Source organism: Dryobates pubescens, chromosome 2 (genome assembly GCF_014839835.1).
Source record: "Dryobates pubescens isolate bDryPub1 chromosome 2, bDryPub1.pri, whole genome shotgun sequence".
Taxonomy (NCBI): domain Eukaryota; kingdom Metazoa; phylum Chordata; class Aves; order Piciformes; family Picidae; genus Dryobates; species Dryobates pubescens.
Window position 1 is genome coordinate 35,646,868 of NC_071613.1, and position 108,572 is coordinate 35,755,439.

The 108,572-nt window shown below is 38.7% G+C and overlaps 1 protein-coding gene across 5 annotated transcripts; it reads right to left on the minus strand.

Annotated features, from left to right (window-relative positions):
• Nucleotides 1-696: 696 nt before the first annotated feature.
• Nucleotides 697-87,866, minus strand: CSRNP3 (cysteine and serine rich nuclear protein 3). Of its 5 annotated transcripts, XR_008462963.1 has the most exons (7): nt 79,803-79,864; nt 75,651-75,821; nt 33,857-34,027; nt 17,742-18,001; nt 12,104-12,400; nt 9,240-10,684; nt 697-1,835 (listed from the first exon to the last, which is right to left on the minus strand). XR_008462963.1 is itself a non-coding variant. In XM_054174980.1 (6 exons), exons 2-6 carry the CDS (start codon nt 75,796-75,798, stop codon nt 9,641-9,643), a joined length of 1,920 nt encoding a protein of 639 aa, XP_054030955.1. In that variant the 5' UTR covers nt 75,799-75,821; nt 87,749-87,866; the 3' UTR covers nt 9,054-9,640. The 5 variants fall into 5 exon arrangements, 4 of the variants coding, with proteins under 4 accessions (XP_054030955.1, XP_054030941.1, XP_054030968.1 ...); XM_054174980.1 differs by lacking the exons at nt 697-1,835; nt 79,803-79,864 and adding an exon at nt 87,749-87,866 and having other exon boundaries at nt 9,054-10,684; XM_054174966.1 differs by lacking the exon at nt 697-1,835 and having other exon boundaries at nt 9,054-10,684.
• Nucleotides 87,867-108,572: the final 20,706 nt, after the last annotated feature.

Sequence of the window (108,572 nt, forward strand, 5' to 3'; positions counted from 1 at the left end):
AGATGGCCATGTAATCTACTGAAGGTTGCCAGTAAAGGTAGCATCACTATTAACCTCCATCTCACTGTGCTCCCTTGTACATCCAAGAAAATAATTGCAAGTGCAGAGGAAGCCTTGATTTCAGGTAAGGACAGCTCAGCCTTGCTCCCACCAGGGCAAAGCAGGTCCCAAACATTCCAGGACACTGGGGCCTGCAGCTCTCAGCCAGGAACAGAGGCCCCCCAGTTGCTCATGTTTATGACACCATTAACTGTTGTGGAACTTTGCCAGCTCACCATAGCTGAGGATTTTGTTTCATCACCCTCAGGAGTAATTGCCGATTTTACAGTATAGAATTACCCAAGTGCTATTAATAGATCAACTTACAACTGAACCTTAGTGTTAAGTCTTACTTCTGTCCTGGCATCCTGAAGTCCTGAGTTAGAGCACTGGTGTTGACAGCTGTTTTACGGAAATTTTTTTGTACCACTATGGCTTAGAACGTGCTGGAGCAGCACTGTTCACCATAGCTCATGGCAATGCAAAAAGCACTCTCACAGATGTTAATCTACTCCATGCCATGTAACGCCTGACAAACTAAAATGCTACCTTAATCTTGTGACACCTTCCCCCACCCCCCCCCCCGCACTAGCCCCCCCCCACCAGAAACCATCTCTATTGTTTTTGTAAATGGAAATAATTTAGTTGAATGTAATTTGTCTTTAATACACACTTAAGTCTTTTACAAATGTACAGCTCAATAAATGTGAGAATAAAAAGATAGCAGAGACCTGTGGTTGATAATTACTTTCATAATGAAGCCATGTCGATCAGCAATTTCCCAAACAATGAAGCTGTTCTCCTGAAACGTTACAGTACGCTTTATGTTGTAGCCGTTGAAATTTGGTGTGTAACAGCACTGCAGATTGTCCACCAGAGAGAGCTGTTGCGAAATTTTTTCCAGTTGCTTTTGAAAATGATTCTCTCATTGGTTTATAACCAAAATTACTAAATTCACAGTAGGTGCAAATGAATCATGTAGTTTATTCCACTGGCCAAAGAGAAGTGTAGACAGCAGTATCCTTAATGGGCAAACAGTTACACCTCACGTGGCACTTCTGTTAATTTCTTAATATTTATATACTGATTAAATAAAAAAACCCAGTAAGAAACAAAAGCCCAAACCTGTTTCTCCTTATACCATCAGACTATGAGGAACAGGAGAAATGCTTGAAATTTCACAGAGGTCTGGGGGAGGAGGTGCAGTACTAATTCTGGCTCTGGCTGGCTACCGCCTGCACAGTAGAAATAAGATGCACAATGCACTGGCAGCCGCGATGGAACGTAGAAACCTGTTTTACTTCATTGCAAACAAATGGACAATATATACTGTACAATATATAATAAAAATACAGCCGATACGAGTGCCACTAATTAACAAAAAACCTAATGTTAAGACGTAAAAACGCTCATCTTTTAATATATACACTGCAGTAATAAGCCACAATAAATACATCAAATTCCATATAATAATAAATACCAAAAATATAAATACAGAAGAATACAGTTAATTTGAATAAATTATTACAACATAAGGTTTAGGTTAGGTTCTGCTGAATATTATTGTAGCTTATATTACCCTTTGGCATCTTTGATGTTACAACTTGTTTGGACAAAAAAGGGGGTGGGGCAGAAATTAAGAATATGTGTAGTTCATGAAGCTTAGAATTACTTCCATGTACAGGTTTTTAAGATGAATGATCTTTCCTTTTGCTTCTTCAAACAGTTTAAAAGCAGCAGTCCAATTAAATATGTTGCTGTACTGTTGAGATCTCCACTTTAGAATGCAAGATCATCTGCAACGGAAAATGTTAAGTACTTAATTATCTTTCTCAAAAATTATTAGTTAGAAGTAATATACAGATTTTAAACAAATGGCTTCAATGACATCACAATTTTACTAGTTCCATTTGAACAGATTATGTGTGAAAGACCATGTAAGAAAGACACGAGTGCTCTTGAATCCATGCTGTGCCAACAAAAATGTCAAAAGCAATTTCATATTCTTATGGGGAAAAATATATATCTATATATATATACAGAGAGACAGGAACCTCCTAAAAGATATGGCTGGACTGGACAGTATAAATGTTATGTAGTTTGTATTTGTTAAAGCTATGGAAACAAAAAATGTAGTAGGTGTTGGTTTTGTGTTTTTAACAAACTTGCTACCTGTGAGCTGTAATGGAAATGAATCAAAATAACCGATTGCCATGTTTTGTGTTAACAGGTAGTAACCAGTACACTTGTATTAATATTTTTGTTTGTGAAAGATGATTACAGCAGGATGTAATTTAACTTAAAAGACTGACTTTACTAAGACAATATTACGGGCTGAAGCTCTTAGGAATGGATTTGTAATCTACAGGCTTTGACTATTTTTGCACTGTTAAATGTCTAGCACTTAATTTTACATCAAACACTTTTTAAACATTTCACAAACTACACTGCAGGTATATTTCCACAGAAGTGCCTACAATCAGTCAATTAAAAGTAGGGCCCAGTTGTTAAGCACTGTTATGCGAGAATGGAAGTGGTGGTATTTGTGTGACATGGTTTGAACAAACACCAAGCATACCTGCTTCTGGTTTTGTTTCAGAACTGGCTGCCAGTGCACACAATGATGCCATCTCTTCAAGAAGCTGGAAATGCTCAATCTATGTATTAGAGATTCAAAAGCAGGTAGCTTGCTCATTACAGTGATCTGCCAGTACCCCAGCAAGGCTAACCTTCACCCATAATCCAACTCAAAAGTTTCATTCATAAAGAACATAATTAAAAAGTTCAAGATGGTAAAATCTAAAATAATTATGTGCCAGAAAAGCCTAGGCTAAAATGCTAATAAAAGGACAACTATTTCTTTTTTCCTGTTAGCATCTCTTGTTATCTGAGGAAGAGGTTTCATTAGAACAGGTGCCTGGGAACAGAGTCAACTAAAAGGATGTTGAACATGACTTTGCAGTCAACAGGCAAAGACAAGACGTGGCAGTGACGCTTCTAAAGTGGTTTACTTCGCACCTTTTTAACCCGTGCTTTTGGTAAGTCTTTTATTTAATGTCCACCTGGATACAACTGGTGTGGAAAAGCGGTATTTCCTGTTTGCACTGAGCTTGGGTCAGTTTTACAATGTATCAAATAACTAAAACCAAAACCCAAACCCCAAACAGTATCTAGGAAGGTCAAGCTTACTGTGAACATGCATGTACTTTTCCATCCTTGCTCTGGGGATATCTTAATTTCCTTTTTTCCTCCCTGTTTGGGGTTGAGGAATTATTTTTTTTTTGGAGGGGGGGGTGTGTGTTTGTTTTCATACAGTGTTTTCTTTTGTCCTTTAGAAGAAAAAAAATAGTCCTTATCAATCTACCTCTTGTCTTCCTCTTTTTCTCTAAATTGCTTTCTCTATCCTCCCTTCACTCACTACAAAGAATATGCACCACCTGTGCCACAAGATAAAGGATTATCTTGATCCTTGTGTTAGAATAGTGGTGTTCATTTGATTCTTCTATCTGCCACCATTTTTCCTGTCTGCTGAGAAAAGCTAATCCAGTCTTTATAGCTTGCTGAAAAAGCAAGTCACCTCCTAACCATAAAGACTATACAGCAGTAGAGCAATACGCATTTTTAAGACCTAATTCACTTCTCTTTTATATAAGGGTGTTTTTATTATTTCTCATATTAGGAAAAAAAGAAACTAAAATCCTAACAGTAGTTAGAAGGAAATTTTTTGTTTCCCTAAGGCAATGGTTTTCTGCTTTCCCTAATCTTGGGTTTCATGCTGTACTGGGCTGTGCACTGAATCTACGTGCCTCAGGAGCCAACAAGGATCCCCTACCATATCTCTGCAGCCTGTGGGGTAAGTTTTATTCCTGTTTGTTTGTGTGTATGGAAAGGGACGGTCTACAGATCCCCCTGCCCAGGACTGCTCCCTCATGACTCATTTTTAGAGGCGGGGGGTGGATTTTCCATCACAGTTCCAATCTGTCTACATGCTCATGTTAAGCAAGTGAAAAATAAAAACAACTCCTTTAGCAAAATAAGGGACAGACAGTACAGAGCACACTGGAGCTGCCCTCATGCTCAATTTTAGTGAAAAGCCTTACTGCATAAAAGACCTTTCCCAGACACTAAAATGAAGAGAGGAAGGAACTAAAGATTATGGCTGCAAAACATGTTTCATGAATTGGATGTTCTTATCAAATGTCAGATTCTTGGTATCAGCCATTAGGGTAGCAGAAAGTTCTTAAAGATGTTACAACTTTCCCCCTTAAGTTAAAACAGTATTCTGGCACGTTGATTAGCAACAAAAAAAGCTGCCTCTGATTTAGGAAACACAGGAAGCACAAAGAACCCAAGCTTGTGTTCACTCTGACATCTTTACAACTAAATCACAACTGTTCATCACTTCACAATGTTCATGCTTTGGATTTCACACTTGGACAAAACAGACAATTCATATAGTAGTTTGCACATGGACAGCAATTATAGAGAGAGAAAACTTAAGGAAATTTTTTTTCCTAAATTTGGAAACACTGAAAAGGCAAATGTTGAAATCTCTCATACCAAAGAACACGTTAATGAACTAGACTCTGTTTGGAAAATAACAGGAGCTTTCTACCATTTTAAAAAAATAGCAATCAGATTTAATATTTTAGAAATAAATTCTATAGAATATAATCTCTGAGTCAGTTTTACTTTTTCTAAGTATTTTACATCAAATGTTCTGCAACTATAATAAAGGAGATGACAGAATTAATCTTTAGCCTCAGTTGGAAAGCGTAACGCCATGTAACACTGAAGAACTTCCCATAATGTTCCTGACCCTAACCCTGTTCCTGACAGCTTCAGGAAAAGGACTGGCACAATGGACGTGAATTTATACACTCCAGAGCCATGACACATGACCTTCTTACTTAGCAAATGCCTTCTAAAGGCAGGCCATGGGTCTGAGTTGCTTTAGCTCTGAGTAGGGGCACCTGCTTCACTCAGGCACAGCCTGGACAAGGAGTTTAAACTGAAAGAATCCAGATGGCTAAAGATGACAAGAAGCAGGGAACAGGACTGCGTGTTGCTGCCACGTATGGTGTTGCAGGCAAACCACAATCTTTGCTGCTCTAATTAAAGAACTTGACAGGTAAATGTTGTGTATTCAACACAGCCTTTATTCTAATTTTCACTGTGAAATTTACTGTTGGAAATTTACCATGGAAAGGAGAGCTTCCTTTTGCTGTGTTTCACATTAGTGATCAAACACAGCCCCTGAGCTGCATTGGGCTTTACTGGGAAAGTGACTTAGTCTACAGTACAAAAATGCTGTTATGATAAAAAACAAAAAAACCCCAAACACCAAAAAACCCCACACCACCCAAACCAAACACCTCTATTTCGCCTGTTCTATAGAACTATTTTTAATCAAAGTACCTCCAGGTATCTTACAAACTGGAGCTTCCAAAGAATGAAAGAAGTGACACAACAGGACAAAGGCAAAGCCACCAGAACCCAGGTCTCCAGTACATACACTCCAGCAGATCCAGTTTGGCCAGATATACTCTCCAGTATATCACACAGCTATCAGAGAGTCAGGAATATCTGAAATATCAATACATGTGCTGTTCTGCAAACAAGTGTATGTACACAACCTTTAACAAGCTAGCTAGGCTTCTGAGACGATATCCTCTCGATTGTGAGGCAGGGAATGCTACTTGATCAGGCTGTTAGCACGTCCACTGAAATACAACACCCAGATAAGATTAGAAACTGGATCTGGATTAGTTAGCAATCCAGTGAGTAATAACAATACCAAGAATACTACATGGAGGTTCTGCAGAATTTAGACAAAAGGAGGGATCATACTGTTAACTGACTCAGTTAACAGAGCAGTGTTAACCAAATGATAACAGCCTAATCAATGGCTTTAAATAAATAAATGTTAGGTTATGATTCACCGGCAGGCACTTATGTAAATGAAAAATAACAAAATGTCACAAATATAGAACTTTCTGATCTAGATCTCATATAGCTCATCAAAGAATTGGTAAAAGTTTGGTTTGGTTTGTTTAAAAAAAAGGGAACTATTATATATTTTTACTGACCAGCTTTTAGTTTTTTAAAGGATGCTCCAGTGCAACAATTGAAGTTGCTGCAATTTTGCCAGGAAAGTTCTAATTTTATGTCTGTCATCAATAAATGCTTTACATACAAACTTTAACACTGTGTTGTTCATCAAGAGAGGCAAGGTTCACACGACAGGTAAAAAAGCATCCAGTTTTAGGTGCTGTTCCAGTGCTCTCATGTGTGAAAATTGTTTTAACAGAGGAAAAAGTTATGACTGATTTTTCTGAACTTCATATTGCAAGTCTAAACTGCCTACCAATTTATTACCTGGTTTCTGAGGTGTGGTTTAGCAGTAGCCAGGTATCTTGGGAAATGAAGCTGATACAACTAGCAGCCCAGTGAACATTTCCACAAATGATACAGTGTCCATACAGAAGCAATACTGCTGCTTGCCACTTGGGACTGTAATACTTTTATCATGCAGAAGTAAGCCTACCCAGAATGAGAGGTCTGTGTAACTCTCTTATATGAAGAGCACCTTTTTTTTCTGCTAAACAAAACATTGAAGTCTAATCAAGGGATGGAAATCTTGAATCTCACCTTATTTCTACAGCCTTCACTAGATTTCACAGTTAAATTAGGCTATATATCTGTTTTGGTCAGGGCTGCATCTACTTTTTTCTTTACACCCCCCCAACCCCCATCAACTTACAGATGCTAAAAAAAGTCTCAGCTTTACAGCTGCTACAGAATTGTTTGAGGAAGAGGCTTAACCTGTATCCGAACAAGAGGTTTCTTTCTTTTTCTTATTTTCTTTTTTTTCCCCCCTCAGTATGAGTCTGTTAGAAGGTTTGTTACATTATTAGCACAGCTCCCAGGAAATCTCCACGAATTACAAACAGATTTGACTTTGTAACTTGTTGCAAAATCTAACCAAGATCTGTTTACTCTGTATCCTGAGATCAAATCTTGATCAGAAAACATCAGATCAGATCTAAAGAAAAGTATTACTATCTGTATTATCACCAGGTAATTAAGAATAATTTTCCCAACCATAAATCCTTATTCTGCACATTTCACTTTGTGACTCCCCAAATCAGCTACTTTAAACAAGTGAAAATAGCATAGCCCAAGGACTTTCTACAGTCCCTGCCGTCTCCACTTTATCCGTTGCAAGCTACTGCTTTTTATCCTATGCTGCAAGCCATGGAGAATGTAGCTCTGCTCAACCCTGACACGCCTGTGGCACAGAACACATACACCTAAGTACTCAGAAATTTATACAGCTGCTAAAGCTATGGAGGCCTGAGGTCTGAAGCCTGTGCCAATGGAAATATGAAAGAGCCATCATCTTGGTGTTCTAAAACTAAGTGAACTATATTTTATAATCAATTGCTGTGCCTGCTAATATTGTTAAAGGTATTTTTCATATGAAAGCACCGCGGCCAAGAAATTTCTTATTGCTCAGTAAGGGGGTGAATAATGAAACAAAATATTTCATTTAACTTTCCCCTGAGAGAAATACCCTGGTAAAGTGTGCACAATCCTCCAACACACTCTGAGGTTAAAAAACTTTTACTGATTCATAGCTACTGTCCCAGGTCAAGTAGAAGGGATTTGTGCTTTTGGTGCTGGTGTCAAGTGAGAGTACCGGATTTAAGCCTGCTGTTAATGAAGATGCCTGTATTTAATAGAGACCTGTCAGATTTGCCCATAGAATACCTTGAACAGTATTATTGTTATTCTCAGATGCAGTACTTTGTGAACTAACATGCTTCTCTTTTGAAAATAAAGATGGGTATTTGCTGTATGGAATTGGAGAATACACGTGGTTATCTGGCTACTCAGCCTTTGTGTCCCATGACTAAGGAAGAGAGGCTAAGGAGCTGCGGAGCCAGATAACCACCATGACTTTCCCAGGAGACTGAATACATTGCAAATGGGGAATCCAGTCCAGACAACTAAGACTTTTCAGTGCAGTTCATGTAAAACATGTAGGGCTTTTGGTGAAGAAAACTAAATAGAAAACCTTTCCAGCTACTACATGAATTTAAAATATTTTGCTAATTGAACATAGAAACGAGGAGCCACTTTGCCCAGATTTCATATCAAAACAATTAAGTCAACTTAGGTGTTTTTTGTTTTTAAAGCTCATTTTAAATTTGGCAGCAAGGCTGGTTAATAAATTAAGGGTTGAGATAAAGCAGACGTTTTAATTCCCATCTCATTTAAACACAAATGGAATGATAAGGTAATGGATATCCGTATGATGCAGTGCTATTTTGCTTGCAAACTTTAGCAGATATAAAATGTCTCAAGGTGTGTTTCCTCACCGAATCTACTGGTTTCTGATTAAACCAAAGGACACTGTAAATTTAAGATATGATCAGAAGTCCTCAAAAGCCAGTCTTGTATTTCATAAAAACTGCAAAATATTTGGGAAATGTAGACACTTTCTTGTTGGATTTTTCCATGCTTCTTTTAAACTTTGATTAGTAAGACTCTGCTTTTATAAATGATGCACAGACATACTCACAAACTGGCTTGGGACAAACATACAGGTTTTGTTACAGTGAATTTTAAGATCTTACATTCACCTCAGAGTCTGGAGCTATGGCATTTCTCCAAAATAGTTCTCAATTCCTGCAGTTAATACAGTGCTGCAAAATGGCACTAAAGTGCATTAAGTATCCGAATGTTTGTTGGGCTAAAAGGTGCTGTGCAAGCTTAAGCTGCTGCTTTGCCATTATATACAAGATCATTTTTCTTTGGGAAGGGGGTACTGGTTCTGGAATGCTACTGGTTTTAATGGAGGATTGTCTACCTTTCACCTGTCTAGAAAATGCAGATGCCCCCTTTCTGATGCTTCTGTTTGTCAAGAACAGTAAAAGAGAACATAGAGTACTCTAAAAATGTGTTTCAAGATAGTTTAAGAGAAATTATAGTTAAAAAAAAAAAAGAAAGCAAGCAAGAATACAAGGTACTCCAGATGAAGAGTGGACATGCTCTTTGTACCCAGCTATGGATCTTCTGTGCGAATGAACATGCTGTTAATTTTTATCAAAACATGAGTACTAAACTACCATAAATAAAATACACACAGTACAGAACTTTTTTTTGTACAGTAGTTACTTTTACATTAAACTTACCCTCTTTTCAGATATGTTGAAAATTAGGACTCTAAACATGATTATTTCAAAGTATCATTATTAACAATCTTGCACAGGCCCGACAATCAAAAACACGAAGCTTTGATTCAGATAGCTTGGCAGGTTCCACATACTTTGATAGGTAGGCTACTTTGAAATATGTTGGATGTATTTTTTACTTACATTGTTTATTTTTATCAAAAGACAGTTTGATTATTTTTATTTAAATCTTTACATGAACTGTTTTTGTGCAATACCACTGCCACTGTAGCTTAAGAAAACAAAATGTGTCTGGAACATTGACTATAGACCAAGTGTTGTCTACCTCTTAAAAAAGTGTCTAGGAAATCCAATGTGAGTTCATTTTAATACAGGAAGTCAGTCCTAGAATAACTTTAATATTAAACAGGTACTGTTTCTACCACTGGTGATTTGATGCACTCTTCATGCAGTCTGCTCTTTTCTGGGAGGCTCAGTGAATTCTCAGCAGGATGCTCTTGTATAAGACTGTCACCATTCAAAGCTGAAACAAAGCCATCTGGAGAAGGACCTTTCAAGTATGAGTGAAATTCCACTTGAGGATGACTGGGCCTGTGCTCTGTGTATAAACTGTTACATGGAACACTGCTATCTCCTTCAGAAGATGAGCAGCAAACAATCACTGAGGGGTTTGCAGAAGGGTAATGAGGGCTGCTAAAAGTTTCCTCTGATTGCCGTGTGTATTCAACAAACTGTTCTGAAGTCATGTTGTAAGGCACCAGAGAAAGACCACTGTTCTTGACAGCATCCCTTTCTGAGTAAGTCTCGCCAATCTGGTTAGCAGTGCCAGCTACTTGGTTCTCTATTTGGTAATACAGATTTGAAGAGTTAGTATAGTACGAGGCATTTTTAGAGTGGTTTTCATGCACAGCAGTTCCATCAGAGTAGCAAAGGACAGAAGGAAGAGGCACCATGTCAGCATGAGAGCCCATGCTTTCTACAAAGTCATCTGCTTTCTCTTCTTCATCATCTTCCTCTTCATCTTCCTCTTCTTCTTCATCGTCATCTGATTCACTAGGGGCTAAACTCTGTGTGCTAGAATCTGTAACTCCACTACAAAAGCTACTCCCATCTTCCTCTTCTTCCTCTTCCCCTGGGCAGTCCAAGTCCTCAGCTGACTGAGAATGCAGAACTGCAGCCGGGGGTTCTGTTTCAATCTCAAAATTCTCCGCAATTGAATATTCAACTGGATGGGGTCCTGGACTCATTGAACTAGTGTGTGCACTTATCTCGTTGTGGCAGCCATTTAGTGCTGGAACTTGCTGCTCCCTGTTCTTCTCCAATTCAAGTTTCATTATTGTGTGCAGAAAGTGAGTTCGTACACGGATAGGGTTAAATTCAATTCTACCTGCTGTATTGCTACACCCTTCTTTAGTGCAACCGCATGGAAAAGACATACGATCCACCTTTTAAAAGAGAAGAATACAGATTAGCAAGAAACAGCATAAGCCTGTTGATATGACAGAATTCTGACAGCCCAGAGCAGTAGATGAGTGAAGTTGGGGGATTCACCTTGAGAAGCAGTTGTAAGAGTAGTGGAAGCTAACAATAATTCAGCCTAGGAATTTAGCACTACTGACAGGAACTGGGAGAGACACATACGTGCAACACTTTGCAGAGTAGGAGAAATATGTTTCTGTTGCACAGGTGACAGCATTACACAGTAGAACACTAAGTAGTTTTTCTGTTTATGGTTCTGCTACAGTTTTGCTGTTGTGTTGTGCTCAAATCTAGACAAAGGCATTACCAAAGTGAGTCTTAAAACTTGGTAAAAATCAGAGAAACTAGAAACTTACTGAAACCAAATCAGTCATATGTAAAAACCTTTAAAAAGAAGTTGCCAATGGAGACACCTGACCACGGAGAGTATAAATAAAAACTCAAGTACATTTTAAAAGATGCTCGAGCCAGTTGTAGATGCAATATTGTAAGCTCAGCAGGCTGTGGACAGAAGTTATATATCTAATAATAGCCATCTTAAATTTCTGAAAATGTGACCAAACCCACATGTTGGATAGTCAGATCAGATAGCTTAAAGTGAATGACTTTCACCTACACTGTAATACTTGCAAATACGATGCAGAGGAGAGCCATTTAACACAATCTAGTGCATCTTCCCCACATGTGAAGATGAAAACAGGAATTGGAAAGAGAATATATTACTTAGAGTAGCAGAGACAGTTTAGATTGGATTTAAGATATGATGAAAAATGCATTAAGAAATCAACTCAACCACAAAATGACGACTCCAGAGAATTAGCGGAAGCAGGGTTTGGGGAACGTTTGGGACACTGACAGCTGTACAGATGACACTGTGTAAATGCACAACACTAAAGGTAAAGCTACCTGCTAGATTAGCAAAAGTTTTTAATTGCCTACACACGAATTTATCACAGTTATTTTAATATCATGCTTGTTAAATACAGGATGTTTATCACACAGTTTCTTTTATCATTTGTCATTGCATTGGGATTATAATTCACATTTGGACAGTATCTGAATTTGCTCTAAAATAAAAAGTAATATTCCTTCTGAAATCTGCAGCCTACTGATTCTTCTGTTATTTGCATAAGAACAAAGAAAAACCCTAAACAACAAATATGTCCAATCATAAAGATGTTTAAGAAGACTACTTGTATTGTACACTATTATATAGTCTTAAATCTGAGCCTTGAAAAACTAGTTTCAGATCCACAATTGTTCTCATCTAATAATTAATTTTCAGTAGTTCTAACTTCAACAACAAAAAGTAGATGCATGTGCATGCACACACCCCTCTCCTCTCCTCTTGATAGTTAAATAACAACAAGAATATAGATATTTACCTGACATTTTATGCCTGCAAGGCTGCAAGTGCATGTCTCTGGATCACAGAACACACGGCAGTCACAGCCACAATCCTCCCTGGACAGGCGGATGGCCCGCAGCTCGTGTTTTTCTTCCACATCAATCTTCTTCACCCCAGAAGCTCGCAGCAATGCCCTTCGCTTTTTTGTTGGCAGAGGTTGTAGAAAGAAGTATTCATCTACTTCTGTGTTGTCCAGATCAATGTCATCATCAGAAATGTCATCCAGTGTCAGCGTATTAGCTTCTTCAGATTCCACTGTACCATTCTTTGTCATCTGTTGCATAGAACAATTAACAAAGTCCTTAAATGACACTCTCACACACACATATACACATATGTGTGCCAGAGGTGTAAACATGGGGAACACATCACGAATGCCAGCTGCGTGACTCCCAGCAAGTTTCAGAGTATGATTACAGATGGGGTGAAAAGCCAGTTCTTTTCCATGTAACATGTGAATTAACCACACATTTTTAGTTTCATGTTTATCATAGAGTTTGGGTTTGTTTTTCTAAGTTTCCAATTCTTACCTGTTCTTTATGACCTTTATCATTTGTCACTGTTTGCCAGATCTCATGCCTTTCTAAAATTTCAGTCTTTTCTGTATTGTTTCACTGCTTTCTGAGCCCTTCATTGATTTTAGTTCCTGTTTCTAGGCTGTCCAAAATTCTCCAATATCGCTTTTGAGACAGTAAAACTACCAACACGGGTTCAGATTAGAATGCAGTATGCACTACCTTATTCCTCTTTAGCCTGACAAGTTGTTTGAAGTTTATACAGCTGAGGTCACAAAGTAGCGTTTCCACTTAATCATTTGCTTCTTGAGTTGAGAATTTTAAGCTTGGAAGTCACTTAATTTTGTGCCTTTGTACCTAGATTACTTCATAGCACTAATGGGTACAGCTCCTCTGAAGTTCTTTCTGCTGCTCTATGGTCCTGAAAATAACCCATCTAGCTTTGTGTCATCACAGATTTCAGTACTTCACTAACCAGTCCAGATTATTCTTAGGTAGTTAATAAATTAATGAACCTAGAATAAAGAAAATAAGTTGTGAATCTCTTGTAGAAAACCATTTTAGAGGATTTGTGCTCCTTTCCTAGTGAGGTGAATTTCTGAGCTTCTGCAGATACAATATCCTGCCACTGAGTATATTCTAGCTCTCAAAACTTTCAAAGATAGTTTCAAAATTAAATAGAATAAAATAAACCAGGTTGGAAGAGACCTTCAAGATCATCACGTCCAACCTATCAAACAATCCAATCCACCTAAACAACTAAACCATGACACCAAGCATCCCGTCAAGTCTCCGCCTGAACACCTCCAATGATGGTGACTCCACCACCTCTCTGGGCAGCCCATTCCAATGGGCAATCACTCTCTCTGTGTAGAACTTCTTCCTAACATCCAGTCTAAACCTCCCCGGGCACAGCCTGAGACTGTGTCCTCTTGTTCTGGTGCTGGCTGCCTGGGAGAAGAGACCAACCTCTGCCTGTCTACAACCTCCCTTCAGGTAGTTGTAGAGAGTAATAAGGTCACCCCTGAGTCTCCTCTTCTCCAGGCTAAGAAACCCCAGCTCCCTCAGCCTCTCCTCATAGGGCTTGTGTTCCAAACCCCTCACCAACTTTGTTGCCCTTCTCTGGACACGATCCAGCAAGTCAACATCCTTCCTAAACTGAGGGGCCCAGAACTGGACACAGTACTCAAGGTGAGGCCTAACCAGTGCAGTGTACAGGAGCAGAATGACCTCCCTGCTCCTGCTGGCCACACTGTTCTTGATGCAGGGAGGATGCCATTGGCCCTCTTGGCTGCCTGGGCACACTGCAGGCTCATGTTCATAAGCATCAAGCACAAACATTAATTGTAAGATTGGTACCATACTCCTGTAACTCATCTCATACAGAAAGGGCCATATGTACTCAAGGAGGAAGAAAGAAAGAAAAAAAATTACTGCACTGAAGAAAGGTTAACTTTCCCATCCACAGTAGAATTCACTGGTTCTATCTGGCAGACAACACAGCTACAGGGTTTATAAATTTTCTTCGACAGATAAAATTGGATTCTACAGAGAATCAAAAGAGTATCAAATGTTAAAGCTCAGAAAGATGATGACATTCATTAGAAAAAAATACATTTTCTCAATCTCAAGTTACTTAGATTGAGCATTGTACTATATAGCAGATGTGAAATGTGCAGTTACATGATTTTTATTTAGAATTCCTTTTTATTTTATTATTGTTCTACAAAATAACTTTGCTTAAAATGCAAACACAAGCAAACAAAAAACCGGATCCCAAATGTTCATGTCTCGAGACTCATTTTCATTAACAGTTTCATCATGGGCATCACCATGGCCTCAGAAAAACGGCTCCAGTGAATGTAATTTGAATGTCTCTATCAAATACATCTTCCAATACAGAACTTCAGGGGAACAGTAAATTTTCTCAGTTGTCATAACATTGCATATCTGAATTAAACTTGCTATATAGATGGGTAAAATGTCTCTCATAAAGTTAAAGGTTAATGTGATAGCAAGAGAACAAGGCAAAGACCAATGAATATGGGAAGCCTTTGAAATTCACTTTAACTCTGTAAAACATGGAAAATTTAGGTTATACAACTTTGCCTGCCCTAGCTAGAAATTATTCCTTACAACTTCCCATAATGGAAATCAGCTATGCCCACAGACCCAGGAACTTTAACATCACTAGGGTCAGGCTAAGCATTTTAATGCATTAAGAATAAGCAACGATGACTATTCCAGCTAAATTATTGTGCTTACTCATATGTTTTCTCAAATGACAACTTTGCACCTTTCATCTTGACGAGATGGCTTTTATGTCCAGAATTCCATTAGAATTTTCACACTGCTTGCTAACAAGTGTTTATGTCACTCTCAGCAGTGTTTACATCAAAGGCTGGTGCTAAATAGCTAAACTGACTTGAGGATTATTTTAAAGTCATTACCTGTTTTTAATTAAAAGAAGCTGCTTATTTGCCTCTTCACTTTTAGCAAGTAAAATAATAAACAGTGCCTGTATTATGGATACTCAATTTTGACATATTCCTCTATTTAGGTTTGAAACAAAATCTGTAAGAGAATGTTTTCTGCCTACAGACTTATGCATTTTAATCAAATGCAACAAATTTTAAAACCTAGGGAAGCTGAAATTAATACCCACACTGAATATGCCACTTCCTTTTAGCGTAACAATCTTCAAACAGGAAAACCTTTTTGAGCAAACTTTGCCCTACTTCATTTTCTCATTTTCTTCATTTCTCTCTGAGACGTACAGTATTTTGATGCAAATTCTGATTAGTACCTTTTCATTAAAGGTAACTGCTGACAGTGTCACCTTAGAATGATAGTGTCTCCCGTTTGTGTTCATTTAGGAAACATGTGAATGGCCAAGCAGTTCTTCCATCTCTGTAAGGTGAAATCAGCAAGGCCCAGCTGTCATAGAATTGTGGATTCATTTAGGCTGCAGAAGACCTGCTCAGTCCTCTGCAGCGACTCTTTACTTTTGAGAGGGAAAGTGGGGTTTGGTTTATGTTTTTCCTGTAAGTGAATAATCAGGGATGTAACTAAGCTGAGTTCAAAAAGGAAGTTTTCAGTTCCTTATGTTTTTATACATGTTCTACAGTGAAGAGTAATATTTTATTGTAGTAGAGATTTAACACAAATTACCATTTTTAACCCACTTTCAGGATTCTGAAGGCATAACCACAACTTCTTAACAGTGTCAGAACATGCTAATAAACTATTCCCACATCAACTGCTGAGGACCAGTGAAGAAATAATCCCACCGCTGCTGGATGAAGGGGAATGGACTTTTCTATTTGGTACAAGTGAACAAGTAAATTTAGGTTGCAAATCATGTTTCTTTCCCTATTCTGTCAATACTTATAAAATCATAGTAAAGTGTATCATCCACTCAAATAAATGACTGGAGATGGAAGCACATGTTGCATTTGGAAGAGGACCAAAAAGTAGAGTCTATGACTCAAAAAAGAATGGGCTGGAATTAAGGAATTAAGTTAATGAAGAAAGACTTCCCAGCCAAGAGGAAAATTGCGAAAGCACAAAAAGCCAAGGTCTGCTCCATACAGATGAAGGCCTCATCCAATCATTTGAGGTAAATAGGTTCTGTGACTTCGCTCTATTTACTTTCTAGCCATAAAAAGAAAAGGAGGTTAAATATTTGCATGCCTTACTATCCTTTACTCACTCCACTGGGGATTTCTCTCTCTCTGAGCTGATTTCTGGAAACCAGCCAAGGGATATATACAGTATCACTGCTTACACTGACACAGCTCAATTCACACCTGATGCTCTGATGATCCAATGATGTGAGATGTTTAGGACTATAATGTCTATCTAGAGGTAAGTCACTGGTCTTCTACTTCCAACCTGTCCAAATATCTATCCTTAGTTTGCCTTTGTCCTGAGTGGTTTTATGTTTGTTTTCATAATGACAGTTCAAATTTTATGACTACTTAAGAATCTATTTAGTTATTCAAATCAAAAACAATTAGGAGACTGGAAAAGAAAGTAATGACAATAGTAAGATTCATACACACTTCTTCAGGAGTTCAGACACAGAACTCGGGAACGCAGACCATTCTATGGGAAAAATGCTAAAAGGCATTTCTCAAACTTGGCGGGGGCCAGTTTGCTCTGGACAACTGTAGTAGTGTCTGAAATAGAGATACATCACAGAAGAAGGGGCTGTAGAGGACAGCAGTTCCATTAGAATTCTAAATATTGTTCACTTTTAATTACAAGAAATTTAATTGCATCTGAAAAAAAAAAAGCCCCAAATACACCTAACACGAGCCATTATACAGGAATTATTTAATCCACTACAAAAACCATAACAAAACCAGTTGTTTTGCCACCAGTTTCAAAGAGGCAGAAGGGACACTTCCAAGAACACAATCCCACTCTCTGTTCAACTCTACTCAAATACAGTTTCTTTCCTCTCCTGTACTCTGTTAAAATAGACAGCTTCAACACTGTAGCCAAGATTTGTTCTGACTAGCTAAACTAGTTTAGCCTTCCAATTTGTCTGACATCTTTCTTCTTAAGCACAGACATCCTTTGGTGAAGAATCAAAGATGCATGATCATAAATACTGGTAAAAAAAGAAAACATTACCGTTTCTTATATTTTGGCCACATTTGCTCAAATTGTCCAAAAAAATAATCTGGTTCACTTTCTGTACTTAGGATGCTACCATTCCCCTGTCTAACAAGGCACCGTGCAATGGCTCAGAAGACTCATTCTTTTCCTGGAATTTCCAGACTCTTGCTGAACACTTTATTCGAGACTAATTTCCACTACTCCTTACCTTTGTTCTCCTCTCTGTAGAAAGCAGAGGGTAAACAACCTCCTTATAAACCACTTTAAGGTACACATCTGTAAGATCTACAACACCACTTGGTAAGAGTGAACAAAAATACATCTCCAGTAAAAGAATAAAAATAATAGCACCATTGTTTTGACTGAAAATGGAATTCATAGAAAGGAAAAACTTTTGTTTAACACATATATTGGGCTCTGATGCTGCTCATTCCAACAAATAAGGCAGGGATCACAGTCCTGAACGATTTTTACCTTTAGTTTTAGAGAATTTAGTTTTTCCTCCCTCAGATGCTCTCTCAACATTTCTCGGTGCAGCCTCTCCTGTTCCATCGCAAACTCTCCAAGCGTGTACTGGCGCACACTGTTGTGGCGAGTAGACATTCCCAGTGTGCTTCCCCCTTGGCTGGGAACACTGGTGAAGCCTTGTCTTCTCGTGAAGTAATACACAGTAACACAGTTAAAATGGACATTTTTTGTTCTCTTCCGCTTCTCTCTCTTCAGGATTGAAGAAGCTACAACAGATGCAATGACAGTAGGAATAATAACTTCAGATAGCAAACTCATTTGTGTAACCCGAACAATCCCTGACTGTGCGCACACTAAAGTTACAAGGTGTGCAGTACAAACAAGGAAGTAACAGAAACATCGACTGTACACACAAATCTCCAGGCCATTACAAAGCGCTACAGTCATGAGCACTATTGTCTACTTTAGAACAGAAATTTTAGGTCAAGACAGTTGTGTTTTCCCACAGCATTATGAAAACATTTTATCCGTTTACTGAGGAAACAAATAAATCCCAGCAAAAGGAACTTCTTTTACAGTGTCACTTCAATTACATTGATCCACTGACTTGCTCTTCTTCAAACCCCTGCAAACAAAACAATGTTGCAGACGGCAGCAGTGAGGAGAGCAGCAGACCTCGCCTCTCACAGGTCTATATGCTCTGTCACCGTTCTGTCAGGAAGGCTTAACTGTACGTCCTGTAGCTACATCCTTTAAAGTGCTGGATCACATTGGCAGGAAGGATTCCTACCTCTTATAATCTAAAATGTGAGAAATCTGTGGGAAGAGGTTGTTTTAGGATAGCTTTGAAAGGCTATAGGGAAGATTTGCCTTTGCTCAAATTAGAGAAAGCTACGTTTTGTCTTTGACTCTGAGGATAATGTAAACACCTTGTAACCAAAGGAGAGAAACCAGGCAGAATTTGGTTGGATGTGTTAAAATATTGTCATTTTGACCTATTGTATGCCTTAATTACACATATGCCAGTAGAAAATGACCAATTGAGATGTGACACATGTGCCTTCTGATAGACTGTATAACTTTGCCATATAAAGTAATAAACATCTTCGCCTGCTTACATCTTGTCCTGGAAGCATTGCACGAGGCAAATACACCGTCTCTATAAAATCTGTATTATAACAAAATCGGTGTTAGAAACACTATAAAGGTAATACATGTAGTGTTTAATGTTGTCCCAGAAATTCATACCATCATTATCACTGAATAATATAGAAATAATGCTGAGAAGCAATCAAATCCCCTTCCTTTTACTTGACCTCTGTCCTGTTTTCATCCACTGAACCCACGGGTAGGTGTGTACATATTTTCTAATGTACAGAATTTTGACAAAAAGCGATATATGATCTAATCTTTTCCGATCCCCCATAAAACTCATGCTCATTTTCTCGTACACATATGCATTATCTCACAAGATGGGCTTGTTCAAAAATAAATGCCAAATTTTAACTGTTGTTAATGATACTGATCTACTGTTTCTCGCCACTAACAGTGGTGAGCCTTTAGAGAAAGAAAAAAGACACAAATGTTAGAGAAAGATGAGAGACACTCCTTGATTTTTAAGATAAGCAGCCTGATTGATTAATTGCAAAATGGCAATAGGATGTTAGAATACATAGAATAAACCAGGTTGGAAGAGACCTTCAAGATCATCGCGTCCAACCCATCAACCAATCCAACACCACCCAAGCAACTAACCCATGGCACCAAGCACCCCATCAAGCCTTCTCCTGAAAACCTCCAATGATGGCGATTCCACCACCTCCCCAGGCAGCCCATTCCAATGGGCAATCACTCTCTCTGTATAGAACTTTTTCCTAACATCCAACCTGAACCTCCCCTGGCGCAGCCTGAGACTGTGTCCTCTTGTTCTGGTACTGGCTGCCTGGGAGAAGAGACCAACATCCGTCTGTCTACAACCTCCCTTCAGGTAGTTGTAGAGAGTAATAAGGTCACTGCTGAGTCTCCTCTTCTCCAGGCTAAGCAACCCCAGCTCCCTCAGCCTCTCCTCGTAGGGCTTGTGTTCCAAACCCCTCACCAACTTTGTTGCTCTTCTCTGGACTCATTCCAGCAAGTCAACATCCTTCCTAAACTGAGGGGCCCAGAACTGGACACAGTACTCGAGGTGCGGCCTAACCAGTGCAGTGTTGAGACTGTAGATAGTAAGTCATTGCTCCGCAGTTGCTCAGCAATTTGGCAGGCATGAATCCAAGATCTAACCGCCAGAATTCAGGCAGTATAATGATTTAAAAGGTGCCTGACCACTCTTGAAAGACTCAGGACCATTCTATAAAAGCAGAAAGAGCAATGTAATGTACACTGCCAGTCTAAAATTGCACTGTCTCTAAAGGCTGGAAGCACTTGGCCTTCTGCCTTGGTTTCACAACAGTTCCAGTTTATTGTCACAGTTAAAACATAGCTCATTCTATAATATTATTATGTAGTGAAATGTTAATAATCACAAATATAAAAACCTCAACCTTTTACATGATGTAATTTAGTCCTAAAAAAGCAGCATAATCTGCCTAGCTATGTGAAAAACAAGTATATTAGAAGATACAGACCTGTAAGTAAATTATAGACGGCATGCTCTACTGACATAATCAATCATTAACCTAGTTCGGGCTCAGTAAAGCATTGACATAGTATTTTTTTTCCTAAACACTGCTAAAAACCTAAAAGCATGGTTTATTATCTAAATAACATGCACTTCCTCAGATACACTGCAGGTATGTTAGATCATAAAACAGATAAATAAGCTCCCACATTCGGTTAAATGCTCTCAAGGAGGGGAGTTCCAAAAAACGTGTAGGATGTACACAGAGGAATCAAACCCAAATTCTGTTACATTAGACATTATTTAAACTTACATCCAAGTTTAAACAAATCTCTTACCAACAGAGCCTGTCCAACACATTTACAGGAAGCTTTCAGTGGGGCGAGAGGGCTGTTTCATTAAAAGAGACTAGTTGATACTGGTGTGGCAACTTTGCATCATATTAAGTAGTTTTTAATGAACTGTCCTTTTTCATACATGCCATGTTTTGAAACCAAAACTATCTTTGATAAAACCTGATTTCCAGAATGTGGAAGATGGGGTATTTTTGATATTGTGATATTTTCTTTCAATTTTAGCATGAAAGCAAATACTCAGTCAGAACTTTCACTGCCTGTATATGCTTTTACCCACAGGAAAGTGCATATTAAGAACTCCTGATTCTGCTGAAGGAGGAACTGACACCATTCTGGGATGTATCCAGTTTCTGATACAACAGTATTGGTGTTATTTGGATATCAACTGGATCTTGCCTCTATTGTAGAAGAAATATTGATAGGTAACGAAGGGCAAGTAAAATAACTACCCTCAAAGGGAGTGAGAGAGGAAACTATAGCAATATATTAAAGGAAACAAAGATAGAAGGCTAATCTTAAATATATATGCTTCATGAGAAAATAGAAGGTAATTGTGCTTACCAGCAGGAATACTAAAATCCTGCAATGAAAGTGCTTTCATTTTTTTAATGTATCAATTCCTATGGAGATGCTACTTTCATACTACTTTCTATGCATTAAAAATCATAGTACTTATTATACATAAAGAAACTAACCTCAAATTTTATTCATATACTACACACTACTAGTTAAATGAAGCTAGGCAGAAGACTGGGATTTTATTCCAGATGAAAAAAAAGAGAGAATGTAATCTATGATAAAATCTAGATTAGGTGAACAAACTTCTTCATGATGTGGATGTTTGGGGAAGGATGGGAGTGCTCATGAGTGTGCTGTCAAAATTTAGAATGTGAATTTCATAGACTGATGCACATTTATGCTTTTTTTGGTCAGCAGTGTCTCTCAGTAAGACTGTAGTTTTCATGAACTATCTTAAAGAACCATTAAAAATGCTTTTCTTCAGGGTTTTTGGTAGTTTTTATGCCACAGCATGAAAGTTTTTTGCTTGGTGTTTTTCAATATGTCATGGACAAAAACTGTGTAAAACCAAAACTAAGCTGAACTTCAAGAAAATGCTGGGCATACTGCAACTGCAACACCACCAACACTATAAATCCAGCACTATTCAACTGTACTGAAGACAGTGTGAGAGCAGACACTGTAAATGCCATTAAAATTCATGGGTTTATTTATTAACACTGTAGTTCACAGTCATATTATAATCTGTATAGGTAAACAAGCATGTAAACATTCAGAGCTCTCATATTACATGTGATTACTTTCTTTTCTGAAACTGTTACGGGTTTGCTTCTGTCTCACCCAAGAGTTCATTAAAGTGAGGAACTGCAGCTCTGTAGTCATCTCTTCTACATTGCTGCTAGGGCATAGTCAGAATATATTCGTATTTATGAGAGTGCTGTTTGAAAGAGCTGATCAGCAAGAACTGCACAAGATTACAAGACTATTTGACTACTCAAAAGCATAGAACTGAGATGTCAATGAGAGGAGAACAGAATTGGGACCATTTCAGTAACCAAGGACATAAAAGGAAGCACAGTCAACGCTACTACAAAGGCACTATGTTCTTACTCTACTATACTTCCTCAAAATCTCTTAGCAGAGGGCTGCCTTGGAGTGACCTCAAAATAAAGTATTATTAGATGTTGAATGGAGATGTTGAACACTTTCCAACATCAGGGACAAAGTCTATGGGATAACCATCTAACTGGCTCTGGGACAGGAATGCAGATTAATTTAGTGCATGTTGGAAGAAAGGTTGTGAAGCTTACACCCAAGAGATGCTTTTGTTGTCTCTGGGAATGGAGATCCATGAAGCTGCCTGCTGAATGGCTGAAGGATGGAGTCTTGTGAAGGTGAACCTGTTTTGGCTAAAACTAATGAGGCAAGGCTAAAACAACAAAACATGCATCTTCAGAAATTATTCTAAAGGCTGTAGTGCCCCAAGCAAAGATCTTTGCCTAATGAACTGCAATTTTAATATTAAAGTTTACACCCCTCAGTATGATAATGAGCCTAATGGAGTACATGCTAAACACATGTGACTCTGTTACTCAACTCTCCACCCAAATCATGCTTAAGCATCACCTAGAAGGCAGAGACTGACAGTTTTAGGGGACACAAAACAGCAAGGTGAACACCTTTCCTCCACGAGGGAAAGACTGGATTTAGCAGAGAAGCTCAATGGGCTGTGCTCTTTTTTTCTCCCAAGGCAGGGACACCTTCCTGCTAAGAACTATGCATTCAATATACAGAATCACAGAATCACCAAGGTTGGAAGAGACCTCAATGATCATCAAGTCCAACCTGTCACCACAGACCTCATGACTAAACCACGGCACCAAGTGCCATGTCCAATCCCCTCTTAACAACTCCAGGGACAGTGACTCTACCACCTCCCTGGGCAGCTCAACTTTTGCCAGAATTACCATTTCTACTGTACTAGCACTACTCCACAGATTGGTATCTGACTTTGTCAGATGTTACTTGGGATTTATTAACTCAAGTAATTAGAACATTCATCACTAGCAATGCCAAATCTGTTGTATTGGTTGCTTTAATAAATTAAGACTATCGAGTATTTTAACTTTCTGAACCTGTGTCAGTGCAAGTCCTTATTGGGCCACTGGAAAAGAGACAAAATGTTAAATAGTTTCAGTAAGAGGGCAGACAGAAAGACAACAGTACTCTAGAATGTAATGTAACAAAGTGCTTTAGAACTCATTCATCTCTTTCGCCTTAAGCCAACCAGAACTCAGAATATCAGATCATCTTATTGAGAATCAGGGGCATATGTTATTTTGCATGCACTGTACCTTAAATAGGACTTTCAAATAAGTTGTAATTACTGCTAAGGACACTACTTAACTCAAGACAGAGCAGAAGGACAAACAAAATACCTATTTTCTGATTTATCAGAAAACGGGAACATATGCCCAGACAGAATTTTCTGACATTAATCAATTAGTAAGCTCCTTTCAGAATGAGGGTCACAGATTGCACAAGGCTTGCATACATCTTTGGAGTCAAAGGTTTTGCAGGGAAGCAAATGCTGGTAATCTACAAATTTATCCACAGAGTGTAAGCATCACACTTTTCCAGAAGAGACTGAGTAATGGCTTCCTTTCTTGGCCAGTTCTAAAAAGTATGCACATGCCATCTGCTTGTGTAACAAGTGATATCAGTAGATGCCACTATCATCTGTTCTGTGCAAAAAGGGTGATATTTACTGCAGACAGAGTCTGCTAGGCAGAGATGCAGGTTTTTAGCAGCTGCTGGACATACACTGTCAACAAGAACTATAAGGTTGGGTTTTGAAAATTAGTGTCACTATCATGGGTCTAACAGTTCATGGTGACTGAAGATGCCACAGGGAATAGGAATATTCATCATCACCCAGAACTGTCCTATGGATCACACATGAACTTTACCACATTTATATACTACAAGTCTGATATATTCCATGGAAGTAAAAAATTACTCCATTCTAATGTATTTAAAGAATATAATTTTTAGTTCCTTGTTCCATCTATGGGACTAAGTTTTTTTGACAGATATGTAAGTACTGTAATGCATAAAATATATCAATCATCAGAGGGAAGGATACTGCTAAGAACATAATTACTGCTACAGAACTATCTCTTAGAAAAGGTCATTGTATCTGAACAAGGTTTTCAGACAAGGATATCTTCAAACAGGACTGCTGCTACCAGCTGCTGAAATTTTGATTTGTGGCATCTGACATTTGAGTGGCTCTGCTTCTGGGTTTAGCAGAGTAGAACACAAGTTAGTAACCTGCTTGTGACTGCCCTGCCTCCTCATGGAGTCAAGTCAGGTCCTGTAGGCTTATCAGCTCCTGGCCATGTAAAAGCAGCTGCTGGAGATCAGGGCTGTATCTGGACACGGTACAGCCACATCCATGCAGCTCTTGACCCAAGGTAACAGCACAAATCATCTGTACCACAGACCATTTATGGCAAAGCTGGCCATTATCTGTAAACAAAATTCCTAAGATGAGGCCAAACAACTTAAAAGAAAACTTTAAAGAGCAATCAATTGTTTAACCCAAGCATGATCAGCCTGCCGTGGAAACATGACCTGCTATCTGTGCATCCTCTTTTGCTGTCTTTGCTCATGATCTGCCTACACACACATACACAGAGGGTGCATTTACTGTCTTTTTCTCAGTCACTAGCCTCTCTCTCTCTCATAGCAATTCACTTTGCTCACAGCAGTTGTAATTTATTTAATTTCTGCCATTTCTCTTTATGCAGAATTCCTGGCTTCTGTACTTTGGCTACTGAACATACAAGGAATTGTTCAGGTTTCCAAAATTTAAGAACATTTGTACAGGAAGCCAGAGACCTGCAGAAAGGTGCCATGCCTAAATCCTCCACATAATCTTTTCAAAACTTCTGCTCCTTTAGTTTTCAATATTTCAGTAAGGTCCCTTTCCAGTCATTGACTGTAGTACAGAAGAGAGATAACTGTTCAGCAGGCCTCCAAGAAGCTGAGATTGCAGTGGTTCATTCATGAGACTGCACACTGAAAGGAAATAAGCTTTGTCTAATTCAAGACAACCTTTTTCTACATATTACTACCTCCCCATACTGCTACCACCCCTCCAGATTACACAGATTGACTTGTGATTTACTAGACACAGGAAGACCAACTGCCAAAAGATAGAACATTATTATGGTTGTTCCTATAGGTGGTAAATTATACACATAGCTGAGGATCATCTGCATTGTGACACTAAGTTGTAGCTCCTATTACCACTGTTTTTATTCCAGTGCTTGCAATTTTAAATGGTAACATTTTATCTATCAACAGAAAAAGGACAACTTTTATCACCCAGTGGCTAATAGCAATGGCACACAATATAGTTTGCCAGGGAGGACTGTGTGTTCCTCAGTTGTTGGTTTTTTTAAAGCTTCTAGGTACTTGATCAAATGCTTTAAATGGATTTTTCCAGACACAGTGTGTTCCATATGTTTGTGGGAAACATGAAGACACACCAATTCATTTCTCAAAGATACCCTAAAAATAAAATTCAATTTAAAGTCAAAACTGAAGAAAGTATCAATGTAAAAAAATAAAATACAATGAAAATAACAATAGCCTTAAAAAATAAAAATGTTCTGTAAGCTAGCTTCCATGGCTGCTGTTCTCTCTTGCTTAGGCTGCTGTGTTACACGAACCTTCGTTACACCGATGATTAATGGGAGAAAGGCAATCAAGATGAATAAAGGTCTGACAATAAAACTTCCTTGTCAGATTCATCCTTACTAAAGTATGTTGCACAATGCATTGATCTGTGCTGGAATTCTGTCACCAAACAAACATAGCAAATGTGGAGATAATTTCTGGGTTTGGAGAAAGGCTTCCCACACAAGGTTAAAGAATAGAGAACAGCCTCTGTTCATCAACAACTGAGAATAAAGTAATTTCCATGGCACAAAAAGCTTACACATATGCCTAGAGAAATGTGTGAACAGAATCACAGAATGCTTTGGGTTGGAAGGGATCTTCAAAGGTCATCTAGTCCAACCCCCTTGCAGTAAGCAGGGACATCCCCCACTAGATCAGGTTGCTCAGAGCCTTGTTGAGTGTGACCTTGAATATCTCCAGGGATGGGTCCTCAACTACCTCCCTGGGCAACCTGTTCCAGTGTTCCACCACCCTCACGGTAAAGAATTTGTTCCTAACATCCAATCTAAATCCACTCTTCTCAAATTTCAAACCATTATCCCTTGTCTGCTCACTGCAGGCCTTTGTAAACAGTCCCTTTCCAGTCCAGTCTAGCCTTGTGAGAATCATCCAAGTTTCATTTGTAAGTGAATAAATTATAACAGAGGAAATAGGTGAGCACCAGTATTAATGACCTGGCAGACTGAAACCACGTTTTCCTAAATTGCTCTCACATACACACAATGCACCATACAGCACCACGTTCTCTTGAACATCCTTATTTTGATCTCTAGGCAGTGGAGCTACAGCAGTGTGAAACTCACGCAAGACAAGGAATTTCCCTCCTCATGCTTAACGGCCAAAAGAGGACCCAACTTCCCCCCCCAACCTGGGAATAGATTCCACTGTGGTTGTATTAATCTATGAAACATAAAGTCTGCTTCCTGATTTTACAAAACCCTGATAAGAATGGTATTTTAAGCCCATCATGTATTTCAAACATTTTTTACTAAGGAAACTGGTAGTTCTTTGATTACAAAACATCAATGCTCTCAGTTCTGGCTGAACTCCAACACATAAGCACTTTCTTCTGCTGTCTCAGCTATTCTCCTGATGTCAAAGACACATTAAAATAAATGTGAACCATATGGCAACCCAGCAGATTACTAGCACTCTTGCATCAATAAGGGCAAAGCAATTCATTGTCACCAGCACAGAAATATCTTAGGCACATGAAAATTTCACAAGGCTGGAATAAAAGTGTGTGAAGCAGCCTTTTGAATTAAATCTCTATCTGAGACCAGAGGAAATGCTGATTTTCTTCCCCTCTACTACCCATTTGCCTGATTTTTACATAGTCTTACTGCCATATAAACTACAATGGCAAGAAAGATTAACACCACTCTCCAACTGCTCTATGACTTTCCCACGCAGTGTTTCAAGTCTGCCACAGAACAGCAAAGCAAATCCATCATGGTAATCCAGGTCAGAGCACCACTTACAAAAAAACAGATCACTTTACAATCTTCATAGAAAACAAAAACTTGGTAAAAGGTCATATTCCATAAATTGCTTCTAACTCTACCTCCTGCCTCTCCTTTTACCCCACTGCCTGCCCCAAAGGAGTTTTTCTAGGAATCTCCACACACTAAACTTACACATTTTAAACCCTTAGTGGTGAAACACATTTCCTACATGCTGGAAAACCACAGTAGAAGGAACTGCTGTGACATACTATATCTTCCTAAAGAAACGTGTGGGCTTGAGGGCAGGAGGGTATTTTCTGGAACAAATTTGAACCTGGAAGTACTGAAGGGAACTGCATATTCAAAAAGGCATAGATTGAGTAGCAGAAATTGGAGAGGACAGGAACAATGATGTAGAAAAGCAACATCTACCCTAATAGCACCTCACTGCTCCATCCTTCTAGCACCTTCTTTTTGGGTAAAGCCAAAGCTAAATTCACCTTCACCTCACAGGAGGGGCTCAGTGAGAACACTTGCTTAATGCTAGATTTATTTATGTCACATTTGAAAAGGTGTTTGAAAAATATGAGCTCACAGACAAGTTTGACATGAATAGGAGAGGTTTTTAATTTGTACTTTAACATTTTACCTCACTGTCACAATTTTGTCTAAAATATCACAGAAATGTTAAATTCTTGGGATGCATGCTAAAAGCTGGAATTCTGCTAAAATCTCAGTGAAAGCTTTAAGCTTACTTCCTCAGCACCTTCTATATCCAAAATGCTTTGACATTCGTGACACTAGTTCAGCTTCTCCACTCTGCAAATACAATCAGTCTATGGCAAGCAGGGGAGACAGCTAGCTGCTCTGCCCTCACCATTTACTCCAAATGCCAGCTGCTGTTTCCTGAATGATTAGTTCTGACCCTGGCCCCAGCTTTGAACAGTGGGAGAAGGAACGCTCCTACCACAGACCCTTGCAGGAATACCTACGCATAACAATTTTATCTGCTGAACTCTCCTGAGACAGTACCAGCAATCCTTTGTCCCATCTAAGGGGGGACTTCTGTGAACAGCCCTTTGCTACAAATACAGCTACCCATTCAGCTGTTCATGACTTTGCATTTGTAAACGTATTTTTACATATCTGTCACGAACATCTTCAACAAAAAGTATTTAACGTGTTATCTAAGCCAAAAAAAAAGGTCCATCACGTAAGGCAAAAACTGCCCCTCTGTGTGACATAGGAAATCTGATCATTTATAGGAGAACATTTTCCAAAAATATAGGAATGGAATTAGTTGCACAAATCTGCCTAAAAATCAGTGGGTGTCTGCCTCATAACACCTCTTTACATTTTTTTACAACTCCCTCTACAATAGTTGCTATTCCAGAGGAAAGACAGCAAGCAAGACCCTGTCATGGCATACACTGCCCTGTATTTGAGCAAAGCCTTTGCACCACATTTCATGGAATGCCTTTGCATTCTTGGTTTTCACTGCCCAGATGAGCTGACTTATTTTAAAATCAAAACCTAGAATCTCTCAACCTGTTTCCAGTTCATAACATGAGCCAACAAATAATGCTAAGCATGTATTCCTCATTAGAAAAAAAATTCCAAGCCTGGTTGCAGGCAACATAAATAACTGCAAGATGTCACAAACAAAATAATGTCTGCATTTAGCTACACCTTCCAAGTGTTTTCCCATAAAAAGCCAGCATCACCACTTCTAGCTCATTTAGATGTCCATCATGAACCAGCAATGAAACAGTACTTTTAAGGGCACACTGAAAGAAGCGCAATGGGGATGTATTTGTATCTTCAAATTCCTTTTTATCCTCCTTGGTAAAGTCAAAAGATGTTGAGAGCCAAAGGGTTTTCTCAGAACACTTACCGACCAGCCACATTCATAATCAACCTAAGGCATCCAATACTTTTGCAGACAGTACTCTAACTAGCAGAATGACAAGACCTAAGATTACGGCTGGCTACAGGATAACCTTGCTAGTGACAGCCATAATATGAATAGCAAGATATAGACAATTGATGGAGGATATCAACTAGAATGTACAATGGTTCTACGTCCTGTGGGTGAAGATCACCTTATCAGATCAGCTGGTGCTAGAGATTTTGCCTGTCGCAGCAGATGTAGAAGCCTCTGAATAAAGGTTTTAGTCTAAAAGTTTCAGCTACACTACACTGAAGCAGAAGTGGCAGAGGAAAGCAGCAGCTCCTCGAAGTATGTTTCTTAAGAGACAGATCTGTGATAAAAGGAGTTTTTACCAGCACCACAGTGTAAAAGACAGGACTTTAAGAAGTTTTCCCAAGTCTTTCAATGGCATGCAATTCTAACTTAAATTTGGATAATTTTTCTTTATCAGAAAAATACATACATCATTTAGGGGCAGGTACCTCCACAAGGCAGTAAGAATCTCCAGCATCTGAGCTGGAGCACAGAACTCAGCATCCCTCAGCAGACATAATCACAGGAACTGTCACGGACAACTTGCTGTGGAGCTGCTGAAACACAGCAATTGCCCTAGCTCACCAGGGCAATTTAGGGGAGCTGAAATGACATTGGGTGTGCTCCCGCCCTGTATTCCATGTACCTATAAGTTAAAAGGGAACAAATGGATGTCCTAATAATGTGTTTGCATGCTTGGACTGCTACTCAAAGATGAACATCCCTCTTTCTGTTATGGAGGGGCCCCTGCCCAAGGCAGCGGGGTTGGAACTAGATGATCCTTGAGGTCCCTTCCAACCCTAACAATTCTATGATTCTATGAAATGTGACAAGTGCATGGACTAGTTACAAATGTTTTGGCATCCATTAAGGTAAATATGTGGTGTGACTAATGGCTTGCTGAATCAAATAGAAATTACCTCAACAGACTAAGAAAAGTAAGTACAAAAGATGTGAGGGATTTTTCTTCATCATGAAGGCACTCCATCACCACTTAAGAGACTTTACAAGGTGCAGATGTATACATACACATAGCTGACCAAGAAAATCCTGCATTTATTCAGTTTTTTTGTTATAAACCTGGCAAAAGTTGTCTGTGCTTTACAGACTGTAGCTTCATCTCCTCACTCAGAAAAAGATGCCTGCAACTTAGCCTGGGGATTTGTTTATTTATTTGGTTGCTGTCTGATTTGTTTAAATGACTCTGTTGTTAAAGAAACTGTACTTATCTCTGTGCAGTAGTCACAATGGATAGCACTTAGAGACAGCTTAGTCATCTATTTTCTGCGATAGGGTTAATTGCTGAGATCAAAGCTATCTTCTGGCATTTCTGCCCCACCTGAATGATCCACAGCAGCTGTGCACCTCATTTAGCTGGCAAGTTAAACTGACCTTAAGGATAAGGGAACAGAATAGCTGAAAGTTACTTGTTTACCTGACCCACTACTGAACTTCAGATTTACTTAGATGAAAACAGCCTGGAAGGAAGATGGTACATAGGACCTGACAGTTGTCTCACAAAAGAGAAAGGAAAATGGTACAAAGTGTCAGGAAATTACTTAGAAAGATAACCTCCACCAAGGAGATACTCAGGCATGTATCACAGGCAAGGAATCCAGTCAGTCTTTCTTCTGCATTGGCTCTTTTTAATCTGTTTACTGAAAAAGTCTCACAGAACTCTTCCATGTGCTTTTAAAAGTACAGATGCAAATATTCAACACAAGAAAGCTCTTACATTTTGGGGCATGAATGTGTTTACAGAATGAACACACCACCCTTCAACGTACCCTGTTAACAGTTTCATTACTGTACAACACATCTGCAGGTAGTTTTCAAGTGAGCCTCAGTTAGTAGCTCTGTAAGACACCTTTATTCATGAGATAAGAACATCTACAATTTCCACATACCCTGTTTTGACATGATGGCCAAATAGGATCACTTCAATGTTTTATTACTTCCTAGAACTCAAAATATGCTTTTTCAAATAATACTTTTAGAAAACCCAGAAGTTTAAAACCCCCACAACTCTAAGTACATACAAAGAAAAGCACTCATGCCATGAACAGCATCCAATAACACACACACAACTGATACAGGAAAAAAATCCTGTGTGTAGAAAAACTTCACTGATTTTACAACTAAAGCATTCTTTCCAGAAACAAAGCACATAAAGACCCAGGAAAACATGAGAAGAATACAACAAACAAAATAAAAATCCAATCTCCACAAAACCCCCTGTTTTTTTTTCTAAAGGTAGTCAGCTACTAAGTTTCAAACACATCAGCATTCATCAAGCATCTTACTTATTTTAAACATAACCACGACTAATTTTTATTGCAAACACACATTAACTTTACTATCACACATCATAACTAAGAGTCATCTTTTAAGTGCAGAGTTGCTCCTGTATATAGCAGATGTGCCTAAGGCTAGCTAAGTGGGTTTTTTTGACACTGCTCAGTTGGTTTATGTTGATTGTGCAAACGTGTAACCGGTGAGTTTCAATACTAAGAAATAAGGAGGTGCAAAATCTCACAGAATTTTAACAATAAATTGACAAAATCTGACTTGCTTATCAGGAGCAGCATACAGCGTCCTCCTTACAGGTACAAAATAAGAGAGTCCGGATGCAGACAGGGATAACACCACTTTTCTACTCTGCACTCTTCTGAGCATCAATATCCTCTATTTTCTTACCAATAAATTATCACCTTTATCAAGCCCCTGGAAGAACTCTGTATTACAGTCAGAGCAAAGCAGAAAGTTAAGACACTGAAAGATGCCATGTTCCAGTGACACAGAAAATAGTCTCCAGAAGTCTTTTCATTCAGGACCTTGAGATTTGCCAATTCAAATACTGAACCAAGGCCCCTTGCTCAAATGCCCACTTCCCAAACAAGCTTTACATAATACTGAGATTATTCTGTACTGGTATCTTGGAATTTAGGCTACTGCATCTATTAACAAGGACAAAAATACCTTAAAAAAATCACTATCAATACACATGCATACAGTTTATTTCTGTATCACCAACTCATCTATGTAAAATGCATTTTTAAAAATGTAGTATGCACAATTTCTACATATGTGTGTGTGAGTGCATGCACAGATGAACATTTATCACTTTGGCCACAATTATCTCAGCTACACAGATCATTAATCTCAACACTGAAATGCCATAGTTCCCCTTGCAGATTTTATTCAAAACCTAATTATATTTATTTTGTCAATTGCAATCAAAGCCTATTGTTACACCCATGTATTGCAACTTCCAAGTTTCTACCCTGAATTACAAGCTTTCTGTGTATTATCTGTGCACCACAATAAAGTTGTTGTCTTCTATGAGGATGGCAATCACTGTTGTAAAACTGGTCTGCTTTCAGTCTATGATGAATCTAAGTCCTTAAAGTTAAAAAAATCAGTGTACAGATAATTTTACCACCAACATATTTAACACTACCTAAAAGCTCTACTGGCATTTCAATAAAATAGGTCCCCTACTAGTACTGCATCTCAAATATACTGCATCTAGAGTGTCACATTTAAACACATTTGAGGAGTTGTGCCTGTGCAATCCTTTTCACAGGAGTGCTACATGCTAGAGCAAAGAGGACTGGGACCCCCATACCTAAACCCTAGTTCATACTGCACAGCAGTATTAGGTAGACAAGTAAGTTAAAACAATATTCATGTTGTCACATGTTATAGACATGATTTCTAGATGCAATCTAACCCACACAGTTGTAAGGATGACACTGTGATGAGGAGTGATGAGGAGCCTCATCTATTCCTTGGCCCACAGTCTTAGTATCTTTACAAGCACTAACTCCAGTGGGCGAGATCAATGTGAGACAGAGGCAAACCCATGCTTCTTGAAACATGCAGTTCACTATTAAAACAGTAAAACCACCTAAACCAAATATCATAAATTACAAATGTAAACTGTAAATTCATTCTCCCAGATATGTATGTTGCACACAAAACCATTGCCTAGTCCAGAGATACCCTCCCCTACAGAAAGAATGGAAACTATTGCAATAGTCTCATACACAATGTTCCTCAGTTCCAAATAAAAGAAACCTTATTATTTTCTTTGGAAAACTCTCACCTATACAATACTGCAGGTAGCTAACAGCTGCACAACACTTAGATAAAGAAAAGAAAAGCTTAGCTAAAGCACCTGTCTGAAATACCTTGCACACAACTCCCAACATTAACTACGAACACAATTCAAACAGCAAATGGGTAGGGGCTTCCAAGTGACTTCCAGTTTTTACAATGACAAATAGTTCTATGTAGTTAACAAGAAGGCCAAAGGATTCTAGTTTGTTAAGTGATTTTGAGCAAGTCACAAACTGAACACCACAGTCTATTTTACCATCCGTTCAATTTCAAATCACTGTGTTTATCTAACCATAACATTAATTTTATTTGAGGAACTGGAAGAACTGTAGATACACAACTTTAGTACTTACGGGTAAAATGATTAGAAGTGGATGGATTGACACTATCACCACTGTCAGCACTTTCACTGCTAGAAATGTCATCATCTGATTCCCGCACAGAGGAACATGGTGAGGAGCCATCAACTTCTTCAAATTTCCTCTTTAAAATTCCACTCATTGCTGCGATGCTGTCACATGCACCTGTAACAGGAACAGAGGCAATGAGGCATTGAAACGCCCAACTGTAGAATATGCAAGATACTTAGAAGCACCAGTAAGCTGCCACTTCCAAGTCCTGAATAATAATTTAGTATGAAATTAGATGTAATTAATTAGAAGATAGTGAAGTCACACGAAAGAAAAGCCATAGGGAAGAAAAAAACCATTGTAAGTCATACTCTAACTTGACATGTATGGAGATGGTTATTTTGCTAGAATACTATGAAACAGATTGCTTTCAGGGAGTATTTTGCCCATTTTGATGTCAATAGCGTATCTGATTTCTACATTATGTTGTGAAATATCAAACAAGGTAAAAAAAATGAGAGTTTCTCTTCAAACACCGTCATTTGGTCCCTCCCTTGGCTGCCACAGGGAGAAGTAATGTTCACAATCAGGGATTAAATAAAATAAGAAGAAATTATCCTGAACACTACAGTTCCCATATGTGATCTAATCATTGGTCACATCACTCCTATGAGAAATCCATCTGATAATTCCAATACTATGGACAGATAAAAGACAACAAAGTCACAAAGACCATATGCTAATTTAGTGCTCAATAAATGACTGGCATTCAGAAATTCCCCACTCTACTCCGAGACACCAATCGCCTCCCAAACTCTCTCCTTCCCACATTAAGAAATGAGATGCCTAATATATTCCTGAGGTTGAGTAGACTATAAAGAAAGGTATTCAAGCAGAAATTTAGCAGCAGCAGTAGAAATATCACACAAATTACATGTGATTAAGGAGAAAGTGTACCTTTAACTAACTGAGCAGAGGTCAAGGACAGCTGGAGCTTGCTTAGAGGACACACAGCTGCCACCATGCTGCCCACAGCACTGCAGAGGCAAGCAAGCAAAAAGTTTGTCTAGGACTGATGACATGTTAGACTTTCCAAGAAAGGCATACAACCTAGCACTATGGATTAATCACAGGGTTCTGCCAAATCACACTCAAAGCAAGAAAAAAAATTACATTTCTCACCGAAACAGGACTTTTTTTATCCCTGCAATTACCTTTAGGCCTCATTAATTTTGAGCCATCTGCATTCTGCTCCATCTAGAAGTTGGACTAGATAACCTCCAGAGTCCCCTTCCAACAGTATTTCTGTGGCTGTGTGTTTAAAAACCAAAAAAATCTGTCAGGAAGTTAACATATGTTGGGCTAAATGACTACTAGTAAAGAAGACACTGTTATGGCAGAGACTCCAGTACTGACCATACTGCTTAACAATTAGCACATTTCAGAGTTTTGGCCCAGGCACCCTCACACTCTCCTGGATAACACAGGATGAAGCACGAGCCAGGTCCATTCGCAGCAGGTAGGCTGGATGAGGGCACACGGGTTTTGGCAGAGGGCTGACAGCTTAGCCACTGCAGACTGTACCCTGTCACTTGGCAGCAGAAGCCAAAGAACACTGACCTTAGCTTGCATATTTTTTGTAATTTTTAATAATACAGAGGTAGTCTCAGTGACGTAGCTGCTATGTTCTGAACCTGCAAGCACAGCACTTCAGCAGATCCTCTGGTATCTTTGCTCACCCTTAGTCTAGTAGCAAGTAGTTCCAAAGTTTCCTATGCAAGCCTGAATACCAGCTTCCTTCCTGGGAAAAACAAATCAACCATTATGTAGATACAGTGCTAAGGGACACGGTTTAGCAGTGGACTTGGTAGTGTTAGGTTAGTGGTTGGACTCAATGATCTTGAAGGACTTTTCCATCCTAAATAATTCTATGATTCTATGAGACAGCATGAAGAGGCTTGCAACCTGATACAAAGCTAGAACAGGTATTTGAGAGCTACCAAAGATAAAGTAAATTGAAAAGTTCATGGGTTCACCTGGTTAGAAAGTCTATAGGACTAATTTGAAGAACTAATTTGAACACTGAAGGAAATTTTGGGATTGCAGTGGCAAGAATATAATGGTTTCATCCCAATGCAACAGAAAGTGAATTCTAATTACTTGTTTTGTTCTGCTGACAAAGCATTTTGCATTGTTTGCCATCCCCTAAGCATAGCAGGAGAGAGTTATAGACAGGTTTAAACTTGCCTTTGTAAGTCAAACCCAGAAATTATGGATACATTATACAATATTTTTATGATATTAGTTTATTGCAATGACTAGAACAGAAGTTTTATAATAAGAGGGCTCATTCTCTTCTTAAGAAGTAAAAGCTCTGAAAAGCACATACATGATTGCACCAAGTTTAATATCCTGTCTCCAGCAGTAGTATTTAATGCTTCAGTGGAAAGCAATGGGATAAGAAATCTAGCCACAACCACTGCAGATACATGGATCTGCTTCCTCATCCTTGCAGTCAATTTCCCCTAAGCATACAACTGAATGTTGCTATACAACAGTGCATAGGCTCTTATAAATTCATCTGACTTGCTCTACTGAAGAACAAGTTTCATATTAGTTTATTGGCTAAAAAAACCCACAACAAAACAAGCCTTCCAAAACTACAGCCAGAGACCCTTCAAAATCACAGCAGCAGCAGAAATGCACCACTGTACAGCAGCATGCTGTGTTAGAATTCCATGCACAGAGGTACCCTTCACAAAGTGGAAATAGCTGAAGAGAAGTCCCTGAGGTCTCCTTGATGCTCTACAGTGAGATTTCCATTCCAATCACCAATAGGGATTATATTACAAGGGAGGTGCAGTGCATCTGCTGATCCTGGACAGAATTAGGAAATACCTTTATACTTGGTGGGGTGTTCAGAGAGGGAATGACAATGGAGATGCAACTGGAACTGCAGCATTAAATTACCCATCTCAAAGCTGAGTCCTCTGAGCAGCAGTTGCTGGAAATCACCTGATGCTTATCATCTTGATCTCACAACTGTGCAACCCTGACCAGCCTACCTCTGGGGAACAACCCAAAGCAGCAGAGCCCCTTGCTGACACTATCTGTCTTTTAATATGTCAGCTAAAGTGCTCATCAGCCAGAAGGAAGAGAAAGTGATCAAAAACCTGTGCAGGTCTGAAAATACATACTCAGTTACTATCCAAACAGATTCTTCCCAATTCTGAGTTAATGATTTCCATGAAAAGACATGCATTCCCATCAGAAGTTATTCAATTCTTGACAGTAACATAGAGGGAGTATTGGTCCCTGATACAATCATCTTGCATTTGCTCTGGGAACCAGTGTCAGATTCCCTAGGACCAGGAGAAAAAAAGCAAGAGGAGTGATGTGCAGTCTCAACAGGTACACAATGCCACATCACAGCTGTAACTGCTCAACCTACTTCTGTGAAGTCACAGTGGCATACAAATGGCTTACTACCACCTGTTGACTGAGGAACAACTATTTTCATCTGAGAAACCAGTAACATTTTAAATGCCCATGTCTTTAATCAGTCCTCATATCAAAACCTCTTTCCTAGAAGGTTCTGCCCATCTGTCACCAATCTGTCTTCTTCAACAGCATGGGAGATTTTTCAGAGTCTCAATTCCTCACTTTGAAGCTCTCCTAGCACCAGGGCCACTTCTGGACATACCCAGAATTTAGAGATTTGAGTTGCCTGAAAAACTTCGCATCCAGGTCACCTTCAAGCAAGGTGTCTAAGAACAAACAGAAACCAAAAGGAGTATGAGTGAAGAGCTTGTTGAGAAGGAAAAGGGGTGGAAAGGTTAGGCCAGGCTGTGTGTGCACCTGAAGGCTGGTAAATACAGTACAGCACTTGGCATGCTACATGTGCACACTCTCTGGACTTTGAATCTTGGAATCCTGGCATTCTTTTCTATAGAGTGAAATGGTGTCCCCCTAAGCAAAGGACTAGGGTGCTCTTTGCTAAACTGCAGCTTAGAGGCAGCAATTACTGAACAACTGATTCAGCTCACCAGCATCCTAGTGAGTTCCTTAGCTGTTAAACTACTGAGTAAATCACAGGAAACCCATTCAGCAGCAGATCTTTACAAAAAAAGAGATGTTTTAGGAGAAAGAGTGATCTATGCTCTGTTCTTGAAAGGGAAGGGTTATGCATTTGCCTTCAGGAGTGAACACTGTGTAGCACAGGGAGCTTCAACAGAAAACAGTTGAGCTGAGGTTCTGTGCTGGAGGGTAACCACCCAGAGGCTGGGGATCAAAGCATTTAACTCTCAAGTATCTAACCTCTAATTGCCTTGTTTCTTATTTCATTAAGCAGATATGACTTAGGAACTAATCCTGAAACCTTAACTCAGAAGCAAAAGACCTGTGGTTCTCAATGACTACAGCCTATCCTTACTACAAGAAAAGAAGTATTTCTGCTCATCGAGTGGTTGGGAGGACAGGGTACTTACAGCCACCCTGACACTTCTAGGAAACATGCTCCTCCCTACAGTATGTTACTGGGCTTCTGCATAAGTAAACAAGCTCTGCTGGCACTGTAATTTTGCCTCGCCATCAAACACAATGGGATTCTGATAAATTCTAGAACACTATAAATGGAAATGTTTGAAAAACAAAGTAGATGTATTAAATAATAGGGTACCTGAGGGAATGATAGCCTGGCCTGTTCATTTTCAAAATTCTTTTTCTGAACATTAATCCTTTTCCCCTTCAATAAAAAGCAACTGGATTCCTTTAATTTATCTTCTGGACACTTTAAAATCAACTTAGCTCTCTTGACACCTGTAATTACATCTTTAAAACATGAAGTTTATATATCACAGCTAAAGTTAACATCAAGATAACAATTTAAATATTTAGTCACAATGTCTCTATGAGGAAATATACCTTACACTACACAATGCTTACTTTAACTGAGAAAGCATTAACACTTGGAATTAGAGTGATACAGTATTTAGTTGTAGCCCACACACTTTCTTTCAAAAATATTTCCAACCATTGTGACTTCAAATGTGGAGGAAGTGAAGTGAAAGTGTCAACAATAAGACTGCCAAGGGGATGGTCAAAAGAAATAGCTACAACAATTTAAATGGCTAAATAAATAGAGGCTAAAAGTCAAGTCAAGGGTAAAGATATAAAGTCATACTGCCTCTGGCAGGAATCAATTAGGCTGGCTATTCTGACCTCTAAATATGTTCTTCTGGAAAAGCTTGCTCTTACTCTCTCTCTGTTTTGTTCCCCCCCCCATTTTGTGTTATTTCCTTTGCAACTTGCACATGTACCTGCACCTATGTTTAAACATGGCAAAAGTGAAAAGAGGGAAACTGTTTTATCTGTGTTTAAAAATGATAATTAAAAATAATCTTGCAGCTACAGTGGTTGGAAAGCACTTTCACTCCCAAGAACTTTAAGGAAAAGTCTTGAAATTTTTAGTGGAGACTTATCTCAAATGTCAAAGACGTACGCAAATACATGAAAACCTGCCTGAATTAGTCACACAGACAAATAAATATGGACTGAGTAGCAGCAAAATAGAGGAGGTAAAACTGGAGGGGAAAAAAAAAAGCAAAAGGATTGAAGTTAAAGGTTATTAAAAATTCATTTTCTACAGAAGTTGGCCCTTGAGCCAAAAATACTGAGTTTAAAGTTTCCTTCCCTGTTTAAGAGAAATAAAAATGAAATAGCAAAGCCATGCACTGTCATGATCACTGGAGGCCAATTATAAAGAAGGTAAACAAAGGAGATAAAATATATGAGTGTCCTCAAAGCTGAGTGCTACTATTCAGCAGGTATTCATCTGTGCTATGTATCTGACTGAACACATAGCTAAGGATTTACATTAACTCAGCTCACTTTTAACAAGCCAGCACAATCAGCAGATCAGTTCTGATATATTCAGCTTCTCAGTAGAACGAATTTGTGAAGCAGATGCAGCCCTAACACAGACCATTTGCAGTTCCCTTGTGGAATACATTCTTAGCTTCAACAGGCATTTGTAAAGTGTAAATATACATTGATTTGGATACCAAAATAAATACACAGTTAGGGTCATAGGGTGGCAAAAGTTATGCTATTTGCCAATTATTCATGGCTTAGCTCTGCAAATTTTGTTGCTCTTCTAACATAGGTTTTCTTTTGTCATACGCTGGTAAAATTAAATTATGTATGTATGTTTAATGTAGAGGTTTCATACATCCTAATTATTATTAAGAAGAAGTCATCAGATAGGTAGAATGAAAAATGGTCTAAGCTTATTATGCACCAAATCCTGAGATATTAAAGAACTGCCTGCGCACAGCCAGCAGCCATTTGCGTTTTAGTACTGCTGCAGCGTTATACAATAGGCTTGCTCAGCACGTTCCCTAATGGAGACTGCTTCAACTTTCCTCTCCTTAATTCAGCATTCAAATTCCAGCTTGGCAGATTTTGTCAAACCTGGTGCCTTTGTCTTGTCACATTCACCCAAGAAAATGCACAGCTGCAGCAATACCTTCTTTTATGCCTTAAGCTGGGAGCTCCAGGGGCCTCCAGGTTTTCAGTGAAGGAGAACACTAAAACTGATGTGGTGCCCCTGATACTACAACAGTCAGATTACGTTGTTCTGACTTCAGGAGCAAGTCATTTAAAACTTATGGTATAAGCTTACAGGTAACACATAAAAATATTTTGGTTTGATGGCTTTTTATTTTTCCCGTTTCATTTCTCTTTATTTGAACACAAAAACATAGAAGTCTCTCACATCTTCTTTTTTATCTTTGCAATAAACGTTAAAATTGGAACATACATCATTAACCCCATTTTTCTATACCCTCACATGCTGTGCACACTTTTAAGACACCAAATAAATATTTGTCCCAGCTATTAGGAGCAAGAAACTAAACTGCATCTCAAAAACCCCCAGAAAATCTACTGTTTTGTTCCGCAGAAATATTTGAGGAAGTATGTATGAAACAGGCTCCTATAAACAAAACCAATTTTGGTCAGTAGGGACCGACATTCAATTGCCACCAATAACATGAATATAGCTCCACAGTATGAGGGTAAAATCATGACTTCATTCAAGGGTTGGCCTCAAGTGAAGTCAAAATTAGTAAAAAAATATTTAAGTGCCTCTTTCTCCCTGGAGAAAAGAGTCAATAAAACTGTTCGTACTGGAAAATATAAAATATTAATATCTACTGGAAGGCTGTGATGTCTTGAAATTACTGACTTCAAAAATAGCTTTACGGCTATAATAATTCACGTTTTCTATCTGAATCAAGGACAATGCACAACCAAAATATAATGTTGCACTCTGCAAGTTTAATACACATCCAAGACAGCCCTAAGTAGGCATTCAGGCCCACAAAGAATGCCATTCAAAAATAAAAGCGGTAAAAATAATCCTCTTAACTTACTTTTTTGACTTTTCACCATACACAGTATATCTATTGAGCCTGGAAAACCAGTATGTTTTGTTAAAGTTCCTGGAGATTTTTAGCAATAATAGTTTTTCAATAATAAACACTAATGAAGGAAGTTCACCAAAACCCCATGCATAACATGCACAACAAATTACTGAGTGCAGGAAATGGTGCAACTACACAACACAACAACTGGTAACATTCCTCCTGCTGCTGACACATATGTAGAGTTTTGACAATTCACTTCTAAAAACAGCAAAACATAAAAATAAGCCATTCAGTTAACAGATAGAAAGCTGAAGCTGAATTTAATTTCAAGTTTACAAAAAAAAAAAAATTAGAAAGAAATGGGACTTGATTCTTTATAGATTTGCCTCTTCTGGATGGATTACCTAAGGAGCAGCAGGGGGGTTTGTTCATTACTCTTCCCTAGGGTCATGGTTAAGCATTCTTCTATGTGGTTACCTCAATAATCAAGCACTTAGAGTGCAACTTTTTTTCACTAGTGCAAACTACAAGGCTCCCTCTTTTCCATCTTGGCACCCATTTGCACAATACTTGAAGAAGATCTACTAGTTCTCCTTCAAATTCATCTGAAATGAGGTAATGATTTAAACCAACCCAAAACACTAAGGAAAACATGACAGATCTATCAAATATGTGATAGGCATAGAGAAAGCGTAACAGCCTAAGTCCAATTTCTTTAATGTAACAGTCAAAATTATCAACTACACTAAGATTTCAAATCCCCAAACTCAGTGACCACAGCATCACAGTATGAGATTGTTTACTTTCATGAAGAGAGACGAAGCAAGCGTAATCAATGAACTAAAACATTTCTCTGTAAGCCAGTAGTCTTCTCAGCAATTTCAATAGCTGACAAACCCAAACTGATAAACCCAAAGAGGGATTTTTAAGGTGCATATTCAGTTACAGCCAGTCTTTACAATAGTATCTTCATACTTTTGGCCATCAAAAATTACGCATAGGTTCTTACTCACCTGTGCTTGTGAACCTTTGTATACTTGACACAGATGAAGGCAGACAAAGGGTGCATCATGTTATTACAACATGAATGTAAAAAGCTACAGACTACAGCAAGGCTGACCTAAAATTAAATCCCAATTGTGTTAAAATTGAATGCTGACTCTCTTCACTTTTTAGCCATACTAAAGAAAATCTGGACTTTGTGGCTGTGGTGATTTGGCATCATAATAAATGTGTTCCAAAATCCTTTTCAGTTCAGCTGAAAACTTTTCCAGAAGACTGACAGAAGAGCTGCAGGTCTAATATTAAGTATGTTTCCATCCAATTCCCAAGGCACTCTTGTCACTGAAACAGCAATGAATAGACACTAAGTAGCTAGCTCATTCCCACAGCATTGCCTGATTTGTAAGCACCTTACAACCATTCAACCGTATCTCAGCCAGAGGACTCTGCTAGGACAAAATTAACTATCTGCCCTACACTGTCCTGAAAAATACTGCTGTGAAGGAATGTGGCTTACACTTTCAGCCCGAGGTAGTTTTGGGTTTTTTTGGGGGATTGTTTTTTTCTTGGTTTTTTTGTGAGGGTTTTTTGTTTGATTGGTTGGTTTGGGGGTTTTTTTGGGGGTTTTTGCTTTTATTTTCTGTATTTTATGATATATTGCTTTATCAACTCTGGCTTTTCTAGAAGAGCTCAGAAGGTTAACAGTCTACAATTTTTACTTCTCCATTTTACTGTTGGAAGATGTCTGCTTAGCAATAAGAGCGAGTGAAGAGGGCAAAATGGTAAACACCTGAGTTAATTGTAATCTGCACAGTTAAACCTTGTGCTACTCTAGTAGTGAGTGGTTCAACAAACCCTCTGGTACTACAAAAGAGCTAAACAATGGCAGCTCTGCAAGCACTTCAAGTCCCCACAGTCCTCCCTCCCCCAATAAAATTCTTGATGACAAAAATGTTTGCTTGAGAATAGCTTGCTCAGCTGTCACAGTTCATGCTGGAAGTAGGCAGTACTATCATTTGCTGTCCACACTAAGAGCTATAAATAAATACATTTTGTGGCTTTCAACATATATTTTTTTTGCTTACCCTTTCACCCACACACAAATGGCATTTACTAAAGATTGCTGTTGCTTAGGAAGTACAACTGAAAACATCTGCAATCCAGCTTACTTTTTAAACACATTCAAGGAGACTCAGTTCAGTTGTAACAAAGAATATAATTAAATCACTGAGAAGTTCATTATCAAATTCAGATCTCTATTCAAAAAACCCAACCTCCTCCTAAATCTACGGCAGGAGCTTTCTCTCAGAAGCCCCAGCCAGCTGCTCCTCAGGTGAGAAATGCCCACGAGGCATCAATGGGGAGCCCTGGCCCCACCCCCAGGGAGCACGGGGAGATGAGTTTGGAAAAGAATCCCTCTTGCCCCAGATGCGAACCCCAGCAGGGACACACAAGCTCTGGTGCTGGCCTGTCTTCCTTTCCTTCCACAGCTCATGTGGTCCGGCAGGCGACAGCAGCTGCAGAGACACCACAGAAGTTCCTGCTGCTTTAGGCAGACTTCTATTGCAGGGTGCTACAGATTCCTCCGGCCAACTCTGGACCTGCTAGCTGAGGCACTGACAGCAGAATAGCTGCAGCAGCACAGAACTCAACACAAATCAATTTATCCTGATTTTCAGCCCAGATAAAAAACATGACTTATTTATAGCCATGCACAGAAGTGATTTACCACTATGAAATAAATAAATGTAACACAACCCCAAACTCCTCTCTACCCTCAAAGGGGAAGCATGCTAATGAAAGGTACAATTACCATCAATTTACTTTGCAGCCTTACCCTACATAGCAGTATCACTTGATTGCATTTTCTCATCAAATTCCGAGGACTACACAGGATGGTATAGTTACAATCGGTAAATGACACTGCTCTAGCTCCTGCCCACATTCCTCAGAAAGACTGATGAGGGTCAGGCTCCATACTATGATGCCTATATTTCCTATTTCACATTAGACAAATATGCAAATCCATATTGATTATTGAAGAGCAGAATACTAACTAGTTCCAAACTGATTTGGGACATCAAATTACCTATTTCACAAAATGCTTTATGAAACAGTAACCAAACAGCATCAATGTTTTCATCACAAAGCCTAAATGCAAGCGGTCCAATATATTCTGATGATAGTTTTAATAAGTATCCTTGCTTGTATTTTTGCATTTAAACATACAAAAACCTGAAAAAAACCCAAGCATCTCATCTCTTTGTTTCCCCCCTAAATTTACTTTCATACAACTTACATATTAAGCATATTTTCCAACAAATGTTCATGGTCGTACATATTTATGCTACTTTTCCCATTTTCCCTATATCATTGTGGAAAAAAGATATGAAGTAATGGAGAACTGAAACTGGTGTCCTAAAAATGCAAACTTTTTTGGAGGGTGGAGGTTAAGACTAGAGGAAAGGGTGTTGTTGGAGAGAATTATGTACAAATCTGAAAGACAAAAAAGCCTTATGATGTCCCTTTTGGTTTTTGTTGTTTTGTCTTTGTTTTGTTAGCAATTACTCACAACTCCCATTTATCGCAGATTTCATTAGAATACAGTATTCATATTTGTGGAAAGATGGAGCAGCTAGAGACATGATACTTATGTCAAAGCTGTTTTAACCTAGTCAATGTTTTTGGCTTGTGTGCATTTGGAGATGATTCATATCTTTTCCCTACACTCAATCCCTTTTTTCAGGGTCAAAAAAACCTACAAAAGAGCAATGAAGCAACAATGAGCAAAATTCACCGACAGGACTTCAAATTGCATCAGCATTTTAAAGACGTGATGGTGTCTGGTGGTTTTTTATTGAATGAACAGCATGTGCATAATCCAGTTTTTCTCAGAATCGTAACTGGTTGAGAGCAAGGACAAAGACAGATACTGACATGTTACATGTAAATTTATCTTTCAGGCAGTTTTACTGATCTTGCAATAGATTACACCTGCCTCACTTCATCTTAACCTTCCACCTACTTGTTCATGGGAAAAAAAGCCCTAAACATCAAGGTTAGTAGAAATAACTTTTCAGGACCAAGTAAGAGGTTCAGATGGCAGAATCATCTGCTGTTATTTCAGAGAAAACAAGGAAGCTTTGGAATGAATTTCCAAAAATTTACCATTACAGACCCTAAACCATGACCTGTATGTCTTCAATTAATATGAAATGTAAATGTTCATTATTGAACCACTGCATCTGTCAAAATAAATGTATTTTTCAACAAAAGCAAATTTGTTTTTACAATAAACCAATGAGACAAAAACTCTAACATACACAATAAAACATTGTATATGCTCAAACTAAAAACATCACACACTGGACTTCAGCTCTTCAGCTCTAGAAACTAAGACTACTAGAATAAACACTAAACTTCAGTAATACAAGAGATCAGAATCACGTCTCTGTCCCCAAAATGTCTGATGCATGCAGAAAGATTTGGTTCTATTTATATTGCTTGAAGAAGCTTGTCATCCAAAATTCAAAGCACAGCACAAAACATGTACATAAACCATAGTTTCCATAGAGTTTAGATGCGCAGGGGGTAGTGTATTACAGAGTTACTATAATTTGGCAGCAGCACAGAACACCTGTTTGCTTTGGGAATTCTTTGCATCTTTTTCTTTGAAGTTCTTTAAATAGTGCTAGGAATGTTTTAGAATGTGAAGTGCCAGATCCACAGGAAAACCATTTGTTTTTTATTTCCTGTGTGCATGGATGGAAAAGGTAGGTGTACTTCAGAGCTGCGATTCCCATGTAACAGTGGGACTGCTGTTCTGTAAGGATGTTCCTCGTTATTTTAGTGCACACTGTTAATTTTATCTATGTACTTACTGTACTGTACCAAACTGCCTCATAAATCTAAACTTAAAATCCACTGCACTCATTTTAGACAAACACGGTAATTATGCTATAACTGAAGGACTATATGCTTTATTTTCTCCATGTGTGTTAGTGTACTGTGTCATATTCAGTCTGAGTATCAGGGCTGCAGGTGTTACTACAGGTTTACCAGGGCTTTCCATTACATAAACTGCTAGAACTATGACAAAATAACCACTGAAATACATCTTTTCAGCTCTATTGTCTAAAGCTGGAACACGGCTGTTTTCAGAGATGCCAAGCTGTTAAATACATTGTCTGTGAAGCACCTGCACCTACGTTTAGTAATATTTATTACAAGAAAACTGAGCACTTAAAGACACACCAGATTCCAGACCCTAAGAGCACGGGCCAAGCAGGAGCCACACACAAGCATTCGCAAGGGCACTTCTTGTTCGCCGCAGCATCCTGCGGGGCGCGGGCCCGCACCGCATTCCCGGCGAACCCGAGAAGAGCGAGCAGGGTCCGCCGCCAGGCAGCCGCACAGTCCTGCAGCCGGGAAACCGCCGCACAGGCGCATTTCCGCCGGGCGCTGCAGAAAGGCCGCACGCCCCGGTCCCCGCCGCCGCCTCGCCACCCTACCTGCAGGCAACGCCGCTGGCGGGCCGGGCCCCACCGCGCCGCTATTGTGCCCGCCCCCGTTCCCTCATCTACATGGGCCCGCCCCGCCGCAGGGCACGCCGGGCTAAGCCCGGAGGGCGGCCGTTTTCCCCACCTCACCTCCCAGACCCGCACTACCACCGGGGTCGTGGGCCACCACCGGGGCCAGGCAGTAGCGCCCGCTTTAGCCGGCGCCCCCCGCCCCAAGACGAGCGAGAGCCAACCCGCCCACCGCAGCCGTTTCCAAGGAGACCCACATTGCCCCCCGGCCCTGTGGCCACAGCCCGGCCTTCCTCTCCCTTCTTTCCGTAATCACAGAGGGTAGGGAGCACGGGGGGAAGGCGAGGAGCCCGATTTCCGCGCACCCTGTCTCAGCTCTCCCACGTGAATGGGCACCACGCAAAGTCGCCACGGCAGCGCCGCACGGACACAAAGCCACCGGCAGCCAGCCCAGTGTGGCGTTCGGCCTGCAGCCAGCATCCCCGCGCTGCGGACGGCTCGCCCCCACGTTCGCCCGGTGCCTCTGGCTGTGCTGAGCTGTATTACCCATATTGACACAGGAATAAAGTAGATATTCTTAAACTGTTCAAATTGGAATTTATAAAGAACATTTCTCAGTTGAAATCTTAAGCTCACAGGAAAATTACACCATGTTCTCTACATTTTTGGTTTATTTCCCTCATCTCTCCTTTTCAAAAAAATCAACAGATCTTATTTCTCTCAGGCAGTGCCAGAGTATTGAGTTTGTGATTTGAGTGCTGGAGTAGAGATAAAAACACTGAAGAGATTTATGGATAAAAACTTCCACACAGGTAATTTCTATGGGATGTGGTATGATAGAAAAATTAAATGTCTAAGAAAACACAGGCCACTAAATTTTTTGGGAGCAGTTTTCAAATACAATGTTATGCATAATTAACTAGGAACTACTATCAGAAGTAATTACTTGATTGAAAAAAGCTAAATAACGTATTTGGCATTAATATTAGAGTGAAATAAATGCAGAGGGTTATAATGTATCATTCCTGTGTGTATACAATTGCTTTAAAAATAACACAAAACACCACTTGCAAAATCATTCAAGGACAAAAAAAAAAATATAAGTGCACTGTTAGACATGCTTCAATGTTATTATTTTTAACCTAACACAGACATTACAAATTTCCTCCTGAGAAAGAATTAGGTCTCAAATTCATAGCAGAATAATAGATTGTTGTTACTAAATATTTTATGATATTGGCAAATGATCCATCTAGCATAAATTTATTTTTACTTGCTATCCAGTTTTTCATGCACAATTGAAGTTTGAATTGCATAAGAATAACAGTAGAAACATTTTTACAATGAATCTGATGACAGAGCTGACACAATTTATTTAGCTTGATATCACATTGATGTACATCTTTCTAATCCCACTTTACAAAATGCAGAACCCCCTGGCTTTACCAATAAAAAGGAAATAGCAAGCCCCCCGCTTACAGTTAAAATACTGAAGTGCGTCAAGAATCTATAAAACAACTGACCTGTTCAAATTGTTGTTTTTCCAGTCCATGCACTGTTTTTACTAATTAGGAACCAAACCAGATTGATCATCATTTTATAACGTTTGACATATTCACTGTCTTCCTAGTTCCAGCAGAATCTTCTTAAATTTCCCAGCACTGTGTTTTATTGCTGGTACCATATGCTTTATTGTTCAGCCACAAGAGCTTCGCTCTGCACAAAGACTCATTACCTACTGCTTGCTGAGCAGCTTCGGGCTCACTGAGGCTGCCTGTGTGATCACATGGGAGTTTTGTCTGAGAAAGCCAGGCATGTCACTGATTTCACCCGCTACACATATTTTTATCAGCTGAGGTCTACTATGAGGAAGGAATAACAGACTCTTAAGGATTTCTTTAGCTCATTAAGAGTGCAGTCATTATGGAAATTCCCTCACCATTTTTTTTGGTTGTTGTTTGTTTGTTTTAAATAATTATTAATACTATTATTGCCACTACAACACAGGTTCAAGTAGAAATTAAAGACAGTTGTTAAAGTAATTTTTCCTTCCGGGGAGTGGCAAAACCTGTGCATTGTCTGCATCGCTCCACGCACAGTGCATACTGAAATTAATATTCTGAAGAGGTAATATTTTGCCAACACTTAATCTGACAGTGTTTATCCTTTACATAGAGGATGAGCTTCTGAATGAAAAATTGCTCCAAAAAAGCAACCCCTTGATTTAAATTTGTCTCATCAGTCAAGGGCATTATCCCGTAATCTTTGGTCATAAAATTAGTTTTGCTGGTTTCAGTGAGACTACTCAGATGAATAAGAATCGGCCAGTTGAGCAAGGATTAGTCTCAAATCCAAATGACAAATTATGTAGTACAATGAAGTCTAATCTCTTCTTCATAATAGTTGGTGATACTTGGGGAAGGTGGGGGTGTTATTTGTTTGAGTTTTTGTTTGTGGTTTGTTGTTTTTTTTTTAAACACAAAATTATAAATTTAACAGTTTATATTGGTTAGAAAATATTTACCTAAGCATTTTACACCACAGTAAGTGATTACATTCAAAATTACAAAAGCACTTATAAAAAAAGATAAATATTTAATGACTTCTTTCACTGATCTATTATTAGTATCAGAGATACATTTTTGAATATTTGGAGATATCTTAACTCCTACTGCAGACTGAATTCCCAGAATATTCTCATTTAAAACTCTTAACGTACAGCTAGTGATGATAAATTAACATCTCTTCTCCACCCTGAAAACTGGTACTGAACATGTAATTAACCATAATATTAACATTGCAAAGATGCAGCTATTCTGTGAAATAGTCAATTAGCTCTGGAATTATTCATATCATTTTGAAAAATATAAGATCGCAAAAAGGAACTGTTTTCTCATTAACATTCCACAAATGAAATACCTAGTTGTTCTATTTAAAATCTTCCTCTTTAGAATAAATGACAGCTTGTTGCTCTTTGTTGGCATTATTCTGCTCCTATGGAAGTCAGTGTAAGTTCTGCCACCGATTTTCATGGCAGAAGAGACAAGCATGACGAACACAGATGCGTGCACTTTACTGTGTCATCATGCAAATCAATGACTAAACTCCCTGTTTCTTTATTGTTCTCAGCATCTTGCTTCTGGTGTATTATTAAGGTTTTCCAACAGTTGATATGCAGTCTCTGTGATTATACTGAATTATAGAAGATGGGTCATAAAGGATTCAGAATTCCCCACAACTAAATTCAGTGACGAATATCTTCTAGACTCATAGCCATTTTGTTTAATAAAAAATTCCATTATCAAGAATGAGTATATTTTAAAGTGACACCATTTTTACCTACTTAAAGGCACACACCAAGCAGATGGTTTGTGGCTGAGAACCTTCTACGTCTCTTAAGCAGGAAGCACTACCGTGTATGCATTAATGAGAAGAAACTAAAGCAGACTAGATGGGTTGCTAACGAACAGCTGGTTTAGCTACGGCTATGCATATTTTTTTCCCCTGGCGATTTCACTGATGATGTCACAATGCTAGTGTAGGAAGACATAAACAGAAGGCAGGCACTTTTGCTGCAGTAGCACTAGTGGGGAAAAAAGAAATATCAAATGTTTGACAGATGGAAAGCACAAAATCTGACTGGAACACAAATACTATTGTCACATTTCTGGGTGTCATTCTTATATACCCTCTGGAGTACTTCTCAAACCCTGAAAGGAGGTTAAAGGAAAATATGATCAAGGACACGATACAGTTAAACCAGTTAGCAGGAAAGTGTTGTTTCTGCAGGAGACAATAGCAGCAAGCAGTCTTCATGCTGTAGGAAAGGCAGTCTCAGTTAATCAGTTCTTCAGCAGAGGGTGGGGGAAGGGAGAGAAGCTTCAATCCTCCATAGTACATTTTGAAATTTTCTAATTCTAACTTAACATTTTTAGGTAGGTAAATTATATTCCAACTCATACTCTCTTCTTACAGATTTACTAAATAGACGGAAGTCTTTATCAGGGCCATTTTGTTGACTTTCTGCCCAAACTATTAAGGAAGTGTATTTTTGCAATCATGAGTTAAAGATCACCCATGTTTCACAGTAGCTAGAACCCAGACCTCCTTTGTCAGTCCATAGTAGGAATAGCCACAAAATGAGACAGGACTTCTTCAGGAGAATCCAAATTCATGCCTCTTTGAAACAATAGTAGGAGAATGGCATTGATATGCTTAGCAGTCTTTTCCACTCAAGGCCTCCCATGGGAGCTGATGTAAGCAAGAGCTCTCTTTCCTCTAATAAAAGGTTCCTTGTGAATCAAAATTAAAAAATAATCAAGAACCTGCTGACGAATTGTAAATAATGGTAAACTGCCAGATCCCACATCTGCTTTGTAGGGAAATGTCACTCACAGGAACATTGCTATGCTTTCCCATTCCACAGAACCTACAGAAATAGGGAAGTGCTAAGGAAATACAGACATTGAATCACCTCCATCATTAGTAAGGAATAATTATGTAAATCCTGATTTATTCTACCTATATGCATTTGAACTTGAGTACTTATATACAAGTTATATGCACTGAAATATGTATCTTGCACATAATTTAGTAAATAAATAAAAAATTAGAAAGCTCAGAACAATCCAAAACCAGCCTATGATATGAACTTCAAATCATTCTCACCTTATACAGCTAAATTATTTTGTTAGGTATTGAGCTCAGCACCCTGTGTCAGAGTTGGGTGAAGCAGATATGAATCAAAACAGTTACTGGGACAGCGCAGTTCAATTCCATGAAACATAAAGGGCAACTTGCACTCGATGCTTTATTATACTATAGGGCTGAATCCTGTACCTTGCAATAAAATGCAAGAGCTCTTGTTCCTCCATGCACACCAGAAATGCAACCACTTACACACCAGCTAGGAAGAAGAGGGTTCTGCTGAAACTCTCTTTTTCAGCCTAGTGCCAAAAAATGTCAGAAGTCCAGAATTTATGAAACCTGTTCGGTGAACCACACATCCTCTACTCCAACTCTTAAAAACAGCACAGTTCACATGCCATGGTTGGTATTTTATGAGCAGCAACTCCAAATGCCTCAGCACTGGCTTTCAGGTTTGTAAGTAGATGGTTTGTGGTCACTCTTTTGGTAAGATCTATGAGCTGTGCCCATGCAAAGTCTTCTAATTTGAGCTCAGGATGAGGCAGAGCTGCTAACTTTCCATGGAACTCTGCCACTGCAGTGCAAGTTCTACATCATGAAAAATGAACATCTATGAGAGAAATTGGTGTAAGATTAATTAAAGCTCTCCATCTGAAGTTACTGTCAGTAACACTGGGGTAGGATAATCTTAAGTATAAATTCTATATATTTCTTACCAGACCAAATATAATTCAATCAAATAAATTTCCTCACTCTGTCCCCAAATATATTCCTTTCTCTGGCTACATCATCACAGCTAAACTACCTTCAAGTACCGCCACCGTAACTACTCCATTCCAAATAGTGGGGCTTGCTAAATTTCAGTAGCCCACCAGAAAGAGTAGCATACTTTTGGTTCCTGAATTACATAAATATTGAAAACTTACTGATTACTAAATGGCATTTTCAACAAAGAAATACAACTGTGTTTTGAAATAAGAGTCTACCATGTGAAATGCAAGAAAACAGACAAAATATATTTGAAAGGTAAGAAGACATGCTCAGCTTAACAGATGGACAGAGAAAGCAGCTTATCACTGAGGGACAGGCCTGTAAGAGGCTGTTCTGATGCCTGGCACCTTAGCAATCTCATCTCCAAACTACATATAGTGACCTCTAGCATGTCAGTGTAAGGGTGCCAGTGCTACCCTTCACTCCTATTTCTGGCACATTTGCCTTGTCATGTTAATTTGAAGGACACTATGTATAGTTTCCTTTCTTTCTGACTTAAAAAATAAATCTCTGTGAACAGAAGCAAAGCAGGCACAACAGTGGATTCTCTTTAAATATATTAAAAGGCATGTAACAGTATACCCTTTCCTAATGATTTTTAGCACAACAGCTCTTGAAAACAACCTCATTTTTAATCATACAGTCTTGATATATCTTACAATACTGGCACTTTTCAACAGTAAAACAAATCATCTTATCAGGGTGGTATCTTGGAAAGTGCACTTCCTGTCAGAAAGTACCACTTGAATAGCGCTATGTATTAGAAGAGCTACTGCCCACAAACGTAAGTAATCTGTAGTAAACATACAGGATTTCTTTCTCCTTTCACAACCTTTTTCAAAACTACCAGTGAACTATCAGTCAAAGAACATATTAACATTTTAACTTTGGCAGGCAAATTAATGGAGTGAACGATGTACAGCCAAGCAGCGAAAGAATCTCAGTTGCATTACATGATGTGAATAATCAAAACAATTAATTTTGTGTTGCTATAATGCCTGATATAGCCACCATCCAAAACACCAGCACAGCATGGAGTTTTTCAAATAAAAGAGATTCTATTTTAAAGAACAAACTCCTTGTTATTTTGTTTAGTAAGAAAGAAAAAACAAGATTTAGAAGGCAGCAGATACTTTAAGAGAGATTGCCTATGCTGTCTTGTATGTGCTTCATAAACCAGCTTTGCTGTAGCCTGTTTCCATGACAGCTCAGACATAGAAACGTGATCTATGCCAAGGAGTAATGCAGAGCTACACAGAGTTATGCTTGGTACAGTTAGAAATTGCAAGACAAAACCAGATGAAACAGTTTGCATTTTCATTTTTAATTAACTGACATACTCCCTACTCCATCCTTCTTCTCTTGCTTTCCAACTTACAAATTTCACTTCACTATTGACCAGCAAGAAGTTTTAAATTAATTAAAATTAAGAGATTTTTTTAAGCAAGCATGGTAGTTAGTATTTTCTCTTTTTCTTTTTCTCACAACTATTTGGTTCTTCTTGTCCCCCTGATACCACAGTAAACCAAAAGAAGTTTACTGAGTCAGCACAGTTGTAAGAGGAATAAAATCCAATCAAGAAAAAGCAGATCATCCTTCCTTACTGGACTTGTCATCAACAGAACTTTCTAAAGCACTACTGTTGCTAAACCATCAACATTGCTTTTTCCTCACTCTCACAATTCTCATAGCAGAGCAGACAAGTTCTTTAGTTTTCATTGTTACAATATTTGAATTTGTTTCTGTCTACCATAAATAGAAGTATTTTGAGCAGTGACAGAAATAAAAATGTAACAGACACAGACAGATCTAAGCAGCAATGTGAGTTTTTAAAGCAGCTAGTTTACAAAACATCCCAACTCACAACACAAGGTATTTTCAATGCCCTACTTACAACAAAACAAAAAAAAAAGTGAACTTTTAATCTTATATATAACAAGATACCTGCACTCTAAAATAAGGTGTCTGCATTGGATTGCTAAACATCAGTTTAGGATTTCATTGCACTGGAAGTAAATCCACTGCAGCTCTTCTTCCTACCTTTGTACATCTTAGATCTGTCATTTAAAGCTTAAAAGGACTAAATTCTAGGTTGTATGATAACTTTTCCCAATTTTAAATAACCTTTAAAGCCTAGAAACTGATTCTCCTTTAATAATTCTGTCCATTTCCATTTGGCCAGCATTAACTTCTTTTCCTTATGTGTATCCAGCGGAACTTGAAAATAATTTTTATTTATTTATTTGCTTGTGTACCAGCATCATTTATAACACCACCACAGCACTGGGAATTTTGCTGGTTTTGAGTCTTCTCTACCAGCAGCACACACCACCTTCTTCCCGCTATATGTTCCATGACAGCAGACTACATTAACCAAGTAAAAGTGTTTTGCTGGAGATTCCCTTCTTCATACTCTAACAACATGGTAATGATTTCACTTCCCCTGAAATCAGTAAAAAATTGATTCTATTGTAGCATCCAAAACAAATTTCAGAGCATATATAAAAGATTTTCATCAAGTTAAAATCTGAACCACTATACTCCTAGAGTAAACTTTTTACTACGTCATTCTAATGTTCTAAATCTTGAGAATGTAAGCCCGTCCAGTTCAGACATTAATTTCTAAAAGGTATCAGGACTAAATGAAGGCTTTTATTAGAACATTTCTTATGGGCCAAATGTCTTCCAAGATTTCAACATTTCAGAAAGCTTCCTGAAGTTTGTGGTGGGTTTTTTTGGTGGTGGCTTTTTTTTTTTTTTTAATTAAGCAGCTTGACATCTAACAGCTGTAAGACTCAATATTCCAGTCAGATTGTTGTTCACGGTATTATGTAGATAGTCTTACCGCACCCACAGTAGCCATGGGTTGAGTATGTCAGGCTACAGACCCTAACAACTGCAGTTTTCTCAGCCTCTTGTGTTGGTACGCTTTCTGTGGAGGAAACTGGGACCTTTTCCAGGTGATAGATTAAAAATAAATGAATAAGTCTCCCAACCAGGATTATATTCAAATACTTTGAATAAGGCTCATGAATATGTGGTACAGACAAAACTTGGACTGTAGTGACCACTGGTTCACCCGATAGAATATTTTGCCATCTGACCATTCCTTATGTGGTAGAAAAGAAGTGATTACTATCTCAATGTGATTTTTGGCATCCCTGAAATGAATGTGGTTTCTCAGCCAGATGTATCCCTTTGGCCTATCATCTTTAAGCACTGAGGATAACATTGACTCTGTTGTAATATTTTTTCCTTTTAAGAACACAAGGACTCTGTTTATTTCTGCTACAGCAAATGGAGATAATACTAATCTTGTCAGATATTTAGGAAGAGTGTAGTCCATGTGTCTCTTTTGACCTTCCAGGCTACAACAAAGGTGCAGGCTGACAGCAACTGTCATTTGCTGTTAACAGATTTCTACCAGATCAATGGCTCCAAGCTCACAAAGGAACTCACCAGTTTTGTGACTGAAAAGCAGGTAATCAAGGATCCTTGCCTGTCTCGTTCCATCTCCTGGGGTAGGTGGATTTCAGTGACCCTACCACTGCTCTAGCTTCCTGCCTGGAACTGTTTTGCCCTAAGTCTGCTGTCAGTAGCTGTTATGTAAGTCTCCAGGATACAGGCTCACACATGCAGACTTCAGCCATTTAAGATTTAAAGAATTATAAAGATTTGCCAGCGCCAGCTGTTCTACTTTTGCAGACCAAAAACATTCTCACTGCCCTGGATGTGTTAGACTAAGAGACAGGAGTGGCCCTATTTACATGCAGAAAACATTTTGTGTTATTTAAAATGGGCATTTTGTATCCTGCAGTTTCCTTATTACCTGCAATAGTGTAAGAATTCCTGAAAAGTTGTCATATTTAGCTTTCAACATCCTTTAAACAGCCAATTGGTACATACTTTGTGCTGATATTCATATTCTTTTGCTGTAGTGGTAAAAAAAATAAATTACATTTGTAATCATCTGGGAACAGACCCAGATCAACACTTCCTAGTCTTGTCATGACATTCAGTGTGTCAAGCAATGACATAGGCAGAGTTTGCAGAGAAAAGCAGTATCTTTAAGTAGACAAGCTGAGATGACTAAGAAAACGGAACCCTTTGAGGACATGAGAAAGGGGTCATACACACAAAAGCCTGCCTATTTTTCTGACTGCAGAAGTTAATCTAATTAAAAAATGCTAATTTCCCCACAAACCTTGCCTAGTGGTTATCTTTAGATTATGATGCCACAATAATGACAGTATTAACAACCTTAAAAGCTATATATAACCTGATAAATAGCTTTAAAAGGCTCTCTGATGTATAGCCTTTAGAAGCTAAATATCTTAGATATCAAGCAGGAAACAAAGGTGGATTCAAAGCCCTAGGATTGCAGAGAAAACAAAGAGGTATCACTTGTCACCTCACAACAGTTCTTTTTACACCTCAGCTGAAGACTTTATACAGAAAATGACAAAGATGAGTTGTACAAAATAATTGAAAAGAACAATGGAATACATTTGCAGGAACTTTCCCAAAACATCATAAACAGCACAGGAGTTGAAAATTTGAAAAATTACCAGTATTAATGAGCCCTGACAGTTAAGTGGAGAGCAAAAGGCAAGAAGAAATTGTCTCTATTTCTAGAGGTAGAGGCAAAGAATATACATTTATGACAGTACAAAAAGAGTGATGCTAAAGGAGACACAAATAAATGCATCAGCAGGTCAAAGTAAGATCACTTTTGAAGCAGCATTATATATACATGAGAACACAGTAAGAATGCATTTTTAAGACCAGGATTTTGCAATATTTGAGATGGAAAATACTACAATGCCTGTGTAATAGTTTTTTGCTTTAGCTGAATTCAGTTAACTATCTTTGGAGGAAAGACATACAGCTTACTGAAAAAATATCTTACAGTTTAAGTCTGACAGGGATGCATCTATTGTTAGCCTAGACATCATAAATGAACTTTTTATTATTTTTTTTTAGATTGTCAGAAAAGTACAGATAGAAATGAATAGGCCACTACAAATATAACTTGATTAGAAAGCTGAAGGATAGGAAAAAAAATAAGTGCCTTTTCAAAATTAAACTGAGAAACAGAAGAATGAAGAGTGGAAAAAAGCACAGGCATTTCAGAAGATTTATAAGGTGAACTCTTGAAGATGGGCTGTAGAAGATGAGACTGAAATGTTTATTCTGAGATCTAAGAAATATATCTGTATCTAATGTATATACACAGAAAATCCTAAAGTAACTGAATGACAAAGTAAAGTAAATGAATGAGAATACCAGAATTACCATACTGTGATGCTGCCTGTCACCTGCTACTAGGAATGTAATTCTATCCACTGAAAGAGAAAAAGCAATAAAAAGCAACTCCCTGTTGACATCAGACTACTATGGATGGGGATGACGAAAGCCAGCCCCCAAAATACTAGACAGACTAATAGCTGAGTCAAATCTAGCTTGAACCAGAACTGGAGTGTGAATTCCTACCTATCCACACATCCAGTGTTTTTTTCAACCTTAGCATATAAACAAAGTGACTTTGCAGGCGGTAGGAGCACTGGAACTCTCTATCCAACACCAGTAATCAGCCCAAGTGAAATCTTCAGAAAACTAATAAAAAAATCCAGAGGCCTATGTATACATTAAATGCCAAATACAATGTAGGGGAATTTTCACAAGACTGTGGGTAACCAATTAAGAGTCTCAAGCCATAGTCTGAGAGTGCACAATTCCACAGCAGGAATAAAAGCTAGCAACAAATAGCATGTCATGCTAAGCACTTATTAATTGCTACACAACTGTTATTTTCGCTATACAAATGTTATTAATACTTTAACTAATGACTGTATTTCAAAACTTTTCTCTACATTATAAAGTAGCAAGCCTATCTAGCTGCTAGCATTGAACTGGAAGCAGAGACCTGAAATCACATAGAATCCCAGAATGTTAGGGGTTGGCAACGCCCCTGCCAGAGCAGGATCACCTAGAGCTGATCACGTAGGAATGCATCCAAGTGGGTTTCAGTATCCATAACCAGTTAAAAACCTTGAAAGCCATTTTTTATGAGTAATTTTGTGACATTTCAAGCAGTTTAACTATTCTATGCCTAGCTTCTCCATCTGAATTAAAAAAACAAATGAAAAAAATCAAAAACATTTTACTGTGACTTAGCCCACAATCGTGCTCTTAGTGATTAGAAGTAGCAGGTATGCTTCAAGACCATCGGCGAGATAGAATCTGTTGCACTGAATAAGTCAAAATAATTAGAGGAAGGAAATCAATCAGAAGTCATTTTGCACTTTTGTCAATAACTAAGTAAAAAAACAGAAGGGGAAACCAAAACCAAACACACTCAAACCCAGAAAATTAGTGGCAAGTCTGAAAATTTAAGCAACCTGTCATGAACCTTACAATTCTATTTCTGAGTAATATCAGTATGTGGATGAGAAGGTACTGTTTCTTCTGATACAGGGGTATATCCTGTCACTTGAATGTATGAAAAAACATTTGAAAATCTTTAGATACTAAACATTTAAATCACCTAGTGTTATTTTTGTACACAAAAAGGAATTAATTTATTTCTCTTCTCAAAGATAATCCCTACTAATTGCTCTAGTTCCACAAATACATTTTGTGGGAAAGAATAATGAAGACTCCTTGTCAAATTAGTCATGTCATTATTTCACTGCACAATCCAAACAGTATAGCCTAACCCATTCTCAGCATGTTGAATATCAGCCTACAGAAAAGGATCCATGTATAAGCCATTCTGACCTTTCCTGCTAGTTTCTTCTGACCTTTCTAACCTTATTAGACTGCTGTGAAGAAAATAAAGGAGCTGTTGGGTACTCTTGATGGATTAGAAACAACAAGAATGTGTCTAGGAGTTACTTAAGTACTAAACTGGACTACTGAATTATAAATGCTTTTCAAATAGTCAGAATGATAATAGGGATGATGATGAAGAAGCAGAGGTAGAAAGCAACTACTAAAATATTTAAGTGTGAATAATACACTTTTTAGAAATTTTTCATCAGCATCCTTAACCATTTATTCTGCTGTAGTTTCAGATAGTTGGATTTTTAAGGCCCCATTTGAGTGAGAACAGAAATTAATAAAAATAAACAAATAAATAATCCCAGCACAGTTATTTTCATTAAGCATGAATATAGCTTGAGCATCTTGCAGAAATCTTGCAGATTTAATCACTTCTGGACAAATTTAATGAATTCTTCAGATTCACAAAGGAAGGAAACTCTAGAGCCTAGAACACACGTCTCTGAAATCCCTGTGTTACAGCTCAAACGCTACATTATATCATCAACAAAAATCTGTATTGTCACAGAAAAGGGATAGAAACACCATTGAAGTACTTATTCTTTGCATAATGCACACCTTCTCCAGTAGAGTTACTGAGGATTTTTAAACTGCCTCACAGTTCTGAAGTGGACAACTCATACATTTTTATAGCTTACACAATAAGAAGTACAAAATGTATACATTAATTTTGCACTCTCTAAATACTGAGGATTGCCATTCCCAGTAAATAAAACTTTTTTTATCTAGTACTGGTATCTGAGCCAAACTCTCAAAGAGGAAACCACAGCCCCAAAACTTACAATATAAGCCCCTAGTACTACAAGAGAAATTTTGCAGCAGCTGCAAGTTGGAACACGGGACACACACCTTTTTATCTTTTTATTCTGCATTTCTAACTTCTGGGGAGAAAAGTCCTATGAGAGAATTTATAGTCACATAAATCTTCCAAGTTTCCATATATTGTGATTTTTGATTGAAAACTCTTGCACTGAATCACTGGAAAATGATTAAGAGAAGAATTTTTCTTTACATGATTTACTTCTCTAAGAAGACACTATTAGATAGGCTGACCTCAGCCAAAGTGTTCAGGCTTTATTATGCTATGCATTTGAAAGCAGGCACCCGTCACATGAAATTAAATTATGTCCTTTTTAGAAATAAGACTATGCCATCTGTCCCTGAAATATCCTTTGCTCAGTTGTCCTGCAGTTTTGTAGATTCTGGCACAGGAAAACTTGCATTTGTGATAGAAGGGATCATTCTCTTCAGGAATGTTTAGCCTTCGGTATATCTCTTCATGTCATACATCTCCTTGTGTCATGTGAATACACATGCTAGCACTTGGCCAGCACCACTGCAGGGAATGCAGATACTGCATTGGTGCAGTAACTCTCATGAGGGTTTATCCCCACCAGCCAAAACATCTTAAAGCAGGCACTAGATCCAGATACTGTGACACAGCACATAGGGATGACATGCTGGTTAAAAAACAACTACAGATTTCACAGTTGCTATATCTGGGCAGCTGTTCCAGTACAATTAGATTAGTGATTTATGCTATCTGCTTTGTCCCATTTTGGGTAAGTGGATTGAGATGTACATTTTTCATCCTCATCGCCATTCAGATCTTGCAAATGCAGTCATTTCAAGAGTTGTGGATGGATTTTGGTTTAGGTTTTGTTTTGAGGTGTGTTTGAGTATTATTGGTGGTTGTTATTGTTTTTTTTCCCCTTTTAGCCAGAGATTGGGGTGTTGAGATAAATGGTAGATGGGAGTCTTGTGTTTGGACATGAAAAAAATAAAATAAAATAAAAAGCAGAATTGACATCTGCTAGCAATTCCTCCCTCTACCATACAAAAGAGACAAAACCTATTTCATCAAAATTGTATTTGTCATTTTGCAGGTATGCAGAATTTTCTGTCATTTGTCTGACCTGTAATTGAAAGAGAAATTCAAACTCAGTAAGACACAGAAAGAAGAAACCAGTCCAAAAATGGAAAAATAGCTTTGCTTGGTGCATCAAAGCACATACCTTAATACACTTGCTCTTTTGAGGCTGTGATGACTGTTGACAATTCTGAGGAAGGGCTGATCCATAGGGAGAAATTAAGTGAAGGCTGTTGTGACATTGTATGGGAAGGGAGGTATAGAGGGGGTGTTCACAAAGTATGGAAAGGCAGGTTACTGCCTGAGGAGGAAGGCACAGAAGTGACGAGATGCTTGAACTGGCAGACTGTCACAAACCAACCGCAGAATAAGCACTTCTGAAGCTGCTTTATCCTTAACTGGTTAAAACAAAAACCTTTGCATAACTTTTCGTCATAATTCTGTGCAGATCTTGCCTATCTAAGCTTAAATTACTGATTTTCCCAGCTTGTTCTTGTTTTGGAATTTGCTTACTCCTGTAAACTAACTACAGCAGTTAACTTGTCATTTAAAAACAAATAGAACAACATTCCCCTTTACAAGAGGAAGGACAGGGAAATAAAAATTTAAAAAATAGGTACCTGTTCTGTTGTCACATTATTTATTTATGCTATTATATCACATATTAGATAGGTTATGTTATTTAGTAAACTAAGCCTTGAAATCCCTTTGAACTGAACTCTTACATACTCCAGAATCCTAAATCCAACTGCCAGAGAGAGAAACAGGGAAGGGGTGGGAACTCTTACCCTTCCTCTATGTCTCAGATCAGAATATGATAAAATCTTGGCTTCACACTTCAGGATAACAATAGCAGATGCAACCAGGAATTACTAGTAAGCACTAAACATCTTCCAGTGTCTGATCATGACCCAGAATTTTAGATACAATTGTTTCAATGCATTTTTACATTTAGGCACCCAAGAAGTTCCAGAAATCTGATGCATATTTTGATGCTTAGTGAAATAAATGGAGCATTTTATTTATTAAAAAAGGCAATTTAAAATAACTCTAAAATTCTTATCAAATCACACCATAAGTCAAGAATCACATGCTCTCCTCTTAAATGTGCTATTGTGAGAAGCAGATAAAAAGGAGGGTGAAAGCTGTCTTCTTATTTCAATATTGATTTGTGGTAATGAAGGAGAGCATAAAACTCCTATACCCAGTGGCTGTGCATTACCAGCAGGCAGGAGGACTAGGATTCCAGACCACTACAGTAACTGGGGGGCTCCTCATGGGGGCTGCTTAAGGTCTTTTTCTTTATTCACAGATTTGGCAGTGAGTGAAAGGCTCTCCCGGGTATTACCTGTAGAAATGCAGTTAACAATATTGTGATGAAGCAGTGTAACAGGTTGCCTGGAGAGCTTGTGGAGTCTCCAAACCTGGAAGTGTTCAAAGCGAGGTTGGAAAGGGTGTTCAGCAACCTAGTCTAGTATGAGGTGTCTCTTGCCCATGGCAGAGGAGTTAGAACTAGATGATGTCTAAAGTCCCTTCCAACCCAAACCATTATATGATTCTATGACAGAGCAGAACTTAAGCATGTTTGTTTTGGTGACTGCCAGTAGTATGCTCTGGAGGTATGATGCGAAGGATTCTATGTTTGCACATCTATTAGTTGCCAAGCCTCTTTATAGATTGGCTACTGCTAGTGACTCCAAACCCAGCCTCCTCAAATTGCTAAAACCCATTAAGAGTTAATGAAGTCAAAGGGGGAGAGGAAACCACTATAACCCTGAAAAGAAAGTTACCCACATAGCATTATCACCTAGATACTAAGCCTTATTTTCCAAAGTTTTTCTTCAGTAATGACTGTATTAAGACTTGTATTGCAAAATTTATTTATATGCCATAATTCAGGAACAGTTGATGTTACTATTCTATCACAACACAAACATAACATGCTTCTATAATATGATTCTGAAGATTTTCCCATAATTTCACATGTATGTCCTGTCTCTCTGGAGAAGGGCACAAATGAACAGTAAGCTGTTCAGCTTGCCTAATGTAAATTACTTCATACTGGGAAATTCCCCCACAAGCACCCTCTTTGATGCAGCCACTAAAAGAATATTGCTCTATTATCTTCCTAAATCATATTTTTAATTGTGTCCAGCTGTGGAACAACGCCAATAATCTGGAAAGTTTTCCTGCAGCATTTACCAATCTAACTTAATGGAGCACTTAAGTCAACCATACTGTTTTCTGGGGTTTGTTTTGTTATTTTGTTTTTCATTACAGTTCCATCTTACTGCATCATAAGAACACAAATAAAAGGAACACACTGCATCTCACTTGAGTATAGCAAAAGAAAAAATATTTCAGTATCAAAGTGTTATTCTTCAATTGATATTATATGAATTTTCTAATGAATTAAACTACACTTATGCGCTAAAGAAGAGGAAGATTGAGCCAAGTGAGCCTTCATTAAATGGCATGTATCCTCCTCCTCACTGTCAAAATTCATCAGATTATCAAAATCAGGAACAACACAGTATGTGTCTCAAGATACTGAAAAAGAATCAACTGCCAACTGCCTTCAGTAATGTGTGATAAGGATAATCCTGACAATGTGAAAAATCATACAGAAAGTTAATTTGCGTCAGGCTATAAAAACATTCAACAAGGTAAACAGGAAAAGGAGATCAGTAACTCTATCATCATGAACTACCCAGAGGACGATAAAGCTGGTGAAGGGTCTGGGGAATAGGGCGTACGAGAAGCGACTGAGAGAACTGGGGTTGTTGAATCCAGGGAAAAGGAGGCTACCTGAAAGGAGGTTGTAGCAGGGTGGTTGTTGGTCTCTTCTCCTTACTAATTAAGTGATAGGACTAGAGGAAATGGCAGTTAGGTGGCAGGAACCTATAAACAATTACCCTTCAGGATAAAAGTTAATTACACTCACATTTTCTGACTTTTCCTTCATCCTTGCAGCAAACACCTAAAAGGTAACAATTAGACAAACTTCCCAGTATCTGAGCAAAGCTTACAGCAAATTATGAACATTATCCAAGAGAAGATGCTATCATAATTTCCTTGATAAATAGCAAGTATTTTAAATTACTTTTTGATGTTTTTAAAATGTTACATTGATTCAACATAGTTCTCTGAACGCATTTACTACTTGAGATATGTTTGCCATCTCTTTGTGGCTGAATAAATCATATCCATTGCTTTGGAAAAAATAAATCATATCATGATGTGACAGACTGAAGTACAGGTTTGAAGGTACCTCTTCAGGTAACTTTCTGTTTCCTTTTCCAAAGTATTAAATAGCTTATAGTTTGCAAGCTCGTGACAAAAGATGCAAATACACAATAATTAATCCATTGACAAACACAGGCTACAAGTTTGAATACTTTTCCTGTATAAATCTAATTACATTGGAAGCTGCTGATGCACACTAATCCAATAGCTTTTAGTGTGACTTTTAAGCATTTTTAAGTATTAAGTTGCATCCAGAAACTGGAATTTTTTACCAACATTGTTCAAAAATCGCTAATAATATCTCTGCAGAGATGTAAAATACAACATCATGGTTTGTACCACAAAATGGTACAAAAGTGAAATTGGGCCTGCATAATTGTATGGATATACACATGTGAATAGCTGCTACTGTACTAGTGACCTTGTGATCTGAAAGAACACCAGCTTCTAAAGAGAGATTTTTAGACCTCTGAAATCATGTTTTCAGTTTGTAGCTATTTCCTTAATCTGTCCTCAAAGTAATGAAATTCATGTCTCATTACTGTTAAAATGGTATCAACAAACATTTAGAAGTTCTATCAAAGTATTAGCAATGCCTTATGTGCACTCACAGAATAACAGAAAATTCAGTTTGTCTGCAGTGAAACCAATTACCATATTAGGGGGGAAGAAAAAAATCAGAACAATATGTGAATCACACGTATCAGTAAGCCACAAAAGTTGTTTTACCAAAATGTTTGATTATGGCAAACAATTATTTACTAACTTATAAAATATTTTGTATTTCAGAAGAGCAGAGCTGACTTTTAGTGTAAATGATATTACAACCTTTGAGCACACAGCCAGTATGCACATTTGGTTTCTGGTACACATGAGCTACTTCTGCTTTGACACAATAGGGTGTCTGAAAACTCCCTGTATTTCACTGAACGGAACAAAATTCAGAACTGCAAGGACAATTAAACATTAATCCTGCTTACCAAGACAGGTGGCAGACTTGCCATCTGTTGAAGTCCTTAAAGCAGGGTTTGATATTGTTTTAAAGATTTTTTTTTTTAATATAGTTTTTTGGAGAGGGAAAAAAAGAAAAGAACAAATGAAAACCCCACACCTTTGATCCATAGTGTGCACTTGTGGACATGGCTGTGATAAAGGGAGAAGAGACTGGTGGCAACAGTTCTGTCTTTGCCGTTACATTACAGATGCCTGGTTATGTGTCACTTTCCATTCTGGTCCTTAATGTTTGTGTTCCTGCTTTAAAATAATGTTGCAATCTTATCTTGGTTCAGTATTTCAGCTCAACTTGCAGAGGATTAGAAAGGAATATTCCTTTCAACATTTCTGAATGTAGAATCTTAGTTTCTACAGTGTGATCGTTTTTTCCCATCCTCAGTGGCACTGATAATTGAGCACAGCTGGAGACAGGCTTATGGCCAGAAGCAGCAGAGAGACACTTCAAATGCGCCTGGAAGGTATTTTGTGCTCACAGTGAGTCCATAATGACATGATTATGAAGTAGCTTTTGGTACAAACTCCAGCAGACCTCTGGTGACTTTCATATCCTCCTTCAGCACTGGCCATGACTCTGGATATACAACTCTCTGCTATGATCTTGAGCATCAGGGGTGCAACACTTGCCGTTGCACCAATGCTCAATATTTGTTAGGATCAAATTAATTTGAGAAAGCAAAGGTTTTGGTCATAATACAGGAAATTTAAGTGATAATTGCAGTCTGCATCAAAAAGGCAAAGTAGATAAACTCCCTGAAACAGTCAGTACTGGTTGCAGTATACAAGTAATACTTGTTGCCAATACTACTGCCACTGTTTGCACGTATCACAGTGTAGGCAGATGGACACCATGCACGCAACCTGAGCTACCTGGAGCAAGAAAGAAGGTAGCAAACAATGTTTTATTTTTTTGAGGTACGCAAGTGAATCAGTTGGTAACTAACCTTGTTAACACATGACTGCAGTGACAGAATGCAGTGTGCCACACAGTGTAGATCAAACTGAACAGGCTGTATAAATTTCAGAGATATAAACAAGGCTACAAATGATGCATGGGCAGAAAAGAGGAAGTGGGAAATATAGCAGAAATCAAGAGGCAGTTCATTAGCAGCTGCAAGCATGCAAATGGTCTTGTATATGGCAATGGTGAAGAAGGACTGCAAAATATGGGCAGTTACGGATCTGTGTAGTCCCATCTCAGCCTCTGGCGTTCCCACCAAATGTCACAATTGACTCTGATGACGATGAGATAAGTTTTCAGTAATCAGCAAGTGGTCCATAAAGTTATATGGGATAATATATTTCGTTCTTAACAAGTCTATGTTTTAGCTTTTCTCTGTTTTAAATTTTTGGTGAAACTAAAGGTTCCTTCACACTACAAAGTACAATAAACAACTCAAAGTAGAAGAGGGTTTGGTGTGGTTTTTTTTTTCATAAATACTAGCAAAGCCACCCAAATAATAAATGTACATCCTTTCTCTGATAATTTAACAGATTTTTTTAATGAGAAAATTCTCACTTCCTTAATGGCAACAACAAGCTAAATTCACTAAAGCCAAAATGCATTTCTTGATGCTTACTCAAAGTCCAACAGTTTGAGTAACTTTATTCACACAGTAGCCTATTGACTTGTACTACTAGACAAATGGATAGATGCCCAAGAGTAAGCCTTTCCACTGCATGCCATTATAGACCATATTCTGGGAGCTATATAAATAATAATTATAATGTACATTGTAATTAATTAGTGTGATCTTCTTCTTAACAACACACAATTAAATATGACAGCAAAGGCAACAATTTCTAATAATTTTACCCAGTAGTGTAACAATGAAATGGTATCTCTGCTCTAAGCCTTTTGTATCCATTCCACACTAACCATTCAAAACTAAGAGTGCTCGTTGAATAAACAATGTGTAAAAGATGAAAAACAGTAGTAGAAATGAATAGGTGTGCTTCCTTTAAGAAAAAATATAATTAACAATCACACAAACTTTATCACTTTTTGGTAAAATGTAGGTCACCTACAGTTTCCATAGTAACCGCTGCTGAACTATAGCTCTACAGATGACCACTGCTATGTCTGCTTTCTTTGCTAGCAGGTGTACAAATACAGTCATTTCTCAGTTAAAATAAGAGCTAAGGGAGTGCTTAAAATCACCATTAGTTTACTTCTAAACATAACTTCTGCTTTAACATATTCAAAAGTATTCCCTAATATCCTTGTGTATATAAATTACTCTGCTAACCAACTGGAAACATGTAAAAACAAATTTTCAATATTAAAAATCTACTCTGTCTGCATCTCAAGCCTGGTGTCTCTAAAACAGAGACAATCAACTTTATAAATTTTATTTGCAACTTCTTATACAAAGCCACCTACTAAACATCAAGCAATACAGAAGTACAGGAAGCAATGTCATTAGGTTAAGCTGTCTTTAATAAGCACGCAGCAAGTTCAGAGATGGTATAGTCAGTACATTCACTGCAAGTCAGAGTTAACAGGCTGGTTTATTATTATTTTGCACACAAGCACACGGTGGAACCCAGTCATGTATAACAAGGCTGGAGCCATGGATAATAACAGTTAAAGCCTCACTTGGGAGGAAGTGGTATAGTCTTCAGTCAGTCTGATGGTGAAAATCCCTTTCTCACCACTATTACTCTGGGGCATACATAGCTGGCGATGAATTCATTAAAACACAAAAGACTCCATGGTACAGAAAAGCTCTAATTGGCTTTAATAGTGAACTGGGAAATAACAGAACAAGTCAATGTCCTTGACAAATGCTGTTTTCTCCTTTAGAACTATGTCATTTAACTACGATTTTAGTTCAAATTAAATCAGCTACTTACATATTTTTTACAAGTATTATAAAACCTCTGAAATATAAGCTTTGAGGTATGGATGCTAACTCATATATCTTACTGCTAGTAGTACCACAAATACATTGCACAAGTAGGATAGCATTAGAATTCACATGAACAATCAAAACACCAAAAATGCTACATATTTAGTGAACAGAAGAATGATAATCAATAGTGTTGAGCAGTATCAATGAAGAGTCATGTCCCCTCACTTGCTTTAAATGCTTGCAAGCTCAAAATCACTGGTAGATGAGCACAAAATACCACTGCAAGATTGCTGGGAGCCAAAAAGACAAGATGTCGTGGAATGGAAAAAGTTTGAGAAAGCTGTCTCATTTCCATCAGAACTTTAGCAAAAAAACCCCCAAATCCTCAAACAATCCATGTAACCAGTTTTACTCCACTGAATTGGCAAATTCCAACAAAATAATAATTTGTATACATTCCCATAACTGGAACTTCTGAATATGTCACTATGGTATTTTAGGGGGGGAGTGATATAAACCTTGAAGGATCAGAATCCTTGATGTAATTTGCACTTGGTGCATACCAGCGGACTGTCATGAGCTGCACAACATTACAGCAAACAGCAAGAGTGTAATACATGTGGGAGATGAGACTGGTCTGCACAGAAAGAAGAAAGCAGGAAGCCAACACACCCTCCAGCAGACTTAATAATGCTTTCGTTTTTCTAGAATGCTTCAATCAAAGCTCTTCAATTTTTTTCCACAGGCCAGTAATTTCCACGGATCCATTCCTCCCCGCAGTTCTACATTTAATCTAAATGCTTTCTGTCTTTTAAGACTGTAAATTATCCAAGGAAGCCTGTCTGTATTTTATGTATGCAGACATAGGCCTTGATCTTAAGCAGGTCCAAGTCTAAACCAAATAGGGTCAAAAAGCCCTACCACAACGCAAGTGATGTAAAAAAAATCAGAATATAAAAACCATGATTACTGAAGTCAGATAACACTGAGTAAGATAAGAGGGTACAGTTGTATCTTTCTTGTAAGCATTAGAACAGTTCCATCATGAAGTACCAAGAAAAACCTAAGTTCATTTGCTTGTTAACTGCTTTACAAGCACAACTGCTTAAAAAACTCAAACAAGCAGACACACAAAACCAAACCAAAAGAAACTGAAGCCACACAGAAAGCTGTTCCCAGCTCACTGCTAGAGACTTTTACATTGTGGTCACACAAACACAGATTTGGAAGCTGTATCAATTGACAGAGAAAACAGCAATAAGCCACTGTATGGAAGGAACCTCTAAACCAAGATCCCCTCACTACAAAAAGAAATTGCATCTTGTTTTTGTCCTTCTGATGTTAACCACCTTTACTCACACCTACTGGTAAATCAATTGCTTGTGAGAGTGAAGAATAGCAGAACATTCAGCAAGAGAAAAACCCCACTACCAAATGGCTCATGGCGAGGGTGATACACATTGAAATTAGTTATAATGTTTACAGTAATGGACAATAAGACTAATTTGCTAAAAGCACTCATTGTAACTTGGCTTTAAATTTCAAAATGTGTTTAAAGTCATCTTTAGAGACTAGCAGTAAGAACTGTAAACCAGTATAAAATGAAGAATATGTACGAAACACATGAAACAACACAGCACTAGGTAAGAAGAAAGGACATTGTAATAGTCTTCCTGAAGATTCCTTTGCTTTGTAAGAGCGCATAAAGCAAATTCAAAGAAAGCTGCTGAAGGGCCATTGGGACTCTCAGTAGGAATAAAAGCTAGTGTTGGGATACAGCTGTCTTGCGAATGCAAGCATAAAAGAATTTTTTTTCAGAAAAAAATGAAGCTATTGTAAGTTATAAACTGGTAACAGAAAAAATAATTTTTCTCTTCTCTGTCATTTTGTTCATCAGTGATTTCCTTACAGAAGTTAATGTAATGGTATCAGGCTGCCCACACCTTTCAGTGGTATCCAGCTGTTGTCATAATGCTTCTTCATGTCTGAAGAGCAGGATGGCTATTTTTAGTGCCCAAGACATCTTAAGGTTTTAACCCTTAGAAACACATTTTAAAATTCTTATATTGTTTGCCAAAGACCATTGAACAAGTCTTCACTAAAATAAAGCCCATCTATATCCCAACCTTGTGGTTTCTTCAGAAAAGAATGTTGAGTAAGACTAGTTTACACTAGTTAGCTGAAAAGGAACTTTTGGAAGGATGGTGGGCTTAGGAACATTCATGTTTGTCAGCAAAGGCATGGCTGACATGATTGTGTGTTTCTAAAATTACATGCACATATCATAGATGAAAGATGTCTACGTCTATAAATTAGACTTTAGAATTACCAAAATTATTTTGCACACTGTAATAGCATCTAGAGGCGTCAACTGTTACAGAAGTCTAAAACTAGTGACTAAGATTCAATCTCATATACTACTTCAATTGCAAATCTAGTTTTTATTCTGCATCACAGATCAAGGACAAAATTTAGCCATGATGTTTCATTCTTAGCAAATCTCACAGACAAGAGCAAATCAGAAAGTATCATTCCATACATCATGTTAACGTCATTCTGCACTAGGGATCCCCGACTTGGCTGCAAGAGATGGTTCCAGACCCACAGACAGTACACACTCAAGAATGTGGACCAGGATTTACACCAGTTGTTGCTGCAAGGTTCTTGTCTATTGACTAATAAGCACAGAAAGGTCCAGAAGTGCTGCACTTCCCAGTAATTTTCTAATGTGTTTTTGAAATATGTTCCACATCAATGTAGTGAAAGAGGATGAGTCACTTTGACTAAGAATTTGCAAACTGCTGGAGCATTAAATTCCTTTGATCTTGATAAACTGGCTCATTCTTATTCTGTTCATTAGCCCTCCCTCTTTTCCCAGTTATGAGCCAGCCAATCTGTAGCCTTTTCTGCAAAGTGACATATTTACCAAGTAAAATCTGTTACCACCACTTTCCTGCTCTAACTGAAAAAACACCCTGTTGCTTGTCAAGCTCCTTGTCTCAGAGAACCTCCTCTCTACATGGCATAGCTGTTTTTCCCATCCTGATCAGCTCTTTATTAGCTCCTCTATTTCCCCAGTAACCACTAGTTGCTCACCTATGCACTCAATGCTTTTATAATCCAGCAAGTCATGTTCTTGCTCCTCTCTTTGTATTTTATCCTTCCACCTACTGAAACTCCACCATTAGTTCTCAAGTACCATTTTGCTGATGACATGCAAAAACTGCCCAAGAATCTCAGAAAAAACACAGCGTGTCTTTGAGCCATGCCTTGATTAGTACATTTCTTTAAGGGTTAACTTTGGAATGTAAATATCTACATGATCTGAAAAGTAGGAATGTCTTAAATTGTAAGTAGAAATTATCATTAATTTTCCAGAGTTATCTCGCAACTGTAATAGAGCTATTTTCTCATCTGTTATATCTGAAAAATTAGTGTATGCAGAGTCTGCCACACACAGGTATCCACATTTAGGCAGCAATTCAATTACAGTACTGATTAGCAAAAAGCATATTGATGTTTTCACTCTAGTCCTTTGATGGAAAAATATTTTACAGCCCCAAAAAATCTTTTAGCACTTTATTCTTTCCCCATTAAAAATCACGGTTGTCATAGAAACTGCAAAAACTGAAGTCAGTCATGACATAACAAGATAATGGAAAATGTCTGCTGGCTCAGGTCTTCATGCTGGAAATGCTTCAGTGAATTTAACCAGGGAGTCAAGAAATTCTCCAAATCTAACGAAGAATCTTGTAAGAACAGGTATGATTATTGTTTTCAACAATCCTGTCACTGTCTGGGAAGTAACAGTATCTATTACTCCTGCTCTATATGCTGGGTACATTAACAGCAGACAGGCTCTTCCCAGAACATTCAGTACAAGCCTCCACTTAAGGGTACTGAATTTCTTTGATCACAAGTTTGAGATACCCTGGAGGGACTTTTGGTCAGCATTCCTGAGGTCTCACATTTGGCATTTTAAACTAGGACAAATCACTTTGAAAAATATATTGCCACTAGTTTCTGTCTCTTACATATGTTGTTCAGAAAAAGACTTCCAACGTGCAGACCTGGGCCCCAACCCAAGGTGGTCCAGCTCCATGGATATTATTTCAGGTTATTTTCATAAGACATGAAACTCACTAAAATAAAATTCCACTCTTGACTAACTAAGGCCACAAGAGCCTTCCACTCTCCATCTCCCAGAACCAAATCACCGACCAACTCCACATACCAGAGTTCTTCCTGCCTCTTACAGGAACCACTTGACACTTCATAATCACTAACTTGACAGGACTGACACACTGCAACCATTTGCCCTTTAAAAAGAAACCATCCCGCTGAAAAGAAAATAATCACAATACACAGGAATATTGTAGGGCTGGCTTCACTGCAGGTGAATAAGCAAGTAGCTTAACCATGAATAACACAAACAGCAGTAATGTGAAGGTGGGAATACATCTTTGAAAAAAGTAAAAATTAAAACATCTCAGAAGCTTTGAATGGGGTTTTATGGAGAAATGTAAGGGACTTTTTTCTTTTTCAGTTTCCTTAAGATGTATTTTCACTGTAGCTTTTATTTGTTCTTTCAAGTAACTAGGTACATGCATTATGAATAGCGAGCAAACAGGTCCTGGTGTTCCCGTGCTTTCCTGAGATTATCTTAAATATAAAAAACTGTTTTATCATGATTGCATCTAGAAGTTTCCAGACCTGTTAAACAATTTCACTGTCCTTCCACCCTACTTAAGAATTATATTTAATGGCAGGGGTGAGCAGAAATGAGATAAACTTTCAATTTGCACCCAAGATGAAGTTTGAGCCAGCACAAACTCACCTGCCAAATTCCCTAACCAGGAGTTTAGAAAAAGGGTCTGATTTAAAGCAAAGGGAAATCCTGATTCCAATAAAACAACTAGCTAACAATCCACCAGAGAAACAGTAAACTTTCTTCAAGGAAAAAAGAAACAACCACAAATCATGGCTCAGTAACAAAAATGGCATTAATTAATTTGTTTCCTACATAGATCATGTTTCTTAAATATATCTTCCTAGAAAACAAGTGCCTGATTCACACAAATCCCTAAACCTCAGGAGAAGGGAGACAGATACACTTCTTCAGTAGACTGGGGCCCTAGTCAACAATGTGTATAAAACCCTGGGGCTTCTCACTCTTCAGTTCTGTGGCATTGTCAGACACTTTACACTTAAAACATCACTCAGCATTTCTGTATGCCATTACCACAGTTACTCTTCTTGTTCGTATATATGTACACAAACACACAGAAATGCTTTTTCACACTGGATATACATACTCACACTAGATATACATACACACTCATATACAGTTATGCTTTTGTCAAGCTATAAATATATGCACATGTGTAAACACGCACATTCGTTTCCATTGAAGCAACTGAGGAAATGAAAAGCATATAATGCTACTTGAATCATTTAACTGATTTGGATATGCCTAACAGTTATTTTTTAATAAAACATGCTACCACAGGAAAAGAAATATGAAGATTAATGCCAATGTTGAGTATTAATTACTACCAACAGTCTTAATCTACATGCAGATTATAAAATACTGTTATAATATTACTTTCCACTATCTACTATGTGCTAAGAGGGATTACTGGAGCTCATGGCATAATAGAGGATTTTTTAGATCACTGTTGTGCGTCTCAGCAGTTCCTTGGAGAAGCAATGAATCTGCACATGTATTGATAAAAGAAGTGCAGAGTGGCTTTGGGCACACAGTATGAGCCCAGAGTTCAGGGAACGTGTACAGAATAAATACTTCACTGCATAAAGTGGGCTGAGGAGGAAAGAATTTCACACCAGTCACAGACGAGGCTAGAGCAAACACCTCTTACATATTCTAAAAGCTTGCTGTTATGCATATAACATATGCTAGTGAGGACAGGGCTGTCTGCAGCAGCAAGGCATGCTCTGTTGTTTTGCCCTGCATTAAAACTTTATGCAACCCAATTCTGCAACTTGCTCAAATAACCTTTATCTGAAAAAATTCTTACTGATTATCATTTTATACACACAGAGATTTTAGACTGCCAATAAATTTATCATTTGGCTTTTAAAGAAGCTAATGACTAATAGAAATTATCAACAACAGACAACAATAATCTGAAAACTACTACCAGAATCTGACTGAGAAGAAATGAGTTCTGATACAAAATACATAACTCCAGATCCTCTGAAAAACCTTTAGTAAGTAATAGCCTGCTGCAGTAATCGCTCCAATAAGATCCTTTTTCCCAGAAACATATGAAAGAACATTTCCAGAAAAAACAACATATGCTAGTGAAATTGAGAAAATAAACTTGTTACATAGGAATTGATGGATTTTGAGTTAAAAAGCAGGAAAATACTCACAAGTTCTTCAGCTAATTTGTATGAAATACTACATTTTCTTGGGCTATAGGTCTGATTCTTCACTACCATGCATAAACACTACTGTAAAAAACAGTGTAGATATTGCTTGTTTTGATACTGCTAAATTGTGCAAGATTCAACTATGGAGAGCCAAGCTCCGTAAAGTCAGTCTTTCTTGTTTATTTACGCCTTACAAAAACACTTGAACTAGTTTATTTAATGATTGGAATGTTTTGAGGTGTTGGGATTTTTTTCCTCAAAAACCTTACAAAATACTTACCTAGAAAGCTGCATTAGAAAAGTGCTGCCATTTCCTCCAGAAACATGAGCAAACTGGTTTGGGCTTTGTCAAGAATGAAACAATGAAAAAATAAAATAAAATAAAATAATTAAAACCCACAAGAAGCAAACAAAACAAACAAAAAAACCCAACCAAACAAAACCACACCAACCAAAAAACAACGACATCATAATGGAAAACAAACGAAAGCTAAGCAAAATAAATGTATCTGCATCATGCAGTAAAGAGCAGACAAAAGCACTAGCAGACTGCCAAGTGGAAAAAATTCCAGCCTGAAAATCCCATTGCTAAATTTGGAGACTTCCAAGTTCCAACAGCCAACAGTGAGAGCCTCAAACACAATCATGATGGGTAATAATGAGCTGGGGAGAGGGAGGCATTTGAACATTTAACCTGTGCCTCAAATCACCCCAATCTTTGTTTTTTCCATTAGCACTCTAAATTGAGCTTCTTGCCTACAGAAAACCTGATGTTTTCAAAACCACTCAGTACTGGCTGCCATCTGCACTCACCAGAGGTGAGGCAGCAAAACTGAAAGTATCAAATCAGAACACAGGATGCACACACACATTTGGCAGCAGAAAGCAGCAGAGAGATCCCAAAGCTAGCAGAGACATGAGCCAGTACATTGATAAAGTGAAACACAGTTCCCTGCAGGCTTAACAGAAAAGGCAAGGTCAGCTAAGATATCAGACCAGGCTTGCATAAATGACTACCATCAGAGTCCCTTTTCAAAAAACTAAGTCTTCACATTGTCAACATTTTAATACAATAAAAAGAGAAAAATGCTTCAAAATTAAATTAGATAGCCTACGCTGTATTTCTTCCAAGTATGGTGAACCATTCTTAGCTTGTCTGAAAAATTAGTACGATGCCTTACACACCACTTTAGTACTTACGAGTGAAATGATTAGACGTGGATGGATGGACATTACTTCCACTGTCAGCACTTTCACTGCTAGAAATGTCATCATCTGATTCCCACACACAGGAACAAGGTGAACTGCCATCAACTTCTTCAAACTTCCTCTTTAAAATTCCACTCATTGCTGCAATGCCGTCACATGCACCTGTAACAGGAACAGAGGCAATGAAGCATTGAAACACCTGAAAACCCTCAGACAGATACTACTACCTGTAGCTAAATGGCTCCTTACCAAGAGCTTGAAACAACTTTTCCATGAAGGAGACAAAAATCTTTACCATCAGTACACTCATTATCTCACTGGCTTTCTTCCAGGCAGACTTTTTTCTTAAGATGGAAGGCAAATGGTACCTGAATTCCACCAGCACAGACTGTTCCATAACCAGTCTCATCATTAAAAAATACTTCAGTTATGCTGCAAATTTGGGGCAAGCATGAAGTACATATAATTCATATATTTCAGCAGAAATGCACCTTTATACAATAGTTAAAAATGTACTTGGTACCAAGAAACATGACAAAAATCAGTGTTTACTAATACATATGGTTCAGAAAGAAAAAGTTCTCTCTTTTGATTCAAAGGTCTCATTTAGGTAATACTCAGTACTATCAAATGCCCTCATTCTCAATTAGATTTGAGAGCATGAAATACTAAGCATGTTTTCAGGCCAGGCCCTGCACACAGTTCTGGCTCATTCTGTCATTTTAATTTATGCAGAAGTTTCTTGCAGAGCTTTTGTGAAATTCAGATATGAGTACTGGCACACATGTAGACTATTTATATTCACACAAGTATAGTATCAAGGAACTGAATCTATCCTTAGGAACTTGGCTTCCTAATCACACTGCTCAACAAAGCCAGAGTCATGTTGAACATTCCTTACTGTTTCCACTTCATATGTAACAGCTGATCTTCTTATTCCACTTATGAAATACCAAACAGAAGATCCAAATATTTTTAAAGCAATTCCTAGGTCATTTTAATGCATCTGACAGCCCAAAACATTTTTTCCTCTATCTTTAATTAAAAAAAGATCTTAAAATTTAGTGTCATCACCATTACTGATTACATCCTACTGAAGACTGGAAATTAATTCTAAGATCTTAATTTAAAAGTTACAGATAATATCTACTCTCTGACTACACTAATCAGTGGAACACTGCTGTAAATAGCTGGGGGCAAAAGGCTGCTGTTTGATGCTTTCAAGCATATAGTATCAAAAATCCTCATTCTTTCCAATGCCAGTTGCCTTGAACCCGTTAAGCTGCCAATACAATTAATTTTGTAACAAAGCTGAATTCCTCCAGTAAGTTTCATTCTACCTTTATAGATGTATCTAATTTCAGCATAGGTGTGGAATCACAACACTAAGCACAGATGCTGCATAAAATGATCTTCAGCGCCAAACTTGTTTGTATGCAGAGCACTCTAAAAATTAAATAACGAATACATTAGGTTTAAATACTGTCGGTCACACAGACAGTTTTAAATGCATACGCCTGTCATGATGTTCGCACATTATTTTACTATATATGAAACAAATGTTTTCCTGAAAGGGATTTTTTCCAGCTTAAGACATGACTTAAAGCTTATATCTCAACCTTTGCCCTTTTCTCCAAAAATTAATTACTACAAAGAAAGTATTGTGTTTTTATTCTGAGGGCAAAGAAGGAACATTTAACATCACTTTGCAATAATCTTTCCAAAAAAATGTAATAATATCTGAAATTGTTAAGTATCAAACTTTAATAAAATTGGGGGAGGGGGGGGAAGTGAGAAAAAAAACAAACAACAAAGCTCGCACACTGAAAACTAACAATAATAGAGAGGGGGCAGAACCCCTCCCAAAAAAACAGGTTCAGCAACAACTCCTCTGAACTGTAGCCCACATCCTCACTGTATCTATCTCTTGCCAACCACCTTTCTCATTGCTTCCTGCAGTGCTTACAGCACTGAAATTGTGAAATCACCATTATTTCCATGGCAACAGCCTGCAATATCAAAACCACAGGATTATACCCTGACTGCAGAAGAGGGTAAAGAAGCAGCTGGAGTGTGAGAAAGAAAATGCTTACACTCAAAACCTCTCAGTCATAGAGAGTGATAAATGGGATGACAAAGAGTTTATCATACAAGTGAGACAGGTCAAATCTGCATTAAAGCCCATTGAAATTGTGGCTACAGGAATCATGAATTTCCAGGTCCAAAAAACCTAAGTCATAACTGCATTGTAAGGCAAACCTAATAGCTGCAATCATCACCACTGTGCAGATCGTCAGAGAGCAGGAACTAATTTCATAGACTGAGATGATTGCCAGGCAAAAGCCCTTTTGGCAGACATTGTCCTCTCCAAGTATACTGCACAGCTACTGAATGACTAACATTCATTTTGTACATGAGTTCTTGTGGATAGTGAGAGACTCAATAGCCAGAACTGTTTTCATCTTGCGGCAGAAACAAATGTTTTTCTACATCAGGGGTTTAAATTTGCTTGCATTTAGTGTAGCCTACATTTGCACCTGGTGTCACAACCTCGTAGCAGCAAAGCTGTAATGAACCATAACAAACAATTCCCAGGATTCCTGGAAGTGGCATACAGGTTAGTTCTACCACCAGCTAGCCAAATGAGATAACCCAGGATGTTTGGGAACACTGCAGAACCTGAGTATCACCACATCACATAAAGAAGGCATAGCTATTCATTGTATATATTCAGTATCACTGTTGTCCAATTTTTGTTCTGAATCTCTTCCAGGAAGATTATCAAGATGGTTGTTTCACAAAATATCATGATAAAATTTAGGCATCCCAGTCTCTCTGCTATCAAGTCTCCACTGGAAAATGCTACGCATGGTAAAGGAGGAAATACCATTATTCAAGAGCTTCACTATCACAGAGATAGATTAAAGACTATCTAAAACTGTACACACTATGTACCAACAGATTTCTTTAGAATAACATCTGTAGGAACAGCTGCTGCTCCATAAGCCAATATTCTTCAGAAAGAGGCACATCTGTACAGTAGCATGAGGCATGTACTGATACTTAACCCACGCCTTGTTTACACAGGCCTCCTGCAGTACCTAAACAAGATCCATATTTCTAGAAGCTATAAGCATGGTGACACACAAGCCAGGGCTATTTATGAAAGAATTATTTTGCACTCCCTGTTGATGATGTGATATATCCCAGTGGAAGACAGAGACCAACAGGAACAAGCAACAGCCAAACTCCTAACAGCAATGAGGCGATGAAGTGCGTGGTACCTCTAAAGGTTCTCTAAGTCCAGAATCAGAGAGCCAGGCCAGGGAACTCAAAATACTGCTCTTTTTCCTGCACCATAGCTATGACTGAATTAATAATTTCAAATTCTGTGGAATCAAATTTAAGCAACTATAGTCACAAAGAAATCTAAATCCAACCTCATCTCAAGTGTCAACTCTCTGAGTTCAGGGGACAAGGGACCAAAGCCATAGGCCAGTCCTATTTTCAATACATGAATGCAAGGCAGAACTGTAAATAAACCCTATAACTGGTAACAGCAATCATAAGGGTAATACAAGTACACAGTGGTATTATTTTGCTAAGACAGAAGTCACTTATGGCATACAAAACAGTATATCATACAGGATGGGAATAATCTCAAACACACAGAAGTACTAAAGCAATATGTATATTCTGAAGAAAAATGAGCAAATGTGCAGATCTCTGCATCGAATCCAGTGCACAAAAGCCCACAACTGATTACAGCAAACAAGCAACATCACATGACTAAGAAAAACAAATGCACAGAGTGGTAAGTCAATATTCTTAGCCTTTCAGCAAGACACCAACCTTCAGAGGCAAACACTGAAAAACAACCACCAGCTAAGGCTGTAGACCTGCTACATCAGAGTTGTCAGCTATATGAAAAAGGGAGAAAAGCTGGCTTGAAAAGTTCAATTAGAAACAGATCTTTCTGGATAATTATTAAAAAGCTGTCTAGTAGCTCAGCTTTATTCAGAGTAGCATCCTGCTGATTCACACATCTGAGTAACAAACCAGGCACTGGAAGCTTTCCTGTATGTTGATGTATCCTTTACAACAAAAAGTCCTCACACAGTGATCCACTGCCGTGCTACTCACCGTGATAACCTGGCATTAATCCACAGCAAAGCAAAACAAAGTTGAAACAGAAGGAACAGTATTAAAGCAATGAAAATCAGCTACACACATTGTTGTGAGCTCTATGTCAAACACCAATTGCCTGCCCAGTTAAGGATTCTTCAAAGAAATGGCAACTTGACACAGCAGAGGCATATATGATGGGTGAGGGCTGTGAGATCTCTTTCTTAAACGGCATCCCCTCCATTTTTTCCTCCTTTCTAGCCTAGTTTTTCTCCACCCTGAAGGAACTACTCCTACAAAGATATTATTTAAGCAGTCCTCTAGCTGCAGGTACTCTGACTGATGAAGCAAGTCCTCAAAACTCCATGGCAACAGGCTTTGCCTTCCTATGATGCCAGATAATTGGCAGGCAAGATACATTTAAAAAGTTCAGAGGCAACATGCTATTACTAGAAGAAAAAAATCCCATATAAGTGTGTGGGATATATTTAAAACAGCCACATTACTACCTGGAACCTGCAAAGTAAAATAATGTAAAAGCCTGGCTGGATTGATTTTCTTGTGTACCTGAAAAGGTTGGGAATTTTAGAAAACCATAGTAACAATCTCATTGCAGCAGTCCTTTAGAAACCAGGTATCTCCAAATCCCAGTGAAAAGCCCAAAAGGAGCAGAGTTAGAACTATTGAGTGAATAGAGGGAGGGGTGACAGTGCATTCATTACTTGTGCTCCCAAAAGAATATTCTTCTTAGGATGTTACCACCATAACATACACTGCCAAATTTGCTCTACGAAACCCAGTTTTAAATTGCCATATCCTCAGTGTTTTACTGATACCCATGGATAGCAAAAAGCCAAACAAAACAATTAATCTGCAATAGGCACGATGGGGAGAGAGATAAAAGAATTTCTCTAAACTTGCACTTCAGCTATTGCTTTGAAATGTGCTACAAGATACTAATAAAACAGATGACAAGCTGCAATATGGAAATAGAAAATTGACAAAAATCTTTGTGCAGTGATGAAGACGAATCCAAAGACATTTTCATTCTAGCCAAAGTCTTCAAATAAATGCCTGTTTTGCAAAATTCAGCAGTACAGTATACAGCTCATACAACACCACATGAGAAATTGAACAAGTATGGAACATACCTGTTAAGACATAAACATCATGTAGGTACCATATGCAGTAAGCATAACAAACCATATATGAAATAATAAAATAGGACCCTGCCTTAAATTATATATCCTAGTGATTTTGAGAAAAACTTTACTATATAAGTCAGTTACTGACTAAAGCTCAGTGGAAAAAAAAAAAGTCCAAGAACACACTGGCATATAGGGGAGCAAAAATTCAATTAATTGCTTTTTTGCATTCATTTATGAAACCTCACTTTGTACTAATTCCTTCTTGAGACCCACATAACATGAAAAAAATCCACTCAGATAAAACTTCTGATCTGAAAACAAAGATGACAACAACAAACAAACAAACACAAAAAAAGCAGGCATCAGACAAAGACTTGACCTATGAGTCACACTGCATTTTGCCTTGTTGCAAGTGTATCAACTGAAAGTACAGAAAAAGTAGACAAATCTGTAGTAACAGTGCAGATTTGCTTCCAAACAAAACACGATTCTATGCAAATGACTGCAAACTGAGCAGGAGGATGCAGAAAACAGATGTTACACATAAAACATTACTGCAGAGTACTCATCACAAACAACTTCCACCCACTGGCCAGTCAGCATGTACTATAACATGCTAGGGAAACTTGGCAAATAATTTCACAGTTAAATTGTGAATATTGATGCTCACAAGCAGAGATGTTTGGGTTATTTGTTGTGATTGATATTCTTTTTGGATTTAGGTCTTTTTCTTACCCTGCAAACACAGCTTTATTTTTTAAAAATCATTTTTCTTACCTGCTGAACAAACATCAGCAGCAGAGATGGTCATGAGCTAATCAAATGATGTTTGCTTGGTTCCACATATTGCACTCAATTATTTTGCTCTTTGTGTAACTGGCAGTTTTAAATGGGGGGGGAAGAGTCAAAACTAGCACTGTCTACAGTGACAACATCACTCACACAAAATATTATTTGCTTGTGAAAATGACTATTCATGTAAAGGACTGCATTAATGCAGACAAAAATCCATTTGCATGAATGCTTGCAAACAGTGAACAACAGAGGTACATGAACATGAATCAAACAGCTGTTCAGAATTCAAATTAATGTTTGCAATACATGTTTTGCTGTATTTGGCAGCTCTAATCACAAGCACCAGTTGCCAGAGGTAAGCTCCAATAGCTTCACTGCTACAATCTGTAAAAATTAGAAACACATAGCATGCTAATTCAACCTATGGGACTGGTCTGTAAAGGCACAGGAAATACCACTAGTATAACCTTACTGAAAAAATTTGTGCTTACAGCAGCACTCTAGCTACACAGACATAAACTAGAAAAAGTCTTTCTCTGCTTGTTTGCCTCAGTCTAGCTAAATCCATAGTACTAAGTAAATCCTGCAGCATAAGGCTGTACAATTCAACCTGGGGAATCTGTTCTGGCATTGCAAGCCCAATCCTGCCAAGTCAGCTCTTTGCAGGGTTTCTATGCTATCACTTTGCAGCACTCCTGATTCCACACTTGAGTACTAATCCATGAATCTTCTAGACTGCCTACAGATTGTTGCACACTCTAACACACACCAACTAGTTCTGCTGGTACTGAATTTAGAGTGCAGAAAGGATCTTTGCATATGCTCACCTCCTGTCTCTAAACACAGTATAGATGCAATGGTGGTAGATCTATTTTCCTTAGTCCTCCAGAAGCACCTCAGAAGGTCCTATGTGCATCAAGCATGTAAATATCCACCTCTCCGTCATCAAAATAATAAACTCTCACACACAGCAGCAGTGAAATGGCCTTCAGATACCTCAGTTTAATTCTTAGCTACATCAAGTGATGTTAAATGAAACATTTGTTTAATTTGGCCAAGAGAAGGAAATTCTAGGCTAATTCTCCTAAGGCTCTCTTAGCATGCTCCCCATGGAGCAAAATGAGCTGAATAAGAAGCAGTAATAATTCAAGCGAGCACCCAGGATCCATTCCTCCAATGATGAAGGTGCAATCTGGTAGGAGTGGATTAAGAGGCAGTCAGAGAGAGGGCTTTCCTGTTGAGATTTGCCCACACAAGCTCTTCAGTTTGAGTTTGTGTTTCATTTATAACAATTTTCTAAGCTTGCTGTAGCAAGAACTGCTTCTACAAGACTGAAAGATACTTAAATGACACTGAGTCCTGGAGGCAAACAGGAGATTCAGAGTGAAGTCCTGCTGAAGCTCAGTCACAAACTCAGACTTATAATATCTAATTTCTATCTAAGTCATCTAGGATGCTTTTAACTGTTTTTAAGTCCTTTCCAAAGGCGCTTCAGGAAGCCCTGATGAAGAGCTGGTCTTGGTCACTCCCCTTCTAGTAGGCTTTAAACTTTGATGATGACATTTCATCAGCTAAAATCTCTTCACCCAAAATCTCTGTGGAAGACTTTCTCTTGTTTCTGTTTGAATTAGAAAGCAAACAACCCAACAAAACCACCCACACCAAAAAACCCAAACAAAACCAATGCATTCGAGCTCCACTGCAGAATACTTTGTATCCCAAAAGAAAATTTTAAGTTTGTACTTAGGATTCCAGAAAAAAAATATTAAAACTTACTGTACTGCAGAACTACTTGCAGCAGAGCTCTGGCCAGGAGATGTCACAACTCTTCATAAAATTGGAATGAGAAAACAGAAAAACACTGTCACCCATCCTACTGACTTCTACAGACACACAGCCTGTTAGAGAGGAGTGAGCATGCAGATGATGGGAAGAACTGGACTACCTGTGCTACAGGAGACAACACTATTAAGACATCTGTATTGCACCTCTGTGCAAAAGGACAGACAACTGGCTTCCACAGCCCTTCTCCAGCAACTGGAGTGATGTTCCAAAACTGGCAGTAGTATTTCAGAATACGTTGGCAAAGCAACTTTGCATTACGCTGCTTTCAGCTACAAGAATGGCAGTAGAGTTCAGCTCTGCAGTAGGTATTGGAAATGCCATCGACTTACAGAGTACTGGAAATAAGTGGTCTTTAATATAAATTTTGCCCAGATTAGCCCAGGTAAGAATACTAACTGATGCACTGAGACATACTGTGTCAGTACTGATCTTGCACACTGTTCTTTCATGAACATCAATCTTGTGCACTGCCTGCAGAGGAACTGCACAACATGGTAGGTTATCTTGTATATCTCAGTATGCTTCTGTCAGAATACAGATTGGTCAGGACTGATATATGTCAAAAGGACCTTCACACCTCTACAATCCTGATACATGCCACTTAGCTCCTAATTTAACACACAGGCTGACTGTTCATTCACCATTGCTATAAAAGCCATCAGAGAGAGTATGAACTCAAGAGCACTCCCTTTCTGCCCCATGATCTCTGCATCTTGACACAGGGTTAACCATTCTCCCGTTCTTCATGCATGAATAAATAATGCTGAAAATTGCTGGCTAAACCTATCCTGGCAGAAACCTCAGCTCGCCTGCCTGCAACTTATTTAAAAAAACAAAACAAACTCAAACAAATAAACAAGAAACCACAAAATTCCCCACAAACAACACACACAAAACAACCCCCCCAAACTCCTAAAAAGCAGTACTTAAATCTGTATTATCATCACTATCAACAACCTAAAAATAACAACATGCAATGTCCAATAAACTTTCTCATTACTGTTTTCAGCAAATAATCCAGATCCAGAAATCAAAGGATTCCTGTCAAATTGGTACAACTTGGCTGCTGCTGTAAAACACACAAATGTTACTTCTAGCAACCTATTTCCTCATCTTTACTTCCTCAAATGATGTTTAGATTTACTTGATATCTCCACAGAATCTTAAAATGACTATAGAAAAGGTTTTAAAATTACACCAACATGAGTTTCCTTATCTTAATACAAAACAATCTTCTCAATAAGAAGGCCTGCTATGATTATGGTTTATTATCCTCATAGAAAAGTTTATATAATCCATTTAATAATTTGCCTTATTAATATGTTAATAGTCTCTTAAAGAATGAGAGATACAAGCTCCTTTCCTCTAAATCATTTTAATTAATCAGAACAAAGTATTCAACTTTTTTTTTAATGACCTTTGCTACTTGTGTTGTCAGTCAAAAATGGATTTTAGTATTACTTCACAGGATTAATTATTTATATGTGTAACAACACCATGTAATCTTTTAATGTTGCCTTTAAGACACTGCAGAACAGGAAAAATGCCTCATTCACTAATGGAAAACTAATCAGAAATTTTTAACTATGCTGTAACAAATCACATACATACTAACTAAAGAGGTATATTTAGCCTGCTATGCAGCACTGAGGAATTGCTTGTCATTTGTTCTGGTTTCCAGATATAAGCAGGAAGTCATCCACTGGAAATTAAACAAAGATCAAAAAAGCAGTAGTGGAAGTGCTATATTTCATATATACTGCATACCTGCTAGCAACAAAAGAAACTGCAGTATTTGGAGAAGATAAATGATAAAAAAAAGGCTTTTTAAAAAAGTACTGGATACGCTTTCTAAATTAATAAGAATTAAAGGATGACATTTCTTAGTAATGCTAAGTAGAGTAATGCTATTTCTTACTTATAACAAGTTACACGAAGTAATTTAGGGTTTGGCTTTCTACAGTAATTTAATACTTGACTTAAAATCATTTGTGTGATATTTCAATCACCTACACATACAACCAACAAGGAAGCATTCACTGAAGATTTTCCAATAAATAAAAGAAAAATAAATTCTTTTTATTTTGGATTTGTTAACTTAGTGATGCTTAATGTAGCGTCTAAGCATGCTCTTCCTACCATAGACTTCCCTGGGAATAAGCCTGTAACCTCAAATACTACACAATGCATACCCATACCACCACCATCAACTTCTAACTTTTTTCCTCCAACTTTCTACCTGCTTCCAAACTCTTTGTCTAGCCTACATCCCACTCACATGCTCCCTTTTCAGTAAAGTCTCCCGCCAAGGCTAATAATTGTCTCTCATTTACACCAAGCTAGAGAGTGCTGGCAGCAGCTGATAGGGAACACTGGACACAAAATGAAGATCTGTAGGTCATGCAGAATACCTGAATCATTAGGGAACTTTAAAACTAGTAACAACACGGTAGTTTTATTCAGCATCTTTCATGCTGTCATTATTAAGCAGCAGATATTTTTAGCCACCAAAAGCCAAATCCATCTGCAGTAGCAGTGTTTCCAAGGAGACAGAATAATTTAAATACATGTGGAACTAGATCTCTGTTTTCATCAACTCCTCTGTGTTACTGGAGCTGCTTTGAGTCAGATTTCTCATTTGAAGGGGGAAAAGTGTTTGGAATACATAGATTTGAGACTGTAATTTAACAGTAGTTGCTTATGCTTTCAGACAGGTATCCATTCTCTGCAAATAACAAATGTCAGGATACAACACATTTATTTTTCTTATTTACCAGTGCTCACATTCCAGTTAAAAAAAAAATAAAATACTCATATAGTTCATCAGTCTTTTAGAATAATTTTGTGAATTGCTGACATTTGATATAAGGTAATTTCTTTGATTGTTTAGCAAACATATCAGGCTCCATTCACTGAAGAAACTGCTAGGAGAATAGGACACGACTCAAGATGCTTGCAGCTGGTAAGGGATACAAACAAGTGGACAGAGGAAGAACCTTCTTCCAGCCCACTTCGGCAGTAAGAGGTTTCTTTTTTTATCATTTTGTTGAATTTTGCAGTAATTTTGAGTCTGCTTTAAGGGAATTCACTCAGTGAATACTACAAAAATGAGATGCATGCACTCATTTTTATATTGGAAATCTATTAAAACTAAATTCCAGCATTTTCATTTTATAAATATATTTTATCACTGAAGCCAATAATCATAATTTATTTATTTCAATAATGATTTCTGCTTCAAATCAGCTAAACAGGGTCCTGTAGTACAATTATTTTCTACATGTAGAGGCAGAAATAAGACAATAGAGAGCTGACATGCTGAAGTCTTTGCCCCAGTGAGGCCAATATCAAAAACTCCATTTTTTTTTCAGTGGGGCCAGGACTCCTGCCTATAGTGCTGCATCCTCAAATAATGTGGCTTGATAAACAAATCTATTTTCTGTACAAAGTAAGTTATTTTCTACTTGTGATCTCCAGTGACTGAACTAACAGCTGCTGCTAACATGTAAACTCAGCAGAAGAGATTTCATACAAGCTATTTCAATGTTTATTAAAACTACATAACTGCTGCAGGTACAAGATATATCTGTCTTGTACACGCAAATGAATTATATGTATCGTGTGTTTTCTTTATGACAAACATAATTAAATGACTGATTTACAAACCATATTCATTCCAAACCTAAACATAATGTGAAAATACACAAAAACCCTTTAGGAGTTTCTCTCTTGAGCCATTCTTACTGCATGTTCAACAGCCAATAAAGCACATACAATTTTAGGAGCAGTTCATTTTTAAGTATTTTTACTATCCAAAATTAAATATTTTCAGATCTTCCAGCACTATTCTCCTGCCTATAGTATACCCTGTATCTCCAACAGGGAGTATTTCCATCACACAAAAGACCTCTCTTCCTACAGCTTACTGAACAACTTCAGCATCGATGAGATGCAGTGCCTATACTGTCACATAAGAAAGTTGACAGCATTGCTGTCTATGGATCTCACATGGGTTGAAACCTCCTCGGCAGAAGAAATAATAACCTGAAAAGCAGCTTCAAAGTCACTAAGGAGGAACAAATGAGATTCTTGCATATGCTTTTTTTTTATACCCAAGAAATACTGTGGCAAGGATCAGGAACAGGTATTCAAAATTGGGATTTTTTTCACCCTTACCTGTAAATCGGGTTTCTGTGTTTCAGCTTCGTCAGTGCAGTCTGAAAGCTTCACTCCTCCTCTTTCTGTCCATCACACAGCAGTCCTCCAATAACTGAAGTCATCCTGGCATCCTCTGGAACATGCTCCCTGCCTTATTTCCCACTCCCCACCCCCATCTGCATGCTAGCAAAATGGGAAAACAGCAAGAAATAAACAAAACAAAAAAGCACATCTGAAGCTTGGCTTTAATGAACTCCTGAGTAATCAATGAGGACACTCTGTACCGGAAGGTAATGGCAAAATTCAAAGACAAGAAAAAAAATAAGTCTATTAATAACCTTCAGCTCCACTAGTGAATAGCAATTCTCCCTTTCAGCTCCTTTCTATAAGGAACAAGCAAGTAAACAAGCTGTAGAAACACAGCTATTGCCTGTATACATTCTTTGAGACTGACTCAGCTATCCACATCTTCAGGAAAGGAAATTCTGTGATTATCAAAATAAAAGTGGTGCTTTTCAACAAAGTAAGAATCTAGAAATCTCAATGCAAAACACAGTGAAAAATGGATGCCAGTGATTTCCTACTAAACACATTTTCTTCCTGTTTGAGGCAGTATTTATAAAATACCTAACAGTAATTACTAGATACTTTTTCTTGAAGTTCTGCCTGTGTAAAGCTTTACCTGTACAATCATCGCATGTGCATTTATTTTACTGCATTTTAATACAGCAGCCAAAATACAATATGCAGCATGAACTTTGTCCACACAAAATTTTCTACTTAAGTAAGAATTCAAATGCAGAGATTTACTGGGTGAATAATTTTCAGTTCATGTGCCTTAGATACACTACTAAGTCTATTCGTAGCATCATAAATCTGTTTGGAAAAAAAAAAGTGCTTCCCAAGATCAGGGAATTTTTATTTTCTATATATCCATATGTATCAGGCACCAGTGCATCAGATTTATGTTACAATAGCTTAATTAAAATAAAAAAATCAAGAATGAGCCTTCAGTTTTAGCTAAGGTAATGTTTATTGCCACTTCAAAGCATTTGTACTCCAAGATTTCCCCTTGAAAGGAAAACGTTAAACAACGGGAGCTGACAAATACCTGCGTGTTTACAAATTTCAATCTTTGCTATAGCTTTCCAACAAAATTAACTGAGAATTCCTTTAAATAAGAGCATCTATCCTCTTCACTGAATTATTGATCTTTACCCACAGCATGACTATACCAATTACCATACTTACACTATAAAGTAATAGCTGGTTTAGCTTCTGAAAAAATAGCTGTCAGTCTTATCATAATGAACTGCCAGTGGATCCTGAGTGTAACATTCAGATTCTGTCTTAACAAGTAAAGAAGGTGTCTTTTTAATCAAATTACTTCAATTTAACATAAAACCTCTTCCTGGATGCCTAGAAAAATGGAAATATATACCTGCAAGCACCAAAAAAACTAAAACAACTATAAGGTTTGAAATCCAGACAATCACTATACATTTCTCCAGTTGGAAGAAATTGTAGGGAACACTAAGGAAAACCTAAAGTGATATTTTTACCCTGATAAGCTTTATCATAAAATAAAGCTGATGATCTTCAGCTGTATCTTACTGTTTTTTAAATCTGAAGAAAGAGGCTTCACCTCTTAACTAGCCTGGCTGTTGAAGGAAACACTCAGATATATAGAATTGTAGTGTCATAACAGGATTTAATAAAAGTCTTTTCAATACAGATGCAAAGTGCAAAGCTCTTCCAGTCCTGAAGCATTATTAGAATAACTAATAACAGATAGATGGGCAGTACCAAAAAGTAAATTTCAATGCCTTGCAAAACTCTGCTATGAAAAAAGGAAGCTATTAACCAAAGAAACAACCAAACAAAAAAACCCCAACATCTCTAAGCCCCTAAATGAAACAACTCTAATATAGTGTTTCTAAAATAAAACACAAATAGCCTTGCCACAAGAAATAATTATCATTAAGGAGTCTGGTATTTTCCCTGCAATTCACAAGCACTGCACACAGACGCTCCCCAGCAGTGGTGTCTGTGCAGTGTCTGTAACCTACACTTGGCAGTTTCTTCAGAATTCTACATAAGATCAGGTGCTTCTTGTAAAATTTGCCCCAATTTGCACATAAAAAATTAATTTTCTTTATAACTGCATTTTAAGTATATGAAATTCACTTCTGCCAGTACATCAGGGTACTGAGGACATTCCCGTGCAGGTTGCGGTTCGGCTGCGTGGGCACCAGGCCAATTACAGCCAATACAGCTGGTGGCCTTCAGAAAGCAAGGGAGCAGCAGCCCTGCTGAGGACCTACCCATTATGGCAGATCCTGCTTTCAAATTTAGCCTTTTGCCCTCGGCCCCTGCCTGAGCTATTTAGCTACCCTGAGAAGCTGACCACACCTGCCTGCCTCAGGAGGATCTCAGACCTGCCTGACCACTACAGACCAAATCACCAGGCTCCTGGCTCAGGCTGTACTGCTGTATTGTCGGGCCACCCCCAGCTTCTGCCTTACCTGCCTTTTCTTTCCAAGCCACCTGCTGCCCTGGATGCTTCTCTGCATGGCACCTAAGTCTGGCTGTCCCTTTCCAGAGCCAACACCTGTGAAGTCTTAACAGTGCTTCCTGGCTCCAAAGTCCTATTATTAGACTAATTAATCAAATACACTGAGAAATGTTGAAAGGGAAAAGGGATCCTTTCTGAATCCAGGTTTGTACCTAGACCTTCCTGTGACTCAAGTGATTATTGAGCATGCTTATATGTTTGGCTATTCCAGATTTCTTTTGTTTTGTTTTCCAGACCTATCACATTAGGTAAAAGGAAGACTTCATCAGAAAGCAAATTCCTACAATGACTTTCTTCACTTCTTCTTTCTTTGATTATGTCTGTTGCTACTAAAAGATCTGCTTTTGTTTTCTCTGACTCTACGAAGAGTCAGATATTACAGGATTGTCTCCTTCCTCAAAAAAAGCTTCAGAGAAAAATATTAAGTGTGTGTACATATATATATAACTTCTCAGTAATTCATTCTCCCTTACTATATAAAGGTATTGAGTAAATGAAAATACTAAGTAAATTCAAATCAGGAACTGCAAGGCTTCCAGTGTCCTTCGACTAAATCTATATAGCTGTGCCATCAGGGCTGAAGTCCGTTCTTGGTTTGGTTCATTACAAACCACTCATGGATCTTGGTTCAGGTTTCACCTGTGACTCACAGATCTTTGTAATAACCAAGCTTATCAGTAAAGACTTTTTACTTCCCATTCAGAGTTAATGACAAGCTATAGTGGAAACAAAGCTGAAAGATACTGCACAGACCCTTGGGAAATAAGTAAAATGATACTGATATATTACAACTTATTTACAAGGATGATGATCAAACTACACAAACTTCCACACTCAGAGATGCTGGGAAAAAATAACTTAAAGCTTTAGACAACCTTGACTGTAAAGATGAACTGACATAGCTTATTATATAATAATTAGAATTGAAAACAAATCTCTTGGATTCCATAACACATTCTGCTAAACCCAAACATGACCCTTCCCAAAACGTCTGCTTTCAGACTCTTCCTTTAACAGAGCTATGTGTTCCACTCCCCTTTGTAGTGAGAGAACGAAAAGGAAATCATGGCTGAAGGCAAAAGGTACTTGTAGAAATACACATAAATACATATCTCAAAGTCATCTGACCACTGATAAGAAACATATCTCACCCTCTACTTGACAATCAACACAGGTGCACGACTCCCAGCAACTATCTTTGGGTTACATAACTTCATGGTAGTTGATCGCATAATCCTTCATTAGAAACCAATTACTGTAGATCTGTCAAGTGTGAGATCTGCCCTAACATTCTGCTTAATGAAGATATTTCTGGAGCTTGATATTTAGAGAAAGCTACAGGCAGACATTTGAGACTACTACCAGTCTTCACCAGGCATTGACTGCAGGACCAGGCATTTGCCTGAGAAGAGAGCAGCTCATGAGCAAAAGAGCTGTTACTTCACCTCTTAATGCTGGAAGAGGTCAGATCTCCTAGAGCATAATCATATTTTTGAAAGATCATTACTATAACATCAAAACAAGTTTGTCACACACAGTGTAGAAATAAAAAACGTACTAACTGTTCTGCTAGCAAGATCCCAGGTATGTATGTCACATTTGACCCTTTAGACCTACTAGATCTCCTGAGAGACATTGTAACACCTTGTTTCTCAGCATCCTACCTGTCTGTGGAGAGATGAATGGACTGAGCCTGCAAGGTAGCTCAAGACTATCTGAATTTCAGTCACCACCACCGTGATGTGGCAACTCAGCATCCAGTATCATTAAGAAATGGGCCAGCATGTATACACTTTCTCTGTCAGTAAACACTGATAGGGGAAAAGAGGCTAAAATGACAAGTGAACTATGTATATCTTACAAGTGTGCACTCAGGGCTGCCGCTGGAAAATTTGTGTGGTCAAAAGAACTGGAATCCACTGATGTTTGATCATGAAATCAAGGTCTACATTTCCTTAATTTGAAGATGCTGCCACTGCAAGGAAAGTACTTGTGAAGGAAACCAAATGGAGAATTGTGGTTTCTTTCTCAGTCCTCAGAAATCTCTCAATACATGCAGGATTCCAGTAGTCCAAGGTTAATAGTGAGAAGCTATCAAAAAGGACATGTGTAATATAGTTTCCATGACTCTCTGAAAAAGAATGCTGCAGTCAGAAAGAGCAATGTATTAAAATGCAGAAACCATACAACAAGCTGTATTGGCTTCAATGCCCTACTGACGGCATTTAATGAAGCCTGAAGGGATGACTGTTCAGGTTGGAGAAGTTGGATAATTATGAGTGATACACAGTGAAAACACATCATCCTATAGTTTGAAAATCAAAACTGTAATCAGGAAAGAACAGGATTACTTTACTACAGCATTCCTACATTTTTGCTCTGCAACAGAACCTAGAAGACTCTGCCTTCTCTGAAGCAGCTGTGTCAAACAGAGTCTGTTTCAGATCAGAACAGTAACAAACCAAGCCCTTTTATATGGCACACCAGGATGCTAGAAAGTATCCATACTGTTAGTGGCTCTGACACTTGAAAACAGGTTTCTTTAGTATCACTTACCTATGAAAGAGTTGTAAAACCTGTTCTAAGATGGTGAGGGGAAAAAAGAAAAAAAGAAAACAAGACTACACTGTTTGTATTGCAGCTGAAGACAGGAAACAAAGTTCTATCCTTAGTTCCAAGAGAAACAGTACTGCAGCACCTCTGGTTATAACAGGTTTTTCTTTACTCTTTGATAAATTGGACCAAGCAAATCCCAAAACAATTCTCCTTTCCCCAGTATAATTGGAGGAGGGGGAACCTTGTGTGGAAAAAAACCAAAACCAACAAACAAACAGAAACCTCCATGAAAACAGTGCCAGGTGGAAACAAATCCGAGGGCAAAACTGAGAAACATAATTGAGGCAGATTAATTTTCATTTCTTAGAAATTCAAGTTACATGCATTTCAACTTCCTTAGACTTCCACCCACTTACCAACATCCATTTATATTCCTTCAATAAACTGCAGAGTACAGTCATCTGCCTTCAGTGAAATTAGTAAATGACACAAAAGAGAGAAAAGCTAAACAAAGAACTTCTGCATAAGAGCCTATATGGATTTCCATTAATTCATCTCTGACAATCTTATAAAGCAGCTTTTGAGCCCAGAAATTATTTCCATTTTTTTCTTATTTACATACTAACAACTAAGGTAAAAAATCAGGAATCCACTTACTATAACTTTCAGGTTTACTTGCTCAGTTTTCATTAGCTGTAAATAAAATTCTTGGGTTTCAGCCCTACCTGCTCCAGTGAGCTACGTCAGTGAGGAATACAACTTTTCACTACTGTAATAGGCACCTTATGAGATTTTACTTAGTCACCACAGCTGCGTACCTGAGAGATATTTCTTCATTCTGCTTGTTTTGAAGATTAGATGAGTTTCTTCTTTTATTTATATTCCTTCCTCCTCTACTAATGCACTGAATTGATGAAACCTTTAAGCTGATTTTGAGACAACCCAGTTCTGACCTAGCTGGCATTTACACATAGAGATGTAAAGATGCCTAGGGAAAGGGGAAAAAAAAAAAAGGGGGGGGGGGGGGGGGGGGGGGAAAGCGCCCTTTCACATGTCCTAGACCGCCTGGATATTTTATTTCATTTATTATTACTTTAATAAATACCAGATCCATATATGGAAAGTATATTTCCCCCTCTTCTCTTTTTTTAAGGGCCATGAATAAGGACTTTATTGATGAAGTAACTACAACATCAGTCTTTAATACCTGTATTTCTGCCACAGGGTAAAAGTTTGTATTCAAAAGCAAGCATGGTTTAAGTAGAATGCTCATGGTAAATGATTCCCACAGATGTTGTTACTGAACCTCCACTTAGAGAAAATGCTTGAAAATTGATTTGAGATTGCACACGCATGTGTGTGTATTTAAATGTTCTTGGAAGTTCATTAAATAACTAACAGATGTCATAAATATTTTGCCCTTTTGGACAGGCTTTAGTATTTTTTTTTCAGAAATCTTAAATGCAGAAAGTACTGCAACATAATAAAAGGCACAAACCCATAGATTTGTGCTATACTGCAATTAGCTACATCTAATCAAGAGGGTAAAGGTGAAAAGACATTAACATGGATAATACAAAATACATTTGAAAAATAAGACAAATGTCAGCATCAGATGTTTGGAGGACTAGGTAAAGATCTTTAATCTCAACAGATTATAAATACAGCTTTTATTTAGGCTATTGAACGTAAAGTAAACAACTATAAAGCTTGTAAGCAGCAAAGCTGTTTTAAAAAGCTGTTTGGGAAAATCCCCAAAGAAATGGTACAAAAGATCAGTTACCTTTTAAGAAATGCAGCAGGTGCCTGATTTGCCATGCTGCTGGCAAGAAGAAAGGTCATTATTTACCTTTCTGCTCTTTCATAGCTAAGGTGGAGGTTCAAAATATTGGTGCATAGGTCCCTCCCCAAGTGACATGAACTTCAACCACACCAAAGAAAAGTGTTCTGCAATAGTGATCTGTGTCTTCACATACAGATTTGCAAGAGTGTTCTAGAAGAGAACACTCCCTTGGGGGTGGGGGACAGAACATGAGTCTAGTGTCATTGATTTCCAAAACAATCTTGTAAACAAGAATGCCCAAATTCACAGAACTTAATGGTCCAATATTAAGTTAGTGTTACGCCCCTTTTCATCAAGAATGACCCCCCCCCAAAAAAAAGACAAGACTCTTACTCAGCAAAACTATTTTATAACTTGTTGTGGTAGGTTGAGAGAGGGCTTAGCTCTCCCTCCTCCACAGAGTAAGAAACCACAACTAACCCAGTCGAAGAGCAAGCTATATATTTACAAGCATATATGGAAAGCAGGTTATATATGACACAATATATACAGGTATTTACAATATATACACAGAAATATACAGCAAAGAGAAATAACACAACAAAAATCCCTCCCTGAGGGAGGGATCCCCTCCTTGGAACCCCCTCTCTCCCCCCCCCTACCTCCCTTTTTCCCCAAAAAGGGGTTAGAGAGAAAGAAAGGCAAGTTACTAAGGAAAAGAGTTGTTAGTAAGCTTCAACAGCCCATGCAGGATTAGTTTTTGCTTATCTGAAGGCCAACTCTAGCAGTTCGCAGAGAAGCAGGCAGGGAGAACAGGCTGATCACCCAAACTCCCCCAACTCCCCAAACTGAACTGAACTGAGGAAAAAAAAAAAAATTCCAACTGCCCCACAGCTTACAGTTGCATTTTATCTATTCACCAATGAAATTAGTTTAGAATATCAGAATGTTTTGGTTCTAGTACCGAAAACATTTAGCCAGTGTTTCAGCACTGTTTGCCCTTAAAGGCACAGTGCCAAACGGTCACACTTGTCAGTTAAAGTACATTTCTGGAAGATGTAAGTATGGATTTGAACACTTTTAGGCTGAGGAAAGAAGAGTGACCAGACCTCCTGCTTTCTTAGGAAGTACTTTCACCTATAATAAACAAGTACATGCCTATCACTGGTCAAAGAGAAAATCCTATCACATTAGAAGACCCATAGAAAAGGGATCCATGCTTTGGAGTCTCAGAGCATGCAGCTGCCTGTACTCTCAAGAAGCTCAGAAATGCAGCTATCCTACTGTGCTAATATGTCTATTTCATCAAGGTGAGAACTCCAGTGAAATACGGGGTAACTGAATTTCTCTTTGCGTGTTTGCAGAGACACGAGCCCTATTTTCTAGGCAGAAAACACAGTATTTATTGCTTTAAAAGTTGCTGCTGCTAAGAAGCATAACATTGATGTCCTGAGTTGCATTGACTTTTTTAATCACCTTCAGTGCAGCAGCTGACCTGCAAGAAAATGCTCAGCAGAATCACAAACTTCAAAGGACCCATACTGACAGAATATTATGGTTGACCATAAAACCAGGACAGTAGAAAACATGCACCAGGAATTATTTTAAACAAATTTCTCAAGACATGGCAAACAAGGGAAGATAAAAATTTTGTCACTGGGCAGACACATCTCTTTTCAGACAGATCAGCTTCAGAAGAGATGTCCTAGAAAAAACCTGAAGTTGTCACTGGAAATGATAACTGGCACTTCTTATACATAAATTGTTAAGCCTTAATTAGGAGGAATTTTAAACAAAGTGAAAGAATCCACTTTATTTTGCATCATTTTGATTAGATAACAATTCTGGAGAAGTTAATGAGCAACTGAAGGTTGAGAATGGGCTTGCTTTCATTATTCAGAAACACAGCGTCGTGCAATAAGAGTTCTCTCAAGCTCTCCTTTATTTAGAACTTGTTATGTGTGGAGAGGTGTACATTAGACTGGTTTATTTTAGTATCAGCAGGGTTCCTACCATATTCCTTATGGACTTTGTCATACAGGCTCAATAAGAATTTGTCTTAAAATTTGGCCAGGCAAGTACTTGTGTCCCATGATGAGAGATGCATTATACAAACAGAAGGACACAGGGGTGGAAGAAATAAAAGTCTGATGATAAAATTTTTTCTGACAGTTAAGTGGCATAAATAAACAAAGCCAAGATGGTCCTCTTCTACAGATACAACAAGCCATTCAAAATCAGATTCAGTATGTAGAAAAACTACTGATATGCAGCAACATTACGTTGAGCATGATTCAAAAATTGTGTATTTCTAACCAAACTAAGTTATCTTATCTATTCGCATGAGTATTAACACTTCCCTTAGGATTCCAGGGAACAGTGCTAAAAAAGGCCTCACTTGTAAACAGAAGAGATATAAAAGAGTAACATGTAAATATTTTTACCATTCACTGTGTGCTATAGTTTAAAATGTAAAAGTTCAGTACAAACTGGAAGATACAGAAGAGTCATTTCAAATATTTGCATTTATCAAGTGATTTACTTTTTTTTGCTATTTTAACCTACTAATGTACACTTCTTACAGAACACTTTCACATACAGGCCAGAAAAATTTTAAACTCCAGATGAATGGAGATCACTCTATACAGATTGAAAAGATACCTTCCCTAACTAAAACTAGGCTAATATGAATCTAAATCCACTTTATTATTTTTAAAGCCATCCAATACTGAGATGCAAGTAATAGAACATATTCCAACCCCATGCAGTGCTACAGACTAGGAGATGAGTGGCTGGAGAGCAGTCTGGCAGAGAGGGACCTGGGAGTGCTGGTCGTCAACAGGCTGAACATGAGCCAGCAGGGCGTCCAGGTGGCATGCAAGGCCAATGGCATCTTGGCTTGTATCAGGAATGGTGTGGCCAGCAGGACTAGGGATGTAATTCTGCCCCTGTACTCAGCACTGCTGAGGCCTCACCTTGAGTACTGTATTCAGTTCTGGGCCCCTCACTTCAAGAAAGAGATTTGAGGTACTGGAGTGGGAGTGATGAGACTGGTGAAGGGACTGGAGAGAAAGTCTTATGAGAGAGGCTGAAGGAGCTGGGGTTGTGAAGACTGGAGAAGAGGAGACTCAGGGGGGACCTTATCACAATCTACAACTACCTGAAGGGAAGCTGTAGTAAGGTGGGTGTTGGGCTCTTCTCCCGGTCAACTTGTGACAAGACAAGAGGGCATGGTCTGAAGCTGTGCCAGGGGAGGCTTAGATTGGATGTTAGGCAGCACTTCCTCATGGAAAGGGTAATTAGACACTGGAATGGGCTGCCCAGGGAGGTGGTGGAGTTGCCATCTCTAGAGTTGTTTAAGGAAAGACTGGATGTGGCACTTAGAAACATGGTCTAGTCAATGTGGTAGAGTTTGGTTGTAGGCTCAGAGGTCTATTCCAGCCTCAGTAATTCTGTGATAATTCTGAGAAATGTGGTATTTCATTCTAGTGACATGATATGGCAAAAGAACAAGAATATTTTCTTACAGAAACCTAGACAATTTTACTATATTCATGGGGGTATTGTCCACTTCAACTGCCATTTACAGACTCAACCTTTCACAACATTAAGGAAAACAATAGTTTTGCAAATAATTAAAGTGAATGTGTTTGTGTTAGAGATAACATACCAAAATTTCCTTATCTTTAAAGAATTTTAGCACAAAATTAATTGATATTTTTTAAATTAGCATTGGACTGATGCTAAAACCCAAGACTGTATTAATTACTTGTAATCATTAGTTATTCCTAAATTTAATCCACCCTGTGTTCTAGAGACAAAAGTAGGAATTTTCTTTAAAATCCGTATTCATAAGGTAAGCACCAAAACGTCTCAGCAGAACATCAGTTCTGTGTGATCATGCACTGACATCTAGTGAATACCCACAATTGAGAAATCCTGTTGCTTATCTTCTCATTGCCTAAGCAGGACAAATGTTAATAATGACAACAAGTTGTTTCCAAATATGGACTATGCTTCCTTTAATTAGAGAGATATTAGGATGTACAGTAGTTTTTGTACACAGGCATAAAAATGCACATACAGCATGCAGTATCTGACCTGCTCAAAAAACATGTGTGTCCCTGTAAACAAGTCACTACTTCATTTTATTTTTCATCCATACCCACAGCCTAGTGACTAGTACACAGCATGTCAATGACACCAAACAGACAAACAAGTTCTTTGGGCCTAGATGTATTTTGCAAACCTTCACCTCCACTCAGGAAGTCAGCTGGCTCCACACACAGCACACTTGTTTTGTTTCTACCATGTAGCAGATGGTGATGGAGATGATCTGAAAAGCCCTTAAACGTGAACGGCACATGCTGAGAAACAGCGGAGACTGCAACCAGAGGATTTATAGCCAAGAACAATCTGGGGTCAGCAATTATGTCATCGCATTGTCACTCCTCCTAAAGCGTCTCAGCAGATATGCAGAAGCTAGCTGTTTGACCTATTCATCCAGCTCCGTGCAGAATCACCAGCTTCACATCCTCTGCACACACAATGGAAAATATCCCACATTGCAACTCGTAACTCTTCTTATTCTTTAACTTCATTTAAGGGACCCTTCTCCTAAACGCTGAACATTTCTTGAGCATAAAGCCCAAGCCAGAAACTATCTCTTCTATTGAATTCTCAGGGAGCACTGAAAATTTTTTTGATGAAAAACTGCACTAACTAGTAGTACAAACAAAGGTGGAAAAGCAAATATCAAAATAAACCTTCAAGCTCTTCAAAAGGGTTGAGGATGTTTTGAGGGGCAGGAGAGGAGGTCGTATGCAATACACTGCCAGATGCTATTAATTGCTGTAAATTTTTGCCGACCCATGTTCAAAATTCCAGATTTCATACCTCAATTTTCTTGAAGTCCCAAATAAAAAGATGTCCAGAATCACACATGATATTCTGAGCGATACACTATTGCAGGCTACAAGCTTTTTTTTTTCTCTCAAAATTAGCTCAACTGACTTGAAAGTTGTTCTTTGTGAGCAGTGACACAGAGGTCTAGACAACTTGCACATACCATGTTCAATCTGTCTCCTAGAAGGCCACTGGGGAAGGAGAAAAGTGGGGGGAAAAAATCTTTTAAAAATTAAACCTTTCAGAACTTCTACTTTCATTTGGAAATAAATAAATAAATATATGCATCCAGGGTATTCATGTTGGGTATGAATGTTAAGCTCAACTTTTCTCTTATGTATATGAGACTTATTTTGTTACAGCTATGACATACACAAGTGATAGCACCAGGGAAGCTAGTAATAACTATAAAGTTAGTACCTAAATACTAGGTTGCCCTACTCCTGTATAACAAGTCTCCAGCAGAATAGTGCATGTGTTTCACAGATTAATGCAGTATTTTTTGTCTTCATAATAATCCTACATGTATGTGTGTGTGGTGACAGTGGCAGGGGGAGATGGAGGTCTCCCAGGCCAGCCCATACGAAGACCAGCAGGCCACTAGCAGCAGACTTTCCAGATTTGTTTTCAACACAGGTCTAAATTACCTTTCAGATCTCATATCTTTCTTAGATGTACCATACAAAGATCTTTCCAACAGAAACAATAATTGCCTAGTTTACCTGTGCTATTTGTTTCAGTAATTTTTTTTTTACCAGTTTAAAAAAACCCAAAACACTAAAGTACACACATACAAAAAAAAGCAAAACAAAATCACCAAACTAAACTAATGGGGGTGTGGAGGAAACTTAACAAATCTGAATCTGTGTCTTTTTTGGAATGGGTGTTCAAAAAGGAAAACACCAACAGGACAGAAATTCAGAAAAAAATTACCTATTCCCTAAGCAGTTACTCCGTCAAGGCGTCTCCTAGAATTCCTTGGTTCAGGATACATCCCAAACATTCTATATTACTCATGTATTCATCTCAGAAGGTGAGGGATAGACACACAAACAAAATGACACAATTATTGCCACTTAACAGATTTTAGTTTGTGAATGAGTTAACGCATTTTGAGATTCTTTATTTAAAATGTCTGAGCCCCTTTAAAAAGTATGTTACAAGTACATCTTGCAAACAAGTCCAAATCAAAGTAAACATTAGCAGAAGCCATTACAAATCCTGAGCAACTTTAACTCTCATGACTGTTCAGATGCATATACAATGTTCACAAATATACACACATACAAATATATATGCATGTATGATACCTTCCTGTTTGTCAAGACTCCACCTGGAGGATGAAGTTTTTCATGCTATCACTACAGGAAGCCTCTGCAAATTTTACACTCTTATGCTATGTCAAAACTTAGAATAGGTAACTGTATCCTTGCCAAATAGGAATTCACATTTACATGTAATCTTACAGGCAAAACACAGATTATTAAGAGAAGGGATGGGAAGGGGGTGCAGCAGGGTGCCTGATCAGTTTTCACGGATCAAAATGTCTTCTGTAGTAAAGAAGATTTCTACCTCCTCAAACCACATGCAGTATTCTGCTTTGCAGATCAAAAATCCTTGTTGCCATGGGGACTATAAAAAAAACCCAACAAACAGTCATGACATTGCAAGGCTACAACAGAAACATCTGCTGGGAATTTACCAGTACCCCGGGGATTTTTAATCAAAAATGATTGGTTATTTTCAAACTGAAAACAAAATGCTTCCTCAAATCTTAGTTCCAAACTCTGCTTCCACAAATATGTTGCAAGTTTTCCCTAAAATTTACTCATATATCTGCATAATGTTTACACAAATTAGTGTAAATTAGTGTACTATAAGAAGAACACCAACTTGTATATATGTCTTTTCCAGGTATCCTTCATTATTAAGTTGAGCACTAATGACTTACATCGCTCAGTCCATCTGGGCAGAGGACAACAAACAGATCTTAAAAAAGACTTAAAGCACTTGAGAAGCATACACACAGACACACACAAAAGAATATTGTATAAGCCAGACTGTACAAAGCAAGATTTAGAATACAATTGTTTAAAACAGTATTTCAAGGTTAGTTATACATGCAATTTGCCCTTTGTAGCTGCGTTCTTACCGGGTAACAAAAATTAACATTTGATTACTAAAACAGAATGTCGCGCCTTTTGAGAAGGCTGTTGGCACTTCAAAGTGAAGTGAAAAAAAAGAGACTCAAAAATTCCCACTGGAACATAAACAGTTCCAAGAAGTGTGAATAAAAAACCCGCAACACATTGATCCATGCAGTAACATGGAATTCATACTACCAAATGTACCCTTTAAAGTACTCCACCCCCATATATTTATTTTCCTGTCAAATATGTTTATAACATAGAATGCCTCAAGAATGCCCTATGAAGAGTATTAGATAGAAATGCTATAAAAATTGTGTGACCTCTAGGCCATATGCTGGTTTTTAACACAACAATAAACTTGGAAAGAAACCTGGAGAAAAACATTCTGCAAAACAGTGTCTACATAAATTGCTTTTGCATATCGAAGCAGTCTCAACATATATTTGAAATACATTTTTCTTTTAACATTGCAACTACCTAAGATTATGGCAAACTAAAAAAGAAACCTTGGAAACTAAGTGCAAGTCTTATCTGCAGACTGCTTCATGGTTCCAGATGGCTTTGCGTAACTGTTAATTAGGGAATAAATGGTTTTATATCTGTTCTTAGATACATACTTTTTTAATCTGTTCGCTTGCTTATCAGACAGTACATTATACACAACACAGTAACACTGAAACCAATCAGCTTTGATTAACTCTTCACTTCAACCCACATCCCCGGAACACAGCAAGCTACCTGCAATTTAACCATGCCAAGTCCCCTTTTTGACCAAGACTGCCTGTACACTCTGGCACAGAACCACACAGGTCTTGTGAAATGCTTCAACAAATCGTCAAGTAACTGAGAATATTCTGAGTAACAGAAAGCTCTTCCAGTGGAGAGTGGAAGTGCTTTCAGAACAGTGTGGCATCCATCATCTGATGAGTGTTTAGAATTCACAAAAATGCAAGCATCTTTTCCTCTGAGGTGACTGATGAGGGAAGAGGGCTGTGCAGTAAGAACTAATACAACAACATATACTACAAATAGTAACAAACAGGAAAATATTTAATCTTGTAGATCATTTTATCTGCGTGTAGCAGTCCTTTGATGCTGTGAACACTGCATCTATTTCACAAGCCATTTCAGTAATAGCGATGCTCTGCATTTCTGACTCATCTTTGTCCTCTGGCTCACTGTTTCTCTAAACCAGTCAAAACCAACCACCTGTAGAATACTTCCCTACTTATATTTAGCTGTTTGGAAAAGAAACCAAAGCACTGTTCAGCCCCATTCACCCCCCTCTCCAGGCTGAACAAATAGATCAATGTATTACATCAGTGCTGTAACATCTGTCTGTGGTTAAAGCAAGCTGCTGCTTCTACTGCTGCAGAAGACAAACACCAAACGAGGCTGTATTCTGATCTGCAGCCTCTCAACAAAGCCATTTGTTACCAAAGTACCACAATTTACAATAGTAGAAGCATTCTAACAATTACAACCTCCAGCAGTGGCTTATTGCTTATTTCTGCAACACCACTACCCCCTGCAGATCCCCCAACTGTTGCTATGCAATCATAAAGGCAGAATATAATTTTCAATTGTCATGAGAATGACCTGGTAGAATCCAAAATCTAAACAGTATAGAACAAAATATGTAACAATGATACATTCACAGCAAGGTAACATCACACGCTGCAAACACCTCTCACGACTAAGGGTCCCCACAAAGTGGAGAAGTCAGCCTACCTTGAAGTGCTTTGTATTACAGAAATCTGAGACTACCGAACTCAAATTACAAACAGATTTCTCTAGGTTCAACCAAACTTACGCCTCATACTGCGGAAAGTTCTGTTTATTTCACGATAAAAGCTAGATAGATCTAAAGATCTCCCTCTGAGGTATCTAAGAACATTTTAAAATAAAGAATGCTTAGTCACGAGTGAAGATAAAGAAAAACAACCCCTCTGAGTTCTCTGGTACTCCTGCTCTTCATTGCATTCTCAATCTTAAACAAATAGGAGATTTTTAGTGACTCGCCACAGACTGGGCTGGCCTGAACCATACTTCATAAAACAAACACAAAAATAATGTATTAAACCAAAAGCCAGAGGTAAGAGCAGGCATGCAGAGATCCTTCCTTATAGTAAATTTTTAGAAACGGTGTTTGAGAGATTGCAACAGCTTACTCTGACAAGGCTAAACAGCACAGAAGACATCCTGGAGTCACCTAGGATGACTCCACTCCAACATCTTTACTTTCGTGTCTTTATATACTTTACCACTTCCCAGAGTATACCAAAATTTACAAACTTTTCACAGCTTTACTTTTTCCACACTATGTAAAAAAAAAAAGAATCCATCCTCCAGTTTGCACGAGGAAGAAAAAAAGACAACAAACGGGGGTGAAAAATCATTTATGGTGGAGTTTAGTTAAGAAATCCCTCAGTAAAACAAATTGCCCCAGTAAAATACATGGCGGGTGATGTGGTGGTTGGAGGCTGTCTTGCGCTTAGTGATCATGAAATGACAGAATTCTTGATTCTTGGGGAAGTAAGGAGCAGGGTCAGTAAACCACTACCATTGTCTTCTGGAGGGCAGACTTCAGTCTGTTCAGGATACTGGTTAAGGGTGTCCCTTGGGAGACAGTTCTGAAAGGCAAAGGGATCCAGGAAGGTTGGACATTCTTCAAGAAGAGGTGCAGGGGCAGGCTGTCCCCATGTGTTCTAAAACAAACTGTCAGGGAAGCTGACTGTCCTGGCTGAACAGGGGCAGGGGCTCAGAAAAAATGAAAGGAGAGTTTACCACCTTGGGAAAGAGGGGCAAGCAACTCAAGAAGAGTTAGGTCATGCAGAAATAACATCAGAAAGGCAAAAGCCCAGCTAGCACTCAACCTGGCTGCCGAGTGGTAACAAAAAAGGTTTTTACAAATACTTTAACAACAAAAAGGCAGCCAAGGAAATTGTCCACCCTTTATTGCATGCAGGGGGGAACACTGCTACCAAGGATAAGGAAAAGACTGAAGTACTTAATGCTTTGTTTGCCTCAGTCTTTAATAGTCAGACCCACTATCCTCAGGGTATTCAGCCTCCTGAGAGGGATGGAGAGCAGCATCAACTCCCCATAATTGAGGTGGAAGCAGTTTAACAACCTGATATGACAACTGGACACTCACAAGTCTGTGGGGCTGATGCTGAGGGAGCTCATGAAGGAGTTTGCCAAGCTGCTCTCTCATTAACAGGGGAGGTGCCAGATGACTGGAACTTACCAACATGACACCCATCTACAGAAAAAGCCAAAAGGAGGATCTGGGGAACTACAGGCCTGTCAGCCTGATCTCTGTACCAGGGAATATTATGGAGCGGTTCATCTTGGGTGCACTCACATGTCAAGTGCAGGCCCAGCTCCGGGATCAGGCCCAGTCAGCATGGGTTCATGAAACACAGGTCCTGCTTGACCAACCTCATCTCCTTCTATTACCAGGTGACCTGCTTAGTGGATAAGAGAAAAGTTGTGGATGAGGGAAAGGTCATGGATGTTGTCTACCTGGACTTTAGCAAAGCTTTTGACACTGTCTCCCACAGCATTCCTCTCAAGAAACTTGCAGCCCACGGCACAGACAGGTAGACTATTTGCTGGATTAAAAACTGTTTGGATGGCTGGGCCTGAAGAGTTAAATGGAGTTAAATCCAGCGGGCAGCCAGTCACAAGCACAGTCCCCCGCAGCTTGGCACTGGGACCAATTATGTTTAACAGTTTTATTAATGATTTGGATGAGTGGATCAAGGACACCCTCAGCAAGTTTACAGACAATACTAAATTGAGTGGGAGTGTTGATCTGCTCAAGGGCAGGAATGCCCTGCAGAGAGATCAGGACAGGTTAAATTAATTGGCTGAAGTTGACAGAATGAGGTTTAACAAAACCAAGTGCTAGGTCCCACGCTTTGGTCACAACTCCAAGCAATGCTACAGGCTTAGGGAAGAGTGGCTGGAAAGCAGTCTGGTGGAAAAGGATCTGGGAGTTCTGGTGGATCACCAACTGAACATGAGCCAGCAGTGTGGTCAAGAAGACCAACATCATCCTGGCCAGTATGTGTCCAGCAGGAGTAGGGAAGTGATCGTGCCTCTGTACTCTGCCCTGGTGAGGTCACAGCTTGAGTACTGTGTTCAATTCTGAATGCTACACTATAGGAAAGACATTGAGGTCCTGGAATGTGACAGCAGAAGAGAATAAAGGCTGGTGAGGGGTTTGGAGGGCATGTCATACAAAGAGTGGCTGAGGGAGCTGGGCTCATTTAGTCTGGAGAAGGCAGAGGGGAGATCTTATTGCTTTCTACAACTACTTGAAACAAGGTTGTAGTGAGGCTGGTGCTGGTCTCTTCTCCCATGTAACTAGCAATAGAAAGCAAGGAAATGGGTTTAAGTTGTGCCAGGGGAGGTTTAGATTGGATTTTAGGAAAAAAATCTTTACTGAGAGAGCGGTGAGGCATTGGAACAGGCTGCCCAGGGAGGTGGTGGAGTCACCATCCCTAGAGGTGTTCAAGAAGTGTGTAGATGTGGTTTAATGGTCATGGTAGTTGGGTTATGGTTGGACTCAATGATCTCAAAGTTCTTTTCTAACTTAATGATTCTAATGAGTCTACATCCTCATTCAGAACACTCAGGTGGGTACAATTAACTCATTTGACTGAAAGAACATGGGAAACTTCCATCCTGAAACAAATTGTTCAATCTTAAACTCTACTTGTCTGTGTCAGTCACTGCCCCTACCCAACAGGTTGTCTTTTTTGCCTACTTAGACTAAAAGGTGTTTCAGGCAAAGAAAGAACTACGGGTATGTGTTGCTCCAGAGTTTGTTGCACTAAGCAGATGTAGAACCTAGCTTCTTGCACAGGACTTGCACAGTTTTGCAGCAGCACAAGATGTATCTAGAACCACAGAGAAAGCCCCTGAAATGTTTCACATTTATTCCACTATCCCAGTGGATGGCTATGGCTGCATTTTCTATCACCAGCTGCCCTCACACTGCTCTACCACCACCTGCACAGCAAGGCAAGCAGGCTCGGACTCCCACCCACACGCCAGCACTCCAATTCCCCACACCCACTTCCACCAAGGGACTCAGAGCCGCTCGGTACCGCAGGGAGAAAAGGCACTGGGGCACCTGCAGCACCTAGCGACAGCTAAAAGCCATGTCGGCCTAAAGTGGTGCCGCAGGCTATCTCACCTCACCCCTGTTAACACCTCAAGCGTCAGAAACACCTGGAAGGTCAGCCGGTTTCATAGGCAAGGACCCAGTAGATATTGATTTGCAGACAATTGCTCTCTCCAGGCAACTTACGAACCTGGGTACCAAGGGAGTTTGCTCTCTTCCTCACTAAGAAACCCCCAAGCTCCCGGGCTTACAACGGGGGGCACCTTTCCTCCACAACCTCCTCTGCGGTTAGAAACACCCAGCGTCTTCACCTGGAAAACTGTTATTTCAGCTCATCCTGCCGCTACACTGGCATTTACGAATAACGCAAGTAACGGCGCGCCTGGCGTCCTGCCCTGCACCGCCAACCCCGAGCCCACAAGCGAGGCTTGCCGAGCCCTGGGGCTGAGCGTCACCACACGGCTCACGAAGGCCGCTGCCTCCTCCGCGCCGCGCTCACCTGCCGCCGGGCCGAAGCCGCTCTCGCCAGCCTCCGGGCTGGAGCCGTCACTCGCTACCTCCGCCAGCCGATGAGCCCAGGCCGCCGCGCGTCCTTATCGGGCTGTTCGACCCCCACCTCCCGCCCGGCGCTCGCTGTCTGCCTCGGAGAACCAGCAGCCTTCGGCCTGCCGGCGGCACGCCTCGCACGCCACGCCCTCGCCGCCTGCCGCCAGGCCGGCCTTTCCTCGCGCTCCCCGTACCTGTCCCCGGCGGCTGCAGACGCGGGCGGGCCCCAAGGCACCCGACAGTCCCTGGGCTCGGAGTGGGCACTCGCTACTCGGCCGCCCAACTGCCAACCGCCAGCAGCCACTCCATGCCGCACCGCTCTGCGATGCCGTCCGAGCCGAGGATGGGGCGGCGCTGGCCGAAGCGCACGGCGCGGCCGGGGAGCGGCGCTGTGGCGCAGAACGGCGGAGCCGGTGGCCGGCCCGCAGCGCTGGGCGGTGTGAGCTGCGGGGAAGAGCCGAGGCGCCCCCGTCCGCTGCGTGCCGTTCGGCTCCCTGAGCCGGGACCGGCTGAAGGACCGCTCAGTGCGGCTTCGCAGATAGCAGCAAGGGGCAGGCTGAGGGCGCTACTTGAACGCTCATGGCTCACGTACCTCACTGCGGCTCCCGCTGCCTCAAAGGCCGGAGAAGGGAGCGTGGGGTCTTGCGGTAACCCGATGGGTAAAAGCCGGGAGATGACTGGTGGGGAATAAGCCTGTGCATATCTGTTTTTCAGTGTGTTAGCAGGTGTTTTTAGTAAATCTACTGACATGCCACGGGAAAAAAAGGAAAAAAAAAAAAAAAGGAGTGGGGGTGTCGGGGGGGAAGCCAAGCAAAAACATACCTGCTTGTCAGTGTTCAGCATCTGAGTATTCAGTTATTTTTTATTATACTAGTCTTCTGTTAAGTATAAATGCTTGCAAGATGCATACAGGTTATTTTCTGAATGGTCTAATAATTCATACAAATATCTTTTATTTGTGGTTTTCAGTACATTTTCCTCCACAAAACCAAACAGCCACCCATAACTTGGGCCCTTCAATTACGGAATTTCAGGTTCATTGCTTTGTATCGCAGACTCTTAACAACTGGTTTTTCATAGGCAGAGGTGAGAAATCCAATTGCAGCACTGTAGTCTACGAGCTTGTTACATTAGCGTAGCAATACTCATTCTTGGAGTAAGCAATCTCAACAGACCACTAGCGGTGAAAA

What these genes read in the sequence shown, in the direction of transcription:
- CSRNP3 (XM_054174966.1), bottom strand. An exon ending in CACGTCTAATCATTTCACTC is followed by an intron (nt 34,028 to 75,650) that starts GTAAGTACTAAA and finishes TTCCTGTTACAG; the next exon opens with GTGCATGTGACAGCATCGCA. An exon ending in TTGCAGGCATAAAATGTCAG is followed by an intron (nt 10,685 to 12,103) that starts GTAAATATCTAT and finishes CTCTTTTAAAAG; the next exon opens with GTGGATCGTATGTCTTTTCC.